Genomic DNA, 144,179 nt, shown 5'->3' with positions numbered 1-144,179 from the left:
AGAAACAACAGCGAGACTCCCTGAAACCATTGCGTGAGATTTCCTTCACTGGAAAAGGCTGAGACCTTTTTACAATACTACACTTTGGGTGAAACTAACAAAAAGGCCGTTTCTAAATATAACCAGCTTTTGTAGGCTATATTTAGTCATGTTTCTACTTCGTAAAAATATCAGAATGCATTTTGGCAGAAATTTTCACCATGATATTTTTTTTTCTTTCACTTCCCCCTTATTTAAAGCTCTGATGACACAAACATTAAGGAATATAATCAGAAAACCCAAGGAACTCTTCTTGGGTTGTGTGGTTATTCACTTAATAAAAATTTATTGAGGACAAGCCTCTGCTTCGAATCTGTTTTCTGTATAGGCTTTTGTTCTTGGAACTCTCCAGGGGCTATCCACATAGAAGGAAAAAGGTGACTGGACTCTTGCATGTATATTCATTATAAGGCAAGGCGTGTGAAACAGAACAGGTCATCCAGATACCTGTTTTGCAGGGCTCTTGTGAGTTTGGAATGCCTTCTACACGTGTAGCGTTTAATTGAGTACAGCAAGAGGTGAATGCTGGATAAGTGTTAGCTGTCTTTATTAGCAGTGTTTGCAGAGAGCACACACAGATGTATTTGTATACGTGTGTATGCTTTATGTCATAAAGGCATAAAATTGAAATAGTCTCTCTTTTTTTAAGCATCAAAGTATCCAATGGGGCTCATTACTGGACAGATTCCAAGTGAAGCGAGAATTGTCTTCATTTTTTTTCCCATTGGGATGAAATATGCACAACATAAAGTTTACCATTTTAACCATTTTTAAGTGTGCATTAAGTACATTCCCATTGTTGTATGACCATCACGACCATCCATCTCCGGAACACTTGGTTTTCCCAGCTGAAACTCGGGATCTATTAGACAATAACCTCCCACCCCATCTTCCCAGCCCCAGCCCCTGGCAACCACTATTCTGCTTGCTGTCTGTCTGAATCTCTCTCCTGTAGGTACCTCATGTAAGTGGAATCATACACTGTCCGTTTATGTCTGGCTTGTTTCACTTAGCATAATGCCTTCAAGGTTCATGTATGCTGAAGCATGTGTCAGAATTTCATTCTTTTTTAAGGCTGAATAGGCATCTTCATTTTAAAATTGAGGTATTTTAGGAAGACCATATGGTGTAGTTCACACAGGCAATTATTTCCCATCCTCTCTCCTCTCTCCAAGCCCTCACTGTGTGACTGTTCTAAGGGGATCTAAGCACCTGGGTCCCCGTGGCGTCCTTCCATAGGAATGGCTTTGCCCTTGAACTTGGGAGTCAGGTGGACAGACATACATTTGCATCTGTCTTCTGCCATTTAAGAAATTTAATGATCTCAGGCACGCAGTTAGGTCAAACCCCATGATGGGGTCCATATTCGATCACTTTTAGGGACAAAAATGACAATGGCATTATACATGCCTCAATCAAATCTTTACCTCTCTGCTCCTCAGTTAACTTACGTAAAATACAGAATTAGAAACAGTGCCTGCCTCAGAGGGCGACTGAGAGAACCAGAGGACTCGCTGCGGGTGAGGTGTGTTCTCCTAGCTGGACGCGAGCGCCAGAAGTGGGGGAGCCGCCTGGGGGCTGCCTCCTTTGGGGAGAGGCTTCCCTCCTCGCCCATCCAGGGCTCCAGGAGTTCCCTACTGACCTCTTTGCCTCCTCTCCTGCCTGTGATTGATTGTACCTCCCTCATCAACTCAAGGCCATGAGGGGGCAACGGGAATGAGGGCGATGTTTCGGACACTTCATTTTAGAGGACATAGCACTGAGAGCCGAATGAACAGTGTTTTTCTATCTTCATGGAGTTAGTGTTCTAGTCAGGAGGAAGTAAACAAGATAAGAAAAATACGCAGTATGTTAGGAAAATAAAGGGATGGAGTGGGCATCTGAATGGTCAGGTGACACTTCATGATGAGAGAGAAACGTGCCCTTGCTCTGAAGCAGGTGCGAATGTGGACCTATCTTCCAGGCTTTCTCCAAACACCTCCCTCCCTGCCTCCCTCCCCTTTCCTTCCCTCCATTCCTTCCTTCCTTCCTTCTTTCTTTGCCTTCTCCTTCCGCCCCTCCTTCCTCTCTTCCTCTCTATCTGGACCCCGGGCAGCGCTCTTGGCCCCCTGGAAACTCCTTTGCCAGGGTGGCTGCGTGCTGACTCTGCAGAGTGCCCTGACTCAGGAATTCAGTGAGAAGGCTGCCCTCACCCCAGGCCTCTTACGGGATGCTGCTGCTACTGCTGTGTTCAGCTGTCCGGCTCAGCGTCCATAATTAATGGGGATGCCTTGGGCTTTAGCATCATTCTCTCTGCATTTACCCTTTCCTAACCAGAAGACTCCAAACATCTCCTACCCGAGGACTCCCTCCCTTGCCAAGCAGTTCCTTCCAGAATCTCAGGGCATTACAGGACCCTACCAGCGGCAAAACTGTATCACCTCTTCATCTATCAGTTTCCCTGCTCCAGCCCAATCCAGGGTCATTTATGAGAAAGGTTTTCCACTTCTTCTCCCACAATTCTCCAAGGTCTAAAGACCAGTTTATGGAGAAGAGAGGTAAGATCACAAAAAATGAATCTATTCAAATAAGTATATTTCAATACTGTTTTCTACATAATGTGCACTGCTTGCTCTATTTTTTATTATGAAGCTCATACTCCAGGCAGAGAAGCGTGTCTGTGGGCCTGCGGCGTGGGCTGGGGGCAGTGTGACGATGCCCGGCTTCCTCCCCCAGGACTTGTCGGCTGTCCTTGGCTGTGGCTGAGCCTCAGTGAGCTGTGACCCTTGCGCTTGGGTTGCTGCCTCTTAGATTTGCCACGGACTCGAGCTTTCGCTCAGAAAATGCTGCCTCATCCCTAATGGCTGCTCAATCAGGAAAATATTATTTTCAGATGTTTTAAATTTGTGTAGTGGGAAACATGTGTCCTGCCATATGGAGCACAATAGGAGCTAGTTAAGGCCGAAGTGGAAACCAGGCTCGGGAGTTCTCTTTTTTTTCAGTTTTTGAAGTTGGACCCTGCAGGCTAGAATTTTCCCGCCCAGCAGTCTAAGCTGTGCTTTAAACGAGAGCACGCGTGCCTCAGAGAGCAGTGTGTGCGCAGAGAGGCGACGGCAGCCCCTCCCCTCGCTAGCAGCACGTCCAGTTAGGGGGGCTCTGGGTGCTGCCGTAGCCCCGTCTGGAGGTCACAGCAACCTCGCAAATGCTCCTGAGTCACGTGCGGCGTGATGTGGAAGGCTAAACCTACCTGTCTGTGCTCTGAGATAGCTGCACTAAAGCTGCATGTGTGAAAGTTTGAGTGGCATCATTTTAACCATTAGTTTCGAAAACAAAGCTCTTAGGGTTACAAACGTCACAGGGTTGGATTTTCACATTTAATCTGAGAAAGAAAGAAAAGGGTCCAACAGCAATATTTTTAAAAAATGGCTTTGAAACATGTAAAATAGATGACCAGTGCAAGTTCTACGCATGAAACAGGGCAATCAAAGCCGGTGCTCTGGGGCAACCCAGAGGGATGGGATGGGGAAGGAGGCAGGAGGGGGATTCAGGATGTGGGGACACATGTATACCTGTGGCTGATTCATGTCGACGTATGGCAAAAACCACCACAATATTATAATTATCCTCCAGTTAAAATTAATTAATTTTTTAAAAACAGCATTGGCTTATCGGTCACTGACTCACTCAGTGAGGGCCCTCTTTGTGTGTGGTCCAGGACTGTGCTCTGCGGAGGGAAGATGTGAATGACCAAGTCCCGCTCACAAGGAAAGCTTCCAATCCACTTTACTCTTGCCCTGGCTTTTCCTTTCAGAACCGCGTGGCCTCATTTATGGAGCTGCCCCACATAGCAGACGTTGTGTGACGAGCATCCTTAGGAGCGGAGCAGACAGGTGAGAAAACAGAGAGGCTCACCTTCCGTGCGTCCAGAGCTCTGGTTCAGGTCGCTGTGGATGCGACAAGAGCTCAGGTGAGGCTGAGCAGACGGGACACGTGGTCAGAGAAGGCTTCCCATGGGACACGGCCCTGAGAACTCTCCCTGAAGTGCGTCACTCACAGTTTGTTAAGGTCGTGATGCTTGACCCTGTCTCCATCCATGATTCCGGGTAGGCAGCTGAGCTGACCTCAGGCTTGCCTTCCCTGCCGACAGGCAGTGAGGGAGCCACGTGCCGCAAGCCCGGTCCCGGCCTTAGCCAGCAGAAGGCTCTGTCTCTAAGACCCGCCCCAACACGACACCCCACTGAATTCCCCTTTCCAATCTGAGAGGGAGGCATCTCCACCCCCAGCTCATTTGCAAAGACATCTGATGGATTTTAAATCCAAAGAATGCCTGCTCTTTCCCAGCTCAGCCCCTTTCAATCTCTTCCCCCATCCCCCAGCAGAAGTGAGCACTTAGAATCTCAGGTTGACAGACTTTCAGTGGAAAACATCCTAACAGACTAGGGGAGGGAGGCCATTCCCTCAAAGGGAGTGATGCTGTAAGGATGAGGGCAGAGCCAGATGGAGAAGAGCTCGTGAACACCACACTGAAGACTGTGAGCTCTGACAAGTCCTTGTTCATTCTTATGCACGGAGCTAACATGATGAAAACATGGCATTTTAAGAAAATAGCTCAATGAGGGGATGTATGATAGAGTGGCTTGGCTTCCCTGGTGGCTCAGATGATAAAAAAAAAAAAAATCTCTTGCAATGCAGGAGACCCAGGTTTGATCCCTGGGTCGGGAAGATCCCCTGGAAAAGGGAATGCTACTCACTCCAGTATTCTTGCCTGGAAAATTCCATGGACTGAGGAGCCTGGTGGGCTGCAGTCCATGGGGTCTTAGAGAGTTGGACACGACTGGGTTACTAACACAGCAACCGTAGGATGAGTTGGAAAAAGACTAGAGGCGGTCAGACAACATAGGGCAAGAGTGACTTGGTCAAGTTTAGTGTAATAACAGCAGTGGCCTTGGAATATGGGAAAAAGGGGTGGAGCAAAAGAAGAAGTGGCAAGACTTGGAGGGAGATGGGAGAGCGAGCGTGTGAAAGAGAAGAAACAGCCGTCAGTGGTGATGAGTTCATGAAGATAATTGATCTGACTTAGTACAGATGGATCCACACGGAGGATCCACAGAGCCGGACATGACTGAGCGACTGAACAGCGAAGTACAGATGGACGGGCTGTTATTGATTTACAGTCCGCGGGGCTGCAAAGAGTCGGACACGACTCGCTGGCTAAATACCCACTGCAACAAGTGCATACATAATTATTACTTTATGGTCTCGTGCTAAAAGTCAGGGCTGCACAAAGAGTCTGACCGTACGCTTTAAGACTGGGCATCTGTCTTTCCTAGTCTGTCTTCTCTGCACACCTTAAGGCTTCCTGGCCTTGGGCTGTGGTCCTCCCTATCCTCACACGAGCATGCCGATTCTCTACCCGTGCTTTGGTAACAGGCATTAAGGGCTTGAGCCAGAAACAGGTTTTGTTGTTGCTCAGTCGATAAGTTGTGTCTGATTCTTTGTGACTGCATGATTGAACTAAAGCACGCCAGTCTCCTCTGTCCTTCACTATCTCCTGGAGTTTGCTCCAATTCAAGTTCATTGAGCTGGTGATGCTATCTAACCATCTCATCCTCTGTTGCCCCCTTCTCCTTTTGCCCTCAGTCTTTCCCAACATCAGGGTCTTTTCCAATGGGTCGGCTCTTCATATCAGGTGACCAAGGTATTGGAGCTTCAGTATCATTCCTTCCAATGAATATTCAGGGTTGATTTCCTTTAGGATTGACTGGCTGGATCTCCTTGCCATCCAGGGGACTCTCAAGAGACTTCTCCAGAACCACAGTTCCAAAGCATCAATGCTTTGGCACTTGGCCAAAACACGTAGACAAACAATAGTAGTTACAACCTGGAAACAATTTTGAGTTTTGCATGGTCTTGATTATATTTATTTAGTAAAATACATGACTTTGTCTCAGTGTAGAGCTTGAAGGTTACATTTTTAAAATCCCAGACTCCTTTTCTTTGAAAAGTGGAATCAAATGAAAAACAATTTCAGGTTAAATTATGCTAAATGCAGTGCTCAAGTCTGAATTCACCAAAATCTTGTCTTGAATGGGCAGATTACTTTGTACAAGGGTTTGTGTCTATGGCCAGAAGGTTCTAGCGTGCAAGTCATAAGGCAGTGGGGTTTCTAATGCTTTCTTACTCTGAGATAGCACGAGAAGTTCCTGATGTTCCCTAGGCCGTGTGGAGTTTCTTGGCTGACATACTTTGGACAAGGTTCTTTGAGAGCACAGTCACAGCCCTTCCCAGGCCTCCAGCTCCAGCTTGATTTTGAGAGATAGAACTCCTTGAACCAGTCTCTGAGAACCAGGCCACTGCATAGGATGTTTTGAGGTTACACATGACATTCTGAGTGCTTAGAATCCAAGTGGAAAACTCAGATCAGTCTCAAAGAGCCAGCCATGTGATAATAGTCAACTTCTCCATGCAATTTCTTTCTGCTAGACCAACATTGAATCGGTGCTGGAAAAAAAAAAAAAAGCTTTATGTCTTTGCTGCTTTTTCAGTTTCTGTCTGGGGCACTGGTGCTGTGTTAGTCAAAGGCTCGTGGGAAACATAACGTCTGGTGCTGGTACTCAGAGCGGAAGAGCTGCAATTGATTAGAACATGGAGGCTTCCTTGTAGATGCTATAAATTGCATTATTGAGTTACTGTAAAGTTACAAAAATAAAAATACAGTAGCCCCTCTTTATCCTCAAGAAATACATCCCAAGATCCCCAGTGGATGCCTGAAACCTCGTACAGTACTCAACCCTATCTATAGATGTCATGTTTTTTCCTATTCTTACATACCTATGATAAAGTTAGATTAGGGGCACTTTCCTGGTGGCTCTGTGGTAAAGAATTCCCCTGCCAGTGCTGGAGACGTGGGTTCGGTCCTTGATCTGGGGAGATTCCACATCCCGGGGATAACTGAGCCTGCGCTCTCGAGCCTGGGAACCACAGCGGCTGAACCCCACTCGCCCTGGAGCTCATGTTCCACAACAGGGGAGCCGCTGCAGTGGGAAAGCTGGGCATGCAGCTGGAGAGCGGCCCCTGCTCACCGCAACTAGAGAAAAGCCTCAGCAGCAGTGAACACCCAGCACAGCCAAAAATCAACTAAAAAATGTTAAATTGGGGACAGTAAGGGGTTAACAATAGCTACTAGTAAAGCACAACAATTATGACACTATACTGGTGGTAACAAAAGTCATAAGGGTCCCTTGAACACAAGCATCGCAATACCATGACAGCTGAGCTGACAACCCAGATGGCCACGTCGTGACTAATGGGTGGGCAGAGAATACGCCACGGGGAGGCACTGAACAAAGGGATGATTCACCATGACTGGGCACGAGATTTCTTCACGCCTGTCTGAGCAGCATGCAATTTACACACGAAGCTAACATGAGGGTGTAAATCAACACTACTCCAATATAAAATAAAAAGTTAAAAGAAATCTGAAGGGGAAGAAAGGCTTGTTCTTTTTATTTCTGGAATTTTCCACTTAATATTTCAGACCATGGTTGACTGTGAGTAACTGAAACCTCAGAAAGCAAAGCTGCAGACAGGGTCTTCCACGGTGGTCTGGTGGTGAAGACTCTGAGCTTCCAGTGCAGGGGATGCTGGTTGGATCCCTGATTGGGAAACGAGGATCCCACATGCCGCGTGGCGCAGCCAAAAACTGGGAAAAAAAAAAAAAACCAAAAAAACTTTGGATAAGATGAAATTGCACTGCACCTAAGGGGGTTTCCTCAAACATTGAAAGGTAATGTCCATCCCGTGGAGATGGAAAATTTGAGGAGGAAGGGGAGCAAAGCAATGAATGTTTAGCTGAAATAAGAAATAGATAAAGCTCTCTGGATAAGCTGGTGCTTTTCCCCCATAGAACTCATTTGGGTTCATCTTATATTTAATGATTTTAGTGTTGCATTATAGATAAACGGCCATTTGAAAGCATTTATCAGATCGGATTTTCATTCAAGATGGCAGAGTGAAACAACTGGAACACGTGTTTTTACGGCCTTGTATTCATACAACACATTTGAAATGTCCCACCAGCTCTTTTGAAAGAGAGAAGGAAAAAGGGAAAAAGCCAAAGCAGTGTGCTCTGAGGGACAAAATTAAAGCAGAGCTCCCCTCACCTGGTCGATTATTTCAGGGCAAGCGACGAGGCGCCCCGTTAAGCACACGCATCAGAGAAAGTACTTTGTGTAAGGAAATTATACAGAAAAAGGAAGGGAATGCAGCGGCAAGTGCTGTGGGAAATGTTTCTCCGTTTTTCTAGTTATTCACTCCACTTCCTAGAAAAGAGTGGCTGCCCGCAGGTGGGTTGGTCTAGTTTAACATTTACGTCAAAGTGCACGCTTGTAGCTGCTGGTGGTAGAGCTGCCAAGAGTGTCCAGCCTTTGGGACCCCACGGCCTGCAGCCCGCCGGCTCTTCTGTCCACGGGATTCCCCAGGCAAGAACACGAGTGAGCTGCCATTTCCTCCTCCAGTACAACACTCCCGCCTGAGCTTTATTAACAAAGTCAAAATTACCGAGGAAAAGTGAAGGGCCATTAGAGCAATGTGGGCTTTCTGAAGACATGGTCTAACGCTTCTCATCACTTTTTCTGAGAGGTAAGTTAACTTGGATGGATAATGCCCACAAAGAGAACAGAAAAATCATATAGGGCCAGAGAGTCAATTCAAGCAACTCCACTTTTAATTCTTTATTTTTTTCTATTTTGGAAAGTTGACTTTGAGGTTTATATAGGAAATAAATGACATCCTCTACCCTTGACCTCAGATGGTGGAAAATCACCTCACTCCCACCTCACTGAATCCTTGCACTTATTTTCATGTTTCTTTTTAAAACAGTTTCTACAGATCAAAGGAGTCATGATTCTTGCCCACAGCCACCTCCTTGAAGATCCTTGGCCTAATAGAGAGGTGTGTATTTATTCACTCTTTGAGCACTTGGGGGTGGGAAGAGGAAATTTCCATCTGACCTTTCAGAGCATTCCTTTTCTGAGAGTGACTTTTTTAGTGTGAACTCTCTGATGTGGTTGCATTTGACTGAAGTTATTCTTATTTTTAGCCCATTTAGCAGTGAACACAAATTTAATATCAGTGCATGTCTGTGTATGTTGGGTGGTTTGACAGGTTGAGCTGTTACTGAGGTTTAATCATGGTCACCATATCAGGAACCAGATCTCAGTTCTCTGAAAGGTAAAAATGGAAATAGTACCGGACTCTTAATATCTGGCAGTAATATTTGCAAAGAGATGGTGACTTCAATCCTGATAATTGCATTACAATTACAATGATTATTATTACTAACACTACTTGTAAACCATGTGTAGGTTCAGGATTTAGGAAACTTGTGAACTTGTTGCAGTCCCAAACAATACATATAAGCTTTCTGGAAATGTCTTTATGCAACAAATACAAGTCATTTAAAACTTTATTTTAAAATATTTTACTGGCCATTGAACTCGCGGGCCGGACAATTTAAGCATCGTTCGCAGCAAAGCTTCAGAATGAGGCAGCAGAAGCGTATGATCTAGCTCCTTGCTTCTGTCGTCTGGAGATCACCATACTCCCTACCGCAGGGCAGGGTACTGAATCGCTATCCGTCTACAGCATTTTTCAGCAGTGACAGCGCTCTGCTTGACACTCGGGTCAGCTGACGTAAGAACGACACTCCTGAGTGTGAGAAAGGATGATCTCTCATCTCTGTTTCGCTCTTGTTCGTAAAATCCAGTGAACTGCCTTCGGGTTGGAAGACTGGGCTTATGGAGGAAGCAGCAGCCTGTGGAGGAACCGCTAACAACGCTGATGCAGGTTTTTGGAGGCAGATGTTCAGACAGTGCAGGGGCTGGGAAGTCAGGGTGACAGATACAGTGGGATTCATTGATTACCTTTGGAACTGGTGGAGGCTTTGTCCAGAAATGGGCAAACTCACTGTTTCTCAAGCCTTAAGGTTTTTGTATATCCTGACTTTAACCCTCACATTAACCCTATGAGAGGGATACTATTACTACCTCCACTGCCTCCCACACTCTCACCTTGGGCTTCCCAGGTGGCTCAGCGGTAAAGAATTCGCCTGTCAAGCAGGATATGCAGGAGATGTGGGTTCAATCCCTGGGTCAGGAAGATGCTCTGGAGGAGGAAATGGCAACCCACTCCAGTATTCTTACCTGGAAAAATCCCATGGACAGAGGAGCCTGGCGGGCTACAGGCCATAGGGTTGCAAAGAGTCAGGCACAGCTTAGCAACTAAGCAGGAGCATGCAAGCTGAGGCTCAGGGCGTTAATTAAAATGCCCAAGGCGGCCAGCTGGTAATTATCAGGATGCGGGAGGCCACCAGGCGGTGCCCGTCTACATCCAGTTCGGCCTATTCCCATCTACTGTTTCTTCATGGGTTTGTACAATGTGTAACGACTATTGCTGGTCATGAGACCTTGCTACACTGACTCCCATGCAGCAGCAGGTCTGGACATAAACTGGATGCAGGCAGAACTCTCTGGCCATCCTCAGAGGATCACAAGCATCTCTCACCTGGCCCATCCTGTCATTTCCCCATCTGCATATCTCGTGTCCCAAGTGCCTGGATCTTCTGTGTGACTCCAGCCTTCCTTCCCTCAGGCCGCAGTTGAGGCACTGCTTTTCATTAGGTGGTGTGATGAATCCCTCTGCCCAGCGGAGCCTCCAGGCAGCACCCTCTCACCGCGCACATCTGTTCCTGCAAATCTGCAGCAACACCGACCTCTCTGAGATCGCAAACACCGAGAGACACTTGTTTTTTCTTTTTTACTGTCAGCACACATTGATCCCATCCTCCCTTTGTGTAGGTTAACAGGGTGACGCTGTATTGCTGAGCATCCGGGGACGGTTTTGAAGGGCAGTCCTATTGACAGGCCTCCTGGCGTGCATGAAAGGTGACGACAGGTCTGAGTTTCACGGAACAGATCAAGTGTCTCTTTTACACGGCATTGTCCTTCGAGTTTCTGCTGCTCATGAAGGCAACTAACACAGGAAGCCGTGAAGACCGGTTGCCAGCGGGAAGGAGGCCCGGGCTTCTGACTCTGCTGGCCCCACGTTTCATTCACAAGGTTGGAAGCACCACTCTCTAAGTTCAAAGGGAAGCGGCTGCCAGGGAGAACTCAAACGGCAAATCTGAGGCCCCACTCAGAGCTGGCAGAAGGCAGCAGGATCGAACTTCTCTCCTGGTGCCAACTTAGGACAACCATGGCTCTTGTGTGGTTCTTAGGGACTGGCATATGAAGTTACTTCATCTGTGGTGTCAAACAGTGAGAGTAAAAATAATCACGGCAGACCCTGGTCCTGCCATTTATGAGATGCTGGCATCATTTCTGAGAAGTGTAGGAGCATATAATAGCCATTGTCCTCCTAGTAATTGCTTTGGTCCCAAGGGTCTTAACGGGGAAGGGGCTTAATGAGCTTTGGCTTCCCAGAAAATAGGAAATGGAACAAAATGTCCATTGTTCTGAATGTAACCAGAATGATCCCCAAGACAGAAGATCCTAGAGTTATATAGGAAAGGGTACTCATGACTGATAAGAGGCAGATTCTATTACTACGAGATTTATTTCAACATGGGAGTAACATCTAGCATTATCCAAGTACATAACAAACACGCAGCTTCACTCAGCATCTGTTTTTGAGCCAGCATGATTCTGGGCACATAGGATGTAGCTGTGAATGTGAAGAAATACCTGCTCTGCTAGGCGGATGGTTTAGTGGGGGCATAAGATAACACGGGCTTCCCAGGTGGCCCAGCAGTAGAGAATCTGCCAGCCAGTGCAGGATATGTGGGTTTGATCCCCGGGCAGGGAAACCCCCTGGGAAATGGCAATCCACTGCAGTATTCTTGCCTGGGAAATCACATGGACAGAGGAGCCTGGCAGGGCTATGGTCCGTGGGGTCACGGAACAGTCGAATACAACTTAGCAGCTAAACAACAACAAAGATAACACAAATAAGAAACGCATGGGCTGGCAGGTAATTTGCAAAGAGTTAAATACTGGCCTCACCAAGAGCTGGACATCCTGGAATGTGAAGTCAGGTGGGCCTAAGCAAGCATCACTACGAACAAAGCTAGTGGAGAAGATGGAATTCCAGTTGAGCTATTTCAAATCCTAAAAGATGATGCTGTGAAAGTGCTGCACTCAATACGCCAGCAAATTTGGAGAACTCAGCAGTGGCCACAGGACTGGAAAAGGTCAGTTTTCATTCCAATCCCAAACAAAGGTAATACCAAAGACTGTTCAAACTACCACACAATTGTACTCATCTCACACGCTAGTAAAGTAATGCTCAAAATTCTCAAAGCCAGGCAGGCTTCAGCGATATGTGAACCGAGAACTTCCAGATGTTCAAGCTGGTTTTAGAAAAGGCAGAGGAACCAGAGATCAAATTGCCAACATCCACTGGATCATCGAAAAAGCAAGAGAGTTCCAGAAAAACATCTATTTCTGCTTTATTGACTATGCCAAAGCCTCCGACTGTGTGGATCACAATAAACTGTGGGAAATTCTGAAAGAGATGGGAATACCAGACCACCTGACCTGCCTCTTGAGAAATTTGTATGCAGGTCAGGAAGCAACAGTTAGAACTGGACATGGAACAACAGACTGGTTCCAAATAGGAAAAGGAGTCTGTCAAGGCTGTATATTGTCACCCTGCTTATTTAACTTATATGCAGAGTACATCATGAGAAACGCTGGACTGGAGGAAGCACAAGCTGGAATCAAGATTGCCAGGAGAAATATCAATAACCTCAGATATGCAGATGACACCACCCTTCTGGCAGAAAGTGAAGAGGAACTAAAAAGCCTCTTGATGAAAGTGAAAGAGGAGACTGGAAAAGTTGGCTTAAAGCTCAACATTCAGAAAACTAAGGTCACGGCATCCAGTCCCATCACCTCATGGGAAATAGATGGGGAAACAGTGGAAACAGTGGCTGACTTTATTTTTCTGGGCTCCAAAATCACTGTGGATGGTAATTACAGTTATGAAATTAAAAGACGCTGCTCCTTGGAAGGAAAGTTATGATCAACCTAGACAGCATATTAAAAAGCAGATCCATTACTTTCCCAACAAAGGTCCATCTAGTCAAGGCTATGGTTTTTCCAGTGGTCATGTATAGATGTGAGAGTTGGACTATAAAGAAAGCTGGGTGCAGAAGAATTGATGGTTTTGAACTGTGGTGTTGGAGAAGAGTCTTGAGAGTCCCTTGGACTGCGAGGAGATCCAACCAGTCCATTCTAAAGATCAGTCCTGGGTGTTCATTAGAAGGACTGATGCTGAAGCTGAAACTCCAATACTTTGGCCACCTGATGTGAAGAGCTGTCTCATTGGAAAAGACCCTGATGCTGGGAAAGATTGATGGCAGGAGGAGAAGGGGATGACAAAAGATGAGATGGTTGGATGGCATCACCGACTCCATGGACATGGGTTTGGGTGGACTCCGGGAGTTGGTGATGGACAGGGAGGCCTAGTGTGCTGCAGTTCATGGGGTCGCAGAGTCGGACACGACTGAGCGGCTGAACTGAACTGAACTGAAATACTGGATGGAGTGAGAGAGACAGAGACTGGGGGTGTTCAGGGAAGGTGTCTTTGAGCAGGTGACCTTGAAGTCAATATCTGACACTGAGGAAGAACCAGTGAAATAAAGTGAAATAAACACAAAGTTGAGGGAAGGAACATTCCAGGTAGAGAAGAAACTTCCAGGCTCTGAGAATGAGCTTGGTATATTTCAAAAACACACAGACCTGACCTGGGTGAGCAAGGTTAAATGAGAAAGAATGGTACAACACAAGAGCATCAGGGTTTTTCCCCAGTGATGACACTTAGAGAATGTGTGAGGACGTGGAAGACTAGGGGTCCCTGCACAAACCCTAGTACTCGGAGTTTCAGAAAAATGAAGCGAGTTTGAAAGAGCAGCAAGTTTGGACAAGAGGCAGTCAGAAAACAGGCGGCAGAACCAGGAGAGTGTGTTAATAGTTTTCTAGGGAGAGCAGAGAAGCAGGGCAGGGGTTGTGTGAAAACGTGTCCAGAGGGAGTTGTTTTTTCTATTTTTTAATATGGGAGGCACAGCATCGCACTCTGGTAGAGGAAGTGAAATGAAAGGAGCCGAAGAGGAGGAAACACTGGAGGAACAGAGTCCCTGAGAAGCAAGAGGAGAGGTGGGCGCCGGAGGGCGGATGGTCCCTGGAGAGAGGAACGCTTGCTCCCTGGTGACCGGAAGGAAGCCTGGAGGACACAGCGTGGTCCTTACGGTGGTGATGTGATGAGGCAGGCCTTTGGGTTGTTGCAGCTTTCTCGAGGAAGTGCAAGGAGCCAAGGTCCCCAGCTAAAACTGGGGTGGGTATCGCGTGAAGAGAGAGAGTGTAGAACCGTCATTTCGGTGAACGGGAAAGCTCACCGACGTGGAGGGTGTCGTGGGCTTACTGGGCAAGGCTGAAGGCCACTTGGAGATTTTGTGATCGTGAATTATAGTGAGACTAATCAGAAAAGTTGTATAGAAATGAAAGTTGTAAAATAATGATGTTAATACCTTTTAATAACTCAAAATGGGACATCATTTGGGGAAAAAAAAACTGAATCACTCAGCTGTGTACTTAAAACTAACACAATATTGTAAATCAACTGCACTTCATTAAAGAATAATAGTGTGTGTATCACTCTATCATTCTCAAAGCGTTTCTCGCAGCCGCTAAGCTTGTTTGGCCAGAACATAATCCTGAGGAGCCAGAAGGTAGCAGGAACACTTCCCCTTTAAAGATGTGCAAACTGTAGCTTAAAGAGATTAATATCCAGCTTGGGCCACGCAAGCAAAGCATCTGACTCCAAAACTCGTGTTCTTCTATCTCACCAGCATCTGTGGAAGTGACTCAAAACAGGCTTAAAAACACAGAAACACAGCCGCTTTACAAGTAAAAGACCCACGACCATACCTGTTTTGAAAAGATTTTATAGATGATGCTGTAGCAGAATATGGCTGACAGAGTTGATGGCAATCACTCACGATAGAACAACTGTGCAAAGATTCTCACAGCGTGACCACAAGAAAAATACAGCTGATAAGTGTGGATGGTAAACGGCACTAACGCAGCATGGTGGTTAACGGGGTGGACTTGGGGAAAAGAATTCCCTAGATTCAAAACTTGGCTTGATGAGTTTCAGGCTTTGTCAGAGGATAAGTAATTTAACTTCCCAAAAGTCAGTTTACCCACCTGTGAAATGGTCATGACAACAGTACCCTCCCTCATTGGGCTGCAGTGAGATCAAATAAAATACTTCATGCAAAGAGTATGGTACAGTGTCTGGTATACAACTAGGGCTTGTTGAAGTTATGCTATTATTATCTGCAGTATTAAAAATAATAAAAAATGCAATATGAGGATGGGCTCAAGTGGTATCAACAGATACTAAAATGTGAAGCTCAGCAATTATTTCTCAAAAGTGGGGTGATGAAGGAATTTACACAGTACTCTATGTATGAATCTAAGACTATTTAGCAATAATTGCTACCAGAGATACTAGAAAGAAGCCTGATACAAGACAATATATTTGGCTCTTAAAACAGTTTGCTGCTGGGTTAAAAAAAAAAAACACTCAAAGCAGAAAACAGCCTTCAAGACCTTGCATGCCTGCTAAGTCGCTTTAGTAGAGTCCCACGCTTTGTGACCCTGTGGACTGTAGCCCGTCAGGCTCCTCTGTCCGTGGGGTTCTCAGGCAACAATACTGGAGTGAGTGGCCATTTCCTCCTCCAGGGGATCTTCCCGACCCAGGGATTGAACCCGCATCTCTCCTGCGTTGGCAGGCAGGTTCTTTACCACTAGCGCCATCTGGGAAGCACTCCCTAGAAGGGCCCTAGTCTGTCTAATATGTGAATATGTCGGGCTTGGCTGATGAGCCCCACACTGTCTTGTGGAGTTTCTATCACGGTCATCCCAGTTACTAAAATAAGGTCATAAGGCAGCAGTTCCAGTGTTTCTGATCCCTGCGCAGGTTGAATGCTGGTTTATCCAGACCAAGAGCTATGCAAAATTAAAGAGGAAGCCTGTGTAACTGTCAGTAGAGGGTTGACTATAAATCCTATGTTTTTATGAAACCTGATAACTTTTTGTAATTTGAGGAGTAAGTCGGTTGAGTTAAAACAGCAACGCTGGGCCACACTACCTGTAAAGCTATTTCACCTTTTCAGTCTGACTCTTGGAGTCTTTAGTACCAAGGATTTGCTGAGCTTAGATCCCTGCTGAGGAAGGCTATAGCCTAGGTCTCCTTGAGTCCTGTGTCTCCTTAAACCACCTGTGCAAAATTTTGTGATATCCTGAACTCATCCCAGGAATGTGAAGCTAGACTCTCCAGGGCTAGAGCCCAGGAATGAGCATGTTCCACTGTGATGACACACTCCAAAGGTTGAGAAATTAAAACCTCCAAGGTTTTATAAGCTACTATAGAAATGTATGTGTGTACCCTACATTCCTCCACATATGCTCATTTGGATTCAAATATTTAGGATTCTTTAATGTCTACAGATCGCATGCTCTGAGAATTTGAGAGTCAAAGTGACTGTGGATTTTTCTGCTTAGGTCAGCAAGGTATTTCAGAAGCTTATCACAAAATTCTTTATCAGATAAGAGTGTTTTCAGCAGTAAGCAACAGAAAACCCGTCTGAGTCACTTAAACAAATAGAAGGGTATTTTTCTTACAAGAGTAGGAAGTAGGTAGCCCAGGGCTGATGCAGCAATCAGTGATGTCAACAAGAAGTTAGGGCCTGTTTCTTGTTCTGTCCTGACATCCCTACCACGCGGCTTATTGCACTATGAGTACAGTATGGCTGCCTCTGCTCCAGGCCTCAGGTCCACATTCAAGGCAGGAGGAAAGAAAGAAAGAGTAGCACCAGCCATGCCTCTATCAGGGAAGAAGATCATTGCTCCCATCTCTTTAGCCAGAACCATGTCTTACGGCAATCTTTTGCTGCCAGGGAGGTTGGAAAAGTGACAATTTAGCCTTTCTTGCCTCCAGAGTGAAAAGACAAGAAGGAGGGAGGGTTAAGAATGCCAGTCAGCACTGACTGTCATACTTCGTATATCCATATGCCTAGTTCATTAACTTCCCTGACATCAGAGAAAGTGTCTTAATACACCTCTCCGAAACCTTGTTTTTTTTCATGCCATCAATTTTATTAAAAATGGCAATAGCAGCTGCAACGATCATTTATTGGCTACTTACATGTGCCAGGCATTGTGCTAGCAGGTTCTTCTGTCTCACCTCTAATCCAGTTGTTAATACAATAATCTGCCCTACAAGGTGAAAACCACTATTTCACAGATAAGTAAACAGCCTCTCTGAGACTCAGAGAAGGCAAATGGTTTGCCCAGGGATACATTCTAGGAACTGAAGGAGCTGGGGTTTAAACTTCAGTCTCTATGGCTCCAAAGCTTATGCTCTTTCCCCGGGCAGGCAGGGCCTCTATACTTGGCTCAAAATTAGTCTTTAGTGATTCACACACACACACACTTACCCACACAAAGAAATATAGATTTTTCATAATCACTACACAGTTTTTTTTACAGCAGTCTCCATCTAGTACTCACATGCTGCCCTTTACAACTCCTTGAAGTCATTCAAGGGAACAAAGTCATCCTGAGGTTGGAGACATCTCCCAAGTGCTCTGGCCACCGGTCAGGGCAGCCAGCTCTGCCTGGGATGCCTACTCCCCCTCCCCGTGGCCCCACGCACGCGTGCCCTCTGCTCCTGCGCTCTTGCCGCAGGAAGCCCCTCTTGGCTGCTTCGTCATGCCAGTCTTTCCAGGAATTCAGCAAAGTCTCTGGGAAATGCTGGGACAAGCAATTTGAAGAGGAAGCACTATGGTTGTGTTACTTTCTGGCAAAGAAATAGATTTTACACTGCCAAGGTCAAGCTGTGATTCCTGGGGCAGACTCGACCCAGTGATGGTGTTTGGTGATGATGATCAGGGTGCTCCGCAAGACCCTTCTGCAACCCTTGGGTCCCAGCCTCCAGGAGACTGGCCCAGGGAGTGGGCCCACCTTAGATAGAAGGCCCTTTCTTATGTAAGCCTGATTTACAGGAAATGTGACAAGATGCAGCAGAGAAACTGACCTCCAGACAGCTCCTTAGATTGAACTTTGGGTATAAAGAGGAATCTTTGGATTTGTGAAGCTTTCCTTCGGCTCTAGATAACTCCCAGAAACACTTCCTTACTGGGTTAATAAAGTTAAGATTCTTAGGTTTTAGAAACCAGCTTCTGATCACAGTAAAATCCTCCAAAAGACGTTTTGGGGTCCCCGTTGTGTGGTCTCTTGAACAGTCAGAGGTGGGGTTAGAGAGAGAATCCCTGAGGGATCTATTTCAGACCACGGAAGCCCAGGTACATATAATAACAACTTGTATTTGCTGGCTAGTCAGTGCTTAAAATTCTCTTGAGACTCAGAAGCAAATCAGAAAACATCTTGATTTTGACTCTTGCAGATACTTGGTTTTCCCTGTGGTGGTGCGTTCACTGCTTACTCTGAGGAGGCAGGTGACCAAAGCTGACCCAGTCTCAAAGCCTCTTCTGTCTCCCAAGGAGCTGCTGGGAGCCTCTGACTCTTGGGTTGGTGCAAGGCAGACTCTGGACCTGCTTTTTCCGTGCTGGGCACGGATGGCTTCTGCAGTCAGCCCCATATAAAGCCCCCGGGGCTGACAGCCCACATAAACACGTATCCTTCTCTTGGTCGTGGGAAACCAAGACAGTTTTTTGATTCTGCCATCTCTCCACCTCACCTTTGGCATCTTCATCCACATATGAGGATCTCAGTTTCTGCTGCCTGCAAACACTGGTGCCGTGGGGGTGTGATGAGGCACAGTCTATGTTCAATGGCCAGCCAGGAGCTCTGCTGTGACCTCGCAGCCTGAGATGACCTACGTTTTGGGTTTAAACTTGACTAGCGTCTTACATTCCTTGGTTTTTGTAATGGGGCCTGAGGCCTCTAAATTTGTAAATTTATAAAGACTACTTGTCTCCTTTTCAAAGGCTGACAATTCACATGAGCCTGTAAACATCTGAGGAGGGTCCTCTGAGCTAATCCTCCAGGCTCAAAATTCTCTAAGGCATTTCTTGCAAAGCAACAGATGCCTTGGGGTTTATCAAATTTTCCATTTTGGCTCGCTCAGAAGGAAATAACCTGAGTGTCATGGTTTCTGCCATTCTATCTTCCAGTATGCCCACGCCTTATTCCTTCCTGATCCCTTAATTCTTTGCGACTTTTTGCTCTTTTGGGAAAATAATCCTGAGGGTACAGATGAGAATCAGTTCTGCTTGTGCTAAAAATGGGCAACCCTTCCCAAGCAGACAGAAACAAGCTCAACAGTTGGAGATGTGGTACATTATTTTCTGAGTCGGTTCACATCCAGCAAGGTTCTTGGTGATTTCACCATCTCTGTCTTCTTGTCTTGGGCTATTCGGACAGCACAATGCCTTCCTGTAAATGTGGCAGGATCGGGGGACTAGTTTACCACAAACCTCCAGCAGGTGAGGTCACATGGATTGGGACCTCAACTGGATTGGAACTTTTTTTTTTTTCAACCTCTAAAGTCAACACTGGCGCTCCAGTGGCACAAACAGATGTCCCCAACTCTCTCCAGGGGCAGATCCATTTGGCGATGTCTGTTCAGTTCAAGGTAATTCCCCTCCTCTGGGAATGCCTGTCCCCTTCCCGTCTCATCCACAGGAGGGGCTTCCAGAAACAGGCCTGCTTTCTGTGACGCTGCCTTTCTGTCCTGGTGACTGGACAGGTGGACACCTGGTCTAGGCTGGATCCATCAGATTCTTCTTCTGTGGATTTAGCCGTGAGCTTCTGAGCCACTTTGTATGGTGATTAGAAATCTTTCTTCAAATCTGGCTTTCCTCCTGGGGCACCCTCTGACCCATGTTTAAAACTGTTCCCAGGGTGCCTAACGCCATGTGCCAGTCCCCCACCTCCCGACTCTGCCCTAGTTTCTTTCTCCATCTTCTCATCTAAGGTGCTAGTCTCTGCTCATTGATTGTGTCTGCATCCCTCTCTTGCACTAGAATGTAAACTCCACGAAGGCAGGACTCCACTTTGTTCCCTGAGGCATCCTGAGCACTTAGGCCAGTGCCTGGTGTATCCTATACCCAGCTGACTTGATGCATGAAAACTGGGTGGCCATATTTTGTTCTATGGTCTGGAGAAGAAGAGCCAGGAGGTGCACAGAGGAGAAAGAAGAGACCTACAAAGAGGGGAGCAAGAGCTTTCTTTCTGGGTCCCTGTTCCTCCTTGAGTCCAGCCTTCTCTTTTGCCCATGGGTTTCATGAGTCCTTGGGATAAATGGCCTCCCTTCCCTCTTAAGCTGCAGTTGGTTCCCATGACTTGTGAGAAAAGATTTTCACTAATTACGTGAGCAGACAAAACCCCAGGCTTCCTAGATCTTGCATTCTAGTGGAGGGAGACAGACAAGGAAAAGTGCGTGGAATATGTGGTGTGTCCGGAAGTGATCAGGGCCTAGGAGCATCAATTCAGGAAGGAGGGAGCCAAGATGTCTAGAAGGAAGTCATCTAAAATCCTGACTAGGGACCCCAACTTCAAATGCTCAGGGAAAGCCCACTGAAAATGTGATGTTTGGGCGGAAACCCAAAGCATGTGAGAATGCAGTCCAGGACGGAACGTGGGGAGGAGCGCTCCAGGCGGCGGGACCAGCAAGGGCAAGGATTCAGAGGCAAGTGTGAGAAAGACCGAGGGGGCAGGTGTGGCAGAGCCCAGAAAGCTGGGGAGGAGAGTAGGACAGAGGGGGCGGACGGGTGGGGATGGACGGGCCCCGTGGACGCTGTAAGGACTTTGGTCTTTAACCACAGTAAGGTAGAACGCAGCTTTGGAGCACTTCAACATTTAAAAGGAGCCCACCGGCTGTTGTGGGGCTTCCCAGGTGGTGTTAGTAGTAAAGAACCCCCCTGCCAGTGCAGGAGACCCAAGTGACCCAGGTTCAATCCCTGGCTCTGGAAGATCCCCTGGAGCAGGGAATGGCAACCCATTCCAGTATTCCTACCTGGAGAATTCCACGGACAGAGGAGCCTGGCGGCCTACGGTTCTTAGGGTCTAGAAGAGTTGGACATGGCAGAAGCGACTCAGCGTGCACCAGCTGTAGGCAATCATTGTGCGGATTGTGGAGGGCAAGAGGAAGCTGGCACCCTAGTGGGGACCTCTTGCCGTAATCCGGGGGAGGAAGGGGAAGCCGAAGGGGCGGCAGAGCAGGAGGTGGTGAGAAGTGGCCCAGTGCTGCGTCTAGAAGGCAGAGCTGCACCTCCGACAGGTGAAGGCCCCGGAATGGAAGGAGTCTCCCCTGGGCTCCGTGAGAGTGGCGAGGCTCTTGGTTCTGTGTATTCTGCCCAGTCCCCTGATTCACGCACTCCGGCCATGGCCTCTACTGGGTGAGGCTGACCAGCCCCCACTAATCCCGGGGAGGCCGCACCCCTTTCCCACCTCGAGGCTTCTCGAGGGCCGTTTGCTGAAAGGAAGGTTTTCTTGCACTTGTGGCTGTGGTGTGGGGCAAACAGACAGGAGCGGTCCATGTGGATCCGGTCCTGGGTTTGGCTGTGGCTCAGGCCTCTGTTTTCTCACTTGTGAAACAGGTTTGATTTGCCTGATGGCCGGCTATCATTTTGCAGGTCTGAGGATGCAGTGATTCTGTCATTGAAACCAGGTCAAAACCAAAGGCTTCACCTTAAGTCAAAAAATAAAGAATACACCCCTCGGGGGGTTCCTGGAGTAACGTAAGGGGCTCAGCCCTGCCTCAGGCCCACAGCAACAAGTGGTGAAAGGGATCCGGGATGTACTACCAACTGGAAAGAAAACAGGTCACAAAACTGCGTTCTTAAATTTCATTTCCATAAGAAACGAAGATGAAGTAAACACACTAGAACGTCAGCAATGATTCTCTCTAGGAGGCAAAGTTGTAGACTATTTTTCCCTGGAACTAGTCTATGTTTTCTGATTCTTTCAAGATCTTTTGATATAATTTAATACATGCATGTGTACATAAATGTATACGCTTTCAGAAGTGTGGTCTTCATACTTCCTTCCCTGTCTTGATTGGTCCCCTCCTCTCCACCTTTCCTGTCCCCGTGGTCACTGTCTTGGCACATGTCCTCACAGCCCAGAGAGCCATTTATTTCCTCAGTGAACACCAGTATTACCTCCGTGGTCACAGAGCAGTCAATCACGCATCCATTCCTTTGGGGAGAAAACAAGAGTCCAAGGCACAGCCTTGAGGCTCCCACCCACCAGGGGCGTCATCTTGAAACTCTCACCTGTGTTTGATGGGCCAGAGAAAGGGGTGGGTGAGAAAAGAAGGGTTGAGAGAAAAGAGATCAGGAGACTTATTTCCTGAAAGTGTCCTGAGGACTAGTAGGGTAATCAGGTTTGTAGGTACCCTAGGTTTGTAGGGTAATCAGTCAGCTTTGACAGCAGAATTGCTCTAGACTCTCCCCCTATATTTGAACTCAGGGCACCTTTCCACTGGGGGGACAAGTTGTCAGCGTGTGGCTCGTGTAACAGGAGTGAGTGGGGAGGCTGCGTGCATGGGACTGGACCAGTGACATGGCAGGTCTGGAGCTAAACTGTCCTCCAACTTGACTCAGAAATTGCCGTGAAGAGCACCCCACTTGGCCATTCCGCCTAGAAATCAAGGCTGTGGCTGGCAGAGGAGCCAGCCGGCTAGGAACCGGATGTGTGATGGGCCCCCGAGACAGGATGTTGACGGGTCACTTCCTGCCGAGAAAATCACCTGGTGAGGCCCAGAGCGCTGAGCTCTGGGTGACCGCGGGCTTCCCTGAAACACATGGCTTTAGAGAGGCATATATTTACATGTGCGTGTCTGTGTATACTTTTTCCTTCTTTGCTTTCACACCTCTGACTTGGATGGTGGTGTGAGGGAAGGCTCTGTGAATCAGAATGTATGAACAATACATGTGAGAGATGCCTGTTCCCGGAGAAAGAAAGGGCCCCAGAGAGGGTCGGGGCAGCTGGGGCAGACACACAGAAAGTCATGGACTTCCGCAGTCCAGGCCCGGAGGAAGTAGAAACACAGATTACAGCCACGGTGGAGCCTGGAGGCTCCTCATTCCACCCCACTCTCTCAGCAGGTGAGGAAACCAATGCCCAGAAGCATTAAAGAGGAAAAGTCTTGTTCTTTAGCAATTCAGGGACAGCAGATCAGACCCAAGGTCATTCACCTGCCTAAGTCTCCAAGTGACAGATTTCAAGGCATTAGGGGCTCAGCTGGACACGACTGAGCGACTAGCACAGCAGAGAGGTGGGAGCATTTGATTCCTGTTTTGTCATAAAAACCCGATAGTTATTGATTCCTCCAAGGCAAACTCCAATCGGGAGGACTCTCGTTACCCTTTCTGAACTGAAAAGGTGGCTGTGTGTTCAGTCACGTCTGACTCCTTGCAACCCCATGGACTATAGCCCGCCAGGTTCCTCTATGCATGGGATTTTCCAGGCAAGCATACTGGAGTAGATTGCCATTTCCTCCTCCAGGAGATCTTCCTGCACCAGGGATCAAGCCTGCGTCTCTGGCACCTCCTGCATTGACAGGTGGATCCTTTCCCACTGAGCCACCAGGAAGCTGCTGCTTTTGCTTTGTGTGGGAATGGTCGGCAGTGTTTGCCCATAGGCTATTTGTGATAAATCGCCTGTGAATTTTATCCTTAAGGCCTTGGGGATGGACTTAGAACCTTAACTTGAGTGTTTCATTTTTGGTGACTTTGCATTATTTTGGGAAACGCTGAGGGAGAGGACTGGCCTTAAGTACAAGCTCTCAAAACAGCTTGGAGGACTGGTTTTGGGGACATCCAGGCCACAGAGCTGGGACCTCACATATTCAACTGTATCTATCCTTAAAGGTTATAAAATGCACCCGAGGATTTCTTCCTGTTTTACAAGCCCACTGGGTCAATAGCTTCTGTGTTAACAGTTGAAATACATATAAATATGGAACCCATATGTGTATATGGAAATCGTCTTAATTTGGGCTAATATCAAGGAAAATCAGCCTAAATTAGGAACAGAACTAATCGAAAGGAAAAGTTGAAATAGAAAGAATTTGAAAAACCAAACCAAACCCCACTACTCTGTTCTCTGAGCTCCCTTTTTGTCTTGGTTTGGCTCATTCACACTTAGCGTATGCAGAAGTAGAAATACAGTGCTGTACATAAGAAATTTAATGTCATGTTACAAACCGATGTTATTACCTCAATAAAAAATAAAAAAACTTTGCAAGCATGGTATCTGCAAAGTGTAATAAAGCAAAGTACAACAAAACAAACAAAGAAGAATACCATATATATGTCCATACATTTTTTAAAAAGGCAGATGCCTAAATCTTGCAAGTCATATACTCAACTCCCAGTGCACCTAATATTCAGCAAGGCTTCACCATGATATTGGTATCAGCTGTTTGAAGTACAGGTGTTCTGAAATGCTGAAAACCCAGTGTTCTCAAAGAGTGATAAAATACCTCTTCACTCTTGTTAATTAAAGAAGAAACTAGCACTGCTACTGAGGGCTTTTTATCCCTATAGACAGGCCTATGAAATAGAATATCACAAACTCCAGATCCTTCTCATGGTGTTGGAGAGGGTATGCACATGACCCCCTTCATCTGAGACACCCTTGCTTCTCACATGACATAGGAAACGTATCTTTTTTTTTTTTAAGGGGAAAAACAACTTACAGATCCTCTTGGAACATAAATAATGGAAGGAATAATAAAGGAATCCACACTTTTGAGCTAACCTTGGGTCTTAGTTTTTACCTGGATGTAGAAACACATTGAAGACAGTATGCTCACATAAGGAGTCAGATTGAAAAATGGAAAATCGGGAAAGCTTCTAATGCAAAAATAATGCCTCGATTGTTGCATCAGAAAGCAGAGTCACTGGATTGCTCCCGCCCAGGACGATCCTCCCTCCTTCACTTCTGAATTCCCCTGTGACCCATGACATCCACGGACCAGGAGGAGAGCAGGCAGACCAGCGCTGCTCAGCCTCTCATCTTAGCTGAGTGTTCCTGGGAGACATCACCTCTCCAGCACTGTTTGCCTCATTGGCTTTGTCTGAGACCGGTGCGTTTTGTTTGAATATTGTTTTAAAAATAGTTGGCTCTAGAAGAGATACTGGTCTTTTTAGAAAACCGCTTCTGGCACGAACCAGATATTCTGTGACTTTAAGCTCTTCGAGAAAGCTGTGTGTATCGGAAAGCCGGCAGTAAAAGCGGTGGTTGCTAAGGGAACAATTGAATTGCTGACACAGACACGCATGGTGGGGCTGAAAACTCTTTTTTTCTTCTCCTGCCGCTCGGAAAAGAAAGCACATGAGTCAGAGGGAACGGTGGACGGTCCTCTCTGCTTGTTAAGGAAGCTAAAAGGCTAAAATCGCCCATTAGCTTAAAGGGAAGAGAGTGTAGTGGTCGTGAAGGCTGAGAAAAGCTGAGAGCGGCTGGAAAGTTGGGGATAAGTCGGTGAAGGCAGAGGCTGAAACTATGACTCAGAGCGAGCTGAAAAGAAAAAAGCCACCAACTAGTGAGACTCACGTTAGGCTGGAGCGGATGACCGCGTGCAACGGAAGGAGCTTAATCATATGCAGATAGATTTCTTTGAACACCAGCGCCTAAATACTTTGAAACGTTTGAAATGTTTTTTGATTGATTCATTCACTCCTGTAACCTTCAATTGCCATTTCTGAGAGCCTGTTGTTTGTTTAAACACCTGTTTTGAGGTATAAATTATATATCTTAGAACTCCACCATTGTAACTTTGCAGCTTAATGATTTTTTAGTAACTTTACAGAATTCTGTAGTCATGCCTCCCATCCAGTTTTAGAATATTTCTATCTTGACATAAAGTTCCCTTTTGTCTCTTCAAAGTCAATCCTACTCCCAGCACCAGGCAACTACTGATCTGTTTTATATCTCTATAGATTTGTCTTTTCTAGAAATTTTATCTAAGTGGAATTACGTGATCTGCGGTCTTTTGTGTCTGGCTTATTTCATGTGATGTTTTTGAGACTCATCCATGTTGTGCCATATATAAGCAGCTCATTCTCTTTTTAAAATACTGAACAATGTTCCACTGTATAACTGTATCACATTTTGTTTATCTGTTCATCAGTAGGTGGACATTTGTGTTGTTTCTAATTTAGGGCAATTAGGAATAAACCTACCATGATTATTCATGTACAAGTCTTTGTGTGGACATATGTTTTCATTTGTCTTGGGCACATGCCTAAGAGAAGAATTATTAGATCATATGGCAAATGTATGTTTAATCTCTTAAGAAACTGCCAAACTCCTTCCCAAGTGGCGTTATCATTTTATGCTCTGATCAGCAGTACGTCAGGCTTCCAGTTTTCTCCATATCCTCTCCATTTGGTACTGTCTTTTTGATTGCAGCCATTCTAATGGGTGTGCTACAGTATCTCATCGGGATTTTCAATTGCATTTCCCCAATGATTAATGGGCCTTCCCTGGTGACTCAGAGGTAAGGCATTTACCCTGCAACACAAGAGACCTGAGTTCAGTCCCTGGGTTGGAAAGGTCCCCTGGAGAAGGAAATGGAAACCCACTCCAGCATTCTTGCCTGGGAAATCCCATGGACAGAGGAGCTTGGCAGGCTACAGTCCATGAGATCACACAGAGTCAGATATGACTTAGCAACTAAACCGCCACCACCAATGACTAATGACCCTGAGTGTCTTTTCTTGTCCTAAATGTTTGCCCATTAGGAAAAAACATTGAAATGACAGAATTTTGAATGGAAAATATGAAAACAAAACAAAAAAAGCCCTGATGAATTAAGGCACATGCTCCACCCCAGTTTATTGGACAGTGCTTCTCACTGCAAACTACTTGCATCAGAAGCACAGAGAGTGTTTGTTAAATATGCACATGCCCCCAGCCTGCAGAATCGATCCATGGGTAGGGGTTCCAAAGCCCACATCTTTTCAATTCCCCATTCCCAACACTGGGTGATTCTTATGCACACTGGAGTTTGAGAGCCCCCACCCTGAACCCAAGGCACCTTTGCTCGCCTGGGGACCATCACGGACTGCAGGTCCAGGAGTCAGCACTGTCTGAGGTCTGCAAGGAACAAGGAGCCCTGGACGAGACCTTGGCCCCAAGCGTCACGAACTCTGCGTAAACCTGTGGGAAAGCCAACTCTCTGAACCTGAATTTCTTCTGCTGGAAATGGAAAAATTAGAATTCATTACACACAACATAATCCTTGGGTGCTATTACTAAGCAAGGAACTGCAAGGACCTGGTTCCCACCTGGTTCTGCCTTTATAAGGCAGATTGAAAGACCACAGGAATGCATGTGGGTTAAATGCATAGAGTCCAAATATGACAGCAGTCACCACCAAGTTCATGAAAACCTTAGTCGTTTTTGACAAGGATAACTCTATTTTAAAGTCAGTTCCCAAAAGAAGGCTTTAACTTAGTCATCAGGTCAACTGAAGACTCTCAGTGGTTGGCCTGCATCCTGCCTGTCAGGATGGTGAGTCTGCTGGTCTAGGATGGATGCACACGTCTTGATCAATGATACTCACCTATTAAGGCTGACTGACCAAAAGGGCTTAAATACTGCCCATGAACTCAGGGTTCACTATATCACTAGGTCATGCTCCAATGCATAAGTTTATAAACACCATTGCTTTTACCCCCAAAATAAGAACAAAAATCCAAAAGGCCATGACCAGGCTTCGGGAGGATATTTCCCTTGAGAAGGAAGGTATAAGACTGAAAGGGACAGATTCTTTGTACACTGTGAGGATGTCACAAAGCAGAAAATGTTAATAAAACCAGTTGTAAAGAGGTCAACGTGGTGGTGGGGCTGATGGTCTGGAATCTTACCAAGAAGCTGCTTTTTCTTTCCACAAAGGAAAGGCGAGAAAGGGACTCTTCCCACTTGAAGTTCAAACTAGCTTTGAATACATTAGGGAAAAATGTCCACACATACACCAAACCTCCCACTCAGACACTCTCCCACTGGCTGGTGCTTCTCTCCGAATGGTCCGTGGGAGGCACCTGGGAGTCAGTACTCACCGTGGTTTTGGGGACATTCAGAATAAGCAAGTGTGACGGCAGGATGGGTCTTTGTGGGATCCTTTCCCTCCAAACAAGACTTAGAAGCCTGGTGAAGTGGAACTGCTTTGTAAGAAACTGGAAACACAAACATTTATGGAATTACTAGGCACAAATTACCTGGCACTGCAGATTGGAACAATTAGCTAACCTTTGTGAGGAAGGAATGCTGAACGTGAAGCAACTTGAGAATGGAATAAAAATGGACCTATTACTCTTTGACTCAATTAAGGGCACGTAATATATTCAATACACATTTGCCAAACCATACATTCATCCGTGCTGTTTGAGGCTGAAGGCGGGGCTGCTTCTAAGCGAGACTCGTTCACATCAGCCCTGCCACTCACCCACCTTGGAATGGCAGCAAATAATGGCTCCTGTAAATGGATGAGAACTAGCCCAGTTACACAATATATTGAACAAAAATGATGCCAATAACACTGTTGCTTTTCATAATGGGCACAGATATTTATAGGAATTAATGATAGAGAAAGGGACCATCTGAAATAATGCCATTTAGTAATGGGACTCTTTTCCCTTCCAGACAAGTCCAAATTATGGACATACCCTTTCCTGTATTTGCACGGCAGGCTAGCCCCGCAGCAGTCCTTCAACAGGAGCCTCTTTCTGGTACTAACTTCTTCTATCACCCGATACTCTGTCTCTATCTCTGCCTCCCCCCGCCCCTTGGAGAGTCATCTTTGCTGTAACGCACATGCTTGCTTTTAATCCACAAATAAGCTTTTCTGATTCTTAGAGTACGCTAGTTGGCTGTGTCTTGGCATTTATGTTTATAAAGCTGTTTCTGTTTCAGGTTTGAATATCTTCCATGTTAGGACTCTTTTTTTTGGGGGGTAGGGGCAACTTTTAAATTTTGAAATAATTTCAAAATTTCTGAAAAGCTGTAAGAACAATACAAACAATTCCTATCTACCCTTTACCCAAATTCTCAATGATTAACATTTTCCCACATTTGCTTAATCACTTTCTCTCTGTGCAGATACATATTTATTAGGTTTTTTTTTTTTTGTCTGAACCATTTGAGCGTAAGTTGTAGCATGATGCCCCTTCCCTCCTACATCATTCCGTGTGCATCTTACTATGAAAAGTATCGCATTTGATGCTGAAAAAGGAAAAAGCAGATAAGCAAAAAGAAGGAAATTAAAATCCATCTGGATTCTTGCTACCCAGAAATAAACATTTCACCATATATTCTTCCAGTTCTTTTCCATGCATATATTCAAATTTTTTACCCAAATGTGATGTTAAATATACCACGTTAAGCCCGGCTGTCGGAGGCTACATAGCGCAGAGGGCGGGTTCTGGTTCTGGAGTCAGCCTGGGTTCAAATCCTGCGTGTACCCCTCACTTCATCTGTATTCATTTCCTGTGGCTGCCGTAACAATTTACCACAAACGGGGCGGCTTAAAACAACAGACATGTATTCTCCCATAGTTCAGGAGGCGAGAAGTCTGAAATCAAAGTGTCAGCAGGGCTGGTTGTTCCTGGAGCTCTCCGAGAGAGTCTGCCTCATGTGTCTCTCCAAGCTCCGGGCGGCTGCCAGCAGCCCTTGGCGCTCCTCGACTTGCAGACACATCGCTTCAGTCTCTGCCTCCATCCTCACGGAGACGTCTGTCTGTGTCTCTGTGGGGCTCAAATCACTCTCTCTCTTCGCAAGCTAAGGCTACCAGTCATAGATGGGCCTAGGTAGATTTTGTTTTTAGCAATTACCTCTGCACAGACCCTGTTTCTAAATAAGGTCATGTTCTTAGGTTCCAGGTGGCCATGGATTTGGTGGGGTGGTAGGGGGTTATTACTTGTCTCACTATATTAGCATTGTGCTCATGGATAAGGAATTTTACCTCTCTGAGCGTAAGTTCTTGGGGTTTTTTTAAGGACTAAGTGTGATAACACCCATAAAGCCGATACATAACATCCAGGACACAGTAACCATTCAACAAATGCTAGTTACTGATGATGACAAAAAAATATGACTATACCATAATGTGTTCAATCAATAACTTATTAGCCATTTAGATTTTTTTTCATTTTTTGTTATCACAGGTGAACTCCTAATAAACATCCCTGTGACTTTAGTTTTGAAAATGTTATACATATTCGTGATTATTTCCTTCGCATAAATGAGGCGTGGTTCCCCAAATTCTAAGGCTTTTGAAGTCCCAGTTCCATTCTTGGACTTCACGGGGTTACAATTGATTTCCATCGCCTGTTCTGGGAAATCACAGTCTGAATTCTTTGGCACAGCAGTCTGGAGAGCTGTCTCAGTTTTCCCCAAAGTACCATTCCTGGAAATAGACACTGAAGATCTGACAGTGTGTTTTCTCATGCCTGTTTTCTCACGATTCCTCTCCGGATGGGAACGCAGTGGGGCCCAGGAGGAGACGCCCCGTGGGGTTGCCGTCCCGGGGGGCCACCGGGGGGACGGGAAGGAGCAGGGCCGATCTGGAGCTCAGCCCCGGGATTCTGCAAAGCGGTTTTGAACATCAGGTAGACGGTGAACCACAACAGCCGTGACAGGAAAACAGCCCACCACAGGCAAAAGCCGAGAGCTCCCGCTGACACTTGGGTGCTCACCTCTTAATAAGAAATTGCTCAGCAGTTCAAACATCCTGGCTCAAAGCCCTCACCGCACGCTGAGGAACCAAGGGGCCGTCTTTCCGGGGCCACCCTCAGGCCCCAGGTGATCCCAGCCCCGCCGCCTGCCTCCCCCTGGGCTCAGAGGTGAGGCCAGAGGGTCAGGAAAAGGCAAAAGCCGCGTGCACGGCCCCTGCTGCAGCCAGAGTGCTGGGGATTCCGATCTGGATTACGCTCTTACGACGGCAGAAGGCAGAGGGGGCTCACGCAGATGCACCCCACAACCTGGTGAGAAGTGAGATGACGGAAGGCCGCCCTCTAAGGCCCTGGCTTCTGACCCTTTCCCCCTGGAGCGAACACACACACATTTAGTCAGCTCCTTTTGACCACAATTAGAAAATATTACCAGGGCAGGTGACCACAAATGGTGTTTAAAAACAGCTTGACGGTTTTGGGGGAGGAGCTAAGTCAGAGAAACGCTCCCCCATCACACATGCAAGCCCAGCCTCACCCTCCCGCCCCTGCGAAACTATGTTTCTTTTGATTGACATTTTTAAAAAAAAATAATGCTTGAAATCGTTCTCAAAAGTCATGAATTTGACCATGAGTGGGGTCCATCTAAAAAAAAATCTATATTTAGCTTCGCAAGGGGTTTGTGAAAACTTGTTTTTATTTTGATTGTTGTGGGTTTGCACCCCTGGAGTTTCGTTTTGACTTTTCGGGTTAAATGAGTTTCAAAATGAAACTCATCCAATTGTCACATTTTCCCCCTTGTTTTAATGTAAAAACTGGAGGCTCTCTTATCCCACAGGTTCTGACTATTGCCATTTCTCTGGAGCTCCTCTCCTCTCCCTGGAGCAAGCTGTCAACGCCAGCCCTCCGCATGTTTGAAGTTTTTTTAGAGCTGAGACTGGGGGAACGCCCTTGGCTGAGGTGTCAAAAGAGCTGAATTCATATTCTTGCTCGTGGGCGGTGAAGCAACTTGGTCAGATCTGTGCCTGGTTCCTCCTTGGAGAAATGAGAGGCAAAGATCTCCTCTCTGTTTCTTTGGGTGCTACGATAAAAAATCCAAGTTGAACCTGACTGTCAGTTAAGGAACAATATTCATGTTAAAATAAAAGTTGTTATCTAGGGAAGGATTTATCATCAAAATGTTTCCTTCTTTAAAAATATATATATATATTATATATATATAAGCATTTGGAGATTCAGAATCTGATGTTGGAAGCTGCAAAGTGAATTTCTGCTATCCCAGAAAGTTACAGCCTCAAAAAGGCTCTCTGACTGGCAAAGAGAAGAATGAATTATTAAGCCCAACTGTGAAGAGAACATCATTCTGTACTATCTCTATTATGATGATGTATTGGGGCTACGTTTTTACTGTCTGCTATACTTCATGTTGTTGCTGTAGTCGTTCTGTTGGGTCCAACTCTTTTGCGACCCCATGGACTGTAGCCCACCAGGCTCCTCTGTCCATGGGATAGCCATTTTCTTCTCCAAGGGATCTTCCTGGCCCAGGGATGGAACCCACATCTCCTGCATTGGCAGGCAGATTCTTTACCACTGAACCACCAGGGAAGCCTGTTACACTTTGTACAAAATAGCTAATAAGTTACAACTACATTCAGCTTCCATTCATGTCCTATTGCTGCTGTAACACCTTACCATAAACTGAGTGGCTTTCAACACAATACAAACTCCTTACGTTCCAGATCTGCAGTTTTCCAGAGCTAAAATCAAGGTGCTGTTACCAAGTCCAAGCTCACCCTGCTCGCCGATTCATTGATGGGTCAGTGAATCCGAGAGGTGAGGGGTGAGGCAAAGAAGAGACTTTAACTGGGGAGCCTGCTGACCAAGAAGATGGTAGGTTAGCACCTCAAAATAACCATCTTATCGGGGTCCGGATGCTGGGTTCTTTTATAGATCAGAGATGGGGGAAGGTGAGGAAGCAAAGTAAAAAGATCATTAATCTAGAAAACATCTCCTAAAATCCCAAGACTCGGGCAGGGATGTGTCAACGTCTCCCTTCCTGCTATCTACAGGTGGACAGGGTCCTGAACAAAGGCACGTCTAACAGTCAGACAGAGGGGCAGGATTCTCTGAGGCGGGCCATTCTGTGTGATTATAATAACAAAAACAACGAAAAGCAAGTCAAGGAACAGTTCCAACATGGAGTCAGAATTGGCGTCTTCTCTGCAACGGTGTCTGCAGGGCTGTGGTCTTTCTTGAGGATACAGGGGAGACTCTATTTCCTGCCTTTTCCAGCTTCTCAAGGCTGCCTGTATTCCTGGGCTTGTGGGCCTGCATCACCGTGACCTCTCATAAGAACCTCGGTGAGTCCACTGGGCCCACCCGGATAACCCAAGATGCTCTCATCCTCTCAGGATCCTTGGCTTCGTCATGTCTGAAAATCCCTTTTCCCATGTCATGTCCATAACATACTCGAGGTTCCAGGGGTTAGCATGCCGGCATTTTGGTGAGCCGTTACTTAACCTGCCACAAGATACAGAAGCGGGGACCCAGCTTCCCGGCCCACTGTTGATCCAGTACTTAGAACATGTCACATCATGGCAGATAACTGGTCACTATGTATAAAGTGAATGCAAGAAACTGTGCCTGCTTTTGGCGGCTCCACTCATCTGACACTTACTGAGCACCCACTGAGCCAGAACTACGGGGCGCAGCGCTGTCCCGGAGCCACACGCAGCTGAGGAGGAGCCTCAAAGGCGCACAAGTGAGCCCTGCGTGTCCAGAGCCCGGGGAAGCAGGGCTCCTATTTGCACCCGTGCACTTTCTTCCTGGAATTACTGGCTGCTGCTATCTTATCTAAGAATTCTTTGAACACATCCTCTTGGCAAGTGCGATTAATTACATTCAGATTTCTTTCTTTCTTTCTTTCTAATTTTACCCCCCTGGGCACTCTTCTGATGTGTTAAGGAGTTTCTACTGAGAATTATTAAAAGAATCAATGATTAAGGCTCTGCAGAACCTGCACCCCCTCCCCACAGAGCGCCCCACTCCGAGAAAGCACAGGTGGCCTCAAGAAGGTGGCAGCACAGCTCAGAGGCAGAGACGAGGTTAAGAGGATTTCCCAAGCCAGCCTGGGAACCTAAGCACTGAAGCTCATTGGTTTTATGTGTAAACGTATTTCAAATTTCAAACGGGACCAATACACGTGTATGTGTCTGGTTGCTCAGTCACAAAGTCCTGTCTGACTCCTTCTGAGCCCACCCAGGCTCCCCTGTCCCTGGGGTTTTCCGAGCAAGAATATAGGAGTGGGTTGCCATTTCCTCCTCCAGGGGATCTTGCCAGCCCAGGGACTGAACCCACGTTCTCTGCCTTGGCAGGTTGGATTCTTTACCAGTGAGCCGCCGGGGAAGACCAATATACATGTAACCTTTCAGAACACAGTCTGTTCCAAGTTATAGACTTTTGCTTCTGCACCAGTGTCCGGAACCTGAATTCCCTGAGTCAGTTCAGGGCCCCTCAGGAGAGTTACAGAACACCATGTCATTTGAGACTCTTCTACCAAGGTCTTCTGGGGTTGGGAAGGGGTTTCGGGCCTTTTGAGGAAGCACTGCCGTCTCCTCTCTACCCTAGACAGGGTTTCTTTGCATCCCCCCTGCCCCTCTTTTACATTCTCTCTCGCAGTCTGAAATGAAGATGAGCGGCCAGCCTGGAGGAGGGGACTGGCAGGATGCAGCTGCAGATGGAGAAGCCCAGAGGCTGCAGCAGCAGTGCAGGACAGAGGTGGGATGTACCAGCTGCTAGCAGAGCCCTCTTCAGAGGTCACGGCTGCCGGCTGTTTGCAAACCCACATTCTCTGCCCAGCTCTCACTGCGCAGGCCCTTGCAGAAATCCACACTCACCCGTTTGCGAAAGGCTGAGGGGTCCTCCCGGATTTGGAAGGGACGCCTCTGTTATTCAAAAGCTATGAGTTACACCGTGAACACATTTGGTTCAAGTTTCGTCTTGAAAGCTTCTCCTCTACACCGTCTCACGTCCCATTAGCTGACTGCGCTCCTGAGCATGAACGATTCTGTACGACTGCCCTTTGGGTGGTGGATGTTGGAAAAAATACAGCGTGCTAATCCCACACACCTGCTTTCAATTCTGCCCACATGCATTTGGAGTAGGAGGTCTGTTCACTCTGATTCTTTCTACACAGTTTTCAAAACCTGCATTTTTCCGTGCTAACACATCTCTGCTTGTTCGAACCTGAGTTTACACACACACACACACACACACACCCCTTGTGTTCCCACACACCTTTTTCTCTTTTTCTCAGTCAGCATGTGTGACAGAGGGTGACCACTAGATGGCAGTATATGAAACACTCCTAACTTGCTCAGGAGCAGAAAAGTTTGAGGACCACCCAGAGATAGGGTTCCTAGATTTTAATCTAATTTTTTTTTATAAAGAAGAAGAAAAGAGGAGCATTCTGTAGGCATGTCAAGTTTTTATTTTTCCAGGGAACATTATGAAGATATAAATCAACTTCCATGTCTTCCTAAGAGAAACATTTTAACCATAAACAGGAAGGGCAGAATCTCAAAATTACGGCTTATCTTCCCTCTAATAAATGTTGGTTTTTTTTTAAAAAACTTGCCACATTGTCCTTGAATGCTCATTTTCATGCAAACCAGTGGGAGAGTCATCATGATCAAGACTTTAGGAAATAAACCTAGAGGAAAACATGCCACTTCTGAGTGAAATCAAGATCTTTGCACTGTCTTATCTCCAGACGGACACGCTAGGAAGCTCGTGTACCTGCACCGGTGCTGGCTGCATCGTTATTGAGCCATCGGCCTCCTAGTCTAGACCACCTCCGTCTTTGCCTGTACCAGGCCAATCTCATCTTAGGGGTTGGTCTGTCCAGCTGAACATCAGCTAAGCCGGGCCTGTGGGTACTTCCTGCCCATCCCAGCCGGTGGGCGTCTTGGCATCTTGCTCTACCTCCAAGGAATCTGCACTAGAACATGGGGATTCATCTGTGAGTCCCCTTGTGTGACGGATGTGGAGTGAGACCCTATCCGTAGTTCAAGAACGTGACAGGCACTCACATCTCTTTATTGTTGGTTGTTTAGTCACTAAATTGTGTCCGACTCATTTGCAACTCCATGGACTGTAGCCCGGCAGGCTCCTCTGTCCATGGGATTCTCCAGGCAAAAATTACTGGAGTGGGTTGTCATTTCCTTCTCCAGGGGATCTTCCTGACCCAGGGATCAAACCCATATCTCCTGCATTGCAGGTAGATTCTTTACCTCTGAGCTACCAGGGAAACCTACTAACTACTCAGAGATGGACACAGATGTTGGGTTTTTTCAATCAGAGACCCTGACTCGAATTCCATGGCTTGGGTAAATAATTTCTCAGTCTCTTCATTGGAAGGTCGGGATCATGTTAGCATCTGCCTCTGTTAGCCATGGTCAGAGCAAAGGAGATAACCTCTAGTAAGTGTTTCTGTGAGTTCAACATGCAGTAACTAATTTTTTTGTTTTTAGATTCGTTTTGATGTGGACCACTTTGAAAGTCTTTACTGAATTTGTCACAAGGCTGCTTTTGTTTTATGTTTTGGTTTCCTGGACACCAGGCATGTGGGATCTTAGCTCCCCGAACCCCTTTCCTTGGGAGGCAAAGTCTAACAACTGGAGCACCAGGGAAGTCCCTGCATTAATTAATATTAATAGCATAATTAATTTTTGTGCGGGATGCTCCTTTCTCCAAGCAGGCAGGCTGGGTCCCCCCCCAAAGACGCCTTTCTTTGCAATGAGAATGTTAACTGTATTTTGGGAGAAATAAGCCCAGCACCTCTGAGTCTCCAATTTCTTCTTATTAATGGCACTTATTCTGTAACTAGTCATAATTGAAAGCGACCAAGATGCTGCATAGCCTGAGAACTGGCTTCGGGACATAGAGCAGGAGGCCTGGAATTTTCCTTCTAGGATGCTCGGCAACCCGGCTTACTAAGAAGCATGACAATTACTTGGCATTCAAAGGGCGGACAGCCCCGTTAAGCATCTCCCTCATTCAGTAATTCCACTTAATTCAGTAGAAGGTCCCACAGCAGCGATCTCTACGCAAATGGAGCAGCCTCTGGCGAGGCTGGAGAGCACAGAGAAAACTCCAGATGATCAGACCCACTGAGAGTGATACCACGACCCCGGAGCCGCGGAATGACTCACCCCAGCCCGGCGTAGGAAACTCCGCTTGTCCCGCCCCTGGGTCTTCCGCGGTCGGAGGCGCTGCAAGGCCGTGCTCACACTGACACCTAGTGGTCACCAAGAGCAGGACCGTCTGGGAGGGAGTCGGGACCTCACGGCCGGACAGACCGCCTGTGCCGTGAACCGCGGCCCAACGTCCTCCTTGCAGAAACTTTGTAACATGAACGTTTTATTCACAGACTCACAGCCTAATTACACAGTTCAGTTTGATTTGATTTGATCACTCCCCCAGAGCAATGAAATGCTTTGAGATTCACGCTAGGGACACAAGCCCCAGCCTAGGAGTCTAAAGGCTCTAGGAGTCACTAGCTCACTGTTCCACTTTGGGGAAATGCCTACGATCTCTCCTTTTCTCTTAGAAAAATGGAAACTAACAATAGGCAGGGTTTAGGTGACTGAGGTTTGAGTGTGACGCCGCTTTATAAACTGTGTGGTTTTCTTCCCTATTAACAGCATCTATTCCCTCTTCCCTGGAATTCCGCTTCTAGCCCTCAAAGCCCACGCTTGTTCTTCGTTCATTCAGTTGTATCTGACTCTTTGTGGCCCCATGGACTGCAGAACGCCAGACTTCCCTGTCCTTCACCATCTCCCGGAGTGAGCGCAAACTCATGTCAATTGAATCGATCATGCCATCCCACCATCTTCAAGTGTTTTGTGATCATAGGGAATACTTACAAATATATTTTGAAAATCTAAGCTTGTTTTTAAACTTCCCATAATAGCTTGTTGTCTTTAACCAGTAGTCCAGGGCAGTGAATTCTCACTCATTCCCTGGGTAGTTCCTGCCTGAAGGTTACAGGCTAGATTTCACACATGTCTCATGTTTTCTGTTTCTGCAGCCCTGGTTCCATCCCTGTTTGCTGAATGGATTTTAGTAAAGAGGTTTAGTCTGTGCAAACAGCTTTAATATGAGTAGAAGGTCATTCTCCAGCAGCGCTAAGACATGTTTCCGGGTACTGCGTTTCTCATAGTTGGGCTGAAGATCTTTACTGATAGGCAGCAGGAGGAAGGAGCAAGTGTACCATGAGCCTGTGCAGGCAAAGGGTTCTGCAGACTCGTCCCTGCTTACTTGTTAGTATTTTAGCAGATGCTCACATCACACCAGCTCTATGTAGTAGGAACTATCTACGTATGGACGTTTAACTGGATTCCCTGGCCCAAACTCCACTGGCAATAGAGAAAGTCTCTTCTTACACAATCCTCCACCTTAAAGGCAAAGATTCATTCTGCATTTAATCTCTGGGAGCTTGTGGTTTTCCATGTGTCTGGATATAAGGGTCATTACTCGATCCCATCTACTCCCCCATCTTTTTCACCAGGCTACTACCATACAAGCTAGAGGTTGCCAGCTTTAGATTTTATTTTATATAGAGCTTCTGCATTACACAGAGGATTCTTTACCAGCTGAGGCATCAGGGTAGCCTTCCCAAGTGGTGCTAGAAGTAAAGAAACTGCCTGCCAATGCAGAAGACACAGGAGATGTGGGTTTGATCCCTGGGTTGGGAAGATCCTCTGGAGAAGGAAATGGTAACCCGCTCCAGGATTCTTGCCTGGAAAATCCCATGGACAGAGGAGGCTGGCGGTCGACGGTCCATGGGCCTGCAATGAGTCGGACAGGCCTGAGCACACGCTGGTCACACATGAGGCCTGAGAACATATGAACACACACTGGTCACTCGTGGCTGGTGGCTACCGTATTTAAAGCTCAGAAGTAGAAGTTTCCATTCTCACAGGGTTTCTATCAGGCAGTGCTGATAGACAAAAGCACGGATTTTAAAAACAAAGAAGAAATTACACCCTTCACTCAAGGGCTGAATGAAACCCAGTTTTCCATACTCGAAAGCTACTAGTCCTCCTTGGAAGAAGCCAGGTCAGGCAGTGTGCGGAGCCAGGAAGGATGAGTCACAGGCGATGGGGCTCTTTCATGACTCAGGGCATGGCTCAGGCAAGCCCAGAGGCCGGACGTGTGTCAGGACCAGAGACTGCATGCGCCCCAGGAAGTAGGAGGAGCCGGGGGTGGCCTGAGGAGCTGGGTAGGAAGCAGAAGGACGATGAGGGAAGGCCGAAAAACTTGAATCAAGATCTCCAATCCGAAGAGGGTGTCCCTGCGCCAGCTTTGCTCTCTCTGTCGCCCTGGCCCTCCAGACTGAGGCGCTGCTTACTAGGATGTACACCACCATTCTGAAATTGTTAACCTTTGCCTTAGTTCATATCCTAGGAACCTAGGGAATGAACTTCAACCCGCTGAGTAAACACAGGCAAGCTCTGGGTTAAAAGTTTACTTCAGTTTTGTTTTCAGTAGCTACGGAGCTGAGCCACAGAAGGAGTGTAGGATGGGAACTCAGAAGCCCTGGGTTCATCTCCATCATTCCTTGATCCTGGAATGATCACTTAACCTCAGTAATCTCATCTGCAAAATGGGACAACAGCAAACAACCTTGTCAGGATGGTTGAGGCAATCAAATGAGGTAATCAATATTCAAGACAATTCTGTGCAAAAACAGAATTGTGCAGGTGGGGACTCATGGACCTAACATTCCAGATTCCTATGCAATATTGCTCTTTACAGCATCGGACCTTGCTTCTCTCACCAGTGCCATTCACAGCTGGGTGTTTTTTTGCTTTGGCTCCATCCCTTCATTCTTTCTGGAGTTAGTTCTCCACTGATCTCCAGTAGCATATTGGGCACCTACCGACCTGGGGAGTTCCTCTTTCAGTGTCCTATCTTTTTGCCTTTTCCTACTGATCATGGGGTTCTCAAGGCAAGAATACTGAAGTGGTCTGCCATTCCCTTCTCCAGTGGACCACATTCTGACCGTCTTGGGTGGCCCCACATGGCAGGGATTAGTTTCACTGAGTTAGACTAGGCTGTGGTCCATGTGATTAGATTGGCTAGTTTTCTGTGATTGTGGTTTCAGTCTGTCTGCCCTCTGATGCCCTCTCTCAGTGCCTACTATCTTACCTGGGTTTCTCTTACTGTGGACGTGGGGTATCTCTTCAAGGCTGCTCCAGAAAAGCGCAGCCACTGCTCCTTACCTTGGACGAGGGGTGTCTATGGTTTTCCCAGTGGTCATGTGTGGATGTGAGAGTTGGACTATAAAGAAGGCTGAGTGCCGAAGAATTGATGCTTTTGAACTGTGGTGTTGGAGAAGACTCTTAAGAGTCCCTTGGACTGCAAGGAGAGCCAACCAGTCCATCCTAAAGGAGATCAGTCCTGGGTGTTCACTGGAAGGACTGATGCTGAAGCTGAGACTCCAATACTTTGGCCACCTCATAACTCATTGGAAAAGACCCTGATGCTGGGAGGGATTGGGGGCAGGAGGAGAAGGGAACAACAGAGGATGAGATGGCTGGATGGCATCACCGACTCAATGGACATGAGTTTGAGTAAACTCCGGGAGTTGGTGATGCACAGGGAGGCCTGGCGTGCTGCGATTCATGGGGTCGCAAAGAGTCGGACACGACTGATCGACTAAACTGAACTGAACAGGTGGTGATTAGTCATTACCTTTCTTATTGTTCCCTCATTTGGCACCTCTTTCACAACGATTATGGTACTGAATTCTAGGTGGCCACATTACCTTAGTTTTACAGGATGTACGGATTTCGCTCCAAGATGTATTGTGTTTAAACAATCCATCGTTGTTTGGTCACTCAGTCGTGTCCGACTCTTTGCGGCTCCATGGACTGCAGCATGCCAGACTTCCGTGCCTTTCACCATCTCCTGGAGTTTGCTTAAACTCATGTCTATTGAGCTGATGATGCCACCCAACCATCTTGTCCTCTGTCGTCCCCTTCTCCTGTCTTCTGTGTGTTCCTGCATAAACAATCGATGGATCTAACTAATGTCCTTATTGGAAGATGGTGCAGTCACAGCTACGTGGTTTTGTGATCCAGCAAAGAAGAGTTGAGTGGTTCAATTAGCTCCTTGAGGAGATACACGGTGCTTGAGATATGCCAAATAAGCAGCAGGCGACCTCCGTGAGGAGAAGAGGAGCCGGCCGACTTCTCTCGAAGACACGGCTTCCTGCAGAGCCATATGCAGCGCGCGTTTTCCTCGTGCTCCTTCCCAACAGCAGTGCTCAGGGGGGATAAACTTTACTTAACCTAATTAATTTTAATCACAGCTTTCAAATCTCATACTGTGAAAAGAATTACAAATTGGAATACATTAATAGAAGCCATAGTTTATGCTGTAAGCTAATCATGAAATGTTCATTTACATTTTCTGCATGAGTTTGCAATTACCATTAAAATAAAATTCCGTATGTCCTTTTAAATTACCAAAATGTGAAGAGCAGATTGAGTCAGGCCCATTTTTGTGCTAAATTACGAGAAGAATGTCTAAATTTCCAAGAATTAGACAGCTTCCTCCATGTGAGTTGCAGTGAGCAATGATTTCCAGTCATCTGCTCCAAGCTATTTCCATTTTTAAATAATAATCTTTTAAACGAATTCTGGAAATGTCTCACCTGTTTCAACGAGTAGTCCTTTGAGCTTTGTACACAGGAAAAATCATATATATATATGTATGTGTGTATGCATCTGTGTGTGTGTATATTGGTGTACACACACACACACACACACACACACACATGTCTGTATACATACATTGCTGTTTAGCCACTAATTTGTGTCCGACTCTTTCGCGACCCCAGGGACTGTAGCCTCCGTCCTCCGTCCATGGAATTTTTGCAGCTGATTGCCATTACCTCCTCCCGGGGATCTTCCCAATCCAGGGATCAGACCTGCATCTCCTGCACTGCAGGCAGATGCTTTACAGCTGAGCCGACAGGAAATCCCTGTATGTATGCATACAAGTCTATATACATGTTAGGTGTATTTAGATCTATACATGGACGTTTGCTTTTAGGTTCCATGTAGACTTTTATTAAATGGATGTATGTATGCAAGTAAATGCCATCTAGTTCTTCAAAGGATGGGGCAGTTTAGAGACAACAGAGAGGATATAAGAATAATAATAGCATTAATAAGGAGAATAGAATAGAATGGCAAGCCTCGGGCAGGCTAGCATCAGGGCTTCTCTGCAGGGAGGACGGCAGTCTCTGCCTCCTTCCACTTGCTGCACCTCGCCTGGTCCCGAGGCAGGCAGCACAGGTCTCGTCCCCCTTGCCGAGGTGCGGAGATGGGGAGTGTCAGTGGGGAGCAGAGTGGTTCTTTCAGCTCCAGTCTGAGGCTCTTTTTATTGGAAGGCTCCTGGCATTTAGAAATACAATTTTTGATCCATGATAGCCCAGCCAGGAGGAACCAGTGGCTGTAGGCAGTGACCATGGGCAAACAGCATTCTGATAGCTGAATATCTGTGACTGTAAAATGTTGGATGGCGGTGAATGCTCCTCCATCACGCTGTATGAAGCTTCAGCTCGTTCATTTAGCGACCTGGCTGGACTCCTGTAGACTTTGGTTTCCTGAGAATGAAATATCTAATTATGCCCAAGAATGTTCCTAGTATATCGCTCGCTGGTTCCAGAGCAATGCGCAGAAACAACATCCCACAAAACAATGATAATAATAGTAACAGCAGCTCCCAATTCCTGACCGCACGCTCTGCTCAGACACTTTGTCAGATGGTGGTTCTTCCCATTTCGCGCTGTTTTCTTTTTTCTCAGGTACCTATTCCAGTGCTGCCAAGATTTCTGTTCAAGATGGCTTTAAGATGTCCACTAACCAGTTTGTCTACCTCTGCACCTACCAAGATCGCGAGGGCCGTGTTGGACCCCCGGCTGGCCCACATGGAGGAAGATCTCCTTTAGGACCAAGAAGCCTGGGCCCCTTTGTCCAAGAGCAGCCCAGTTCCCGATACCAGCTCTTCTTCAGATGCTGGCTTCTCTTGACTGGCTTCCTCCTGGCCTGACACTCATGGCTGACATCACTGGTTTTGGATTCAGATAATCGAAGGACCATACCCCAGGACACAGAGCCTGGGCCTCATCCATCATTAAAAGGACAGCGGACAGTGTGTGGTCCCCCACAGACTCGGGCTTTCAGATCCTGCACAGTGGGATGTGAACTGGGGCTCCCCTGGGTATCCACTGGGAGGTCGAGTGATCCCCTGAACTGCTCTGCGCTTTCCCAGCCTCATCTGTTAGCAGGGATTTACGGTCGGCTTTGCAAGGGGCTTCGGGTGAAGATGATTGCGATAGCTGCATAAAGCAAAGACAGTCACCGAGCAAACGGCCTGTGTGCTGTGTCTGAGGCTCTGCCTGGGCCCTTGCCTAAGCTCCTGCTTCCTTTTCTTGGGCCCCGAGTGTCTTACTTAGCTCCTGTTAGGAGCTCTCTGGGCCCATTTTCTGAGCAAGTGCCAGTTCCAGCCCTCCATCTCTGCCCCCTTCCTCCCAACTTCCACTTTTTGATTCTAGGTCTGTGGAGCCAGCAGCCCTTTCAGACCAGAGGGCCTGGACTCCTGCCAGATGGGCCCTGTGCCTGGCTGCAGTGAGGGACTAAGCACCGTCCTCTGGGGACCTCTGCCCTGAGCTGAGGTCAGTGGCTCCCCAGCGACCAGTCTAGCCTGGCATCAAGACTGGGCAACACGTGCATTTGACCTCGATCCTCAGAGTGTGCTCCGCAGACCCGCAGCACTGACATCTCCGGAGAACTGGTTGGAAATGCAGAATCCTGGGCCACTGAGTCAGAATCTGCATCTTGACAAGATCTCCAGGGATGCAAATGCACATCCAGGCTTGAGAAGCCCTGGGTGGGATCCCCACGTCACCTCTACAGGGGAACTTGGGTTCTTCTTTCCAGGGTCAGTCAAAATTAAAGTCAAATTTACCCATGCTGGAGTATTTTCATTCTTCTTTCCAGCTTCTCTAAAGCAAATTTTTGACTCTCCTTCCCTGACAGCCACAGATAATATAGTGTTAGTCACTCAGTCATGTCTGACTCCTTTGGGACCCATGGCTGTAGCCTGCCAGGCTCCCCGATCCATGGAATTCTCCAGGCAAGAATACTTGATTGGGTCGCCATTCCCTTCTCCAGGGAATTTTCCTAACCTAGGGATTAAACCCAGGTCACCTGCCTTGCAGGCAGATTCTTCACTGTCTGAGTCACCAGGGAAACGCCACAGACAATAGAAGATCCTGGCAACTTGCTGCAGTTACCTTGCCCTTCCCCACGCCATGAGTGGGGTCTCGATGACACTTACTCTAGGTCTTTCCTGTTATGGAGACACAATCACACATACACGCAGAGACACATGAAACATACAGAGATGCATACATCTACATCTACATGGACATACATCACGTTATCATGTACATACGTGCACACACACCAGAGGCCATGTGATTTTCCAGCCCTGGACCTGTGCTTCTGCTGTCTCTTCTGCCTCAGTTACCCTTCAGGCCCCCTTTTGATTTCATTTGAGTCATCCTTTAAGTTTCATTGAAAGTGTCAACTCAGCCAGGGCCACCATTTGACTCCTACAAGGCCCCTGCAGAAGATGACTATGTGATGCTGTTTCTACCGTTTCTGCCGTCACCACCCCTGTTTGTGGCTTGATCAGGTCCTGGAAACCCTGAACGCAGTGAGGGCAAGGGCCAAATTGTATTTATTTATTTTTGCATCTCCAGCACTCAGCACAATGTCAGGCACGTTGTGGATGCCCCCGAAATGCTACCGGATAAATGAAGTGGAAAAAAAGCTTCGCTTGTTCTGGGGGCTTGGTGCTTTCTCCTTTGAAGTTTAATCAGAATGAAATAAAATTACTGCAGACTCCAAGCGTGCGGGGAAAATTCTGTAAAACCTTGCAACCCAAGTGGAAAAAACAGATCAAAGGGAAATTAGATGACAATTTGTTCTTAAAAAAAAATTTCTGTGGCGGCGTTTTAATTAAAGAATATTCTTTCTCATTGAAATTAGGAAACTCCCAGGGAAATACTTGGGATGGTAGAAAGTCCCTTCTTGAGTTCTTCACAGCTATTACAGGACCCGCTCAGCTGCCTTGGTGAGGGAAAGCTTTGAGGGTGCAGCCCCAAGGCCCTCGGCACTTACCCAGTTCTCTGCACTTCCCACAGTTAAACTTTCGCCTCTGCTCGATTGATGGCTGAGGAGACTCTGAGTATAAATGACAAGGCCAAGGCCACACAGCTTGACCATCACGAGCAGAGTCGAGTTCTGCATCCTTCTTTCATGTCAAGCAGTTTCTTCCCCCAACCTCAGAGTGTAATCCCTTTTGACAAATATCGTACCTCAAACTCAAAGACTCTTCATAAGGTGACTGGATCAGGGTTTCCATTTGTCTTGGTGGCTCAGCGGTAAAGCATCCGCCTGCCGGTGCAGGGAACGCAGGTTCAATCCCTGGGTGGGAAGATCCCCTGGAGGAGGAAATGGCAACCTACTCCAGTATTCTTGCCTGGGAAATCACATGGACGGGGGAGCCTGGCGGGCTTGTCCATGGGGTCACAAGAGTTGGACACAGCTCGGCGACTAAGCAACACAGATCAGGCGAATGACTGAAGCTCAGTTGAGACTTGTCGGCTTTCTACTTTGCTACTTAGGAATGCTAAGAAAATCTATGATCTGAATAATGTTATAAAATACGTTTTGACATTTTTAGTTTTATTACTTTTATTTAGTTTTTGGCTTGTGGGATCATAGTTCCCCAATCAGGGACTGAACCTGAGGCATGGCGTGGAGTCCTAACCACGGGACCACCAAGGAACTCCCGATACTGACATTTTAATGACTTCTGAATAAAGCCTAGCTTTTAAAAAATTGAATCCATTTAGCTTCATGAAATGCCCACCCCATGGTCATTTTTCTCATTTCACAGCAGACCAATGAAGACCAGTAACAGTTTGGAGTCGTGTTTGGGAGACACGGACTCTGCCAAACTTTATTTGCTAGATGCACGCGTTTTCTTGAAACCCCAATGCCAAGTCAGGGTAGCGGAAAACTGAGAGAAAGGTCAGCAGCTGGCATTCCACATCCAGGTCAGTCATCTGCTCCTTGGATGAGTGTGGCAGAAGGCGCAGCGCACGCAGGACATCACTTTTCTGGAGCTAGTGTGCTGTGTCTCTGCCTCATGCTCCTGGGAATGAAGATGGAAAACTTGAAAGCCCTGAAGTGATTTTCCCTGATAGCTGTCGGTAGGATTAGATAAGCAAGAACCTACCTGTGGACTTTATCCCATGGTGTACCCTCCTCTTATATAGAAAAGAAAGATAAAGAAAAATAAAGATGATAACTTAATGCTAAGAAGTGGGGGATTATGTGCTAAGGGGAAATCTTTAAAAACAAACATAAACTCTATGTACATTATGAGAAAATTGTGGAATAAAAAGTCTAAAAATGATTGCTGTGATTGATTGAACAAGTGGAACTGCAGATAGATTTTTTTTATGTTTGCCAAGTTTTGTTATTGTACTTGTATCACTTTTAGAATTTAAAGTAGTTTTGTAATTATAAAGAAATGAGAAAAGCTGAAGAATTACGTCTTTATTGACTTAAAGGGATGTCAATGAAATGTCCTAAAAGCCAGTAGCAAAGTAATCAATGTGCTATAACAGGTTGTATTTTCCAAAGAGGGTTATATGGGCATCGCCCCTCTGAAAACCAGTCGCCCACAGCCACGGACGCAATGTCGTAAATGTGCCACATGCCTGCTCTCCGCTCTTGCAACGCTGCCCATGGAACTCAGCTGCCATGCTGTGAGGAAGCTCGAAGGCGCAGCCCATGTGGCGAGCCCACATACAGACGTTCTGGCCAACAGCCCAAGTGCGGGTCCAACATCAACTGCCAGACAGTTAAGTGAAGAAGCTTCCTTCCAGATGATTCCTGCTCCAGGCTTCGAGTCTTCCCAGACGAGGCCTCAGACACCGTGGAGATGAGTTAACTGTGCCTTCTCTGCTTAGGTAAAGTTCTGACTCATAGATTTCCTACTTCTAAGCATAGCTTTTTTTAAAAGAATTTTTTGGGGGCCATACTGCACATGGCAAGGGGGATCTCAGTTCCCCGACCAGGGATCAAATCCGCATGCACTGGACTGCCAGGGAAGTCCCATCTAAGCATAATTACACGGTTACTTTATACCAGTAAGATTTGGGGTTTGTTTCATAAGGGGTAAGTGTGTAGTATAATTCTTTTAGTAAAAGCAAGCAGTCAAGAGCAAAAACAAAATCTCTATACATTTATACATACAAAACATCCATGTATACAAAATACTCCTGTACATAAATATATATTGAACTAGAATTTTTATTGTGCTCAAATATGCATATTTGCATAAACATGCAAAAAAACCACACTCGAACAGGTACCTTTTCACGGCATTACGTGTGTTCACCTTGTTGTGTGATCATCACCACCATACATCTCTGGACCTTTTTTCTCTTCCCAAACTGAAATTTTGTACCCAGTTAACACTAACGGCTTCCTACACCTACCTCCTCTCAACTGCCCGGCTTTAATACCTTCTCTTTCCATGAGGTACTCTAGGTGCCTCAAAGAAGTGGGATTATACATTATTATGGCTGGCTTCGATCACTTAGCATAATGTCCTAATTGTGTCACAATTTCCTTCCTTCTTAAGCCTGAGTAATATTCCATTGTATGTATATACCACACTGCTTTATCCATTCATCCATCGATGGGCATTTCTGTTGCGTCCATCTTTTAGCTGCTGTAAACACTTGCTATGAACACGGGCATGCAAACATCTTTCCAGGTCTGTTTCCAACTGTTTTGGGGATATGCTCAGAGGTGGAATTTTGGATAATGTGGTAATTCTGTTTGAGGAAGTATCATACTATCATTTTCATGGTGGCTGCACCGTCAGAGTTTAAAGTTCCCAATTTCTTCACCTCTTCAGTAATACTGATTTCTTTTTTTTAAATAATAGCTATCCTTGACCTGAGTTTCCCTAATGATTATTGAAGGTGAGCATCGTTTCATTCGCTTATTGGTCATTTGTATACATTTTTTTGGAGAAATAGCTATTTAAGTCCTTGACCCAATTTTTAAATTAGCATTTTTTTGTTTGTATATATTGCCTGTATATATATGTATATGTTTATATACAAACATATAAAGAGGCTAAAGGCAGAGAAAAGCAATCGATGGCATGTTACCTCGGGTATTTGCAGCTGATAGAAGACCAGGAAAAGTGAGTCCTGTTTGCCTTTTATGTCATGTACGGAGGGTTTCACTTGTTATAGCATGTGCCACTATTTGAATTAAGGAGAAAAATGAAAGAAACTTCCAATAAAATGTCATTGTGCCTGAATGTCTCAAAATCTCTGACTTGAGGTTTTTTTCAATAGTACAGCCAAGAAAACAAATTAGTCCTGAGCTGACCCTCCAAGCTTATTTCATTGGGATGATTTTAATGAGAAGAAAACTTCCCTTCATTGTTCCAGTCGCAAATGCTTGGCCCGCCTTTTTCCTCCCCTCCCACCTCCTGCCTTCTGGAACATGCTTAGATCAGGAGAGGAGGCTGTCTCTCTTTAAAGAGACTATTTGTTTCCATGGTAACTTGCCGTCTTCATTTTCAGAGCTGTAAACTGGGAAATTCTATTAAAGGCTTATTCAGGCAGTTGCTTTTGAAATGGTGTCTGATATTAGCTGTTTGCTTCATTCACCTTTGCTGCCCAGTAATTTTTGAATTTGGTGATTCTATCAAATGGAGGAAGTAGAATGAAATAATGCAAAGCTGATTATAAGCGGTGTGACTGGCCCCGCTGTGCCCCTCGTCAGGACCTGTCATGGGCTGTCCTGTGGAGCTGCCTGGGTGTCTGGGGTCGGGGTGACCCAGGCAGACCTCTGCACTGGGGTCCGGCACATGAGAAGAGGTGCTGGAAGAGGCCCCGTGAGGTCAGCTGGAGAAATGGAAACCAGCTCTGCTACCAAAAATGACTTTGATTGTTAATTTCAAGTCTTGTATCTGAGATTCTGATATGGGCACATGGAGTTGATTATACCCCTTCCGTGAAAGCAGCTGCAGTTCAAATAGGTGCAATAAAGCAAGTAACCAAATTACCTGAGGCTGATGATTTAAGTTTTTCCAGTAGCATCTATGCTTATAAAGCTTCATCTATTGACTCTGGGAATAGAAGGTGTCTGCGTTTTGTTGACCACTGATTGATATACAGGAAATCTATATGGTTTTTAATCTCTTTAGCTACTCAAATAAATGACATTTAAAACAGTTTACAAATATAGAAAATACTTCTAAAGCTCTTTTCCTTCTCAGGAAATCCAGCTATTTTACTCCTTTTGAAAGCAATTTCATTTGATTATAGGAAAAATAACACTCTATTGGTTTTCCTTTGTTAAAAAAGTGAATTGCTGATTGAAAGTTTAGCTCCAGCTTTTGAACACATTTGTTAGATAAAATATTAATATTTAAAAATAATATTTAGATTGGGATGACGAAAACTCTTTGGAGATGGGTAATGGTGAGGTTGCATAATAATGTGAACAGACTGAATGCTACTGAACTGTACACTTAGAAATGGTTAAAAATGGTAAACTTTGTAATGTATGTTTTACCACAATGAAAATAATGTTGAAAATTTCCAATTTTCAAAATTGGAAAATTATGCAATTGGAAATATCTCTGCAATTGCTAAAGAAGTGCACATTAAGCAAAACAATCATACCTCAGGATTCTGGCTTTTTTCCCTCCAACTTACTTAAAAAAAAAATTAAAATTTGTATACATTTAAGGTATACCACTTGATGTCTTTTCCTATAGGAAAATAGGAAAAGGAAATGGGAAAATAGGAAAAGGCATCAAGTGGTATACCTTAAATGTATACAAATTTTAGTGTTTTTTTTTAAGTAAGTTGGGCAGAGGGGGAAAAGGTAGGATTCTGAGGTTTGATTGTTTTGCTTAATGTGCACTTCTTTAGCAATTGCAGAGATATTTCCAATTGCATAATTTTCCAATTTTGAAAATTGGAAATTTTCAATATTATTTTCATTGTGGTAAAACATACATTACAAAATTTACCATTTTTAACCATTTCTAAGTGTACAGTTCAGTAGCTTTCAGTCTGTTCACATTATTATGCAACCTCACCATTACCCATCTCCAAAGAGTTTTCATCATCCCGATCTCTGACAAATAGATGGAGAAACAGTGGAAACAGTGAGAGACTTTATTTTTTTGGGCTCCAAAATCACTGCAGATGGTGACTTCAGCCATGAAATAAAAAGACGTTTACTCCTTGGAAGAAAAGTTATGACCAAACTAGACAGCATATTAAAAAGCAGAGACATTACTTTGCCAACAAAGGTCCAGCTAGTCAAGGCCATGGTTTTCCCAGTGGTCATGTATGGATGTGAGAGGTGGACTATAAAGAAAGCTGAGCACCGAAGAATTGATGCTTTTAAACTGGTGTTGGAGAAGACTCTTGAGAGTTCCTTGGACTGCAAGGAGATCCAACCAGTCCATCCTAAGGAGATCAGTCCTGGGTGTTCATTGGAAGGACTGATGCTGAAGCTGAAACTCCAATACTTTGGCCACCTGATGCAAAGAGCTGATTCATTGGAAAAGACCCTGATGCTAGGAAAGATTGAAGGCGAGAGGAGGAGGGGACGACAGAGAAGGCAAGAGAAGGGGACGACAGAGGATGAGATGGTTGGATGGCATCTCCGACTCAATGGACATCAGTTTGAGTAAACTCCGGGAGTTGGTGATGGACAGGAAGGCCTGGTGTGCTGCAGTCCATGGGGTTGCAAAGAGTGGGACACGATTGAGCAATTGAACTGAACTGAACTTGATGTCTTACTGTAAGTATACTGTGATGATGATTATAATAAAGCCAACATATTCGTCACCTCACATAGTTACCATTTTTTCTTTTTTTGTGGTGAGAACTCAAGATCTGTCCTCTTAGTGAATTTCAAGTACACAATACAATATTATTTATAGCCACCATTCTATACATTCCATCTCCATATCTTACTCATCTTAACCTGAAAGCTTGTATCCTTTGACCAGTGTCTCCTGATTCCCCTCCCAGCTCACCCCAAGGCCCTGGCAACCCCCATCCTACCCTTGCTTCTATGAGTCTGACTATTTTATATTCCACATATAAGAGAGTACTTGTGGTATTTGCCTGTGTCTGGCTTATGTATGGGCTTCTCTGGTGGCTCAGATGTAAAGAATCCACCCATAATGCAGGAGACACAGGTTTGATTCCTGGGTTGGAAGGTCCCCTGGAGAAGGGAATGGCTACCCGCTCCAGTGTTCTTGCCTGGAGAATCCATGGACAGTTGCTTGGTGCAATGTCCTTTGGGTTCACCTATGTTGTTGCAAGTGGCAGAATTTCCTTTTTTACCAGGGCTGAATAATATTCCATTACCCCCCCCCCACACACACACACTTATCCATTTGTCAATAGGTGCACACTTAGCTTGCTTCTGTATTGGATACTGCGAATAATGCTGCCATGAACTTGTGAGTCTAAGTATCTTCTTGGCATTCAGGCTCCTCACTTTCTATGAAGATTTCATCTTTAGGTTCCTGAGAAAAATCCCAAATTTCACTTTATCATCTTCAGTTTTGAGGCATTTTGAATACTTTCCCTTTCTCATGAAAGATAATAAGAGTACTATGTTTGGTAGCCCTTATCTCTAGAGCTATTTTTCAATTTCTTTGTTGCCAATTCTTGCCCTGGAAGAACCTGCTGTCTCACCAGGCTCATCAAAGAACATGAACCACCCAGAGTGACAAGGGATCTCTGCAGTCAACACCTCTGTCCTGCCACAGCAGGCGTGCCTGTCCCTCCATCTCAGGCAAGTGGACATTCAGTGTCGGCCTGATCACCCCCCGTGACGAGTGGCGTCCGGCCCCCGGCTGCCCATTCCGCGTTTGCCAGTCTCACGTGCTTCACGATCAGGCAGCAGTGTGTTCTCTCTGTGCCGGGCACTGCGCTTACCAAAGGGAACGGCGTGGACGTGGCCCTGCTCTCGCTTACGTTAGAATGCTCTTCTGTCTCTGAGGCTGAAACCTGTCCCCTCAGCTTGGGCCCATTTGCTCCAGCTATGTCTGCAGAGTCACAAGGAATGTTCTGGCATCACTTACTGGGTGACTGCCACGGGCAGCCTGGTGCTAAGATCCCTGGAAGCTTTGCTTCTTTTACCCATCAAAGGAATCCTTTGAGGCAGGAACCACTTTACCACTGAAGGATCTAAGACTTAAAAGGTTAAGTATCTTGCCTAAGATCATACAGCTATTATTTGTTTCTCCATTCAGAGCCACTCATTCATATTCATTCATTCATCAAACACTGGTTAAGAATCTACTGTGCAACTGGCAATATGAAAAAAACCTGCTGGCTGGCTGTCCTTACAGAACTCAGCCCAGTGGGGGCAGAAAAACAGACAGGTCCAATGCAGCTGCTGGGCTGTGTGAGAGCTGCGTGGGCTCCCAGGGTGATGTCAGCATGCAGCAAAGCATCTCGCCTGTTCCAGGGCTCCAGATGAACACAGCTCCTATTGGTCTCTGTCACATCCTTGGCCCTTCTGATCCATCCACCGCCTGCATCCACAGTGGGCTGCTTAAATGGTGAATCGGTTTTGTCACACTCACTCATTTCTTTGTTAAGTCAACAAGTATGCTTGAGGGCCTACTTCATTAGTATTTGGGGACACAGTGTGTAGTGATGTGATCAGGACGTTTACAGAGCTTGCATGATAGGGAAGAAACAGATACAAGGAGATGCATAGGATGATTTTTAAAAAAACATGCAACTGCCATGGAAAATACTTTGATGGTTCTTCAAAAAGTTAAGCAGGTTAATTCCCAGATGAGCCAGCAATTCCAATCCTAGGCACACAGCCCTCAAAGCTGAAAATAGGCGGTCCAACACTTATACATGAAAGTCCATAGCAGCATTATCTGCAACAGTCAAGAGGCAGAAACAATTCCAGTGCCCACCAATCCACGAACAGCAGTGTTAGTCCCTCAGTCGTGTCTGACTCTTTGCGACCCCACAGACTGTAGCCCGCCGGGCTCCCTGGCCATGGGATTCTCCAGGCAAGAATACTGGAGTGGGTTGCCATTCCCTTCTCCGGGGGGTGTTCCCGACACAGGGATTGAACTTGGGTCTCCTGCATTGCAGGCAGATTCTTCACCCTCTGAGCTACAGGGAAGTCCCTAATAGATGAATGGAGAAACCAAATACAGTGTATCTATGGCATCACATTATTATACTGAGCCATGTAAAAGAATGAAGTGTTGATAGATGCTGCAACCTGGGTGAAACTCAAAAACACGCAAAGTGAGACACAAAAGGTTACGTATTGTGATTCCTTTTATATGAAACATACAGATATGTAAATCCATAGAGACAGAAAACGATCGTGGTTGCCAGGGGCTGGGCGCAGGGAAGAATAGGAAGCGACTGCCTCATGGGCGCAGGGCTCTCTTCTGGGGTGAGGGGAATGTTGGAATCAGAGATGGGGATTGTAAAGCTAAGATGGTTAATTTTCATTATGTGAATCTCACTTCAAAAAAAAAGCACAGCAAAGGAGCCTATCTTAGACTGAGATCAAGGATTTGCCAAGGAAGTCCGGGACATTCATTGCTTCTGTCCAGAGACTGTGACCTGCGGGTTGGTGGGGCAAATCATTCAGGTCATTTCCATCCTCATCTCCATCATCCTGATGTGTGGGCCCTCTATCACCATTTTCACATGATGCTTCCACATGTTAGGTCCTCACACAGGGTCCTAGGCAGGAAGGACAGAAGGAACAAAGGCTTCTTCCTTCCAAGCCTCTGTCTGGAAAAGAGAAAGCCTTTTCAGAAGCTGCTCGGCAGTCTCCCTGCCACTGGTCCTTGGTCTTATGTAGGTCACTCAGCCACTCCCAGCGGTGAGTGGAGCTTGAAATGCGAGTCTCATGTCTCCAGCTTTTCTGCAAGGAGACAGGCAAGGGAGAAGCACGGTGGAGACAGTGGTCGCCGCACATCTTTTTTACATGTATTTCTTTTTTATGTAAACCTTTTCTCCCTTTGCTTTTCCCTTAATTTGAGCAACATCCTAGAAGCCCTTTCTCTCTTCCTTCTCAGGTGTAACTTAAATTGCTTTGGCTCTTTTAGGAGAAAAAATGGTATTGACGTTCTCATAGGTCTACAGCTCACTCCTTTGAGATTGGCTAATCTTGACTCTTTTAAGGTCGGGCGTTTTGCACATGAGTGGCATCACAACTTGGGGCCCACTCATGGATGGACGAGTGGCAGCCTGAGACAATGCTAACCTACATGCCACTTCCCTTGTCTTGGAAACTGTCAAGTCCTCAGAGGCCAAGGAGAGTCAATTTCAGGCAGCTGAGTACTTTACTTAGGCCTTCTCCCTCCTCCCCCCAATCCCTGTTCTTGGACAGAAAAAAGTCCAAGGATACAATAAAAACAGAAGTATGTGACTATATGGCAGGAAGAATTTTCTTATATGCTAAGGAGGAGGAGCCTGGAATGCTAAAAAGATAAGTTCTCCCTCCTACTCTAAAATAGGGCTTCCTGGCGGCTCAGACGGTAAAGAATCCACCTGCAATGCAGGAGACCCGGGTTCGATCCCTGAGTCAGGACAATCCCCTGGAGAAGGGAATGGCAACCCACTCCAGTATTCTGACCTGGAGAATACTTGGACAGAGGATCCTGGTGGGCTACAGTCCATGGGGTAGCAAAGAGCCAGACACGACTGAGCAACTAACACAACACAGTCTAAAATGGTCCAGAAAACAGCTGAGCCAGAGGGACGTTTTAGAGTCCTCTGACCTGAGGTCCTCAGCCTTCAGGGGATGCAGAAATAGAGACCAGCGTGCACCTCGGGTAAAAACACAGGGGCCATCGGGCCTTTTCAGCCGCACGCGCTGTGTGTTAGTCGCTCCGCTGTGTCTGACTCTTTGTGATCCCATGGGCTATAGCCAGCCAGTCTCCTCTAGCCATGGAATTCTCAAGTCAGGAATACTGGAGTGGGTTGCCATTCTCTTCTCCAGGGGATCTTTCAGACCCAGGGATCAAACCCAGTCTCCTACATTGCAGGGAGTTTTTTTTTTTTAACCATCTGAGCCACCAGGGAAGCCCATCTTTCAGCCACATAATGAATCAAAGTTTACTTTGTTTGTGCCCTTTCTGAAGAAGCTATTGGATAACATACTTTAGCAAAATGAGGGCGTAAACCATAAAACAGACAGACATGAAGTCAGGAAACAGAGATCCAGCCCGGGAAAGCAGCGATGGAGGGGTCACAGGATGACAGCTGAGCAGTGGCTTGGAGAGCACCAAGCCAGTCAGGAGCTGGTGCTGAACTCAGAGGGAGAAAGTCCACGGACCTGTCCACTGTGCTTGAGAATATGGAAGATTATCAATGGCTGTGGGTGGTACACCTGTTCCAAGTATTTAAAGGGGATACATCTATAAGGCAAATGAAAAATAGTACTAGGAGAAACATGGTTTTCAGAGAAAGGCAATATAGTTATAGTCATACTTTACTTGGCTCAACAGTGAATTCTAGTTACATAGTCACAATAAAGTAATATTGGCTGATTTAAAATTGAGAGCGACTATTTTTGGAAGAAGTAGGGGAGATTGAAAGATGTGCCTGTGCTAGCTAAATCCCGGCTACCGTGAGATGAAGCCAGAATTTTGGAATGCAAATTTGATAAATCAAGAAATAGTAGTATATTACTTACAAATATGGGGCAGAGAAGGGGTGGAGAGCGGAGGTGGGGCTGCAGCTGCTCATTTTGTAGAAGATAAATTTGATGTAAAGCTATGTGGACTTTTAAGGACTACCTCGAAAAATTAACAATTCGTCTTTTAAAATGCATTTTAAAAGTCAGGCAAATGGTAGATTTACTTGCTGCGCTGTGTTCTGCTTCTTCGCTCTGAGGATTCCTGCCCTCTGACCTGTGGCCCTGACACCGCGGACGTGCTCTCCTCAATGACCCTTAATAGGTAGAAGCAGAGGTGGTGTCAGCGTTTAAAGGACTGGTTTTGCCCGCTTGTTAGGCAGAGCCAAGTTCTGAGGAATTTTAATTAAGCTCAAATTGGGAAAGAAGGGGAGGGGTTGGGAGATGAGATGAAAATCCATTCCTTGTTATAGCATCCTTATCATATGTTACTACTTACAAAGCAGTGAGCCGCCCTACTCGCTACCACGGGGGAAATTACCCTGTGTAAATATGATCCTCGGATTACAAAAGGTCCTCGAATGCTCCTAGTGATTACTGTTCAACTGCATCTTTAGGGATTAGTATTTACGCCAAGTTAATAACTGAAAGGATATTCCGTAAATGACTCATTTAGTCCTAGTGTACGTTTATGGTCTTACACAAATAATCACCACAATTTATGGTGATTAGAGTATTAAGTTCAATTTCCACTTACGTTTGGAGGCAGTTTTTTTTCCCTCAGCATCCCTCGGGTTTAATACAGCGAGACTTACAATTGGATGCACGTCGCTGTGTGGCGACTCTGCCTTGCCGTTTGGTCTGACTCTTCCCACTGTGCTGAGCTCGCAGACACATCAAGAGAGCAGAGCAGCAGTGACCTGCCCTCCGTCCAGGTTCTCCCTACAGTCCCAGAGATCCTCCACGTGGAACCCGGCTTTTCCTTCCGTTCCCAGGATGTGGTATTGCTGCTTAGTCGGTCAGTCGGTCATAGCTCAGTCGTGTCTGACTCTCTGTGACCCCATGGACTGTATCCCACCAGGCTCCTCTGTCCACGGAATTTCCCAGGCAAGAACACTGGAGTGGGTTGCCATTCCCTTCTCCAAGGGATCTTCCCGACCCAGGGATCAAACCCGCATCTCCTGCGTTGCAGGCGGGTTCTTTTCCACTGAGCCCCCAGAGAAGCCCTCCCAGCATATTTGCTGATTCCTAATCAAGGTGACACTTTTTTAAAGGACTGTGGAGAATTTATGGAAACACTGGTGCAACTATAAATGAAAGGATTTAGAATGTGTTCTGAAAGAAGGAATCCACAAACACACATTCAATTCTATTTTCCCCCTAACATTTGAGATCATTCTCTTACCAGCACCTGAGGTATATGATGTGATGGACGCTATGAATTTAGCCCTAGCAGAGAATGGGAAAGGTAATACTAGACACGGAGATGACAGGCATTTAGAATCGGACCCAGGCCATTCCCGTGTCTATTAATGAAGAAACTTGGGGCTCAGTCTCCTCTCTCCCAAGAGTCTCCCAACAGCCGGGTGGCATCTGGCCAGGACCAGAGCCAGTCTGCCTCCCAGGTCTCTGTCATCCCCTCCCACAGTCAGCTACACCCCTCCCGTTTTCAGGCGCCAAGGCAAAGCTCATTTGATGACTACAGTGCCTTTCCCTGAATCCAGGGGCAATCGGATGAATGCTGATGTAAGAGAAAGCAGAAATGCACTTATATATCGCTCCATCTATAGCTGGCATGCCTATCTTGGAATTATGAATAACACAAACTAGAGATTGTTATAGTCTTGTTATAGATTGTTATAGATTGTAACAGTCAATAGTCTGACCTTGTCCCCCGTTACTTCAGCTCTTTTCTTTTTCCTCCTTTCCTTTACACTAAAAAAAAAGAAAAAAAAAAATCACTTAAAAATAGATGGTTTGGGCCTTCCCTGGAGGTCCAGTGGTTTAGACTCTCTGCTTCCAATGCAGGGAACACCAGTTCGATCCCTGGTTGGGTAACTAAGATCCCACACGTCATGCAGTACAGCCAAAACATTAAAAACAAAAGAGCAAACAGATGGCTATTCACCAAGGAAAAGTAAAAAGCATATCCACGTGGGTTTGAAGTCAGTTTGTAGAGGGCAGTCCTATGGGATGAAATGCTATGCTTCAGAGGATAATAAAATGTCTCTTCCCTAACAGCCAGCAGAATAAGAGAATGTGGGACAAGAGTGGTTAAGGAAAGCTTTCAAGTAACAAGCAGCAGTCTGGCTATTTTTAAGTGTAGAACAAGGCCGTTTCTTCCTTAAAGAGCCGAAGCGCTGTGTGCGGCGGAGGGGGGCATGTTTGCCTGTTCGTGTTAGTGACCGCGCCGCTTGCTCTCATGTGGAACAGTTTGCTGAGATGCAGCCTGCTCACACCATGGACCAACCGTCTCCACATCTGTCCCAGGAGGGTATTTAAGGGAAAGGCAGGTTTTCTGGATCCTAAAATGAAGTTCTGGGGACAGTTACAGGAATGTTTAAACATTTCATGTAGCAAAACTGGTTCAGGTACTATTAATAGTCTGTCTAGCAAGAATGGAAAATAGATGCCGATTTCTTGTACTTCTTGATTTACAGACCTGCCCAAAGACTGAAGCACTTCCCCCTTAGCCACAGTTTTGCTTTCTGGTTACCCAAAGTCAACCACGGCCCCAAGTAATTAAATAGGAAATTTTAGAAACAATTCATTACTCCAGTAACTCTTGCCTGGAGAATCCCAGGGACGGAGGAGCCTGGTAGGCTGCAGTCCATGGGGTCGCGAAGAGTCGGACACGACTGAGCGACTTCACTTTCACTTTTCACTTTCATGCATTGGAGAAGGAAATGGCAGCCCACTCCGGTGTTCTTGCCTGGAGAATCCCAGGGACGGGGGAGCCCGGTGGGCTGCTCTCTCTGGGGTCGCACAGAGTCGGACACGACTGAAGTGACCTAGCAGCAGCAGCAGCAACAATTCATTAGTTTTAAACTTCCAGCTGTTCTGCGCACTGTGATGAAATGTTGTTTTGTCCTGCCAGGGACTTGAGCATCTGTCCTTCTGGTGTTCCCATGGTGACACTGGTCCCTTAACAGTCATCGCCTTCGCCGGACTGACAGCTGCGGTATTGGAGTGCCTGTGTTCAAGGAGCCTTTATTTTACTTAATAATAAGCCTCCAAATGCAAGAACAGTGATGCTGGCGATTTGGGTATGCCAAAGAGAAACTGTAAACTGTATCCTTCAAGTGAAAGGGTGGAAGCTCTTGACTTAGTAAGGAAAAAAATATCATATGCTGAGATGGCTAAGATCTATGGAAGAAATAAATCTTCTACCTGTGAAACCATAAAGGAGGAAAAAAATCTGAACTAGCATGGTAAAGTGCATAGTTAAGATGGAAGAGCAATAAACTTGTAAAATAAGGCATTTTGAGAGAAACCACCTTCAATGAACTTTTATTATTATTACAGTATATTGTAATAACTGTACTATTTTAGTATTACTGCCAATATTCTGTGTATAATAGACAAAGCAAACTTTGCGAAAGAGTCCAGTGCTATCTGCAGCCTCAGGCATCTACTGGGGAACTTGGAACATCCCCGGCACACGGCCTCTTGGATTTTTATATAGTCATGAAGTTAGTATTGTGTAGCTTTAACTGTGATAGCTGGCATGGCCAATAGTGGAAAATGCAGACTCATCTGAAGCCTTGGAAATGGGGAGACTATGCTGAAGGATCATTAAAGCTAAGGGATCTCTCAGGCTCATCATATTTTAAAGTATTTTTGTAGGAAACACTGAAAGTCAGAAGGGGTCTAGTGTGTGTGTGATGAAGAAATATCACCATTTTCTCTTCAACCATCAAGTTACGTCCATTTTCAGGTTTCTTTAGTCTCTAATTTGGTCAATGTATCAATCAATCAATGATTAATATAGCCATTTCTATAACTAAAGAAGAGGCAGGTATCCACAGAGAGAAAATAAGCAGTAAATGTAGTTTCATTCTGTGAACTGCTTTTAACTTCCAGAAGATAAATAGTCAGCATTTGCTCAGTAATTTCTGGTGCTTTCAAGGCAATTATCCTGCTGCCTTATGGCATCTATAAGATATTGCTGACCATTAAATTACAGGATGAAGAATGCTTTTCACTGAGTGGAAATGTAAAAGCTCCACGAAACTCAGATAACATTAACTGCTTCTCAGAAAAGTTTCACTGAGAAAACTGACACGAGGGGACTTCCCTGGTGGTCCGGTGGCCAAGACTCTACGCTCCCAACGCAGGGCGCCTGGGTTCTGTCCCTGGTGTGGGAACTAGATCCCAGAGGCCGCAGCTAAAGATCTCATGCGCTGCAACTGACATTTGGCACAGTCAAATGAATAATTAAACAAAAATAAATATAAAAAAAAAAAAACTGGCAAGAAGGGCAGCTCATGGAAACAGAAGCATGGGTTTCAGTGGGACCCCATGGCAGGGGCGTAGGATGAGGCTTGGCCATCGATGGCCGAGAGCACAGGTCCTGGTGGCAAGCAGTTTACACTCTGCCAACTCAGCAGACAGGCCCCTGACAGCACCTATATGAGATATCACACCCAGCCATTTTTAAAGAAGATTGTTCTGTTATTTAAATGTTCTTCATATTACTCTGCAGTGTAACCAACCTAATCTTTCCTTTTTTTGATCAAGAAAAAAGCAGCTACAATGTAAAAAAAAAACACAAAAAACTGAAAAGAAATTACATTTATCAACCATATTTCCTGAAAATCACCAAGGAGTGAATATTTACTAATGTTACTCACCATGACCATTCACAGTTCTAACACCTGAAGGAATACACGTACAAATCAGCTTAAAACAAACAAACGCAAGGGATTCTGTGAGTGAAGTAGTACAGTTCTATAAAAACATAAAGTGATCCTAAATGTTTCAGAAGACGGTAACATTGTACAATCGAATAGGCCATACTGGACATATCTACAACCTCTTAAAACCTACGTGTTCCCTCAAAAACTGATAAGCATCACTAAAAATGATTAAAATAAAAAATTCCTCTCAAAGGAATTAAAACAACTCAAGAGGAGGAAAAAAGCATAAAAAGAGTACATATTGAATCATTTCATGTATGTAAAATTCTAGAAAATGTTAACTATTTTATACTGCTAGAGAGGAGAACACTGAGGCTTGGAGAGAAGGGAGGGATAGATTGTAAGAGATGCGAGAAGCTTTGCAGGGGATGGAAATGTTTGGAATCTTGGTCGCTGGGATGGTTTTACAAGTGTATTTAGTTGCTAAGTCATGTTGGACTCTTTCACGACCCCAGGGACTATAGCCTGCCAGGTTCCTCTGTCCACGGGATTTCCCAGGCAAGAATATTGCAGTGGGCTGCCATTTCCTTCGCCAGGGGATCTTCTCGACCCAGGGATCGAACCTGCGTCTCCTGCATTGCAGGCGGATTCTTTACCACTGAGTCACCCGGGATAGTCCCTTATAAGTGTGCACACGTGTCAAAACTCAATAAACTGTGCGCTTTAAATGGATAGTTTATTGTATTAAAAATTACATTCCAATTATTCTTTAATAGGACCCCCTGTCCCCGTCACAACTGAAGTGACTTCGCACACACCAAAAAGGGCAAAAAACAAAACAAGAACAAACCAAAAATGAAAAAAACCTGGGTAAAGTCTCGTTTTTGAAGAACGGAGGAGTCTAAAGACCAGGTCTCCCAAGCCCATGACCTGTTTTTCCATTTTCAGCACGCTCTTCAGGTGTGGGGGTTGAGGGTGGGGCAGAAGGCTGAAGACGCCCTACCCATCAAACAGGTGAAAGAAAAAGCTGAAGCACCTCGGTACTCAGGGAGCACTCTAAACTACAGCACAGCGAAGTGGTTTAGGGCACAGACTCAGGCTTAAAGAGATACACGTGGGTCTCAACGTTGGCACTGTCGCCCTCGGTAGAGTGCTCACCGAGTCCCTGGGAATGCAAGCTCCAAGCTCCTCACTGGCCCTTCCTTTGTTTGCCATTCAATTTCCTTCACGGGGACTGGCAGTGGCCAGAGCCTCCAGGCTTGTGATTCTGCTAAAAACAGATGACGATGGAAAAGTAGACGCAGGCACCAGTCTTAACCTTCAGGCGCCGACTGTTCCATCTGTGAAATGGGACTGTCATCTGACTACCGTGGGACTGAAACGGACATGTCACCTGGCAGCAGCCACAGCAGCGTGGCTTATCACAGGTGCCCAATAAATATTTGCTGAGAAATGGTGAATAAGCAGATGTATTTACTAAAGTGAAGGCAGAGTTTGTACGTATGCACAGATGTGTCGGTTAGAAGGCTAACAGGCTGGTAAAGAAATGAAATAATGCAATTTAGATAGACTACAAGAAATCAGGTTGCTAATGAGCGTAAGTGTAGTGATGTATACTGTGTTATACCTCATGCAAATCACGGTTCATTGAAACTGTGAAGAGAATCCATTTAACCAAAAATCTGAATTTGAGGAAAGCTTCTCAAAAATCATTTAAAAATTTTACGATGGCATTAAGTATTATTAGGAGTCTGACTTTTCAGTTTTTATTCTGTTTTGTATAAGCCAAATCGGCTGCTGGAGCTGACACCTCATAGCTCTTCTGCTGATATAAATCATGCACCAGTTTTATGACCAAGTTTAGAGTAACAATCTGAATTTTATTACAAACAAAAATAAATCTAAAAAGCTTCCTTCAATTACATAGTATGCACAAGGATTTCTGCATTACATCATTTTACATAAAATGTTCAGAATGACGGAATTAGAACTTCCTACCATTTGAAGAGAAGAGCGGACCGCTGAAAACCACACACACAGAAAGAAACAAGAGTTTCACAGGGAAGGCCCGTGATCTCTGGCTACAGGCAGGAGGTGAAACCAGGAACACGAAAGAAACTTGGAGAAAAGGAAAAGACATTCAATGCTCTAAAATACTTCAGCAAAAATAGTCAAACATTTGTAAACAACTTTAAAACAGATCTCTTCAATATACTATGTGGCTATAAAGTAAATATTCTTAAATGATTTTTATTTGCCTCAAAAAGTCTATTTTAACTGCTGAGGAGCATTTCCCTGTAAGTTAGATAAAAGCTTTGTTTTCTTTCCCTGGAGGCAAAGGACTGCTTGTGACTTTTTCAGACTAGGACCTTTTGGATACTTCCATGTCTGTTAGCTATTTCCATCCCTCCAAAATACATGAGTTACAAAAAATGGTAAAACTAGAATAAATAACAAATTTGGCTTCTTGTTAACATCTCTGAAGGGTTGACGGGTAAGAACACTGATGAAAATGGCTACAGATTTAATTAACCCTGCTATCCTTTTTTCCCTTCATCAAGAATAAGGACTTAAAGGCATGAGCTTGGCAATGCAAGAACGCAGAAACGAAGTCAGGCTGAACTGTACTCAGCGTGCAGGACGACTGCAGTTCCGGAAACCCCAGGAAGAGCTGCAAACAGGCACGGGAGGGTTTAACAGCCTTTTCTGCATTTGGCACCGTGACTTAAACTGCTATTTTCTTCCATTTACCTATTTGGGATATTTTTATGAAGTGACTGCATATAACAATAATAATAATAATAAAAAACTTTCCCTTTAAGCATGTAATGTATAACAAAAACACATTAATGACCAGAAATAAAGTCTGCAATCTGCTAAATCCTAGTGGAAAAGTTCCGTCTTAGCATCCACGCTTGGCTATCTCATGCTCTGAGATGATTAGAAAAGTCTCTAAACACTGGCGAGGTCCCTTTTGGTGGCGTGACAGATGTACAAACAAGCGCGATGCTATGAAAGCGTGAAGCTTTTCCTTATTCTCCACGTCAAGCTTATTCGACTACTAACATTGAACCTAACATCACCTTTGGCTAGGTAATTAAATTATTCAGGAATGAAAATCTTCTGTTGATTTAAATGAAGTGACAGTCAATATTTGATATTTACCAGAAACTTTTAAATAGATCCTGAAGAAGCTAAAAACGACACAGTTAAGTACAAACTGTCCTTTACCTTTATTGCTTGTATACACAAGGAATACATTATAAAACTCAGTGGGAAGAGGAAAAAATAATGGAAGAAAAAGTTACCTGCTTTAGTATTTTTAAGAATAATTTTGATAACTTCTTAGATCAACTTGCTTATCTGAAACAGAGCAAAACTACAATACAATCACAATATAATTCTAATAATCACAGCAATTATGCTTTCATTTTTCTCTTCATAAAACATTAATGCTATAAAAATGAGGTTGATGACATCCCTATTTAAAAGACACATTGTACTGGTATCAAAATGTAGTTTATTTTAATACCAACTGAAAAAATAGAGCTTATATAGTCTATTATTTCAATGAAGTTTTATTATTATTTTTATTTTCAAAGTTGGTAGCAAAGTTACTGTTAACAATATAAATTTTTTCTTTATAAGTGAAATTCCTTTAAAAGTGTTGAAAGGCATTCTAGGATGGGCTTGCAAGGAAAATCAATCATTCCAACATTGATAAGTAGGATACTTGATGAATTGAGATTTATTCCTTTAACTTCTTCACTAACTTGTCCTGATTTGTCAGGTTTTTTACTCATTTGGTATCGTAAAAGTAGTTTAGGCCTGAGCCTTTGAGCTGGAGCAATTATTTCCATTTTCCATTATTTCTCTTCAGTTTTTCAAATATACAGTAAAACAATACAATAATCACTGCAGGAAGGAATGATCAGTTAAGCTGGATCATGTTCGTTTACCTTTTAATTTCATTTAAGGGATATTAATACTAGAGTCATAAAAGCTTTACAGTTTCAGCACACATACACGCAATCACAGAATTTAAAATCTTTATACCTTTTAAAAAAACGGTTCCACTTTGTTCAATGTATCATAGCCAAATTTAAGTCTAAAGAAATACACTTCTATTAAATACAGCGGCTGTCACTTACCTTAAGGTTTATGGATAAAGTTCAGTATTGATCCAAGGATGCTGGCATCAAAGCCCTCCCTCTCAACTATCCCTAAAGTTTCTGCATTTCTATAATGTACCACCAATTATTCTAGATTTATAATACCCTGTCTTTAACTTGGTATATACCATCTTTTGGATAAAAAGATTATTGGTTGTTTGAGATGAGATACAAGAACAAAATCATTCTTGAGGTTCCACCTCGAAAAAAAGACGATGTTTGCTCATAGCAGCTAGTCTGACACCCCTGTTTTCCTTAGGCCAGCCTTCACACTCGAGCATGCACATACAGCCATGGTTCACTGCATCTGTTCTCAAGCTGAGAACTGCTGCTTATTCAAGTACAGATGCCCCCATGTGATGTAAGGAGACAGTTGAATTGCATGTCCACCATGAGAAAAGGAAAATAAACGATGAAACAAATGCAGCAAATATAGGCAGCTGGCATTCAGAACACGCCAAAAAGCTAACACTCATGAATTGTCATTATAAGGGTTCTTCTTTCCTAAAAAAAAAAAAGTCTTTCTTTGCATATTTTGAACTGTGAGGTCCCAGAGAATCACGACGTGCCTTGCCGCTTCTGCTGCTGACTCCTGATGACCTCTAGTTGCTTCTTGCACTGCTGGTAGTACGTTGAAAGGCTTTTGTTTTCATCCAAAAGCTTTTTGTGTTCCTGTACCAGACGAGATGTATTCTGCTGGTCCTTTTCATCCTGGTCCAGTTCTGCAACTAGTTCCTGCCTAAAAACAAACACCACACGTTACACGGGATGGAAACACCCCTGCCTTAACAGCTGGTGATGAAAGCTCTAACTAGGCAGAACTTTGACTCTGGGTCTACCATTAGACACGCGAGGCACGCTGCTGCCGCTGCTACTGGCGCCCCAGTGCGGTGCGCCCGCCTGGAGAGTCCCGCGGATGGAGGTTAGGTACACCAGCCACACACAATTACGGGCTGGAATGGAAACTGTCATCTACTCTTCTGGCATACCCATACAAATATAACACTCCTTCTATTAAGTGTAACTGTACTTAGATAAGTAGTGAAAACAGATAAAACGGTATAATAAAGTTCCAGAAAATTTCATTTGTTATCCCTTGTATGTAGGAAGGAAGAAAAAAGGCTGGGAAGAGCTTACTCTGGTTCCACTTGAAAGTTACCCTTGGAAGTTTTAATCATTCACATTCGACTTTCACATTCCCGTTTTCATATGCAAAGTAGAAGTCATAATTCTATTCAACTACAATGCAGAGTGGTAGCTAACAGAACACTGGCGAGATAATTAAAATAGGTGTTATCCAACTTAAATCTATTTCCTACTTTGAAAATAATGAAATGAATACAAAGTACCACCCTTGCAATTATTTTTGAGAAAAACCAGTCTTTTACAGCCTGATAAACTTCTTTAAGTGCCTTTTATTTAGAGGATGTTATGTATTAGTTCCTAAAGGGGCCCTACTAGAAACAACTGAATAATTAATGAAAGGCTCTCAAACAAAAATTTACTAGTAACATTTCTTAAAGTACTTAAAACAGATTAAAACTGTCATATTTTTTATAGTGTCCCTCAATTCATCCTGTGTTTTTTCTCCAGCATAGAATTCTTCTTTCAAATGATTAAAGTATGGAAACAGTACAGCTTAAACATGTGACATAAGAAATAATTTTTTCCTTAACATAAAGTGTGACAAAATTCCATAGTTCTACAGTTCATAAAGTCTAATATTTAACCTATTTAGCTTTACCTTTAAAATGTTAAACTGAATTCATTAAAATCATTGTATTAGAAAACTGTGAAAAAAACTTTTTTTCTCCCTTCTTGAAAGTACCATCATAAATCAGTGTCAAAGGAGTAAAATTTCATGAAGGTCATGTTCAAGAAAACAGAAATATAGTTTCTTAAGAATCTTAAGTAGAGAAGAACGGAAACGGGATTGTATTTCTTTAAAAGGGGAGAAAAGAAGTCTATTTCCCAGAGCAACGTGTGAGTATAGAACTCCTCAGAGAAACACTCAGAGGTGAAATAAAGCCCTCTAATGAGTCATTCTATTCTCGGAAACATACACCTGGAGAGACTGTATCTACAAAAATGTTTCTAAGATAAAGCACAACTAAACATTAGTAAATCAAATTATTTTACCTGTGTCCAAGGAAACAATAAATCCATTTACCAATAAATCTAAATAGCTTTTAACTTTAAAATTCTGAGAACATAAAATATATGGTTAAGAGCACTTATTTATTTCCCTTATGTCTTGTTAATGTAATAAAATTCAGTCAAGAGTTCAGTTGTACATGGAAAATTAGCCAGGGGTGCTTAAAAAGCATAAACTTAGAAGATTCCTTAAAAAACTAGGAATAAAACCACCATATGACCCAGCAATCCCACTCCTAGGCATATACCCTGAGGAAACCAAAACTGAAAAAGACACATGTATCCCATTCATTGCAGCACTATTTACAGTAGCTAGAACATGGAAGCAACCTAGACGTCCACTGACAGATGACTGGATAAAGAAGTTGTGGTACATATACACAATGGAATATTACTCAGCCATAAAAAGGAACGCGTTTGAGTCAGTTCTGATGAGGTGGATGAACCTAGAACCTATCATACAGAGTGAAGTGAGTCAGAGAGAGAAAGATAAATATGGTATTCTAATGCATATATATATGGAATCTAGAAAAATGGTACTGAAGAATTTATTTACAGGGCAGCAATGGAGAAACACACACAGTGAACAGACTTATGGACATGGGGAGAAGGGAGGAGAGGGGAGATGTATGCAAAGAGTAATGTAGAAACTCACATTACTTATGTGAAATAGAGAGCCAACAGGAGTTTGCTCTATGGCTCAGGAAACTCAAACAGGGGCTCTGTGTCAATCTAGAGTGGTGGGATGGGCGGGAGATGGGAGGGAGGTTCAAAAGGGAGGGGTATAATGTATACTTCAGACTGATTCATGGTGAGGTTTGACAGAAAACAGCAAAATTTTGTAAAGTGATTATCCATCAACAAAAAAAGAAAAAACATAGAGAAAAGCTCCACATGAGAAATATACTTCATGATTAATTATACGAATGATGGTTTTCATGTCTTTAAACAACACTGCACCTTAGCACATTTTAAACTCCAAGTACTAATGATTTACATTTACTCATAAACGATAACTTACTTTCTCTGTAATAACAACGCGATTTCCGTCTGGACTTTCATGTACTCCTGTGCCATCTTACAATGCTGTTCAAACACTGCCATAGATTCTTTGGAGTTTGGGCATGGTGCTAGAGGCTGGAAATAAATCACAAATGTTCAAAACATAATTAAATCAAATCTCAGTATCTAGCTTGGCGTTAAGACAGAGACTGTAATACGACTTTTATAGCGCTAAAGCAATGATGTTTTAAAAATAAGCGTTAAATAAACCAGGCCTAGAAAACCTCAGCGTTCTTTTGTCAGTGTTAACTCAGATCTTAAATTTACACTTGCTGTTTTCAAACTTTTGAACTATGACTACAGTACTCCTGACCTCTGGTTTTACATTTCAGTTGCCAAACTTTATTATACTGAAAGATGTTTACAGCTCTCATACTCAGGCAGAGAAGGGTATTACTTATATTTCAGTCACCGTGAACATGCCAACGTATCACAAAATCTATTAAGGAGAGATGAGCTTATATGAGTTTTAAATTTTAATACACTAACAATGAAGAGCCAAGACCTATTCTTGGCAGCTGAACAAAGATATGAGTACTTTAAAGTGATTGTTGGATTAGAAACATAGGATTTGGGCAATCTCACTGACTTAATTGAGAATCAATTATTTCAATCTGATTTTTAAAAGTTTAAGGAGGCCAGCTGAAAGCATAAATAAATGCACACAATGACAAATGAGAACACCACTAGCTTTAAAGACAAGCTTCTCTAAAAGGAGAAAGGAAACTGCTGAGAAGGTGCTCCTTTACCTGTAGTTGGTGATCCAGTGTAAGGTAAGCCATTGGGATGGAATTATCTGATCCATTGGTATCTGGAATTACAGCATGGGTTTTATTTATTTTCTGTCATAAATAATTAAAAACAAAAAGCAAGAAAGCAGATGATTGTTTTTCCTAGAGAAAAAAGTTATTGCTACTGGTAATTTTTGATTTTTAAAGGTAAACAGAGGACATCCAATTACAGATAACTGGAGTACAACTATACTCTCATGCCTACAATTTAAGCTGGCTATGAACTGAACACAATATATTAAAGCATGTAAGCCCTTGCTTAATTAAAATCAAAACCAGCCATATGGGACCTTTATATTTTCAATTCAGTCTTATGGATTCTACCTAATCAAGCCTCACAGTCCTCCTCTCCTTGATCATGTTAAGCTTACTATAAGGCTGTGTCAACTCCAGCAATTATCCGTGTTCCTTCACAGGGAAAGGGAGGGGGCAAGAGGCACGTTCTTTTCCAGAGGGTCATCCTCTATCAGCAAAGATTCTACCTCCAGCCGCCCATCCCGCTCCTCGCAGGGAGTCACTGCAGAGAACGAGGGGGGTTACTGACGGGAGCGCATTACACACGTGGACAGCAGGAGGTGTGACTTACCGTCACGTCAGAGAGCGGTTACAGGGCTCACTCCAGAAACCAACCAGCCGATTGACCAAAATGTCTCAACGCACAAGTTTTGTTTGTATTTCAAAAAGAGGTAAAACTGCTAGAGAAGCATGGGACACTCTCTTCCCAATACGAACGTGTATGTACATTTCCAGGAGCAGGAAGGGTAACTGGGAGGTAATATAGACTTCCCTATTTCAGAAGCAGCAGCTTCCCCAGTACTAACAGAGAATAAATGAGTTAAGCAAGGGAGCTCTTCACACTTTTTCTGCTAAAGAGACTCTAGGAAAGAGTGGTGTAAATGAAGGCAAGGTCAGGATGACAGCAGGCACTTCCTCAAATACAATAAAAACCTAAGATAGAGGGTTCAATGACCTCCTAAGTTACTGCTGACTGGTATTCCAAATAATTCCAAAAGCTAAGTTAATTCAGAGCAGATGAGATAATGTATTTAAGGGATAATATGCAGTGCTAGCTAGTCTCTGGGGAGCATTCAACACATGGTGCTGCTGCTTCTTTTTTAATTATTGCCTTTGATACCAGGTGAAGAATTGGGAAAGAAGGGCAATTTAAGATATTCAAGTTTACATTTCAGATTTAAAAAGTCATGTTCAACTGTTGCTGTTGTTGAGTTGCTAAGTTGTGTGCTGGAGTGCAATAAAGAAGGAATAACAGAATATTGCCTTAGAGCCTTTACCCTAAAATCATATACTAAAGCAAAGGCTTTTTTTTGAAACAACTAAACAAGAAATACATTTATTTCTCTGATGAAACCTCTCCCCACCCCCTACAATAGTTTCAAATAATGCCTCCACTGAATACTGCTTTTCACAAAATTAAACTTATTAAAAGTGATTTCCTCTGAACTTACTGGAAAAATTGTCTTAAAATTTCTTCAATTTAATATTTCCACTCTTGTCACTCTTTCTTAAACCTTTGATACTTCATATATCATATTTAATCAGTCCCCTATCCCCAGTATGTATTTCAGAATTAAACATATCAATGTTTCACAGTTTTCTGGGGGTTTAAAAAAAAAAAGTCCAAGGATTGTGCTTTTTTCAAACAATTTTAAAGCCCTCTGACGGTGAGAATTAAGGTCCTTTACTACATTTCATATGTTCTCTGAAACCAAGAAGTAAGATGTCACCTTCTCACTTAAATTGAAATTTAGCTTTCAGTTTCTGGTTACAAGGCTTCCCTTGTGGCTCAGCTGGTAAAGAATCTGCCCGCAATGCGGGAGACCTAGGTTCAATCCTGGGGTTGGGAAGATCTGCTGGAGAAGGGAAAGGCTACCCACTCCAGTATTCTGGCCTAGAGAATTCCATGGACTACACAGTCCATGGGGTCCTAAAGAGTTGGACACGACTGAGCGACTTTCACTTTCTGGTTGTAAGACAGCAAGGTTATTCCATGAAAGTTTGTCTTATCATGTTTTAATTGCTGATCAAATCTAACCTCTTTTCCTAAATATCAGAACTCACAATATGCTGGTTAAAATAGGTAAAACCTCCCTTCTTGTCTCTTAAAACACAAAACTTATAACTATCTCATATTCTCTAACTATATGCTCCCTTCAACTGGAATGCTGTCCTCTTTCTGCTTTATGACTAAATAATAAATCTCATTAAAAAAAAAAAGTCACAGACTATGCCAGGTCTTATCTATAACTATTAAAACACTCAGCTTATACTGTAAATGTAGCAGTTTGTTATATGGCATGATGAGTTTACTTTTAATGTGTCCGTACCATGACTCCAATCAGAATACAAACAAATGGGGCATGATTTATGTTTCAATCTTTGCAAAGTACTAGGAACAGGACCATCTCTTGAGTGAGTGTCCCTGCCGTCCCTGTGGCACCCTCTACTGGATCCAGGTATCTCTCTTACTAGCTGCTCTTGGGCATGTCTTTCTTTACCCGCAAAGTATCACAAGCAGAAACCCATATTACAAGAGCATTATGCATTACAATTATTACTTATTTTGTTCTTTTTCTCTGAAAAACACAAAAAGCTGCTGCTCTTTTAAATTAAAAAACCCAATTAATTAGGTTGTTTTAACTTAATGTATGCACTTCTACATTTTTTTCTTGGTCAGTGGGCCTTGAAAGAAAAAGGTTTTACCTGTCTCTTCCCTACAATTTACTCTGTTAGCTTCAGTATCAATATTTTTCTTAGAAACACTGCAAAGCTGAACTTTATTATTTATAAACTTAAATCAGATTCTCAATGTCTAAAATTATATTCAAAATTATTTAAAAATGATAACCACACATTTATAGTATATTTTACAGCAGAGATGAAACTTAGTTGATATTGCAACCTGGACTCATGTATGATGTCTAGCTATTGGTATTTTGTGGTATTTTAGGTTCCAGAAAAGGAACAAAAAGAGATGGGAGTTGGAAGTAGAAGAACACATAAAATGGAATCACAGCAGTTAAACGAGAGGGATGTAGGAGAACTACCCTACATGATTTTACCCTTGTGAGCTCGCTATCTGCCCCACTTTGACTGGGATGTCTGGTTAGTCCAGGCTGAGATGAGGAGACCCAGCAAATGCTGGAATGTCAGGGCAAGTCCACCCTCACTGAAGGATGTGTGAATCAAAAAGAGCTAATACTACCTCCATGCTAACAGTCAAATCTCTCAAGGTCATTTCCCTGTCCCTTTTCTGAGGAGAAGCAGACCAAGATAAACATGTGCTGAGTACTGGTGAATGTTCTGGATGATCAGAGGCTGGGCTGTGATGGGGGTGAAATTTAGGAGTTTTTGCCACCACTAAATTTAAACTTTCTAAAACTAGGGAGTACATCCAAGGCTAAATATAGTTCTATCTTACATGACACAGAGAAAAGCCACCCAGTTAATTTTTTTAAATTACATTACGAACTTGACTATACTATGTCAAATATCTATAAATATTTATAAAAGCAGAATTTCAGTTTGTAAAGACAGAAAGCTGACTTTTTAATTTCAATTTAATTGCCATTATTAATACCATTGTTGATCTGATATAAAATCCCAAATGGTTTAGTTTTTCGAGGTCTAAGAGATCATCTTCCCTCTCTGGCACAACAACATATAAATAATTTTCATAGAAGAATATTGCTGCATATTTATCAAGGTATCCTCTTAATGATAAAGTTAATTTTATTGTGACACATAATTTCCTGGTTACCCATAATGAACCTATTTCATTACTACCTTCAGACAGGCAGATTTTAATACTTATATTCTGATTTTGATCAGTTAAGTTATTTATGTTGGAAAGTTTTAATAACTCTTACAGGTCTTTAAAAGTCTATTTAACAGACTACTTATATAACTGAAATGAGGTCTCCCTCTCAGTTAAAAATGATTAAAAAGGTCAAAGGTCAGAAAAAAAAATTTTTTTTCTTACCAAGGTACACAATATCTTGCATTTTTAAAACAAAACACTGAGATGAAGATGATTACTTTACCATCCTATTTTTAGTTATTCAAAAGATGAGAGTTTACTACTATCATTACTACCAGAAGGATAGACTGTAATAGAAAAATCATACTGAAATACCAAGAATGGAGTATCTTCCTACTTAAAAAATCCCCAAACAAACCATCTTCAAAATATAGGTTTAAAAAAAAAAAAAAAAAAAAAAAATATAGGTTTAGTATGGGGGGGTGGGGGGGAACCACATAAGGAAAAGTAGTTTCTGTCTTAGTGTTCAAAAAGATATTTTAAAATTTATTGCTAAATATTCGATTTTATTAATAGGAAAATCTAATCTACAGTATAACGCCAGTCTTTATAAACATTAGAGTAATCAATCACATGATTAAATGAATATAAAATTCAACTTTATAATGAGGAAATAAACTGGTCACCTGTGGAATCATCAGGGGTCCATGGATGACTGCGAGCTGGCTTTTCTGAGGTTGGTCCTGAGGTAGTGATCATTCTGACGCTAGGACTGGATGACCTACTGCTCACCTGCAGGAAGAAATGACAGGAGGAACAAAGTGTGATTTTGATATAAAAACAAAAATAACAAGAGAAAATTTCCATTCTAAGGCAAAGGAAAGACTTCCATTTTTATCAGAAGAGGTTCTAAAACACTTGTAAGAAATCAAATAGATCCTCTGGGAATATTATATTAATATATGTATGCTAAAATTTTATATACACGCACACATAATACCTCTTAGAAACCAATAAGCTTGCAAGAAAGTAAGGGAAACGCTCTGAGACCAGAAATAAAGTCTTAAGCTTTACTGCTTAAGCTGCTAGCCCTGGGCATTTCCACTGAAACCCAACGGCCTGGAGCTTCTGTTCTGACTGCCTGCTATACTCAGAGGAACAGGCATAAAGTTTGGGGGCTTTGTACAAAGGTAGTAGGACTGGAGAACCTCTTGCTTAAAGCTAAAACCCAAGCAGGCTTCATTCTCAGTAAACTAGAAAACAAAACAACAAAACCTACCCTACAAAAGCAGTAACAAGTAAATCTGTCTATCTTAAGTAGCAGCTCTGGGTACAGGGTAGAAAATGTATCTGCCATCAATCAATAAAAAAATTCCAAACTTGATTGAAGATGTAACGAATTCCAACCATAACAAAGCCCAAGCAGAAAAACATGAGGAGAAAACCTACATTACAGAGTTAAACACAGGCCATATTACAGTCAAATTCTAAAAAACAAAGACAAATAGAAGACAGTAAAATGTAGCCAGAGTGAAAAGATCATCCACGAAGGAATACCAGTTAGATCCTCAACAGCAACACAGAAGACAGAAGCAGAATATGTTCAAACTGCTGAAAGAAAACAACAGTCACCCCAGATTTGTTCAGTCATCAAAAATGGGAGTGAGGTCAAAATAACATTCTCAGATGAACAAAAACTGAGTTACCACCCACAGACTCTTCAAAAGAATTTATCATCATGGTGAGATATTGATACTCCTGTGATATATAATAGGGTCCAAAAACCAAACTGTGCATATCACAGTAAAACCTGATCTTCATAAAAAGCAAGTTTGGTCTAAACATATTTATGAACCCTATGCTTAAAAAGGGATTCCCAGGTGGCACAGTGGTAAGGAACCTGCCTGTCGATGCAGGAGACGTAACAGATGCAGGCTTGATCCCTGGGTCGGGAAGATCCCCTGGAGGAGGGTGTGGCAACCCACTCCAGTATTCTTGCCTGGAGAATGCCATGAACAGAGGAGCCTGGCGGGCTACAGTCCACAGGGTTGCAAAGAGTTGGACACTAAAGCGATTTACCACGCGCGCGCGCGCGCGCGCGCACACACACACACACACACGAAAGGGATTGTGCATTCTTCTCAAGCACCCATGGAACACTCTTGCAGAATGATAAAAATGCTCACCAAGTGGCAGGTAACTAGGCTGTTATAACCATCAGATGGGACACGCGAGTAGACTTGTAGCACCTAGCAATTCCTTTCCTAGTTCAAAATTACAGTTCTTTTACGAAACATACACAGTGACCAAGCCTGGATGTATTTACAGTCTCTTCAGACATGAACTCCAACTTGGGCCTGAAATGCTTTATATTACTCTTGAAGTCTGTGATTCCTCAAAAACACTAAAATCTCCTAAGGGCACTGATCACGTGTACTTTTCTACTGGTCACTCCAGGATTAAGGAGATTGCCAAATACATCATATAATGAATAAAAACAACATACGTGGCAAAGAACCATATAATAAAGACTCATTAAATAATAACACAAGCTTTTGGTATTCAGATGTAGGACTGGTGTTTAGGCTTATTTACCACTGATATATAATAAGAATGAAAATATACACCATAGAGAATGGTGATGAAATAATCAACTCTTATTTTTAGAATGCTGTTAACCTCTATAAACAAATAGATATGACATTATTCCTCAGTCCTTTAACCTTCTTTGTCTGAAGGCCAAGACTTGATCAGAGTACAGTGATATGACCACAGTTATAATTTCTATTGCAAATACAGAGCAATTTTTCTTCAGAGTGCTAGCAGAGGGTTTCAGTCAGCCTAATTTTATGTCAATATTTTAAATATAAATATTTGTGACATGTGAGAACCAGTATCAGTTGTGAGAAATTAAACAAGATAAAATACAAGATTAGGTTTACAAAGTATAAGAATAAATTCTGTACACTAAAAAAAAGGGTCACTGAATATGTGGTATTAAAACAAATAATACCACTTGAAAGTAGTATGAATCATTATACTCCTTAAACTTAAATCTTTTCCAAGAGAATTCTTTGCTACTTTATTTCTTTCATCTCATCTCATGTGCACAGTCATTTGTTCTACTTCAGATTTCCCAGGAGTTATAAAACTAAGAACGAAGGCTAACATTTTTAGGTTATCTCAAAACTGGTCTTTCTTCAAGGCTATAAGAAAAGCTATGACTTAATTTAAATCCATAAATTAACTAAATCAGTCTTTATATTTCAAGGAATGAGTATCTCAACAAACAACACAATATGCTAACGTTTGTATTAAAAAAAAAAAAAAAACTAAAGAAATATTTAAAAGCAAACCATATGTTTTGAATACCTGAAAAAATCCAAGGCATAAATCAGGACAGGTAATACTTTGATAATTTAAAAGAAGTATCAAACTGCTGGCAATTGATTATCAAGGAAGTCTTATTTTTATAGTAGTTGCTTAAAAAAAAAAAAATCACTGATGGCCATAAATGCTCTGAAACTACTAAAACTCATTTAGGTTGCTCCTTCCTTCAAGACATTTGCAATTTCCTTCAAGACATTTATAATTACTTTATTCTCAAAGAAACGGAGAAGTTCAATAAGAGATATAGAGAAACTTGACTTACCACAAGGACTGGCTATGAAAGTAGCTATGAGGGTTCAGAAACGCCACACAGCAATTTAAGGCAGCAGAAGAATACTAAGCCAAATTTAAACTGCAGGGCGAATGACCATTCAGTAGACATGAACCCAAACTGGACTCGGACCAAAACTTTATAAAAAGGAATTGGGAGTTATTTACAAACAAAAATAAAGCTTTGCTTTTTATGTCTCACCTGAAAGACTGGGAAAATATTTTCATAAGTCAAGAATCTACGGCCAGGGTTACTATTAGACCGACATCTGAAAGCTATTTAAAACCCTCAGGAATCATCTTAGTTGCTAAAATTACAGGAGCACAAAACAGAGATTAAATGTTGATTTATATGATATTTTTGTGAAGTAACATCTGAAGCGCATAAATATTCAAAAGAAATGGTATCAGTAGGTAATGTGGATTTACAAGGGTACTTACCCCATCATGATAATCACAAATTAATTAAATCTAAACATGAAAGGATGTACTAAAAATATTCTTTTTAATCCAAAATTATGGGCTCACTCTAATTCTGGCTTCACCACAGTTTATTACAAGACAAATTTTAGAATTTTATTTTTCTTATATGGTCTTTATATTCTCCAATAGGAAGGTATACTATGAATCAGGAATTATTTAGGAAATGTAATTATGTAGGCTTCTGATTTAGAGCTTGAAGAGAAAATTATTATTATAGACAAAAGAAACAGTATGAAAAATTGTATTCCTTAACAAAATAATGACAATGTATGATAATACATCTCTTGACATGTGATAGAAGGCCTTTAAAGCAGATGCTTTCTATAGTCTCTGTAGAGAAGCTTCCCTTATGATACAGAAAGAACAGAATGCCAAAGGATTTTACATCTTTTCGAGTGGTAGTTTTGCTTTATTTTTCTGTAGTAATATCGTGAGAATAAGTGGTAAGAGACCTGGGAGGCAGCAGATGGGGGCGGCATCCAAGCATGAACCAAGCATCTACTGGTGTGTCTGGTACTTTCACGGGCTACAGGAACCTGGGGGCTGGACATCATGGCCCCCACTGGGAGATAACGCTGAAGCTCAGGGAAACGAAGGACTTGCTCAAAGCCACATATCAGGTCAGTAAAGGTAGATTCTTGAGTCCACATAAAAATTAGAATGTCTGGTTCTCTAAATAATCACAATCGTATCTTTCTGCAGCTGTAATCTGTCATTGACTGCAGCACTCTCCAAGAGAAATCCTGAAAACAAATCTATAAATTTATTATCAAGGAGGATTAGCCTTGCTCAGAACTATAGTACAGTAAAGACTGTCAATAAACAGTATTTAAATAGTTAATGATGATGCAGACCAAACGAAGCCACAACACTTGAAACTGAAGGGGTCTAGGATTACTTTACCAAGCACTGCATTCAGTTTTATACGCAAGACAGAACGATAGAGTGTAGAGTTTGTGTGCTTTTGGAATCAGATCTGGATTCAAAACTTGATTATAGCAAATACTAGCCAGTGCCAAGGGAAGTAAGACTTAGGTAAGTTTCTCTAAGCCTCAGTCTACCTACCTGCAAGATGGGGAAAATAAAAAGTACCAAACTTTCAGGTTAAAATGTCAGTAACATACATTAAAGGCCTGACAGTAAAGGCACAAAATGGGCGCACAATGAATAAAAGGCAGCTGTCATTACTGAAGCTCTCCCGCTGATCTGGGCGAAGTCTGCTCTGCCCAAAGGAGCCCCTGGGAGACTGGGCTTCCCCGGCCTGCCAGTGGACCTGGCCAGCGCCTCCCACGGACGCACCTACCTCCGCTGCAGTGAGCTGGCTTCAGCATCTGCTGCGGCAAAGCAATGCGCTCTCCCCGGGGTACGGCGGGGGTGTTTCCGTAAGGTTTTAGCAAGAGCTCACGAGAGGATTTAGGCTTTCGGCGAGTGACCTGAAGCAGGCCACCAGGAAGGAGGGGTTCACCCCAGCTCGGCCACAGTCAGAAAGCAGCGCCAGTCCACGGGAGGGCAGGGCAGAGGGAGGGTAAGCTGCTCCCTGGCAGGGCAGCGGCGGGCACTCACATCCGCCGCGAGAGGGCAGCGTTTGTTTTCTGCGGGGGCGCGGCGACCTTGTTTCCCATCTGTGCTTAGACCACATTGTAAAATGGCCCTATTTTGTCTCATTTTTCATGGTCTCACAGTCATTTTGTCTCTTGGTGTTCTGAGATAGACACTGTTTATTTCCAGCTTTTAACAACACCAAGGCTTTAGTATGAGATCAGTTCCCCGACATCAGGGGTGGCTTTTTTCTCAAATGGAGGCCAGATCCATTACATATGCTTAATGAGCTTCCTAAATTAATAAAAACCTCAGTTAATTTAAAAGTGAGATGGCTGCTGTGTGGATGTTCACATGAACATGACACAAGCACTTTTAATTAAGAAGCTTGCGATGTTCACCATTCCCCCTTCTCCATAGAAATGGCAGTACAAAAATTGTCAATTTTAGTTGACAGATGAAAACTTTACGTGATTTTATTAAGGTCAATATTGAATCAAGAGTCAAAAGTAGAAACGCCTATTCGATCACTTTCCTCTATGAGATATAATACTAAACTTCATCAGGAAACTCTTCCTCTGACGACTGTATTGGCTGGGCAAATACTTTTATGTTCTTTATCACTTTCTATGGCCAAAACAAACCAAAAAAATCCCTATGCATCTGTTTAATCACTGCTTAGCCAGACTTTAAAAAGAACTATATCTTCAATTTTGAAAATCCAGATTTGTATACTTTTCCTCTCCAAATAATGTTATTTTCATGAGTAATTAGAAAGATTTAATGGTTATTTATCATAAATAACATTTTCAGGGGAAAACGTTTTCACAGTATATTAGTCATTCTCATCCCTAACTGGATATTAGGCATTTTAAGGTTGTCATATGTAAGTAATTCTGAATGAGTGGAACAATTTTAACACTGGCTAGGCAATGGTTGTACAGAACCTGTTTCACAACAAATTTTACCACTCTATCAAATTCCCCTTATTCTAAACCTTTGGAGTAGTCAGTGACAATTCATGCAAGTGTGCCTTAGTCCCAGGGTTGTACTGTCTCATGTGCATGTAAATATACATGCACATGGTAATGATCAGTCTCAGGTCACACAGAATTTGTGAGCAAATAAGTAAGGTTTGGTGCAGTGAGGTCAGCCCTGAGATACAGCGATGCCTTCATCCTAGAACACAGAGAAGGAGCACTCAGATGCTCCTGAGCTGCCTTAGAGCAAGCCTCTCATTCCTAATCAAAGGGAGAATACTTGGCTAGAGTTTTTCATAACTGGAATGTCAATGGCAATAGTAAACAGCATTAAAAAAAGCTGAGTTCATCAAACTTTTAAGAAATCAAAGCAAATACCAGATGTCAAGCTATCTATTACTAAATGCCCTGATTAATGCTTGAAGTATTTGAGGGGGAGAGAGTGGGAAATTTCATTCAAAAAGTTCTGAGACTGCACAAAAGCAGATATATTGAAAAAGATGCTATTAAATTAATAAAATTAAGATTTAGGATCACTTAATATCATAATACATATTATTTTAAATGAGTCTTATATATATATATTTTATGCATATATGTGTGTATATGTTTATATATGTGTGCATATGCATATAGGTGTGCATATGTGAATTTGAAGGTGTGTGTGGGCATTATGAGAAATATTTCCAGACATAAATGAAGATCAAAGACTGCTATTATTTAAATATCTCAAGTAGTTTTTGTTAGTTAAGTTAGTTGATGGCTAGAAAAGACTTTCAAATTTTTATTAACAACTACAAAGAATCTCTAAAATTTCAAGCATGTTACAAAAAAGAAGTAATAATAAAACATCTTTTAAGATGAAAAGTACTAACACATTTTACCAGAAATTAAATCACACTGGTTATAACATATAATCCTGTAATTTTTGTTTTGTTTTGTTTTGTTTAATTTTTATTTTTCAGTGAATCCTGTAATTTTTTATGTGGTATTTTTATCACTTTAGATGCATGCTACAGTATTAAAATTTATTTTGGCACAACTGAAAGCTAATCAACAACAAAACCGTATAAACAGTTCTCACTTCATTTTATGAATATGATATAAATTATATATGTTAAAGTATTGATGTAAATAATAAAAAAGGCAATGACTGCTACTTTTATATACTTGGTTGGTTAAAACTTTGCACCCGTTCAGTAATGGCTTAACCTGCAGCACTGTCTGGGACATCTTCAAAGAGGTAAGGCGAGTTTAGAAGAACATCCAGAAATATAAAGACGAATAAAACCCTTAACAACTGGGATAGACGGCCTGCTAGAGTTCATCCATCTGCTTAGTAAATACTGTGTTAAGGATGTTTCACAAAAATGCAAACCTAGCGGATGCGACAAATTAAAAGATTAGTTACAGTCCACAAGGTGTGTGGGTGGCTGTGACCCCAGAGAAGCGACATCTTTACTGGGGGGGATACGTAATCTCTTTCGTAAAAAGGAGGCTAAGACTAACGATACATTTTGGAGGACAATGTTAATGACAAATTGTTCCAAGTACAAAATCGAATACTTCCTTATTAAAGCACATATGAAAACCAGATAACACACACACAGACTATTGAATTAACCAGTCTCTTCTTAGATTCAAGTTAAGTTAATAATGGCATCTATATGTTTTCCCCCTTACATATTTAAGTTGATGATAATGAATTTCTCCATTATTATTTTAGGTCAACTTATAAAACTTATTTTGCAGAGGATACATACTCCAGTTAATTTTTGATCTGCGCCCATCACTAACCTTCAAAGTCAGCGAATCCGGAGAGTAAGTCTTACCTGACCAGGATCTGTCCCAGTAACAGTCAGGTCTTGGATGGATCTACGTCTTGGCTGCCCGTTGCCTTTTAAAAAAAATCAAAAAATTAAAATACTGAAATCTGTTCAGAGACAAGAAGGGTTTAACAGCTACAGTAGTAAGTTGGAATTTGTTGCTCCTTGGATCTATACAGAATGTGAGAAAAACCAGTGTTTATCGTTATAAAAAGAGAAAGAAAGATGTAAGGAAAGAGAAACAGCTATAGTATTTTAACTCAAAAGCTGCTGGCTTACAATAAAATGTGTCCTAATACAATAACCACTCCTACCACACGAGAGCTGCTGAATTCTCTTCCACCATCTTCTGTCATGTGTTTAAATAGATGAATGCCTGGGGGCTGGGGCTGATGACGGCATCTATTTCAAGGGCCTTACGTTACAGTTTCTTCAGCAAGACAGCTAGCAAGTTGCGAGCCATGACTGGCTTTAGCCAACAGCAGTACCTTGTTTGTTTCAGAGCTTAAAAGGATGCTTAGGCTTGAGTTTATTGCACTGAGTCACACTTACTTAAGCCCATTAGTCTTTGTCAGAATCTAGTAATTTATTATTTGTGAACAACAACTCTTAATTCCTAGTGGAGACGGATGACTCTCATTCTCAAATATACAGCTTGTTGAAATGGGCTAGTGTGTTAACCCTGCTTCAGGAACATCCAAGCCAAACATAACTGAATTAAAAATCAGTTTATGAAAGAACTAGACAAATCTAAGCCTTCAGCAACATGGGGGGGTGGGCGGTGAATTGAACAATAGCTTCACTCAGCACTTCTATTTGGGAATAGGGCTGTTTACACAGTTATTTCTAAGATGAGCAATCAGCTGTCTAAAAGGAAACACCAAAATACTGTGAGTAACAGCTGACACGATAGTCAAAGTTCTTTTGCCTCTGAAGACTATATTATGTAATGGCGGGCAGCGCTCAGACCACGTCTCTGATAGTCGTGGCCTCATCAGCCGACAGAATTCATTCTTAAAATTTTATATCTCCATACCTTTCATTATCTTACTTTACACCAATCAGCAATAAATCCCAGCATCTTAATCAAGGTGACCTTACTATTTTGTACATACACTAAAAGGACTTTCAAACAGAAGAATAATGTTTAAAGCAATAGTACGTGCAGTGAATATAAAAACTCAAATTTATAGCTATCCTAGAAAGTATAACTCTTTTGCATTTAAAGCTATGTTTTAGAATTCTTTGCATAATCTTAAAGTTACTTCACATTTCATTTTATTCCAAGCTCCAACTTTCAATTACAAATTGACATAACAACAAACTGCACATTCATGGAATCAGGCACACCAAGCTATTTCTCTGAAAACTTTTAATTATCCCCATTTTCCTGAGGACAAAAAGGATCCCCACTACCATGACTAATGAGCAATTTCAGGCACATTTCATTCAACACAATCATTCTAAAATTAGCTGGGATGAGACAGGCTTGTAAAAGTGTCTGGAATTCTCTTTTCAGATTAGCAACATTTGTGAATCTGGGGAGCCACCCAGCACATGTGTCTGAAAATCATTACATCACCATTGCAATAACAACAAAGACAAGTTCTAAGTGGGGGGGGGATGGGGGGGGGGATGGTGGGGAGGGGCAGGGAGGGGAGAAGGGGAGGAAAGGGGAACAAAAAGTCATAAGTAGGGGAAAGGAGAGCTGACAGTTAACAGATGCCATAAGATGAGAAATCTTTAAGCTACAGCATGAGTCAAAAGCAAGCAATACTAGGCAGTGCATTTTTATTAGCATAACCATGGCAGAAACCATCTGGCATACAGTTCAGAGGAAGCAAAAAAAGGATTGCAATCAACAAATACTTGTTGCTCCAATATTAAGTTTCAAGTCATAATTTAGAAATATGAATGTAAAAAACATCAAGCTCCTATTATCACAAATGAAAATTACTGAGTGTGTGCTCAGTAAATTTAGACTGACTCTGAATTTTTCGGTAACTAAACACTAATTTAGAAACTCATTTACTTTACATTTTTTCATGGTTCTTTAATATGTGCATACCTGTATTAAACACAGCAGTATAAAGGAAAAAAGAAGTAGAAATAAGGGAGAATATGATATCAACAGATGCCTAATGGAATTTGTAAATGATGTCTTGAGTTTTTTAATCTGTAATGAATTTTGGAACGTTCAGGACTTCTGATAGGGAACAAAGGATATTTTTAAAAATAACTTTTCTAAGAGCAACAAAAGGAATATACTATATCCCTAAGCCCACCTTCTTCCCCACCCCTAAAAGGGTGGTTGGAACAGCAGCTTATAGGGCAATTGCTTTTACAACGCTGAAACAAAATCCATCTCTCCAAAAAGCTGCTCTTTGTAAGTACAACTGATTTCCTGAGCTGGTATTTGAAAGTCGTCAGAGTCCTTGCAGAGACCACTGGCTTAGGTCCCAGAGAGTCATTCCTGTGGCTTTTCTTATCAGTTTCCTTACCTAAGCTACTTACATTTTTCTAGGTTCCAACTTTCTGAAGACACTATTCATGTAGAAATCAATACATTTTCCTGGAGACATCTCTTAATCAAAATGTTGGAAATTTTGATATCTGTTAAGCTTTGAATATTAAAAATTATGGGACACTTATCTTTTTTAGATTTTAAAAAGTGATCTTGGTAGACTACAATAAGGTGGAAAGAGACTACTGAAATATTTCCTGTAAGTTTAGATGCACTTTCCTATTTAGTCACAAATATAGAGTTTTACTGAAGGAGCAGTGTCTGCACTTGGCAGAAGCAGAGGTGGTATATCTCAGAAGAGCTCTCCTTGGGCCTCCGTGTCCCTACACAAAGGCAGGTGTTAATGACACTATCTGTGCCAGGTATGAACTTGAGTTCCAGAAAAGCTTGATTCTTTCTACCTCATGGTCTCCTCACAGCGGTGCTGCACTGTTGATCGCTTGCACTTTTCATATTCTACCTAATTACTTATCACACTTTTGGTAAATAACCAATATACAACAGAGCTCAGTGTACTTGATTGAACTTTAAAGTGAATGAATAGTCATTAAATTTTTCTCAGTTAAGAGATCTAAATGCAGCTGAAACCATTAAGGACTCCTAAAGTTTCTTTTCAGCTTCAAGAATATTACAAACAACAAATGTCAATTAAATTCAGAAACTTGGACAAAAATATTTTATGTGTATTAAGATTGATTCAACAAAACACTTGCATATTCAGCCTTCTTTAGCAAATCCTTAAGACAGTATGCAATATTTTTTGATCAAAGTGTTCTATCAGTTTAAAATGAGAGTACGACTGCTGATCTCCCCTGATGACAGACACCAGAGCCATGAACAAAATATTTTTTAACTGTTCAGTCTCTTGTTTAGTTGCTAAGTTAAGCTGGACTCTTCTGAAGCTCCATGGACTGCAGCCCGCCAGGCCCCTCTGTCCATGGATTTCCCAGGCAAGATACTGGAGTGAGTTACCACTCCCTTCTCCAGGGAACTCTTCCCAATCCAGGAATTGAATCCACGTCTCCTACTTTGGAAGGTGGGCTCCTTACCACTAAGCTATCAGGGAAGCTGACTCAGTCTCTTACTCTATGAAAATGGAAAAGGTTGCTGCTTTTGTTGTGTAACTTTTTGACATTTTACTTGCTAAACTTTGACATGTGGAATTTTAAAAGAAACGTAAAATTTAGGTATTCTTCTAACATCAGATCAAATGTTACTATCAAATGTATTACAGTTTCCCAATTCATAATCCCTATTCCATTTGAGTATTTGAGATGAAGATGGAGGGAAAATAGACCCTTGGAAGCTTGGATAATGACAAAAGCAAAATGTGGGAAAGTCAGGAAAATTCAAGTAAAAGGACCAAATAAACAAAAATCCATGTTTTTATCAAAATCTTAAAGGAAAAAACTTTAGAAAAATTTAAAACAATCCAATAATCTGCCACTCACTCTCTTTTCTTCAAATAAAAGTAACATAAAATGGATTAGAAAACTATAGATCAGATAGTTTCAATTATGGGCAAGAGATGTCTGCATTTACATTAACTTTGCTTAGGTTGCACAGTTATTTGGCAGGACATTCTCCACCAATGAAGAGTTAGCAGAATGCCATACTGTACTGGCAACTGCTCTTATTATGTGTCTTGCTTGCTAAAAAGAAGCCAGATCGATTGACAGCCACTCTGTGGGCAGGGGAAAGTAGAAAGAAGACTTAAGCATAACAAAGCTTGCCAATACCTCTTTGAGAGCCAGGCCCAAGGTGCAAGGGTACAGAACATTGTGTGGTTTGATCCACAGAAGTCCTGAGGTGTTAAAGGTCCATTTCTGCATGACCCGAGAGACTGTTAAACTGATGAATGCTGGCGTTAGCCACAGGTTGCTTGTTCTTCCTCATTTGTTGATGGCAGGATATTTAACAGTGTTGAAGAGCAAGCAAAAAACAAGATTTAAATTTGTTCACCCATGACCAGGTTGGGCATTTTAGTCATTATAAAGACTGCATTAAAAATTTTTTTTTAGAGTGACAGTGCCTATTTAAAAACTTTTAAAACTTGGTAAAATTTTTTAAAAATGCAAGAAGCAACACTTCAAAAATGACACATTTGTACACTGCTAATAAATACATGTAAAACTTACTTGACGCTTAAAGGAGCACCCCTAATAAAAAGAGGCGGTTTACTCCAAGAGGCGCATTAGACTCAGCGCACGGCGCGCTCAGTGCAGGCGCGCTCAGTACACGGCACTTGGCCAAAGGAAGGTATTGTTGAAAATACTTATCCATAACAGATGAAAAATACAGCTTATATTTTAAAAATGCTTACAATTGGGATTCAATGCTAATTAATGCCAGTTTGGATATATCAGGAAGTGTCTGATAATATAACCACAGAATTTGTAGGGAATCAACCTCAAGTAAAAAAGTTCTAAAAGGTATTAGGAAATTTAGGGAATTACATTTCATCCTTCTTTACAATTAAAACGGCCTTGTAAGATAGTTGAGATATTCCCAAAGCACAGGCTATATCTTTTATGTTTAATTTAAAAATATAATCTAAGAATAAATTAATGTTTGACTTTTATGTCCTATTATTTCAATTCCAGTGGTTGCATCCTTTATTAAAAAAATGGAAACTACTAGGTTAATGTTTGAACATCTGGGGAAAAACCCAACAAGAATATTTAATAAATGTACTACTGAGTACTGCTTCCACTTGATAAGCACTGGCACTCTGGCAATTATCAGCAGAATTAAGCTTTCCCAACCCCAGAAGGATCCAATGTCATCCAAAAGTTATCTCCTGGATGAAGAGCTCAGTTAAATTTAATATGAACCCTAAGTAGGAACAGCACAGAATTATTCTAACTTCTGTGACTCAAACAAAACAAAACAAAAAAACGGGTGCAATCTGGTGTCAGAAGATCCAGGATGGGATCCTGGCTGTGTAACTCGGGAAACCCATTCACCATCACCGAATCGTTTTCATCTGTAAAATGGCTACTAAGCTGATGTGCCTTAAGCTACCTTACAGCTCACACAGCCCTGGCCCTGCCGACACTTCAGGATGGTAATTCTCGGCTGCGGGAGGCTGCGAAGACTCCCCAGACTGTGAGCAGCAACGCGGCTTCTGCCTGCCCCGTCAGTAGCACCATTAGCTCCGACAATCAGAAGCGTTTCCAGACAGCGCCAAGCGTCCCCTGGCGGGGTGCGGCGTGGTGCACACATTCACCCTGGTTCAGAACCGGAGACCGCCTTCTCCTCTCCTTCCCCACGCATCACCACATACATCACTGGCTACTTCGCTGTGTGTGGCTGTATCTGTTCTTAATGTTTATCCATAAGACCCAGATTAAGATTAGTGTGCCATTCAGCTGAATTTTCCTGATACTCTCAAACATTTAAGATCATCACAGCTCGGCAGTATGAATGTTTAAACGTTGCTGCTTCTTCAGTTAGAGTACTATTCCCTTAAACTTGGTATCTTTCAGGGCAGAGGTAAAATGATCCTAAGTACTTTACTAATTTTGAAAGCAGTCCGTGACTCAATAAAAGTATGCAAGGAATAAATTAACTGTATTCTCTGAATGGCAACAATGAAAATGTAAAATAAACCACTTGAACAACCAGAATAACAAAGAACTACTCTAGAAATAAAATGGTTTTGGAATGGAATGGGCCCTAAGAACTGTTTAAAATATTTTATACACATCTGTAATTTACAGATTTTACATGTATCCCAGTTCTGACCCGCTGGGAGCTCAATAATGGGTCATTTCCATAACTGGCACATTTTATTAAACACTCTAAGTGAGGTCTTGAGTCAGACATGGCTGATGCCATCAACAATAAATAACAAAGACACAGTCTCTACCCTCAGGTTCCAGTTTAGTGGAGGAGCCAAGAATTACTAGGCATGGGGATTTAGAGTCATCTATGAGATAATCACCGTAAGAAATAACAGCGATCTAACCAGACGAGACATGTGGGAGTTAGGTATAAAAACATGTAATTTGCAAGAAGACCCTCCTAATAATACACAGGAGTCAGAAGTGACCATAATTATTTGGCAACATACCATGCAAAATCGCAAATCTCATTCAGTTTTGTTTCTGTTTTCTAGGTTAAGGTAAAATGTTATTCAGCTACTCTTTTCTCAACTTCCTATTTCACTTGCTACTAACAGAAAGAGGCTGGGACAGAATGCCAAGAGGGACCCCAAGTTCTAATGAAGAGAGGACAGGAGCCAAGGACAACAAGTAGTTTTAAAGGGTTGTTTTCTCTTTCTGCTGGGTGCAGGAAAGGTCTGGGTTCAGCTATTCCGCTCATTTAAAAGATGAGAGGAAGTTGGCAGAATTCTGGGCTGGCATGCCTCCTTCCATGAAAAGGCTTATTACTTTATCTTCTAGTTCTTCCTCAGTTTTGGAGATGTGAGGTTTCTGGCCAAGCTGGCTTCAGTGCAGATAAATGTGTACAGTTTTTAATCTGTCTCCCTAAGGACTGCATGCAAGGTATGTATTTTCACATTCTATCAAATTGGAGCAAGAAGCATTTTATAAGTACCAGGGATCATTATTCTGGTTTTACAGCTATTAGACCATCCCAGGTGGTCCATGATACCTGCTATGACGGTCTCAGGGACATCCAGAATGTTGCCAAATGAAGCGGTTTTACGGTGGCCCCGTTTAGGCTTGGAAAAGGCTGCAAAAATACACACATACAGTATACATGCAAACAACCACAAATAGTAACACAGAAAACGGTGAACAAAAACAGAATACGTTTCAAATAGTTATGTTAATAACACTTCATGCAGGATGGCATGCAGAACTATCAAACCCTTTGTCCATGCTTACTATCAATACAAGATGTTTCACATACTGGCTTTAATTAGCAGGAAAAAATAAAACAGGACAGAGACAAACAAGGCTGCAGGGTAACGAGAAAGTTAGATTCCCAGCACGTTCATGGGAACAGTCTACATGCAACCACTGAGGTGCAGTGAGGGTCTACGAGCAAAGGGGGAAGAAAAGAGGAATTAAAAAGAAATAAGCTGTCATGTTTGTTTTAGTTAAACACACACAGGAATATGTGTTCAATGAGGTGTTTCTTGAAGTGTGCTACAAAGTACAATTCAGTGATTATATGATAATTATTGAATCAAAGTGTGAAATGTATATGCTCTTATAATGATAAATATTTAAACATACTTCTGATAAACTGAGTATTTACTGTAGTTTCCAAAGTTTAGGGTCTATTCCTGCTAAACGGAATAGTTCTGAAAGGCTGGAAAATATGAACCTGTCAAAGTAAGACAATTCACCAACAAATGTTCAGCCCATCTGCTTTATTCATTTAGGCAGAGAAAGGTTAGGGTTATTTAAGTGTATGTGGTTACCTTTAATCTGGTGAAACATCACTTCTGTAAAGATTAATTATAAACCAGTACCTGACTAAAAAATTGACACTAGCAGATATAAAATTATTACTATTATATTACAGAACACTTCCTGTTTTAGGTAGCAATCACTATTTGGCAGCTCTGACTTGACTGACATTCCTGAAATGAAAAGGACTCCCAAAGTGTTAGGCTGCATTTCTGTGGACACTGTTCCTCAGACACGGTCCTGTGACACTCCCACTGCTCACAGAAACACTTGTGACTCAAGTGACCTCCACGCAACTTGCTTGTTTCTGAAGATTCCATCTGCGTGGCAGAGACCAGCCAATCTCTACTTTTCCCTTTTTTCTTAGCAACAGAACCTCAACTATACTCAGGGCAGCAATGTTCCCAGATGAAAGACTGCAGATCCCCTATTCCCTTGGATCCACAGGGAGCCGTCTGACCCTATTACTATGGCCAATGACATAAACGTGGGAGTTGCTAGGAGGGACTTCTGTGAGAGCCTTTTGAGAAAGTAGCCCTTGCCCTAACTCCTGCTTCCTGATGCTGGGATTGCAGATGTGATGACTGGAACTGTAACAGCCATTATGGAGCACAAGGTCACCTTCAGGAAGGAAGCCACACAATAGGGATTGTAACACAGAGAGACAGAAGAAACCCAGTCACCAAAGATCAAGGAGCCTGCCTCCAGATTTGTTTGTGTGTGAAAAAAGTTTGTGTTAAAGACACTGTTATTTTGGAAATTCTGTAAGATCTAACTGATTCTAATGCTAACTGATAAATAAGTGACCAAGATTAGCTGAAGACAAGAAGAGTTAGGAAGGTCCTCTGGACAACTTCTTTCTTAAAAGAACTTCACACAAAATGAAAATATTCTTTTTAGAAAGAAACCAAAACAATCTTAAAACAAACCAAAACATAATCCTACAAAACCTGGTTAGCTGAGTTAAAAAAAAAATGCTAATACACTAGGGAATACACTTATATATACATATGTAGTCTAAAAGACTAGAGGTAAATACACAAAAATGTTGTGTTGACTTTTTAGCGGGACAATTATGGAAGACTGAGTTTTTAAAATTTATATTTCTACATTTTCCATGATAGAAATGTATTTATAATCAGTCCCTCTCTACCCCTAGGGAAATCAGAAAGAAAACAATTTAACCCATCATTACTAAATGAACCTGGTTAGACAAGAAGGTTACAAGTCCACTAAGGTAACAAAACATGTTATTAATTTTGTGCTGACCAGTCTTTCCACAATTAATCAGTTTAAGTACTGACAAAATGGAAGAGAAATGCGAGCTTTATCCAGATCAAATTACTACAATCTTTTATTTTACAATTAAAAGAATTAATCACAAACTCAGCTACTTGTGCCCCTGAAGGGAGCAACAGCAGAGAGTAAGGCCAAATCATATTTTGACCTGGAGCACATTTTCCTGCTAAATTCAAAACAAAACATTTGCTATTACTTGAGTTCAGCACAAAACTCTAGTAGAATCATTGAGAATCCTGCCAAAACATCCTGGTTTTGGCTAAATTTCAATTTCTCATTTAGATTTTTAGCTCATATTGAGCTGAATTTTATTTGATAAAAATCTGTAATAAGAAATGAAACTTTATAATGCAAATAATTTTACAAATCATGCTTGCTTTATTCGGAATTTGAGATGCTTTCTGCTAGAAGCATAGAAGTATATTATAAATCAACTTCCTGCTTTAAAAAAATGTAGGAAACACAAGAAAAGCCCCTGACATTCCCATGACTGAAACAACTGAAACTGCCATTTTCGCTCCTCTTCAGACTCTTACTTCCTTTTTACCTGTGGTTGCAGCAATCCTGGCTTCTATTTCAGACATATCGGCACTCATCCTCTTGCCTTCAGAGGTTGGGGGCAAGCTCTCCACGCTGCTCCCACGAGAAGCTCCCAAGCTCAAACGCCCAGATTCACTCTGTTAAAAACATAGGTCAATCTGAATTACTGAAACTCTTTATATGTAAAAATCCTGGGCAGCTAGAAGAAGGGAGATACCAACTGGGATTTTCAGGGGTTCTGCTCAAAAGAAATGGAAAATTTTCAGGGAGAGGGAGCTGCAGGAGTGACGAAGAATAAGCTGCAGACACTGGCCTTTAGGAAAAGGTGATCACTAAGGCTGGGAGTTAAATGCCCCAATTATTAGTTATCCTAAATGCCTCAAGGAAGATGAATAAAGTCACTCCTTAAAATATTTCAAAACCAGGAACAGCAAAAATATAATAAATCTGGAAACATGAAATGATGGATCTAGAAGAACCCCTTTAACCAGGTAGTATAGCCAAGAAATCTCCATTTTACACTTGTAACCCTCAACTGTTCAAGTTAGGGATCATCATAAGGAAGATATGCACAAATGCCAAAGGCAGCAATCATCAGATGGGAGAACGATTAATTGTAAAGAATTTCAGGGGAATCTCATTACACATCTCTACTCTTGAGCCTATCTGTCTGCTTTAGGAACAAGATTCAGGACTTGTATAGTGAAGAAGGCAAACAATACTTGCTAGTATAATGTTTAGGACTTCATGACTACTGGTAAGGTTACCAAAAGGTTTAACTTTAAATAACAAAACAAACCTGTTGTTTTGCCTGGTTTTTCAGCAATTTTGACTCTAAGCGTTTAATTGTATCGTTTGTGGCGGGAACCTGTTCCATGTTAGTGTCGCTTTTATTACTGGTGTTTGTAGACGCGATGTCCATGAAGGAGCCTAGGAAAGCAAAAATATTTATGACAATAGGCTGTGAATAACACACACGCTTCATTCAATAAAATGCAACTTAAATTCTTTTCTAAACTAGCAAGATATGAAAAGAGATAAGACTTTTCAAGCTAATGAAGATACCCAAACAAACCCATTTTAAATGATATTTCAGGATAGCACAAAAAGGGAACCAAAGTGCCTAAAGAGTTTTCTAATAGTCAAGAAAGACGTTAAGATTCTCAGCCTGAGAGAAAGAAATGGCTATTAATCAAGATGGAAAGAGTGTGGAACGACTGAGTCTGAAGGGAGCTCAGTTAGGAAAATGGTAATTTTGAGCTCATAGCAGGTATCAATCAAGTAGTTGGATACGTGAGTGTGGAGTTAAAGTTTGGGATGGAGCAAAAATATTGGCAAATACATGGTATACATGTATACTAGATGAGATTACTAAGGAAATGAGTTTAGACAAAGAGGTCAAATGACTACGCCCTGGGCACTCTTGACGTTTATAGGTTGGGAAGATGGTGACCTTGACAAGAGCAGTTCTAGAGTAGTGGTATAATAAAAGCTTGAACAGAGTGAGCACAAGAGAATGGCAAGAGAGAAACTAGAGAAATGCAAATAAGGACTTCAACAGTCCCCGCCTTATCCACAGGGGATACATTCCAAGACCTCCAGTGGATGCCTGCAACCTCAGATGGTGCTGAACCCTCACATCCTGTGTTTTCTCTTATACACATATACCTAGGATAAACTTTAATTTATAAATTAGGCACAGTAAGAGATTAACAAAAGTAACTAAAAATAAAACGGAACAATTATAACAATATATGGTAATAAAAGTTACATGAATGTGGTCTCTCTCTCAAAATACCTTACTGTACAAATTTAATACCCTTTTCTAACTAAGCACTTATCCTGCACTGTGGCTGTTAACTTTTGCAGTTTGAAGCATGACAGCATAACAGGCACAAATTTCTTTTTCCTTCTTCATGATTTCATGGACAGAAGTTCTTAATGCAGATCTTAGCAACCTCAGCCAGCATAGGATTTTTTTTTTCTAATTAAAGTTGAGAATTTTCACCTTTTCAGTTAGAGGAAGCACGTTCCAGCTTCTCTTTGGCATATCAGAATTGCCAGCATCATTACTCGTGTGCTTTGGGGCCAGTATTAAATAAAACTAGGGTCCCATGAACACAAGCACTATGATACCTCGACAGGTGATGTGACAACCAAGAGGGCTACTAGGTGACAAATGGAGAGGATGCACTGAATAAAAGGACGACGCCTAGGACGGAGCGAGCCTTCATCGTGCTGCTCAAGACGGCTCCAATCTAAAACCCATGAATTATTTCATTCTGGAACTTCTCATTCAGTATTTCTGGACAAACTGTGGACGAGGTGAGGACTACTGTATATATACTCAGGGAATGATCCCAGTACAGAGGCTAAAACTGATGATGCAAGAGACAGGAAGAGCTGCTAGGAGAGCAGACGGGATCTGATGCACAAGGGGCAGGCGCGCCTCTGGCTGTGAGCACGGACAGTTCAGCGTGGGCACGGAAGGGGGTGCAGAGCAGACGGGCAGACACGGGCGGGTGGGCGCGTGGAGGGGGAGTCTGGCAGCTGTCTTCTGATCACAGGGCAACGGTCAAGAAGGTCAGCTGAGGGTAAGGAGTGGCAAGCAAATGTTTTTAGAGAAATCCACTCTAGAATTCAGAGCATCTCAGAAAGACTTTCAGTAAAATTGGAACCCGTTTACATATAATTTTTTTGGAGGTAGGGGAAATAGAACAGTAAAAATAAAATTTTAAGAATGCATTAAGTATATGTGCACATACACACCTATGCCTTTTAACTTTAAGCAAATGAACAGGAAGGCCAGGCGTGTTGCGGTTCCTGGGGTCGCAAAGAGTCAGACACGACTGAGAGACTGAACTGAACTGAATAATGAAATGTTCATAATACCATATATTTTGAGAAGTAAAATTTTTCTAAATTAGAGTATTACTTCTACTGTTTTTTTTTGATGACCACAGACTATGGAACTGAGGAACTCTGAACTAAAACACAGCTTCTTAAATGAATGTCTTTATGGATTCTTCTACAAAGATCAACTTGGAGGGTGCTCATGATACAGAAAATATGCTGTTTTATATATACATATTTATAATAATTTTTGATACTATTTGATCTAGCTGTATCTGTGTAAGAATTATTTTTCAAGTAAAGAATGGCATTCACAAAAATATAATATCCAGTCTTTTTAGATATAATAACTGTGTAAGAATTTCAAAACTTGGAAGTGGGTTTTCAGTTAACTCTTTAACCTGGGTACCTACATGAAGAATGATACACCTGGAAATTCAAATTGCAATCATATTAAATGAATAAATTAAAATGCAAAAAGGGACATCATTTACTGCTTCTTGATTATCGTTTCATGGGAACAGAGAAGCAAAAATCTTAGGTTATCACCGTTCCAATCTATCCACTCACCTGTGCTGGCAGCGGAGTTGCTCTGTCCTTCATCTGAATACTGACAAGGGTATTGTAACGGCTCGTCTGCTCCTGGAAAGTACTATATATAAAAAGGTAAATAACAATGTAAACTTTCTTTAGTACAAATTAAATCATGTGAAAATTAACTTAGTAAGTATGTTTGAATTACTTCCTTGCTGAGATCTGAATGCAGCAAAGATGCTGCTTTATTTTCCCTAAGGCATATGTGGAAATTTGTAGATAGAGACAACAATGTGCTAACTCTTCTGAATTTCAACTGTTATCAATGCTGTGTATCCACCTACACAGAGCCCAGATAATCTTGAAGAAAACAGTCAATATTCCTCTAGAGGGACATATGAAATACAGCAGTATCATTCCTCATAATTACATGAAACATTATTCATGTTCTCAGAGCAGTGATGCAAATCTCTAAAGTGTTGAAATGACTTAGTCTGACAACTGAGATGCTATGCCATAGAATAACGTTAGAATCAGTATTTTAAATATCAAAGATAGATTATGAAAGTCACTCTATGAATCAGAGATAAAATACTGGATACATCTGCTGGATAAAAATTAGAATTTAGGGAGAAAAAAGAGAAACGTTTTCTTCTCAAATTAGACAAAGCAACTATAAGCACAATCAAAATGTGAATAACTTATATAACCCAAAGTTTTAAGGTATCTGATTATGGAGACCAAGCTGTTTTCTTTACTTTTTAATTTTAATTTTTACTGAGTTATTTTCTCATGAATGTATCTTTAGGTCCCAGGATTCTACGCGTAGCTGTTCTCCAAATATTAAATTAGGTTATTAGAAGATGAGTTCAAGTTGCTGTACTTAACTTATTTTCAATAGAATGAACAAATTAATTATGTGTCCATTTAAGAAATCACTTAATCTATATTCAAAGAGATTGAAAGATTCTTCTACTTAGCAAATTGTTCTGAAGTTCAGGCACTTTCGCAAGTGCATAAACATTTCCAAGTCAAGGTACTACTTGATAGATTTCTTAGTGCATCAAAACCCAGAGGCCTAGAATGATTCAAATAATTCTAACAAAAGTGTTTGATTTATAGACTGGGAAATTCTAATAATCATTTAAAATAATTCTTCTAAATTCTAAAATTCTACAGATCCTAGAAAAAAGTTTAACTTTTTAACGGCAAGCGAAAAGCTGAAAATATACAATGAAAAACCAAAAGGTAAAAATCACTTAAATAAAAGTGTCTGGGAATGTAGCCTCTCTAGTATGCTACATAAATGACTGCTTGATAAGGATTTGTACTAAAGAAAGTTTATAACTCAGCAACAATTAGAGTCATAAAATACCCAAATTCTGTAAAGGCTTTAGAGATCATCTAATTCAACTTCTCTCACATTACAGATAAGGCAACAGGCCCAGTAACAGATACATCTACTGAGTTAAGGAGAAGGAAAAAAGCACGTTCAGAGACCTAGTCTAGCCATCTTTCCATTATCAAGAACTAGATTTTTTTTTCTAAAATAATGCTTTCTCCTCTTGTTATGAGAGTAATGAATACCCATTCTAAAGTGGAAAACACAAAAAAGTATAAAACAAGAAAAAATGATATCCCCTTACTTTAAAACCCCATTAAAACTCAGTGTATATAAAGGTCCCTTAACCCCAAAGCCCCTCAAAAGAAGGATTATACCCGCATCAAGTGGGTCATGATTTTCACAATCTCCTCCATTGAAGGGCGCTGAGAAGGGTCTTTAGACCAACAGCGAGTCATCAGGCTCTCAATGGGCTTAGGTAAATTTTTGATCAGTGGTGGTCGAGTACCTACAATTAAAAATTAGAGGAGGGGAGAAAAGAATGTATTTACTCAAAGAATAGTGTAGGTTTCTAACATGGTATTTATTTTCTAAACCAAGATTTTTTTAGGAGGAATAAAAGCACATTTATTTTGCCCTTTAGGTTAACATTACATTTTCATAAAGGGGAATCTACACCTTTTGAGAAGCCAAATTAAAATTTTCACACGCATTATGATTGAGAGTTAATAATATTTAATTTATTATAAACACTTTTAACAAATAGTCAACAGCTTAATGTGTGAATGGTGACTTGAGGTAATATCTGACCTGTATTTTCAGATTTATCATAAAAATTTCAAATCTGTTTGAAAAAGCATCTTCCACGTATCGAAAGCCACCAACTACAGTATTACACGCACTGGCCTCTAAACGGTCCTTTTGTGGGAGGCGGGCCTCACGGTAGCTGTGAGTCAGTCATTGCACAAGCCGAAAACTGCCAACTTCTGTGTAATTAACAAGACTAATGTCACTAGCAAGGCCCCTAACTTAAAAGAAGGGCCCGATTATAATGAAATCTTTGTAAATTTATCAGTTAATCAGTCAGTTCTTTTATTTCTTACTTCACTGACATTCAGTTTTACTGACACATGACAGAAAAAGAAAAGAAACTGTCCAGGTCAGCGCTCTAGCATCCTCCATAACAACCAGAAAGGTACTACAAGGAACCGGAAACACACGATCACGCCATCGCCTCCTTGACATGTCTATGAATAACCAAAACAGTGGGGCAGACACTTGTTCTGTCACATGTGGAACAGTGTGTCAAAAATGCCATTAATCAGAATAATTATAATCAAGAGATAGAAATTAACGACAGAGAGGGAGAGCAAAAGTTAAAAGATTCAGCAATTCCCTTTCAAGAACTTTATTTTCCCAAAGCAACTGCAAAGTAACTTGGTTAATGAAGGAGATGTGTTCTAGTATCATGAGTGGTTAGAAACGTTGTAATTAGAGGTATAAAGGGAGTAGAAGGGATGCAAGGACATTGTCTCCATAAATGAATATAACTTAAAAATATGGACATTTGGGTCAGAAACACCCCGATCTAATCTCAGCAACACCACTTACTAAACCTGTGACCCGAGGCAAATTACTTAGCTGCTCTAGGTCTCAGCTTCCTAATGTGGAAAGATGTAAAATGGGGCAATAATAGCACTCACATCATCAGGATGAATGAGAAGCTAAAAAGCAAGACTATGTGATGCACTTTGCGTTTTGCCTTTATGAATAGCTTAAGTAACAACTCGTACTTAAAATGCTTTGCTTTCTCTCCTCAGTGAGACACTGCTTCTTCAAGAAAAAAAAGCAACAGCTCCCTAATTATCTTAACCATGTGAGAAAATTTTTTTTCCCCACAGCGCCCAGTCCAACATGCCCCTGTCTGCTGGAGAGAGGCAACGGGGCAGCTGGCTCAGGCTGCCTACTGATGGCCTCTTCTGCATGGGCACAGCGAGCAGACCTTCTCAGCTTCATCCAGAGCCAGGACTGCCCCCGTTCTGCTCGACCCTGGTGTCAGGGCAGGGAGGGCTGGAGGCTGGTTACAAGACATCATACACTTTAATACTGGGGATAAATGGTCCTCTTTGGGGGAGAAACAATTTCCAAATAAGAAATATACAAAACATACTGACGAAAAACTTCACAAACCGTTATGAACAGCCCACATGATACGGAAGGCTGGGCCACCAATTTCATCAAAGGGTTTCCGACGTGTTATCACTTCCCAAAGGATAATACCCCAGCTGAAGACATCACATTTTTCACTGTAATTGCTACCTAGAAAAAAAGGTAGTAAAATTTCAAGACATTTCCCTACATGACTTACAGAAGAAACGGCTTTCATAAATTTTAAGAATAAGTATCATGTACAAAAACAAGAGACTGCCACAGGTATGGCTGAGAAGCTTTCTGAAGACCCCAAGTCTCTGCAAAAACTACACTTTAGAATGAGATAAGTATGAATAACGCACTCAGAAACGTACTCTACCATGCATAAAACAGACAACCAGCAGGAAGCTGCTGTGTACACAGGGACCCCAGCCTGGCGCTCTGCGATGACCTGGACTTGGGGTGGGGGTGGGCAGGCAGGCTCAGAAGGAAGGGGGGTACACACACACACACACACATATGTGTCTAGTTATGACTGATCTGCACGGATGTACAGCAGAGACCACCACGCTGTGAAGCAATTATCATCCAATAAAGAGGAAAAAAAAACAAACCCACTTTAGTTAGTCATTTTCTACCTTCTTGTCAAGAAATGTAGACCTTATCTTTTATTTAAACATATTTTCTCTGGGGCAGAGAATTAAAACAACTTGTACATTCCTTTCTGTAATTGCTTAATCTTAAAATTTTCTTCTCACTTTCTCTTGATGGAAAACACTATCAAAGCAGAAGAAATTTCTAATCTAGTGTGAAGATTTTTTTCCCAAAATATGTGGCGAGATAAATTATTAACTTGCAAACTTAAAAGTAAGTTGTAAGCAGGAAAACTACAAATACCAAATTTACAGTAAGCAGATTTATGCAGCAAAATGTACATAATTGTAAGTCAGCTGTCAATCAGCTGATAAACAAACAAACAAAACCCTAAAACCCATGAACAGCCCACTTTGAGAATGACCAATTATGACAACAGCAGCTATGGACGTGCTTCGCGTGTGCTCCATGCAGTAGGCACTATGAACGGGACAGAGACATCACAGTCTGACTTGAACCACAGGTGCTGACCCCTTTCAGAAATGAAGAAATCTACACAGCCTAACAGTCTGAGTCTTCTTGCTCTAAACAATTAAGAGTAACTCTTATTTCTGGGTTCTTCTGTAAAAACAAATCTTTCTGCTCTCTACACTACAGTAACAACTGTGCTATTTTAACTCAAAGAAAGTCACATTAAATAAATAATTTCAAAACAATGCCAATTATGTGTATTCTACATACAAACTTAAAACAAGTGGCATGATTTAACCTTATATAATTTAACATGTGCTTGTCCACAAACATTTTAACTGAACTTTGTGGCAAAATAGCTCCACTCAAGGCAGAGCAAATTTCTTTCTCTTGGTGGCTAAAAACAAAGAACAAAAAACTTTAAATTCATCAAAAATAAAAGTCAAAATCGGAATCCAATTATTCAATGTGTCTGAATTTCATGGGATTTCATACCTTCTAATGTATGAATCACACATCTTCAGTTCAAGTTTTCTCAATTATTTAAAAGATAACTGGTGTTTTTATACAGAAACCTCATATGCAACTTATGGATCACTCTCTTAGAGTTTGAATTAAGTTACCTGCGTTCTTTCTAAGGCATGCTCCGGAGCTCTGAATGCTGACGTTTCACCAACAGAAATCGCACTGGGTCCCTGTCCCTCCCTGCATTCTCCTACAGAGTCTGCAGTGAGCGCGGCTGGAGAAGGTCAGCTTTCATCCCAATCCCAGGAAAGGCAATGAAAGAAGAATGCTCAAACTACCGCACAACTGCACTCATCTCACATTCTAGTAAAGTAATGCTCAAAATTCTCCAAGCTAGGCTTCAGCAATACATGAACCGTGAACTTCCAGATGTTCAAGCTGGATTTAGAAAATGCAGAGAAACCAGAGATCAAATTGCCAACATCTGTTGGATCATCGAAAAAGTAAGAGAGTTCCAGAAAAACATCTACTTCTGCTTTATTGACTATGCCAAACTTTTGACTGTGTGGACCATGATAAACTCTGGAAAATTCTTAAAGAGATGGGACTAACAGACCACCTGACCTGCCTGCTGAGAAACCTGTATGCAGGTCAAGAAGCAACAGTTAGAACTGGACATGGAACAACAGACCGGTTCCAAATAGGCAAAGGAGTACGTCAAGGCTGAATACTGTCACCCTGCTTATTTAATTTATATGCAGAGAACATCATGAGAAACGCTGGGCTGGAGGAAGCACAAGCTGGAATCAAGACTGCTGGGAGAAATATCAAAAACCTCAGATATGCAGATGACACCACCTGCATGGCAGAAAGCAAAGAAGAACTAAAGAGCCTCTTGATGAAAGTGAAAGAGGAGAGTGAAATAGTTGGCTTTAAACTCAACATTTAGAAAACTAAGATCATGGCATCTGGTCCCATCACTTCATGGCAAATAGATGGGGAAATAGTGGAAACAGTGACAGACTTTATTCTTTGGGGCTCCAAAATCACTGCAGATGGTGACGGCAGCCATGAAATTAAAAGACGTTTGCTCCTTGGAAGAAAAGTTATGACCAACCTAGATAGCCTATTAAAAAGCAGAGACATGACTTTGCCAACAAAGGTCTGTCTAGTCAAAGCTATAGTTTTTCCAGTAGTCATGTATGGATGTGAGAGTTGGACTATAAAGAAAGCTGAGTGCTTAAGAATTGATGCTTTTGAACTGTAGTGTTGGAGAAGACTCTTGAGAGAGTCTTAACTCTTGAGAGAGTCCCTTGAACTACAAGGAGATCCAACCAGACCATCCTGAAGGAAACCAATCCTGAATATTCATTGGAAGGACTGATGCTGAAGCTGAAACTTCAAAACTTTGGCCACCTATTGCGAAGAATTGACTCATTTGCAAAGACCCTGATGCTGGGAAAGATTGAAGGCAGGAGGAGAAGGGGATGACAGAGGATGAGATGGTTGGATGCCATCATTGACTCAATGGACATGAGTTGAGTAAGCTCCAGGAGTTGGCAATGGACAGGGAGGCCTGGTGTGTTGCAGTCCATGGGGTCGCAAAGAGTCGGACACTACTGAGCAACTGAACTGAAGTGAACTGAACTGTGAATTTGTAAACAGTGAATCATTTCCTCCCAGAGGAAATACAGGATTGGGTTCCTGTGAGCCTCTTCAAAACATTTTTGTCAACTGATCACTAACCTTGTTTTATGTGTTTCTGTTTAAAACATCTCTTTTAATATAAATCATTGATTCATTAATTTAAACTCATGGCCAAAAGCACTGTAACTCATGCCTGAATGCAGATTAGCTAGCAGGTACATTTTCTCTGTAAGACACATCACAGCCTTCTGATACTTAGGACCACTAGCAAGCACTTCAATATTACTCGTGGAGGCTGTTTTAAACTGTGAAATCATCAGCACAAAGTACAAAAAAGGGGAAAAAATGAGGGCCCTCAATAGATCGCAGAAGTGACACAGATGAGAACTGACAGAGTGCAGAGCATCGCCCTGTTTGACCTCAGCCGGGAGCGGGTGTGCTGGGCGACTCAAAATATTTTCTTGCTCTGTGCATACCTGTGAATAACTTATGAAAAGAATTGAGTACTGATTCTAGGGTACACGCAGGCAATTTTTCAGTTGTGGAATCTGAGTATGAGGATCAACTGTACATATGCCTGAACTTCACAGACAACTGAAATCTTGCTATGAGATTCAAGATCTAAAGTTGTATTTATGCAGTACTTCCTTAGACTTTAGGAAGTATCTTGTGTAAACGCCTTGCAGAAATAAAATCATGTAAATAGGGGAAAGCCATAAACACACTGGATTTACATGGGGTAATAAGGTAGATCATGTCACATCATGCTTTTGCTATTTTACCTTCAAAAACTTCAGGTGCCATCCAAGCAGCACTCCCCTTATTGTTGGTCATGTGCGTCTGAATGTCACAGGCTGTACCAAAATCACAGATTTTTAAAACTGTCCCCCCTGCAACCAGCAGCAAGCTGTTTAAAAAACAAACAAGACAAAAAATAAACCAAAAAATGAATTAAAGGTTATAAGACCAGTATTTGATTCTATAATAAAAAAGACATTTGAGGAAATAGAAAAGGCTAATAAGCAAAATGTCACCATTCAACTTCTGTAAAATGTGAACCAGCCACCTGTAATAGCTTAATAATACAGAGGAATATCAGCAAAAGTTGACTTTAAGCCAGTTCTTAGGGTGACTGCTAGACTCAAATTTTGATGTCTCCATCTCTATCTCCATAATCTTTCCTGACTATGCTTCTCTCTGGGCCAAAATATGGGGTTTTAAAAAACATCTAGTAAGTGAACATTATGGTGTTCTGAAATGGGAGTGGATGGACAGCAATACCTTCATAAACTGTGGGCTCCTAGGCTTTATCTGCCTACCCCAGTGTTTTTTAAGGTGCAAGTAGAAACCTAGTTGTAAAATCTAAATCATAAAAATTCTAGATCACTTATCTGGGGACCTAGATTGCAAAACAACTCAGAAGATTATGACACATTAAAAAAAAATAGAAAATATCAAAGTGTATCACAACTACTAAGATTGAATATTGTTTCAGGAAAGTTCAGCTTCAGGTCTACACACGACAGACTGTGAAGTAGTTCTTGCTGTGGATCATGGTGCCAAAAGTTTCCAAACCTTCCTGGCTCTTATTAACCTTACTGTGAACAGAAATGAGTCTTTAGTTAGCCTAATGTAGCAAGGCTGCTTAGCTGTTCACTGACCCTATTTCCTTTCCTTTTTGGGTACATTTCTCAGCCTTCTGAGCAATTAGGTATGGTTATCATGACCATTCTAGCCAGTAGAATGTGATGTGATCACCTTCAAGCCTGATCCATAAAAATCTCCTACATATATACATGTATATTCCTTTTCCTTTCCCTATATGTCACTGAGTGCAGAGGATTCTGACCTAAAAGACAGACGGAGTCTGGGACATGAATCAGGAACGTTCACTTTGAACTTCAGGAGCAAAACCCACGAGCCACCGAACCCATTCAGGGCTCGGTTCTCTCTCTCTTCTGGCTCAATGACGCCCTTGACTTCTCACAAGATCACCTACGCACGTAAAGGATGTTCGCTGTAAGATGCAGCACCTCTGGGTTTCCTTCTGGATGTTTCTGCAGTTTACGCAGTGTGCCATATTGCTGGAGGACCAGAACTCTTCTCATGTGAGTTTAAGAGTCAAAGCCACATTACTGTACGATCGCTGTGAGCATTGTCAGGAGCAGTATGTGGGGATTTAAGCAGGTATAGGTTACACTATACATGATGTTGCTTTATTCCCTTACCAGGATCTTTTTCATATCATTATATACAGATATTTACATGAAGTTATAAATTCTTTGCATATAATTCTGTTCCAAAATTCTAAATGGACAGATTTAGAATATTAGATTTTTTTAGTCCATCATGACTAAAGTAAGCCAGATAAAGTACTATTCATATCTCCCTAATGCCACAAATACCTATGTGATAATTTAAGTGGCAAGAATGCTAAGTGCAAATTACCTTTATATACACTTCAATAAACAAAAAATTTTTCCTTGTTTCAACACTGCTAAGTTCTTACTACCCTTTACCCAAGAGAAGAATTCTGTAACTGACTTCTGGGTTTCATCCTGGGATATTCAAAATATCACAGCAATTTTTCTGAATCACTTTTATATCATTACTATTTCCAGTGGACACCCCTTTACTCGTAAGGTTTTGAAGGAACCAGCAAGGAGGAGACCACAGCAGGGGCACGAGCACAAGCGGAGACGGCATGAAGCAGCTGACTGTCGCCAGGAGCCTGCTCTCTGTGCCGCTCCAAACACTCCTCCCGGCTGGAGGCCCCACAGGCTTCCCAGGGACACTGAGACAGGGCACATGCGTCTGTATGCGCAGCTACATGTGAAGGCACAGCCGTTCCAAAGGGCTTCCTTTCCCCCAGTACCTTCTAAAAAATAAATTCTAATGATAAAGCCCGATTTCTATACTGGGTGCCCCATTTTCCACACTACACCATGAGTCCAACTGTAAGAATGCCTGAGAGGAAGGAATGACCTAGACCGTATCTCTTGTAAATATGTTAATGGTATTTATTAGCAAAACGAGAGTCCCTAGCTGCAGATGACTTTGGTAAGACGTATCTGGTCTGTCTAAATAGGTGGTTAAATAACCTAAAATTTATGGACTTACAGGGTGTGGTTGAAGAATGGAAGTAGGTGCTTAAGCCGTATAACTATGGAATCCAAAAGATGTTAAAAACTAAAAAACTGCCTTTTGTGAGATTACTTTGAAGTATATTGTTTAATAACTCATTGTCATTTCAAAGCCAAACAGGTTCCAGTGCAGACGGGTCCTGCATCTGATGGGCTCTGGGTCCTCCAGGAAAAGCATGCTTCACGCCTCACACTTGTATCATGACGGCGTAACACCTTCACGCCTCATCCTTGTAATCAGCCAGTTTGTTCCTGGAGAAGAGCTATGACTTTCACAAATTTGCTCTGATAATTCAACTCTGTGTTAAACTGGGGAGTGGGGAAAGGAGAACATAATCTCCCAAAACAGGGACCAAAAACCTGCCTTCTTCTTTACTACCCAAGATAGGCAGCTACAGCAGCAATCTCGGAGTCAAGTTAAAAAGAAGTGTCATGAACCTGGGACTTAAACATTATTTGACCAAGGACCCAGGGAAAGAGAAATCAGTGTAAGCCTGGAGGTGGAAATAAGTAAGGTACACCAGAGAGAACGGAGATTCCAAGAGTTGAAACCTATATAGAGTGCATCAGATTAGAAAGGAGAGTGAGAAGTTCTACCTGGAAGGGATACTTTGATGCTTTAAATCACTGTCAAGAGAATGGAATACTTGTGACTGATTTCCGAGGGGAAACCCCTTATCTGAGAACCCATGTGATGGCCAGCAGTAAAGGAGAAGGGGCACGAGGGGATTTTTTGTCACAAGTGGAGAGAAAAGAGAAAAATTAGAGAGAAATGGGGACAAAAATATGTATGTTTTCTTTAACTTGAGTACCCCGGGGGGGGGGGGGGGGGGAATCTCTGAAGTTATAGCCTTTAAAAATATTTATTTAGGGAATTTTGAAGTTCTTTCAGAGTCCCAGAATCCACAATATAAAGAAATATTTTCAGTTTCTACTCAGATGTGCCAGCAGTGCCCTTTGCCTTTCTCTGAAAATGCAAATAATAACCACCCTGTGTAGTCTGGTGGAATGTTGCCTATGTGTGGACGTTGTGCTCGTTAGGGATACAACAGGGAACGAGGCAGGCTTGTCTCTGCTCTCATGAAGCTGTTCCGGGAAACCAAAATGTACTGCGGGCACAAAACAGGAGGCACAGACTAACAGACTCTAGAAGGATGATAATCTAAGGTAGAAGTTATTAAAAATAAAGATGCCACTGAAGACAACGATCTAAAATACAAGTTTAGATGGCTAAACGATGGAGGTGTGTTAAAAATAAAGAATGTTAAAAGAATAAAAATAAACATTCTTCAGCAAGCGAAAAGGGAAGAGAAAAGAAACACTGATGTGCAATAACCAGCTTCAATTCGGGAGTGGGTGGGGAGTGCGGAGAGAGAGGCCTCATTATTTGAACTTACTTCGGGGGCTTCAGGTCCCTGTGGATCAGAGCTTTGGGCTGCATGCTGTGAAGATAGGCCACTCCTTGGGAGCACTGCAAAGACCAGCTCATCGCGTGGGCTGCGGTGTAGTAAGGCAGGGGTTCAGCGCCGTGCAGCACTGCAAAGAGAGGCACAAACTAAAAAGAACTTTATTGCATATAACAAAAGACGCAAGGCGAACACAAGCACCGCCAGAACACGAGTGGGTGCTCCTGCACACGCTCCCATCGGGCCTGCTTTTCCTTCCCTTCTAAATGAAAGGACAGAAACAGCTAACGATTTCAAATGGGTAACTACCACGTAAGTCCCTAACACTTACTAGAACGTCTGTTATACATGCATTCAAATACAGTTAATATATAGTACCACTTTTAAAATCTCAATAGACGCAGTGCACACAATAATATAAATTACAAGCAACTGAGAGCATACTGTACTTTTAGAGAGGTACAAAGAAACAGTATAGAAGAAAACAAAATAATGTGCATGAAATGTTTACAGTTATGCTTTCTATAATAGCTAAAAACTAGAAGTAATTTAAAATAAAACACAGAAGCATTAGACAGCCATTAACAAACCCATGAGCAGTAGACATAGCTAAATAAAATGCTACATGGTATAAAAATGCTGTGACAAGAGACTACATATATGGTTGGTGTTTCTTAGAGTGAAACAGCTCTGCTCTACACAGGTAACTAAATGGATTAGCTCTGTTCTGTAAAGGAAACTAAACAATACAGTTTCCTTTCATTGTTACTAAAATGTTCCATAAAGTGAACATTTTCACAAATTTACTTTTGGGGGGAAAAAAAGGCAAAATAAAGCAGAATAAGGATGTGTAGTTAAAAAGTTCTAAAATGAGGAGCCTGAAAGCTGAGACAAGGCAAAAAGAAAAGGTTGTAAGTATGAAGATACTTTAAAATCTATTTAAAAAGCAAGTAAATGCTTTTAATGTTATGAAGAATACCATCAATTTAAAAGATTACTATACTTAGACGTCTAAATTTCACATACTAATGTTGTAGCCTCTTGTCTTTAGCAGATTTTTAATCTTTGGCAGATTTCTTAACTATCTCCTTTTGGGACTCTGAGGATAAATTGTGAAGAACATTAAGTAACTTACAGTGTGTATTAAAAGCTTTTCAATTATTTTACTCTAATAGATAAAGACAGGTCTAATGACACTCACCATTATACAAGGAGCCCCCTTCAGCATATTCCATTACAAGACACACCTGAAGGAAACATATGTCAGAATAATTAACCACAGAGCTACAGCATCCTAGGGAACTTGAGAGACAACTTAGATCAAGCTTTGATTTTATAAATGCATTTAAAAACCATTCTTTTGGTCCCCAGTATTTGAATAGCACTAGAGGGAAAAAAAAAGGTATCTATGATCTAAGACCTTGTCTTCTAGGGGCCCACTGTCTAAGAGTGAAGATGTATATAAACACATAATCCCAGATGTTTGGGGATTTTTTTCCAGTGCAAATGAATAGAGGCTATCACAGGTTATTGTGAATCTCCAAAGAAGATGAGGTTACTGGGTAAGACCACCCAAGACAGCTCTTCCCTTACACTATGTTGCTAATAGATTAGAAGCACACACAGTATGATTACTACTATTTTTTTTAGAAATAATATGACAGATCAAAACAGCTTCATCAACTACACCGTGGCATGTATCTGCCATGTTTTTTTCTCCCAGAGTAAAATGAAAGAATGACAGACTTACTGGGTTCAGGCAGGCTCCATAGAGCTTTACGATGTTAGGATGGTTCACACGGGATAACTGTCGAAGCTGTAACAAAAAAAGGTTTCTTCTGAAAAGTGCTGACTTTTGAGGAGGTGATCTTACAGCATCATTCAAATCTTAAGATTGTACAAAACATTAGCTTAATCATTCAACAGTTTCCTAGGTAGCAGGCACTGTGATCATAAGCACCTGCCCACAATGGTACAGAAGCCCCATCCTGGAATCCTCAGTTTAGTCGTGGGGAGATACATACACAAATAATTAAAGCAACATGCAAAGGGCTACAACAGGAGTTATGAACAAGGCGTGACTACAAATCAGGAGCAATTAAGTCTGCCAAGAAATGTCAGGATGCCACCCCTGAGAGGGCACCGAGCTCAGTTATCCAAACCAGGGGAAGCCACATCATCACCACCTTCATCTTCAGAGCTGCGGCTGAAGGAGTGCTCTATGCGGGGCACTGGGGGCCCCTGACAGATACTGCATAACCCTCACAACTTTGCAAGGCAGGTATGATCGTTTTCATTTTAAAGATGAGGTGCCCTGAAGATAAGGCTCAGAGTAGGTTAAATGAGTTGCTAAATACCCTAGAGCTAGGAAGTAGTAGAACCAGAGTTTGAATTTTGGTCTCTCTGACTTAAAATCTGCACTCTTGCCTTCTCTTCCGTCCACCTCCTATCTCCTGAGTTAATTCCCTCTTCTGAGTTCCCATTACAACTGCCTCTGCCTGAGCAATTCCAATCTGAACCAATGCAGAAACTACTACAGCCTCCTTCTAACTGGTCTCGGTACTTCCGGTTTTATCCAATTGAATCCAATCCAATGATTCATAGTGAGATCCGTGAGCAGTTTGGCTGTACTTATTTCTCTTGCTCTATATCTCAAATTAATATTAACATATCCCCCCAAACTGCTCCCAGCTCTTTCTTCTCCTTTTCTGCTTCTTCCTCTTTCTTCTTCCTCTCCTTCTCTATTATCTATATAATACTGCTGGCTCATATGAAGCCCAAAGGTAAACCTTTTTGCCACATGCTACTAGAAAACTGTACTTTTCTATAGCCAACATTTCTAGATTTTTAGTCCTAAGAGACTTAATATCACCATTTATTAAATTTCACCTTGTTAAGATTCTGAAGTACTGAGCTTTACATAGCAGATTGTTCAAGCATTTATTCTTGCTCCCCCATCCAATACTACCAAAAGAGGAAAGGTACTGTTTTTCAAGACAAACTCAGAAAGATGAAGAAAACGTGATATGAAAAAACAGCACACATTTTTGGAAGTTGGAAACCAAATGAGTAGCAATAATTTACACTGCAGATCTAAAAGGAAATGAGAAAAAGTGAGAAGCAACCAGATTTAACTCATAAAACCTCCAAAAGTTTGGGGAGTGGTGACAGTACCAGGTATCTATTCACATAAGCTATTACTAATAAAAGGGCATAAGAGAGATCGTTTAAAATGAGGCCAAAGATTCCCTCCTTCCCTGCTTCAAACAGCTAGTGAATGCCTCTTTATTGTCCCAAAGACCAGAGGTTGATTCTTTAGAGAAGGTATAATAATATCTTCTCTAAATATATATTTAATGCAGAGATAAACACAGAGAGAGAAATATAAAAATACCTTCTTTAGAGAAGGTGTGAGTCTCTGGATTGGGGGACAGCAAACAAAACTAAGGATGAGCTCAAAGTAGTTGGCTCTGAGAAGCAGAAAACTTGATGGGAGGAGATACAAGGGATTTTTAAGAAAAATACATGGAGAACCATTCAACAGTTTAAATTACGTGTATCTATAACTTTGATGAAAAATTTTTTCTCCAAGCTATTATCATCTTTTTGACTGGATTCCTAGACTTTAGTACATATGATTTTATCTAGTTTTAGGAAACTGCCAATACAACAGTATCTGATCGATAACCTCATTTAGACCATAAACAAAAACTGTGAATAAGGCAAGATAAAGCCAGACTGCTGGACTACAGATCATTTTTTCTCATGATGACAGCAAACCATTCACCAGCACCTCTCAGTTCATTCAATTAATTACAAAAATCTCCTTTATCCTATTATAATGGATTTCTCATTTCCTCATGTTACGCATTTTAAAATATCAGGAAGCATATTTTGACATTATAATTAAATAAAATCACAGATATAAATTCAGAAAGTTTTTAAAGTAAAGACCACTTCTTTTGGCCAATGAAGTTAAAAAGTCACAAAATCACTGATTTATTCGAATACGGTAATCTAATATACAAAACAGCATAAAAGAATGAACCTGATAATACAAAAATCTCATGATTATCGAATTCTCCATCATCAAATCTGTAAGAGAAGAGCTATAAACTTTCATGCTAAATGAGACAAGCCAATTTGACATAATTTTTCCTTAAAATAATCTCATTCGAATTTCTTAAAGTGTTCAGTCAAAAATGAATGCATAAAATCTCCCTTCTTAACTTTAGATAATGGGAGAGATTACCATTTCTTTTCTATTTTAAAATTTAAATTCTATGCCTTGAAATAGATCTGAATTACAGGGAAGAGACTGTATTTTAATTCAGGGATGAATTCATTTATGCAGCTACATCTCTCTTCTAATTTTTAATCAGAACTGAGTATGAATGAAAAAATGTTTCTATGGCATTCCCTGTAGTTCAACTCAACTGCTGATGCTTAAGAACCCAGAGAAATGACAACTGAGAGACACTTTGTTTTTCACAAACATCAAATTCACAGAGTATCTCAGGTGAGAACTACACAACAGAAATGACATTTCAACTTACCTCAACGATAAAAGCTTTCCTCTCAGATTCACTTTCTATCTGTTTAATGGCAACATCTTTTGCTCTCCACTTGGCTTTGCATACTACTCCAAAAGCTCCTCTTCCAACAACCTGAGTTAAAAGCAAACAAACAAAAAATACCCCATGAGAATCAGAAACAAATAGATCCAGCCCACCATTAATGCTGAAGCAAACCTGAAAGGTCAAAGAAGCTTTTAGAAACCATCACGATCTGGATTTGCACACAGAGCCAGTATGAATTTTCGTTAAAACAAGGAGACAATAAAAGGCACTGTCTCTATCTTTGAAAGTTTATGGTCTAGACACCTCTTACTCTCAAAACCAAAAAAAAAAAAAAGACTCTTAGAGACAGAAAACAAATTAAGACAGGTAAGATGAATAAGAGGATACAGAGAAGACAGTCTGGAAAAACAAAAATTAGAAAGCAGAAACATAATCAATGTTTTAAGCTCTTATATTTATGAAATTAAAAATAACTTTTCAATAGTTCAGTGGGGTAGGCAGCAGAGGGGAAAGGATAAAAACAGATGATTAAAGCCTGGCCATTGCGAAGGACAGACACAGCGTGGCGCACTGTGCACTGGGATGTCATTCTTCAGGAAAAAGGGACCAACTGCTGATCCCTAAAACACGGATGAACCTTAAAACACCAGGCTCAGTGACAGACACGAGAGGCCACACAAGACTCCAGTTTTACGAAATGTCTGTAAAAGGCAAATCTTTAGGGATAAAAAGTAGATCAGCTGTTGTCTGGGGCTGAGAGTGGAAACTGGGAGTAACTGTAAAATGGGTAGGAGGAATCCTACCAAGGCGATGAAAGTTTGAAAACAGGTTTCTGGTGATGTTTGCACAACCTAGTAAATTGTACAAACTACTGTACACTTTAAACGGCTAAATTTTAAGATATGTAAAATATATCTCATTAAAGTTACTTTTTTAAGTTGCAAAATAAAAACTGACCACGTGTTATATTATTGTTGAAGCTGACAAGTAGCTCTCGAGTTCACTCCTCTCTCACGCTACTCTACTGATGCTTAAAATTCGTCATTATATTAAAACAACTAAAGAATAGCTTTTGATACTTGTTAGAACAAAGCCAGTCTATTTTGTCACTGAAAATGGCCTTAGTTTTGTGCCATTTGCTCCAATCTTTAAAATTCCAAAGGATCTAAGTACTTCCTTAAGCGAAAAATCTACAGTTCTTACCAATGATGCACTTTCTATGTAGTAAGCACTGAGTTGAGAAGGAAATGGCAACCCACTCCAGTATTCTTGCCTGGAGAAAACCATGGACAGAGAAGCCAGGCAGGTCATGAGGTCACAAACAGTAAGCTAAAACTGAATCGACTTCGCATGCACGCACGCAAATCTTTACCATGTATCAGAAAGGAGAAGTTACATCTTCTCTTGGAGGAAGTCTTCACTTTAGGCAAACTTACATGAGCAGGTACTCTTTCCAGAGTAAGAAAAATAGGTGCTAATAAATACCAGGATCGTTAGTTGTAAGCTGAGATGGATGGCCACTCCAGCCGTAACTCAAATTCCACTTTAAACACTACACAGAGCAGTGTGGACATTTCTCATGTTGCTTAATGTCTGCTGCTAGGTCACTTCGGTCGTGTCCGGCTCTGTGCGACCCCAGACAGCAGCCCACCAGGCTCCCCCGTCCCTGGGATTCTCCAGGCAAGAACACTGGAGTGGGCTGCCATTTCCTTCTCCAATGCATGCATGCATGCTAAGTCACTTCAGTCGTGTCCGACTCTGTGCGATCCCACAGGTGGCAGCCCACCAGGCTCCTCGGTCCACAGGATTCTGTAGGCAAGAATACTGGAGTGGGTTGCCATTTCGTTTTCCAACTAGGTTACGGTGCTTTAGTGCATTAACATATTTAATCCTCCTCCATTTTAAAGGTAAGTAAACTGAGTCACAAAGTTGCCAAGCTGCCCAAGATCACAGGGTCAGAGAAGCCAGGATTTGAAACACAGAGGATATAATAAACAATTCACTTTATATTCAGCCTCTGATGTCACTGTTGTTTAGGTCCTAAGTCGTGTCTGACCCGTCTGTGACCCTGTGGACGGGTGCCCACCAGGCTCCTCTGTTCGTGGGATTTTCCTGGCAAGCCTGGAGTGGGTTGCCATGCCCTCCTCCAGGGGATCTTCTCGACCCAGGGGTCACACCTGCGTTCCTGCTTGGCGGGTGAGTTCTTTACCACCGAGCACCTGGGAGGCCTGTATGCCATCAGCCTAAAGGCAACTGAGTTGTCTTGATTCTGGTGACTTTCCTTTTTCCATTCCTGGTCCTCAGTGCTGAGGGGCCTCCTGACGATAAGGCTCTAGCCCTCCTCTGCACCTCTCATAAGGCAAAGGAGTCAATGTCACTCATTTGAACTTTGCATCCAGTTACTTTAACATGACAGCGATTGGCTACACCTCTGGAATAATGGAAAGACCACACCTAGGATCTGAAACCAACAGACTTGAGTTTAAATGTAGATTCTGTCTGCCTGCTAGCTACCAATACTGGGCAAGTTAATGTCTTTGAGATTCTGTTTTCTCAACAGTAAAAGGGAGATGTTAACTTTTTCTTCAGCATATTATCTATATGGTTCACAAGTCAAAATCAGACATTTTCTTACATACCACAAAAGAATAATAAGTGCTTGGAGCTGGGTATGAATCAGTTTGAGGAGTTATACTCCTTATTTCTTTCAAATTAACCACAATGAACAGCACATAGGCCCTAAAATGAATTTCAACATTATGACAGTATCAGGTGAAGAAAGAAAAGATGGAGAGACCAGTCTATCTGTTAACAGTACTATGAATAATGACTGGGAAGTAATTTCATATGTTTTCCAACGATGTATTTATAAATGGCTCCCCTGGTGGCTCAGGTCCGACTCGCAAAGAGTCGGCCACGACTGAGCAACCGAACTGACACTGGTGGCTCAGACAGTACAGCATCTGCATCTACTGCAGGAGACGTGGGTTCAGTCCCTGGGTCAGGTGAACTGCTGAAGGAATGGCTTCAGAAGGGAACAGCTAGCCAGTCAAGGGTTCTTGCCTGGAGAATTCCAGGGACAGAGGAGCCTGGCAGGCAACAGTCCACAGGGTCACAAAAGAGTCAAATAGGACTTAGTGGATAGTAATTCCACTTTTCATGTATTTACAGATACACCAAAGCAACTGGCACTCAGCAGGTCTCTTGTTTCATTTCGCTATTCTGAAGAATGCCCACACAGGGATTTCAAACATTACACTCGTGTATCATGCATCTGTTGCAAACACTGTGTAAGGTGTGATGACTAACTGTGATGCACGAGTGCCACCTAGTGCTGACAGGATGGCCGACCTGAGCCCGCAACCTGAACCCATGAGGACAAAATGCGGGCAACTAAGGGCATGATACGGAGAAGGCAATGGCACCCGCTCAAGGACTCTTGCCTATGGACGGAGGAGCCTGGTGGGCTGCAGTCCATGGGGTCGCGAAGAGTCAGACAGGACCGAGCGACTTCACTTTCCCTTTTCACTTTCATGCATTGGAGAAGGAGACGGCAACCCACTCCAGTGTTCTTGCCTGGAGAATCCCAAGGATGGGGGAGCGTGGTGGGCTGCCGTCTATGGAGTTGCACAGTCAGACACGACTAAAGCGACTTAGCAGCAGCAACGACATGATAAACTTTCTCCCTCTCGTTTACAAAAGCAATTTTTTGGAAACACTCTGAAATATAAAACAGGCATTTCATGTAAGATAAGAATCCATGAACTTATTAAGAAGTCTGCATGCATCAGGGTCACGTGATATTTCACGTGTATGGTGAAACAACAGATCTAAAATGATTAAATAAAGTCCAAGATGCCTGAGGTTGTACAGGTAAGCTGAAATACATGATAGAAAAAATAACTGTTGTGAATTCAAAGGTCAGAAGCACAGAATCAGCGCTTAATGATTACATTTCTGGGTATGTAATGATTCTGATTACTAAGCTCCAGTGTGTGGAGGGGGATTTACCCGCACTTCCAAGCAATCCTCAGATGCCAGCTGAACAGCCTACCACGGAGCTCCATTCTGACACCACCCACCTGGAGAGCGCATCGGATCCCACAGGTTGAGGGCTCAGTCCTGCGAGACTGTCTGCACCCGCCCTCTCCCCCCAAAGGCTTCACGCCCTCTCTGTGCCCCCGCCCCAATCTCAGTGTGCTCAGCTGGGAGCTCTCTGAAACGCGTCCTTCCGGGCTTACGCGGAGCTTCATTAAATGGACGAGAAGGATTCAGCTGCTGGCCACTGCTGATTGATTCAGCCTCCAGCCCTTCTCCCCTCCCCAGAGGTCAGAGGGGCGGGGCTGAAAGCTCCAACCCTCTAACCACACTGTCGGTTCTCCTGGCTAGCAGCCCCGTTCTTAGGTGTGGTCCAAAACGAACTCAGGACATCTTTATCTTTCATCACTTACAAAATTCAGAGGGTCTTGGGAGCTGTGAGCCAGAAACTGCAGACAAAGACCAAATATATTTAAGAAATATTTTGGTCATCTGAATGACTAAGCACATGTGTGTTTAGTCGCTCAGTCACGTCCAACTCTTTGCCACCCCGTGGCCTGCAGCCCGCCAGGCTCCTCTGTCCATGGGGATTCTCTAGGCAGGAATACTGGAGTGGGTTCCCATGCCCTCCTCCAGGGGATCTTCCCAACCCAGGGATTGAACCCAGGGCTGCCGCAGTGCAGATGGGTTCTTTACCGTCTGAGCCACCAGGAAAGCCCAAGAATACTGCAGTGGGTAGCCTATCCCTTCTCCAGGGGAATTTCCCAACCCAGGAATCAAACCAGGGTTTCCTGCATTGCAGGTGGATTCTTTTCATATTTCTTGGAAATCACCATATCACAGAATCAAAATGTGACTTCCCATCTTTTCAAATGGCATAAATATTAGGGGTAAAAGAAAAAATATATGAAGAATTGTTCCCTGCCTTCAAGGGTTGAAAGTGAGGTAGAGAAGAAATTCAAGACAAAACAATACACACACACACACACACACACACACACACACACACACACATACACACACACCCCCGCCCCCCCCCCCAGCCGAAAAGGGCCAGTGACGAGACTCTACGTTGGCGGCTTTCAGGACAGACTTAGGGATTCGAGGGTAGAGAAGACTTATTTCCATGCCCCCTCCGCCTCAACTTCTCCCTGAGATCTCCAGGAGAAAGCAGTCTCACAGGACAGGCTCTGCCAACATGAGAAGCCGCAGATGAGTTAAGTGTGGTAAAGGGGACAGTCAGAGCGAGGCCCCACATTCTTTCAGCCTTGACAGAACGTGGCAATGATACAGAAAAACTCCTGCCAAGAGAAAAACAGGATAACTGAAGAGTCTTCTGACTGCAGGAAGGAGGCTGCTGGATGGCAGACAGCTCAAAATACAGGGAGCTAAACGCAGAGCTCAGCTGAATCTCAGAGCATCAGTGAAAGCCAAAGAGGAGCGCCCAGTGAGCAGGTGGGGAGAGACGGGTGCAGTCTCCCGCCTTCAAGGGATGAAGTGAGGCTAATGCCGAGAGAACCATGAACTGCGTTTATTCCTTAAGCCAGTATCTCTGGAATGTCTACCATATCCAGCTACCATCTGGGATACAAGAGATATAGCCGCAAACAAGACAAAGGCCTAGACCCACATGAAATGTACTTTCAACTTAAGCGGGGGGTAGGGAGAGGAAAGAAAAGACAACAGCGGACAAAAGATGGGGCTTCCGTGTGGCTCAGCGGCAAAGAACCTGCCGCCAGTGAAGGGGCCGCAGCAGACGCAGGTCTGACCCCGGGGTCCGGAAGATCCCCGAGAGGAGGCAATGGCAAGCCACTCTGGTATTCTTGCCTGCAGAATCCCAAGGACAGAGGAGCCTGGCGGGCTACAGCCTACTCTTCGGGTTGCAAAGAGTCAGACATGACTGAGCATGCAAGCATGTGAGACAAAAAGATGAATAAGATAAGTAACAGCTTATAAAAAACTGCGATGGAGAAAAAGAAAAAGTTAAATAATGGGACAAACTTATGTGGAAATTTATGGCTGGAGAGTATAAAAGGCATCTGAGGAGGTTACTAATTTCATATTTGAATGACACAAGGAACGAACCAAAGAAGAAACTACTAGTGTAAGGACCCTAAAGGGGGGGGAAAACCCTATAATCCCTATTCAACAACATGTGAATCCCATCTATAGTTTAGGCATTATCCTACATATTCCAGATACAGAAGTAAACAAGTTAAACCAAAATCCTTGTTCTAACTACTTATATTCTCTGTGTGCAGGGAGACAAAGAGGAAGCATGATGTGTGTATACACAGGTGTATGTATATATATATATAAAAGACAGAATGTTTTAAGAAAATGATAAATGCACTAAGAAGAAAAGAAACATAATTGTGTGTGTGTACACATGCATGCACTCTTCCCACTCCAGTTTTAAACTAGGCCTTAATGAGAAAGGTGACATTTTAATGATGACCTAGAGAAATACTGGGAGGGTTTGGTGTAAGCAGGACATAGTGGAAAAAGGGAAGAGTGATGCAGGATAAAGCCAGAGAGACAGACAAAGTCTGGATCCTGGAGGGTTCTTGGCTCAATGAAAAGGAGTCTGAATCTCAAACTAAATGTGATGGGAAGCAATTAGAGGAATTTAAGGAGGAATGTGATATGATTTTACATTAAAAAAAAATCATTCTGGCTCTATGTGAAGAATGAATTGTAAGGAAGTTAGCTTATATATAGAGAGAGATCAGGCAGAAGGCTGTAAAAGCAGTCCAAGCAAGAGAGAAGTGCTTTGAGAACAAGGCTGGCGGTCGAACAGAAAAATGAGCAGAACTGGGATACGTTTTAGCTTGTTTCTGTGCTCATGTGCCCAGTCACGTCCGACTCCGTGACCCCACGGACTGGAGCCCACCAGGATCCTCTGTCCAAGAGGTTTCCCAGGCAAGAACACTGGAGTGGGCTGCCATTTACTACTCCAGGGGATCTTTCCTACCCAGGGATCTAACCTGAGTCTCCTGCCACTCCTGAATTGCAGGCAGATTCTTTACCTGCTGAGTCATCAGGGAAGCCAGGGAATATGCTTTAGTTGTTCTGTAGCTCAGTCGCGTCCAACTCTTTGCAACCCCAGGGACTGCAGCACGCCAGGCTTCCCTGTCCTTCACCATCTCCCGGAACCTGTTCAAACTTATGTCCACGGAGTCGGTGATGCCATCCAACCATCTCATAAACCATATGTTTTAGAGGTAAAGTCAAAAGAGCTTGCTGATGATCTGCATGCAGGCAGGACAGGTGGACACGAAGAGACATGAGTCATTTATAACGTCTAGATTCAGAAACAGTTTAATAAAGGATAAGAAAGGATGAAGCAAGCAAATTTTCTTTCTTTTTTTTTAATAGCACAGAGTTCTGATTTACTCATGTAAAGCCTAGGATGCCTATTTAGACATCTGAGTAGAGATACCAAGAAAGAAAGTGGAAACGTGGGTCAAGAGGTCAGGCAGAGCATTAAGAACCTGGGAGAGTCATTAGCATTTAGTTAGTACTTCAAACCAACCCCCTGGATGTGGTGAGCAAAAAATAACACGTGACCACTGGGGTCCCAGAACTGAGCGTTGAAGCACGTCAACGTTTACAACACAGGGGAAGAAGAAACCAGCAAAAAGCAAGGAAATAAAAACAGCAAGAGCTTAGCCAGTGGCTCTCTAAGTGTAACCTATGGGTCAGAGGCACTTGCATCACCTGGAAATTTGTGAAAATGGAATTCTCAGGTTGCCACCCAGAATTACTGAGTCTGAGGGTCGGGTCCAGCAATCAGTGTTTTAACACACCCTTCAGGTGATTCTCATATTTGAGAATGACTGTATCAGGTTATATTAAAACCATCATTAACAGTGAGATGAGACACCTCACTGGAAACCATCACACTGACCAGAGACCCTTCTCTTACTGCTGATACGGTCTATGGAAGTTTTCCAGACCCCTGACATGATATCTTCAGCAGGAAGAAAGGAAAAGAAGAATTCTTGAGAACAGAACACTGTTGTTCTTGACACATGGTAGATCAGAAGAGCACAAATGGCAAATTGAGACACAATGGCAACTGAGGTAAATAACAAAAAAAAAACTAATATTCAAACTACAAAACAATGAAAGGAAGTCACTTTTTACTTACTACCAAATTTCTAACTCAAGTTCACAATCAAATATGCTTTTCGGATTGTACTCATATCTGAGTAAGCTTCTCTGACATATTATTATTAACAATTATTGTGAATGGACAGCTCTAACCCAAGATCAGTTTTCACGAAGAGTGTAAAAAATGGAACATGTCCAATTACAAGTATCTCCCCCAATGCACACATCCATCCAAAATGGTGAACCCAGAAATAAATATTTCAGATATTTTTCACAATACCTCATCTATAAAAATAGAAAAACAAAGGAATTCAGTGAGAACTTTGGTTTTAAAAGGGAAGTCAAATTAGAAATATTTCCTTCTGAATATATGACTGTTTTCTAAATTAAAATGTTTTCAGATTAATTCTTTTATTATATGTACTTCTCCCCCCGTGGTTTAGCCCTCATGGTTTGGGATTCACAATTTTAGTCTCATGTAGTAAAGCAGATTTAAATTTAATTTCTGAATATGAAAAAAGTACAGCAGAAAAATGAGAAACGACAGAAAAACATATTTTCATGCAGTTAATATTAAAAGGCAAAAACACCAAAATCAAAATTTGGTGTATGTGTTCAAAGAAAGCAACTCCTTTAAAAACTAATTTCTTTAAGATGTACAAACACTCCATTCCCTTGTCGAGTCAGGTTTTTAAAAGAAAAAAACCATCTAAACGAAAACTAAATGGAAAAGGGTGTGCACCCTTGAACTCTTAATTTACTATGAAATAATCCTTAATTGTGTCCATTCCCGTTATTTCCAGCCCAGTGGGCTGTGGCTGACAGCTTGCTTTAGCCCTGACCTGTGGTCTGTGTGAATGGACCCTGGCCATGCTGCCGTCGCTCTGGCTAGAAATCTGGGACATGGCAGAACAAGCACAGATCTGAACAGTTATTAGTTAGAACTTGGAGCCTCTGACTATTTCAGAACTCCAGTATCTATGAATTAACTGTGGCAGAGTAGAATTGCCACCCGCTGACAAGACAGACTTTATAACACCAAAGTAAAGCTTTGATTATTCAGACTTTTTAAAATCAGCCATAAGACATCCATCTGACCCTTTAAACAGGCCTTTCTTTCAAATAATATGTTCATGTCATCTTTTAAGTTACACAGGCACACAATAAACATTATCACCGTGGCTACCTCTTCGCTGTGATAACAATTACAGGTTTCTCCTGAAACCAACAATCAAGTTTCACATGGAAGTGCGTATTAATAATTCTGAATATTCTTAATATTAATAACAAATCTATACACAATTTATTCAGGCCACTATAAGTTAGGTTTTCTCTATTATCAGTTGCCCACACATTTAACATAAAAAAAATCAAAAAATGTACAATACTGTCAAAGCTCTTTCTGTATTTCAATTTAAAACAGAACCTCTGCATGTCTCTAAGAACATATAAATCCTGCAATTATTATATGTGCATTGCACATATGCTATTCTTGATGTCAACGCTGTGGATCTCCCCTTTAAAAAGCGGCCATGCCAAACAGGGTCTTTTTAGCATTTTAGTAAAGGCCCACTAATGCATGGCTTGTATTGTTATAGCACCTGACCCTCTGCAGAATCTTTTACCCCTGGTTAAACCAAACTACTTGCTACGTATAATTAATTGCAGTGAAATCAACATTTGCATAGAGAATCAGATTTTATTTTTAGTGTAAATGCTGCGTTAGCCAAATCACTAATTTATCTTAACCTCTGGTTTAATCACATAAAAGGACCAGCTCACATAAAGAGAACCAGATGGACACTAGAATTCTCATGATTATGCTACAGTAACTTCATTTACTCATTCAGCAACTACTTACAGAAAACCTTTAGATGCTAGCCAATGGAGTTAAAAGTGTGAATAAGGTTAAACTGTGCTGAGGGATACCTACTTTCAGTGACAGCTAAGTGCCATGAAGGATATTAGAACTGACAAAGATCTAGGTTGCTCAGGGAAAGCTTTTTCAAGGAAGTAACATTGAGAAGGAAATGGCAACCCACTCCAGTATTCTTGCCTGGAGAATCCCATGGACAGAGGAGCCTGGCAGGCTACAGTCCCTGGGGTCACAGAGTCGGACACGACTCAGCGACTATAACACCACCACCACTTGAATGGGACTTGAATGGTGAGAACAGGTCAATGAAATTCTAGGGAAAAGAGCATTTGAGGCATAGGAGCAACTACAAAGAATTCATTTTAGTATCTTTCCCAATCTATGATGCTTACTTTATTAAAAACCTAGTTGCAAAATCTTTCCTGCTAAATGGAGCCTTCTGTGATAAACTCTACTTTCCAATTATGGCTTAAGCGTGCAATTTACATTCCATTCATAGTTTTAATTTGTGGTTCTGAAAATCTAGTCTCAGGATAAGTCAAAGTTTTTAAGGAGAGAACCCTAGAATCCTTCACTCATCTTTTATAATCTTAGCACAGAAAAGAATGTTCATTAAGGGCTCCAGACCAGCTATTATAAATGAAATCGGTATTTTGTTTCCCATTCTTACGATAAGGTTTGGCTACAAACCTTAACTTCAGAAAGAAGGGAAGGAACCTTATAAATCCAAGAGGAAAGAGCAAATGACTCAGGAGTGAGAAATCTCAAACTCAACTCCCTGCTCTACCATGAACTTAGATATGAGGCTTCTGGCAAATCAAACTCTATGACTAGTTGTCAATATCTGTAAAACGGGAGTATCATTTGCCCTGTTTAATCAGGATTAGTCAGTCACAAACTACATTTCATCATGATCACTGTCCTTAAAACTGACTGTGGAAACAGAGCATAAATGCCAGAAAAAGTGTGAAACAGTGTGATTTCATGTTAGAATGGGAAGAAACCTTAAGTTATCTTGTTCAATCTCTCTTTTTACGTGAGAAATCAAGCTCAGAAAAATGAGGTGATTTGCTCAAAGTTACTGAAATACATGATGGCAGAATCAGTGTGGCATCTACATTTTCTAAATACCCAGCCCAGTACACTTTTATTTTAACCACACCACACTGCCTCTATCACTTCTTGCAACCTAGTCCCCAGTGTACAGATACATAACTCACAATTCATTCTAACAGTCAGATCCAGAATGATAAAAGCTAAAATGACTTAAAAAATTAAAAAAATACCTACATAGGTTTCGAATGCTGAGACCTGACATAATTTGATACCAAAACTGAATTTGGAAAGTTTCACACTGATTATTACTGAGTCATGGTATAAGAAATGTAAGGATTAAAATCAGCCGATGCCTTAAAAATATACATCTGTCAAATGAGTGCATATTTGGCCTATGGTCAGAGGATTTTTCCTTATACACAGTTTCTAACTGAAACAATATAATGCTGATTCAATTACACTGCTATTTGAGAAACAATATGATTTTCTTCATTAGTAGGCAATATACTGGTACCATATATAATAATGAAAGCAATGTAATATACTTTTTGTTTTGAGTCATCTTTCTCTGTTTCTCTTATTCATGATTTTAAGCTGAGAGCAGAATCTAAGTTGAGAAATAATGAGCGCCCATGGTGCTGCCTAGATTATATAGTAACACTGCTTTAATGTGAACATAAAGAATATGATGAAAATTATGTAATGGTTTTAACATTAGAAAGATCTAAGTTCAAATCTTTAACATGAAAATAAACTGACTAATAAAAACTGAAAAGAACAAAATTAAAAGACTGCCTAACTTAAGAAAACTTCATCTAGGAACAAAAATATACTCCTCAGCAATGTCCTAAATCTACTAAAGAATAGTTGAAACATCATCTAAACTAAAGGAAAGGTCTTTGGAAACAGAACCCAAATAGGAGGTTAAATAGCTTTGGGGAAAGAGTAGTAAAAGGATAAATGACACCTTACGAATAACCAAGAATGTAAAATGCTTCAGAAAGCAGTGTGGGAAAACTAAGGTTGTAAAAATCAGATGATGTAAGTCTCTGAAAACATTTGGTAGACCACGAAGTACAAGTTATTATTATATAACAATTTGTAGTCTACAAGCACAGCAATTCGCCACAGAGTAGACGTAAATGCTTATTTAAAAACTACAATTCTTTTATACTGACTCACTGAATTTTTATTCTTAAAAAAGAAAGAATGTTAGCCATGAAAGCGAGATCAACTATCCAATTCTGAAAAAAGAATTTATCATAGTCTCAGTAGAAAAAAACACACACAGACACACACAAAACCTCCCCCTCTTCCAAAATACGGGTCCTTCTTTTAGCCATATGACCTTAAAGCAGGTCACAGTTCCTCTCCAGAACTCAGTTCCTAGTAATGTGTGTCAGGCACTGTGTTGGGTATTTTGCACGTACTGCCTAATAAAGTCTCATACAAATAAAATGAGGTCGAAATTATAATCATTTTACAGTTAAGGAAACTAAAGCTCAAAAAGGTTGGTCAGGAAACTTGCTCCAGATCACACAGCTAACAAATGGCGCAGCTGATACACTGAACCTTCATCTAACTCCTAAGGTTTTGCTCTTTCCACTTACATTATCTTGTAAAATGAGGCTGTTTTCAGCCATCTTTAAGATTATTTTAAGCAAGTAAAAATAATCCATTATTCCAAAACATGCATAGAAAAAAAAAAAAAAAACGTTCGTTGAAGGATAATTATCTCACTACTTTTAGCTTACCACTGTCTAAAAGTAATTAAAAATTTTTAAAGTAGAGATAATTCTTTGAGATCTGTAATACAGAACATGCAGGATTCTCGTGGGTGTATGTAATGCAGGGTGCTTAGTAAATTTCTTAAATGATAAACAAATGGTAAATAATAAATACCATTTACAACCAAAGTTTTAACACTTTCTAAAGTGTCTTTAAAATATATATAGCTTTAAGTTTTCTAATTTTTATGGTCTATACAACCAACCTCTGTGCATTGAAAAGAAGCAATGTGCTAAAGGCACATTACCTTGCTCCAAAATAATTTAAATATTGCAGAATAAAGGATGTATTCAGGTTTAATAACAGCGACTTCTGGTCTGACCTCACATTCTAGTTGTCACTGAAATCACTCGTTATTTCTTCAGAATATGCTACCTGAAACATTTTTTCATCCTAAACCTGTCTACATTACTAGTGGTGAAATTAACCTAAATCAGTCTAATTGAAGACTATTAAATAACATTTAACATGACTACTGCTCTATGGAACTGGCGAAACAGAGCTATTCGGTACTTGAGGAAAAACTATTAGACTTCTGGATGTATTAATTTACGAAGCATCCACTGAGCACCCACTGCGTGCCAGATGCTGAGCCAGAAGTCGAACATAAAACAATCCTTGACCCTTAAGAACACCATGTTTTGGAGAACTAAAACTCCAAAACGGCCATGGTCTTTGATCAATTTTACTACTTACAGATTCTAGAACTGGTGGACCAGACGATCGCACCAGTTTATCCTTTTCCGTTTGAGATGACCCAAACTCCAAGCACGAGAGTATTAAATTCAAACTCAAGGGTGCTAAAGTGAGAAAAGAGAGCTACCCCGGAGCAGCTGGACGCGGAGAGCCCCTTTACGCCCGGCCTCGGTGGGGTGTGGGGACTCCAGGGTGGGTCCCAAGAAATAGAGGGACCAGGGAGGCGCCTTTAGAGTCAGGACCAGGCAGAGACCGGGACAGGCCAGGGCCCGAGCCTCCGTGCCGGGCCTCGCTCACCTCTTCCACCTCGATCTCCTTGTAGTCTATCTCTTCAAAGTTGAGGACTTGGGAGGGGGCTTCGATCATCTCACCGGCGGAAGACGAGGAGGAGGAAGAAGCGGCGGACGCTGTAGACATGATCCCTCGCGGAGCCCGGGGGGCCCGGGAAGGCTGCCGCCCGGACAGTCCGGGGGAGACCCGCGCCCACCCGCCTCCGGACCGACCTTCAACCTGGAGCCACGGCGATCCGTGGCGGGGACAGGGACAGCGGCCACAGCCGAGTCCCGGCTCCGGCTCCGCTGCGTTTTCCGCCGCCCGGCCCCGCCCACCAAACTTCCGGTTCCGGCCAGAGATCGGAAACAAGAGGAGGGCCTTGAGATCACGGGAGGGGAGGGGAGAATTCGGTGAGAGAAAGGAGGACAGGTCGGGGGTGGAGTGGGGGAGGGGTGGAGTGGGGGAGGGTGAGAGGCTTGTTTGGACCTGTGGGACAAATTTCGCGAGACCTTTATTAAAGGGCTTCGGCGAAGTGATAATACCGCGAGAACTGACGTGTGACGTAATTAAAACGCGCGAACGGAAGTGGCGCAGAGCGCGGTGGAATCTCTGTACGGTTGGTCCTCTAGGAACCAGCGGGAAAGATAAAAGCTACAGTTTCAACCTTCTTGGTGAAGTATGTTTTGACCCCGCTCCCTTTTCTCTCAGAGACCTGCAAATGGACGGGGTAGTATTGGATTGAGTTTTTGTGAGGAAGCTTACTATTCAGCTTCACTCCGAAGCTAAACTGCACTATTTCCTAAAAAGCCTAAGAAAATGTGTTTTGGTGTTTGGAAGGAAGCGATTGTACTGTTACTTTGAACCAGTCCCTGATGCTGTCAGAGATTCTAAAGAAAATAATACACAGCGAGCCAGCGTATGTAGCCTGAATAATACTATATAGGCTCACGAACAGAAGTTAATTTTAGGTAAGGTAGATATTTATAATTTGGCATAATTTGTCGTTCATTTGAATTTATAGGATGTATTAATGGTACATGTCGGAGTGCAGTGCTTTGTGCTGGATACTTTGCTTTTATGTATCCCATATTTTATCATTAACAGTAGCCTTGCAAATTAAGTATTTTTGTTGCCATTTTCAGGACAGGAGTAAACAGGCTCGGGAGTAAATCAATTATGATTCTCACAAGCACCTAGCTCAGTATATTTCCAAGGTGAAAAGTATTTCCTGTGTTGTACTATCAACACAATTTTTAATTTTAAACTATCTCTTAAACATCAGTCAGTTTGATCTAAAGCCTAATTGGGAAAATTGGAGTTAGAGATGAAGGTTTAAGAATGAAACGTTGTGAAGGTCAAGTTCTGTCTCAGTAGGAGACCAAAAAGGGAACAGTCAGAAAGGAGAAAGTGAGGGGAATGGTGATGGGAATATCAGTGGAGGAGAGTTTTTCAAATAAGAAATAGCTAACCAAATAAATGCTGTACAGAATTAATTTTAACCCATTGGGATTGCGAATAGGTCATTGAATTTGGCAATTAAGAAGTTATGAACTCCTGGAAGACAGTGTGACTCTTTTTTATTTGTAGTTTTAATAACAATGATAATTTGGTGAATGGGTAAGAGAATGGAAGAAAGAATAATTTCTTTCACAGAGCAATCTCTGGGTGATCTTACCCAGGGTATTGACCACTTTTATGATGGTGACTCACAATCTCTCCCAGTTTTCAAGTTTTTCCTGAATTCTGGACCTATTGGACATCTCTATTTAGACATAATTTAGCACATGAACTTTAAGATTCCAAAAACAAATTCAGAAGTTATCACCCACTACGTATATATTCTTTGTGTGCATTTTCTGTCTCCATGAAGGATCTCATTATCTACTCAGTTGTCCAAGTGAGAAATCAGAGCTTTATTTCTATGTGTATTACAATAAAATGATGCTTAATTAGTGCACTAATAACCAGATAGAATGGAGAAGGAAATGGCAACCCACTCCAGTATTCTTGCCTGGGAAATGCCATGGGCAGAGAAGTCTGGAAGGCTACAACCCATGGGATTTCCCAGGCAAGAGTACTGGAGTGGGTTGCCATTTCCTTCTCCAGTTGGACACGACTGAGCAACGGAACAAAAAACAACCACCAAATGAAAGTAAACTAATGGGATAACCATTTTTACCTGTCATTTCTTTACTCAAATTCCCAAACTAGGATGGTCACCTTTTAACCTTGTCCTTTGACTCACAGGTCATATTTACTTTTTCTTTAACACCTTGACCTTAAAACAGTGTATGCTACCAAGTGGGAATTCAAGAGATAACTCTTACGTTTTGGCTGAATGAATAGTTTTGCCAGTCCTAACTTTCGTGGAATGCATGATCTGTTTTCTGTACCTCAGTTTAGAACTAGAATACTGCAGACAAGGGATTAGTCACCATAGTCATGATGGTGTTCTGCTTGTTTCCCCCCCACCCCCCCAAAATTTTGTTATAAAAAATATCGAAATACAGAAAAGTTGAAAGAATTTTACAGTAAACAACCAGATACTTACTGGTAGGATGCTATCATTAACATTTTGCTATACTTGTTTTATCATACATCTGTCTATGCATCCTCTCATGTGTACATCTTTCTTATTTTTTTGGATGCCTTTCAAAGTGAATCTCCCACATGATCTTGAACATCTACCTTAATACTTCTGCTTCTATATTTTATGCACTGATTTGGACTTCTGATGTTGATAGTAATCTAAAATCAATCCTTTTCCTATTTGCTTGCAGTTTTTCTTTTTTTTTTTAAGTCCCAGCTCTCAGCAGTGCTTATTACTCTGGATCTTATCATCCTCAATGTCCAGTGTACCTCTCCCGTTCTGTGATTTGATTTTATGAGTTGATACATTCCCATTTTTTATTTAAGTTGATTCCAGTTGTATTTTTGTTATTTGCAATCAAAGAATCATAAATAATATAGTTTGAATCTAGAGAATTGAGGGAGTGGAATTTGTCTCAGTTCACCTGAATTTTGACTTTGTATTACTTTTAACTTCTTTAACTTTTATGAGTTAAGGATGGAAGCTTAGAGCTCACAATTTCATGTGAACTTCAGTCACTAGTCTATAGTGTCTCCACAAATTTCCAGGGATCCAGATAATCACGATGGTGTAATCACTCATCTAGAGCCAGACATCCAGGAATGTGAAGTCAAGAGGGGGTTAAGAATCATCACTATAAGCAAAGCTGGTGGAGGTGATGGAATTCCAGTTGAGCTCTTTCAAATCCTAAAAGATGATGCTATGAAAGTGCTGCACTCAACATGCCAGCAAATTTGGAAAACTCAGCAGTGGCCACAGGACTGGAAAAGGTCAGTTTTCATTCCAATTCCTAAGAAAGGCAATGCTAAAAAATGCTCAAACTACCACACAATTGCACGCTAGTAAAGTAATGCTCAAAATTCTCCAAGCCAGGCTTCAACAATACATGAACTGTGAACTTCCAGATGTTCAATCTGGTTTTAGAAAAGAGAGGAACCAGAGATCAAATTGCCAACATCTGCTGGATCATTGAAAAAGCAAGAGAGTTCAAGAAAAACATCTATTTCTGCTTTATTGACTATGTCAAAGCCTTTGACTGTGTGGATCACAATAAACTGGAAAATTCTTCAAGAGATGAGAATACTAGACCACCTGACTTGCCTCTTGAGAAACCTGTATGCAGGTCAGGAAGCAACAGTTAGAACTGGACATGGAACAACAGACTGGTTCCAGATAGGAAAAGGAGTACATCAAGGCTGTATATTGTCACCCTGCTTATTTAACTTATATGCAGAGTACATCATGAGAAATGCTGGGCTGGATGAGGCACAAGCTGGAATCAAGATTGCCAGGAGAAATATCAGTAACCTCAGATATGCAGATGACACCACCCTTATGGCAGAAGGTGAAGACGAACTAAAGAGCCTTTTGATGAAAGTGAAAGAAGGGAGTGAAAAAGTTGACTTAAAAGTCAACATTCAGAAAACTAAGATCATGGCATCCAGTCCCATCACTTCATGGCAAATAGATGGGGAAACAGTGGCAGACTTTATTTTTTTGGGCTCCAAAATCACTGCAGATGGTGATTGCAGCCATGAAATTAAAAGATGCTTACCAAAAAAAAAAAAAAAAAGACGCTTACTCCTTGGGAGAAAAGTTATGACCAACCTAGACAGCATATTATAAAGCAGAGATATTACTTTGCCAGCAAAGGTCTGTCTAGTCAAGGCTGTGGTTTTTCCAGTAGTCATATATGGATGTGAGAGTTGGACTATAAAGAAAGCTGAGCATCAAAGAATTGATGCTTTTGAACTGTGGTGTTGGAGAAGACTCTTGAGAGTCCCTTGGACTGCAAGGAGATCCAGCCAGTCCATCCTAAAGGAGATCAGTCCTGAGTGTTCATTGGAAGGACTGATGCTGAAGCTGAAACTCCAATACTTTGGCCACCTGATGTGAAGAGCTGACTCATTGGAAAAGACCCTGATGGTGGGAAAGATGGAAGGCGAGAGGAGAAGGGGACGACAGAGGATGAGATGGTTGGATCGCATCACCATCTCAATGGACATGAGTTTAAGTAAACTCCGGGAGTTGGTGATGGACCGGGAGACCTGGCGTGCTCAGTCCATGGGGTGGTGAAGAGTTGGACACGACTGAGCGACTGAACTGAGCTGAATATCACGCAGTTGAACTGGACTTGAAGCCCCTCCCAGGGTGAGCACTCTACCTTCCATCCTCACTGTCAGTATGTAACAGAACAAGCTCTGTAGTTTGCCTGTTAGTGTGACTGTTATGAGTGACAGAAAACTCAGGACAACATTGCTTAAACAATAAAGGGGATTTATCAGTTTAGTTACGTTGAAAGCTATAGTGAAAGCTATAGTTGAAAGACTTATAGTGTCATTTGATCCATAAAGTTAATGGTTACATCAATAATTGAGTTTCCATTGTTGTCATCTACTTTTTGTGATATTTGCCATTATTCTAGAGCAGAGTTCTCAATCTTTTTTTTCCATTATTAATCCCTTAAGGAACCTTTTAAAACTTTTAATAGCCTCCAAAGTTTTTACTACTACATAGATACTGTATAATCTGTTTATGTACTGTATGCATATTTTTGCTTTATATGTAAAGAGTAAATTTTTTTTCCTCTCCAATTTCACCCACTGGGAGATAATATCACCTCCATTAAGAATGCATGCTCTAGCAGTTTGATTTTTCACGTGACATATCGCATTGTCTAGTGCAATGACAGCATCTCTTTTGATAGCTGCTTCCGAAGAACAGTAAACTTTAAACTTTGGCAACTATACCCTTGACTGAAGAGTGGAGATGGGGTTTAAAGTTATGAATGTCTTTATCTTAGATCTAGGACTCACCTAGTTGTGAGCTTTGAGAAGGAGGAGCTGCTAACCAGAAGAAAGATCTAGAGACTTTTAAGAGAGCAAAACAAGGAATGGTTGCTGGGAATGCAGCCAACAAACGTTCATTATTTATATGTCTATTCAGGTTGTGCTCTATACTTAGAAAGTGTGTCTTTACTGTGTCCCAGAACCAAAGTAGCCCACCAATCAAATATTCTTTATAGAAAGTTCAGAAGTAGTATTCCACTGTATTCAAAACTGCAGTTTTGAATTGCAGTTTTCTCCCAGAAGAGAACCAATCCCTTAGCAATTCTGTGAAAGTGCTGAAGAGTGGCTCCCCAGATTCATGCATGTCTTTGATATTTGGGTTTCCTTATTTCATGTACTCCCCACGTCTTCATTCTAGGTCTTTCACAGTCCATGGGCTTCTGGGAGGGTTTGTGTTCCAAGTGTCCACAGCGTGGCTGGTCAGAGTGGGCCTGCACAAGTGGAGTAAAGGTGCAGCTCCAAGACGTTCTCTGACATCATACAAAGCTAGCGTTTCTGTTTGCAGCTGATGTTCTTTTTATTCCCCATCAATTGTGTTAGTGGCGAGGCAACTGCTTTGATGGTGCCCCTGTGTCCTGCAGATAAAATTTCCATCATTGTTTTTGAAATTCTTGATATGAAACAATGTAGCTGGTTTCAAAATCCATTCATGTTATCCCAAGGAGTTTGAACACTATATTTGCCATTTAAATAAGAGGAAGAATTGTTTAGAGAGCTTTAAATTACTGTTTCAGCTGTTGTAGATTTTTAAATGTTTGAAAATATTTAAACAGTTTCATTTTCACGTATGAATATATGTTCTCTTTGATAATGACTATCAAGAATTTGAAAAGTTCATTTTTAAAATGTCTTGATTAGGATTGTTAGTAGGTATTTCAAGTACAATATAAAATCTTATATTGAAAAGTTACATTTATGAAGGAAAGCTTATAAAAATTCCTTTTAAAATTTTGAAAAAACGTGTTTGATGTTTACAAGGATTCTTTTGATGTTGTAATGCTTTATTTTTTAAAATAACCCAATGAAAGAAAAGCAGGGTTTTTTTTTAAAAATTAAGCCCAAATAGATTCTTTACAGTCTTTTCCAGTTTATCCCAGAATATCTTACAATATTATCATCTTTAACCTGTACCATGACATGAAAATTTTGAGATGCTAGGAGGGTGTTGCAATAGTAATAGAAGTGTTAGTGATTTGAACAATATAGATCGTGGCCACAGGGGTTGAGAGATACTGAGGAAACAGAATTGGGGGGATGTTGGGGAAGGAGACAAAGGAAAGGGCAAAAGGTTTAAAGGATGATTCCCAGATTTCTCACTTGTGCAGCTCAGTTGGGAAGGGTGCTATTTTCAGAAGTAGGGAAGACTGGAACAAGATTGGGGGAGAGGAGAATAAAGAGCAGTTCAAGACCCTGAGCTTGAGATGTCTGAGAGAGTTCCAAGTGTAATTATCAAGTAGGCAACTAATCTTGGGGAAAAAGGCAGTGCTGGAGAAACAGATACTGGCCTATTGATGATAATTTCAGTCATGGAAATGAACAAGATTACCTAGGGAAGATATATAAAATGAGAAAGAAGAGGAATTAAAACAGAACCTTATGGGACAAAATCTTTAAGGTAGGGGTAGAGGCAGAGGAACTGCCAGAGAAATTTGTGGAAAACTAAAAACTATGATGTTGTGGAAATCTATATAAAAGGATATTTCAGTGTTGAATACTTTTCAAGAAGCTAAACATGGGAAAAACTAGGAGTGTCCGTTGGATTTGGGTCTTGCCTCCTGAAGGTTAGCCAAGGCAAATCTCTGTGTAGGGAGGGTGTGGGAATGGGCTCCAATGGGTAGGTGGATTGTCCACATGTGGGTGGTGTAAGGTTCCTTGCAGTGTAAAATTAGGTCTAGCATAGGAGGAGTGGGGATAGGTCAGGAGCTCATAGCACTTGCATTCTGGTGCAAGATGGAATTTGTTCGCTTTACCAGTTATTTTGAGTTAGAAGTTATAAATATTTTGACATATGTATATGAGCCTGTTTGTCTTCTTGCTCTGGGCCCTACAAATGTTAGGAGAAGGCCTGCTTTTATATGAGTTAGATTTCTTTTCTCATGTACTAGTGGTCTACACTTTGTTTTTGTTGTTCAGTTGCTAGGTCGTGTCTGACTCTCTGTAACCCCATGGACTACAGCATACCAGGCTTCCCTGTACTTCATCGTCTCCTGGAGTTTGCTCAAACTCATCTTCATTGAGTTAGTGATGCCGCCCAACCGTCTCATCCTCTGTCGTCTCTTTCTGCCATCAATCTTTCCCAACATCAGGGTCTTTTCCATGGAGTTGGCTCTTTGTGTAAGACGGCCAGGGTATTGGAACTTCAGCTTCAGCATCAGTCCTTCCAGTGAATATTCAGCTAAATCCCCCAGAATTCTGACGGCATCCTTCAGTTTCTTTTTGTGTTTTATGGGACATTGTTTGAAGTATCATTTCTTAATATCCTTCTGTTCAACTTCACTGTTCAGAGTCTTCTCCAACACCACAGTTCAAAAGCATCAATTCTTCAATGCTCAGCCTTCTTTATGATCCAACTCTCACATCCAGCTACTGGAAAAACCATAGCTTTGACTGTAGGGACCTTTGTAGGCAAAGTGACATCTCTGCTTTTTAATATGCTGTCTAGGTTTGTCATAATTTTCCTTCCAAGGGGAAAGCATCTTTTAATTTCGTGGATGCAGGTCTCCAGGTATGTAGATTTGCAGTTTCCAGCTCCGATTTGCAGTTTCTCTAATTTCCCACTGATGTCTCTATCTTATCATTTAGATCTTGGCTCAGTTACCTCCACTTCAGCTTCCTACCACTTCACTTTTTATCCATTACTCAGTTTGATTTCTCTCCCTTTACCTATTTGACATTATCTTATTTGCTTTTATTGCCTTGTTTATTTTCTGTCCTCCCACTCTCTCCCGATCCCATAGGATGTCAGCTCCACTGGGACAGGGATTGATCCTAAGCATTGTGTTCACCACTGTTGTCTCAGGTTTAGACTGCACCTGAAATGTAGACACTTAATAATCTTCTCAACTTAAATGAGTATCCACATTTCTAAGTAAGCCTGTTTATTTCAGGTATAAGGAGTAGATTAACCAAATATTTCCTGTAATACCACTGAGGGAAGATTTAATAGATAGTAAATTGGCATACAAGTAGCATACCTAATTGTTTGTCACAGAGATTCCTTAAGTTTTTGAGAATTCTGAAAGTGCTTTGTTCTGTCGGTCAATTTATACCTCTCTTCAGTGTTAAAATGACTAATGTTTAGGTAATTCACCTTGTGTATTTTGCAAGGGTAAACTTTAGTTCTTCTTCCCCAGTACTCACTACCATTTAATCCATTTGAATTGTTTGTTTATTGAAATTTAGTAATAAGGTGTTATTGTGGCACTGATGATTGCTTTCAGACGTAACTTGTATTTTAGCTAAAACACATGCAAAATCAGACAGGATACACATTTTTATTTTCTGAATGTCTGAGGCAAGCTTAAACATTCTGTTGTACCTCAGCATCAGTTTTTAAAAGCAGAAATTTAATCAGATAACAACATACTTCAGAAATAAAAATGATCTTCATAGAAATAGTGCTTTTCACTACAAAAGGGCGTTTATTAAATGTTTTCTGTCACAGACCAATATGTCAGATCAGTGTTCCTAGATGGCCTTTTTCAGAAGAAATTCCAGAAACAATTTGGCTTCATTTACGGGAATGAATAAGGGTGTTTCATTTCACACAGCCTCAGGGAATCACAAATTAAAACTTTCTACTAAAATGGATGCCATCTACTATTCATTATTTCAGCAAACAAACCACTCTTCTCTGCTGAAGTTGCAATCAGGGTAAGGGATAGGTAGTACTTGAAACCTGCTCGGCTGAGAGGTCCTACTTTGCATTCCTATCTTTAAGCTGCCCCTTTGACATTTTCCTCTGCGTTCCCCAGCACCCCACAGAGCTCTTCTCTGGGGCTCAAAGCTCCATTAAGTAAATGGAGGCTCCGTGTTTGGAAGCCATCTCTGGGAATTCAGTGTTCTGACGGGGAAGTTGATACTATCAAGATTAAGGTATTAATGAAAAGTTCTGTTAAATTTCTGTTGGGATGCTAATTAATCTTCTAAAAATTGTTAATCAGTTATGTAACACACTTAAACTTTAACATATGGTACGGGAAAAGTAACAGGGTCTTTCAGCTATGCCCAGAGGCATTCAGAAAGTTAAGGGAAATAGTGTAGACAGAACATCCACCCTAAATATGATTGTGATAAATCAAATAGTCTGATATTCAATATTTACTTGTTCTGTCACATTTGATAGGTTTGGGAAATCAGTATTTAGTGCTCGGGTATTTGAAGAAATTTTAGAAGTATTAGAAGACATTCAAGAAGTGGAATTTTAACAACTATTCCTTAATGGAATCTCTACCTGAAGTACAGGAATTTTTGCATGGATTATTAAACCCATGTTAGAAGTGTTAGCTTGAATTGTTAAATAAAGAAGTAATCTGGTAAGCCTTTAATATTTGAAGCTTGACTAGCCATGCTGTAGTCCCAGCAATATTAAAATGCTTTGTCTCTGTTAATAGGGATGTGGACCATATCGATGTTACATATGAAAGTGTCATTCCATCTCTAAATCTTACTGTGTCCCACGTGGTGTGTGAGAGTATATAGCACAGTGCCTAGAAACTGTGTGGTGACCCAGGTGTTAACGTGAGTGAAACGCTGTATGAGGGCAAAGACACATGGCATGAGGTGTCCATGAAACTCAGCCGCAGCCTGCAGAGTAGTCAGTGCGTTTTACTTCTGGAGATCCTGATCCAGCAGGTCTCAGCTGTGACTGAGGCAGCCTGAGTTTCTATTTCACAGCCCAGTTGTGGAGTCGAGAACCATTAAGGTCACATACAGGCAGCAGCATATATTTTAAGAAATAAATTTAATAATTCATTTTTGAGGAACTGAACATTATTGATAGCATTTTAATCTTGGGCCCATTTTCCTGTTGTTTTAAAAAATAAAGTTGATGTTAGTGATTCTGTTCTTGTTTTGTAATACATTTCTTTTAACTAAAGTTCAAGACTTTCCAGTAGGGTGCTTGGAACAGCAAGGCACCTTGGTGAGAAGAGATCTTGATCTTGGGTGTAATCTCTGGTTTTGTAAATTCAGTAACTCAGTTTTAGTGGTTCACTTTAGGAACAATTAGGTTTTTGATTCCTCCTTTCCAAAACCACTAGTGGCATGTGAACTAAAAAGCCAATAGTGTATACTAGTCCTTTTGAGGATAGGGCTGGAGAAAGGGAGTAGAGTGAAGCAGGGACAATTATAATACAGTAGATTAACAAGAGGAGGCTTGAGGGGTGGTGTATTTAAAGAGATTGCTACAGTTGTAATGAACTTACTAGTGCCTTATTTTATCAACCAGAGCACTGCTTGAAAAGACAACAACTAGCTTGTAACCCTAAGAAAACATCTTTTTTAATGGATTCTAGAGGTTGACTTCTCTGGTGGCTCAGACGATAAAGCATCTGCCTGCAATGCTGGAGACAGGGGTTCCATCCCTGGGTCGGGAAGATTCCCTGGAGAAGGGAATGGTAACCCACTCCAGTATTCTTGCCTGGAAAATCCCATGGGCAGACGAACCTAGTAGGCTACAGTCCATGGGATTGCAAAGAGTCGGACACAACTGAGTGACTTCACTTCAGAGGTTCCTTGTAAAGTCACGAAAGCCTCTTTGCCTGAAAGTGTGGAGTTAGATTACTAGTTCTAGGCTTCTGTTGAGCTATCAGATGGTTAAATTACTTTGGAGTATTTTGGGTTTCCTTAAGACAGATGATTAATTATAATCTTATTTGTTTGGAGAATATGGACCTTCCCTGAAAAATAATATGGGGCCTTTGCTGCTCATTTATTTGATAGATAATTATACCTTAGGATTACATCCCTGTGATTTTCCTAATAGTATTCTCTTTTCTTATCTGATCATTTGCTAGTCAGTTAAGGCCGGCTTAAACCTGGGCTTCCCTGGTGGCTCAGAATCTGCCGGCAGTGTAGGAGATGTGGGTTCGATCCCTGGGTCGAGAGGATCCCCTGGAGGAGGGCATGGCAACCCACTCCCGTATTCTTGCCTGGAGCATCCCATGGACAGAAGAGCTTGGTGGGCTACAGTCTACAGGGCTGCAAAGAGTTAGACACAGCTGAAGTGACTTAGCACGTATGCACATGCTTAAACTTGGGGCTGGTGTGGTGAGATTCTGTGGTTTCAGGGAGAGGAAATTGAAGTTGAAATTTAAGCAGAGTGAAATATTTTAAAGAATGAAAGGTCACTTAGTCCTTAGGAATGAATCTTCAAGGATGTTTAGGAATGTGGTCAGTTTATAGTAAATGTATCACATGTATTATTGTTATACTATATGCCTTTAGATAGAAATTGATAATTTTGGGGAGGATGAAAAATAGCAAATATTGTCATTCAGTTTATGTTAAGGTTTTAAATCTCTAAATTTTCTGTAAGTTTTCTAGTAATTACTTACAGATTCCTTGATAAATGGCAATTACTTAAGTATGTCATTATCCTAATCCAAACTGGATGCAACTCACTGCCTGAAGGGGAATTTTATTCTGAGATCAAATTAAGCAATTCTTGATCAATCTAAATGAGAGCAAGTTTTACACCTCCTCATGTATGCAGACAATTCAAGAGTTTGTTAATCAATATAAGCCATCTTCATTAGAAGAAAAACAATAGCATATTTGAATTGACATATGGTGGGTATTAAACTAACAAAAGTGGAGCCATCTTTGGTTTCCGTTTCATGTAATATTGCTTATCTTAACTTTCCTGCTCAGAATTGATTTCTACCTTTTTCTAAGGGACTCATTATTAACTTTAATAAATCTCAGATTGATCCCCTTTGGGAAACAAAGAATACATTATTTTCTGTGTCTCTAGCTTAATTTATTAAAAAAAGGTATAATCAGAATTGATAATTCACCTCTGATTGAAGCGTATTGAACTGGCATACATACAAATGATTTCTGAAAGCAACAAATTTTAGCTGTAGAACTAAGATGTAAAATCTGGATTAAAAAAATTCGCCTTTAAAAGTCATTAGAGCTTGAGAATGTAAGCTCAGGATTTATAAGGTTTAGGATATATAGAGAACAAGAAGTTAAATGACTTTATTTCTTTCAAGATGCTTTTTGACTTTAGATTTTTGATAGTATAATCATGTTCATATAGGGGAAATGGTTAGGGTTTAATCTGTTGTTTTTATTTTTGATACTTTATGACTAAAACAGAGTATGTGACTTGTATAGAATAAAAAATTCTACATGAAAGCTGTCCCCTCTTAGCTAGGTTGTCAAAAGTGGAATTTAGAAAATAAATACTCAAAGCTCAGTGTGGGTGAGCCACTATGACTATGGAATTCTGGTATATCTGTTTCTAAATAGTTCTGTCCTAAATCATTGATTCACTCCCTCATCAACAACAGTGGTTTATTGAACACAGATAGTGGTAGCCACTGTACCCTAGTGCCTTTAAAGGCTGTTTAACCTAATACTAAGAAATTACAATTATATTTCACTTTCATATCCTCTCTTTATTCTAGGACCTCTTCCCATTTATATACTTACTGCCCTTACTTGCCTGGTGTAGCAGACTCTATGAGTGCTCCACCCATATCCCCTCAGATTCTGTTACTCTCCCATGCGTGCCAGCCTGACTTCCAGGGGCCAGCAGCTCCATCTTTGTTGGACTAGCCTTGGGTTGCCACAACCCCCTTTGTGCACAAGCTTGGGTAGGCTGAACGTGAGTAAGAGCTCATGTCCCTCGCGTGATGGCCCTTAACCCAGTGGAGCTGTGATGTAGAGGTGTAAATTCCCAGGCTCTCCACCCCTTTGCTGGAATAATTCTAAAGCTTCCCTGTGATGTCCACTGGGTTAGTTGGCTTAATCACACACCCTCTGTAGGCTGCCTTTCCTTTTCTGTGTCATTTTCGTATTTCCTTGTCAGAGTCACTGTTCTAAAAAGCTATGTGCGTTCAGTTTTTGTCTCAGGATTTGCTTCTGGGGGAAGCCAAGCTAAGAACTTGTTCTGCAACCAATCCAGGTAGAATCTGGGTTGTGGCACTGCAAGTCTACAAGACACAAATAATGGATAGAATTTTTGTATCTTTTTCCGACCTGAAACTTACACACCCCAACATATGACTGGTAGAGTCTTTCTGGGTTTATTTGGTTATAGATTCACATTCACATAATGCTGTATTAGATTAACTGGTTTCATTTTGAGGTCACAAAATGGCCCACCAGACTGCTCACTGCTGACGGAAATGACCAGATAGCGTGATTATGTGTGTCCTTCTTCAGCTGAGCACAGTTTGTTGAGCATCCACTATGTTCCAGATGAAGGTGAAAGTGAAAGTTACTCAATGTGTCTGACTCTTTGCAGGCCCATGGATTATACAGTCCATGGAATTCTCCAGGCCAGAATACTGGAGTGAGTAGCCTTTCCCTTCTCCAAGGGATCTTCCCAACCCAGGGATTGAACCCAGGTCCCCCGCATTGTAGGTGCATTCTTTACCAGCTGAGCCACAAGGGAAGCCCATTTAAAGATACAGCAGTGAATAAGTTGAATGATTACTTCGTCTTACCTCTCTGTCCTCACAAAAGCTTAAAGTGAAGCTTATGTTGTTTTTCCAGGTATATTTATATGCTGTTATTGCAAACGTGTGTGGTTCTTGCACATTTTGATAGTCTTTAACAGAAGATGGTTGGTTTTGCTCAGTGTGTTTAATTTTTCTCCTAGTGCTTACACTGCAAGGCTCAGAGTTGTAATACGTTTCCTCTGTAGTACGTTTCTGTGTCGATCACAACTTACTGATTCTGCATCTCGTCCATCTCCTTATTCTTTCCTTTTCCCTTTTCAGTTTCTCATTCCCTTTCAAGAACTCTCAGGAGTGACTTTTCATTATTGTAGAATTTTGTTTGTTTTAAGGAATATATTATTTCATTAATCTCATTGAGGTTTTCATTTTTCAGTATTCTTGTATTTGGTTTAGCCTTTTTTTTTTTTTTCCCCCTGCACTACATGGCTTATTGGATCTCAGTTCCTGGACCAGGGATTGAACCTAGGCCATGGCAGTGAAAGTCCAGAATCCCAACCACTTGACCACCCGGGAACTCCAAGTTCAGCCACGTTTTGTACTTAAGATTTTTGAAGTTGTTGATTAAGTATAAAAATGCTCAAAATTAAAAAAAAAAGCTCAAAATTGTATACATTTTTGATTAAGTAAATAAGTGGTCCAAAATACAAGTAATACTATAATGAATAGTGTATTATCAGTTTGAAATAATTGTCACATTTAACTTTCCACATTGTGGCAGTTTTCAGCTTAACTTAAAAATAAATCAAGTTAAATCCTTGTCTGACGTGCATAAAATTCTTGTAAATGGTTATTGCCTTCCTGTCACATGTCTGGGTAAACATATATAAATTAAAAGCTCTGTTTGGTTTTTTTTTTATGTGCATGCATTGATTGGATTGTTCATCTGAAATTTACACTCAGCCAAAACTTGAGAAAACATTACAGAAAGTTTATGTGTAGAGTGTGTTATTTGAAGGTTTGTAATATAATCTGTGCATTCCTTAAAAAAAAAAAGCAATTTCTAGCCATTCTCTGCCTTTAATTTTCTTTGTACATAGAAATAATTATTGACACTCTTTAGTTGTCTTTTATTTGTCCCCTAAACAGTCACTTCCCTAAACTTCTAGCATTAGCATCTTTCTTTTTCTTTGGAGAATGACCACTTTCTGTACTTGGGTTTAAGGTGAGGTTGATTGCTCATGCCCCCTTCCAGTGGTAAGAACACCGTCTTGGTATGGCCCTGAAGAGTTGTATATCCCTGTAGCCATGGTGATTGGTTCAAGAAAGGGTGTGTAAACCAAGTCAGACCAATAAGAGCCAATAGACTTTGGCTAAAACCACGGGAAAGAGGCATTCTCTTTCCGCTTGTTTTGCTAGACTTTTAGTCAGTATACCTGAAGCTCCAAGTAGGTATCTTTGTGGGACAAGTTTGTTTGAGAACCAAGCCTGTGAACAGAAATTGGAGCGTGGGTGGAAAGAGACTCCTGAGAACAGCGCCGGAGCACTTGGGTTCAGCGGTACCTGGGGGTCTCCCCTGCACCGTTGCTTATGTGAACCATTATGTTCCAACTGTTCCACCACCGCTTTCCTGCCACTCCTTCACAGTTTGCTTTCCCCCGCCTCACTTTCCACGGTAAGTTTCCTAATATTTGCTATATGGACCATATGAAACCATTCTTCTCCCTCCCTCAACAAGTCTTTTGTGATCAAAACACCAAATAAACAGACTTCTATTTTAAAAACATTTTGGCTCTTGGAGTCTGTGCTAGAGAGTTAAGTTTTTCTTTGATGTGAAGCAGTAAAGAGTGGCTATGATATTGAAATGATAGTTGCTTAAAGAGAGCAGAGCCATTGAAACAAAATCTACAGTCATAAGGAAGGCCTGTTGTTCTTGGAGACACCCTGTTGATTCAACACATGTTTCCCAAGTTCCTGCTATTTTAGGCATGGAATAGCGCAGTGAGCAACACAGATAAAAATCCCTGACCTCTTGGAGCTGACACTCTTGTATGATCCCAGAAGATTGGTCCTCAGAACTGGAGCGATTTCTGGAGTAGGTGGCACTCAGGAAGACTTCCTGGCTTGAACCCAGGGTGTCCCATTGTACTTCAGTAAAATCTAAAGCCTTGGCACCTTTATCGGGACTGCTTGGATCTGGTCCATGCTCACTTGTCTGAAACCTTATCCAGGAGCTTGCCCCTTCCTCATGCTGCTCTAGTTTGCACGGGCCTTCTTCCCTTCCGTCTAAGGTCGCTCTGTCTCACAGCCTTTTACATCTTCTCCTTTCTACCATGACTGTCTGCTTTCTGGTATTTCATGTGGTCACAATGTAAATGACATTTCCTCAGAGTTTTCTCCCGCTTGGTCTAAAGTAGGTCTCCTGAATAATCCACCAGAGAGCCCTACTTTGCGTGGTATGTGTAGTAACTCTAAAGGATATGTGTATAGGCATTTGATTTTTAGCCTTTATTTAGTTTTGTCCCACCGATGTAAGCTTTGTGAGGTCAGAGGCTGTATTTGTTTTGTTCACCGCCAAATTACTCAGTGCCTGGCATATTGCCGAGCACATTGTAGGGACGTAAATGAATCTGTTGCATAACTGGCCTGACCGAGGTTCTTGAGATGCAGCTTCTACCGTCTCACCCCTTCTCTGAGCCTCATGCCTTCCCAGCGAAGGGCCTTTGTAGCCCTTTCCTTTAGCTGGCTATTCTCGGGGTCACTGGTGCAGCAGTCATCATCTATTTATGTGATAGGCTGGGCCTCAGGAGCCAAACTGGGAGAGTGATCCCAGAAAGCTGATGAGATAACAGAGACCAAAACAGCAACCCCGCCCTTATTACTAGAGCTTCCCAGAGTTGAAATCGAAAGGGGTAGGGTAATCCCAGAAGCCCACGGGTCGTCACGGGGGCACTGAATCGTAAGCCTGGCTAGGCAGGAGAGGCTCGGGCAGCAACATGGAAGCCAGTGTTGAGGCTGGGCATACGGGCAAGCGTGTCAGCTTCTAAGCTCGTTGTTTGGAGTACGATGTATGTAGGTTTGGGCTGGGGAGTGCTATATAATGGGCAGCTGTATCCGTTTTCATACTGACTGCCTAATGCATAGAATTTCTGGATCACCAGCAAAAGATTGGAGAATCAATATAACCTGAGGTGCTGGGGGAGGGGGTGCTTGGGGAGTCAGAGGCAGGGAAAAGATGAGCTGACAGACTGATCTTGCCTGTTCCTATCCCACTCAGGTTCTTTGTTGGTTTTTAAATGCAGTATAGATAGATAGTATCTTACTCTACTCTGGCCCCTTTTAGACTTTAAGCCTTCTTGGATGCAAGGAAGTAACTTTTCCATCCAACATTTTATTATGAAAAGTTTCAAACATACAGCAAACTTGAAATAATTTTATTGTGAATACCTGTAATTTACCACCTAGGTTTTATCAACATTTTACTTTTATTGTTTTATCACATCTCTGTCCATGCATTTAGTACTTTATCTACCCATTTGCATATCTTAATTTTTGATATATTCATTGATGAAAGTAAATTGCAGACTTTGGTACGTTTTCTTGTAAATACTTCAGCATTCATATCATTAATGAGCTCAGTATTTTTTACATTTCTTTCTCTTGAGGTGAATGTTACATGTGATAAATGCATATGTCTTTAGTGTACATTTGTTGAGTTTTGATAAATGAACACATCTATATAATCTAAACCCTATCAGGATATGAACCATTACCGCATCCCAGTAAGTCCCATCATGCCCTTTCCCAGTTGATTTCTGCCCAACCCATAGAGGCCAGGGCTGTTCTGTTTTGTTTTTTAAAATAATAGCTTCAAAATGTTGATTCGTACCAGTTAATATCATTAATGAGCCCTCAAATAATCTTTCTTCAGTTGTTTCCTGTTCTCATGATTCAAATAGAAAAGAACTCTGCTTCCAAAATTTGAAATCAACCAAAATGAGGGAAAAAGTAAAGAGAACTCGACACAGCGTTAGCTTTGTAATGATTTTCTCCACTTAGGCCTTAGTGTTATATGTGATTTAACTCATCCTTCCTCGAGGTGAGGAGATGCAGAATGAAAATAGGGTCAAAAAAAAAAAAAAGAAAAAAATATGAATAAAAATAGGGTCAAAGGCCACACTTGCAGAAACAATGCGGTATTTCTCTGCTTATCACCTCCTCTCCATTCTCCCCAGTCAGTTCTGAGGTCATTCTGGCCTCTTAAATTCTTACCAGGGCTTTCAAGCAGTCCCCACATGTGTCACACAAGTTTCCTAACATGACCCAAATCATCCCTTTTTCTGTTGACACTAACTTACCACATTTACTTGGGTCAAACTGATACTCCTAAAGTCTGTGCTAACCTAAAGGTGGATTATTTTCCAGAAGCATTCTTGGTCTCTTTCAGAAAGATAACCTTGATGGCCAAATCTCATTTGTCCTCTAGATATACTCACACATGTCTGAATTTCCTGTGGATTCACGGGCTCAGCTTCATCTCGGTAGCTGTTGCTATTATCACAAATGACATCCTTCAAAAACTAAACCATAGCTAAGGGCCATACCTCTTTTCTAGCCTTTACTCCTCCAGTACAATGGGAAACACTTTATTGTTTATGTTGGCGTTTAGCTTTCACACATTCCTTTTCACGAAGTGCAGACTTTCATACCTTAAACAGTGACACACCCAGATCCACCTTCTGTGAACTGAATTTGAACTCTTCTAAGCCACCTTATCTGCAGTGGTTTTGAAATGGTATGGGGTTGGCACTGACTGTCAGCCAAAAATTTAATTTCACCTATTTTCTTGACCTTATCCAAGCAGCAGTATTTATTTAATATTTGAGTATTCTATTTTATTCTTATTTGGAAAATGAATTCACAATAGCAAAATGAAAGAGCTGATAAGAAACAAAGGCCTATGTATCTTAATAATAAATTTGGGATAAAGATTAAAATTATTAAATGAGTTGAAAGCAGTGATTTGTCAATATCAGAGGCTCATTAGACTTCAGTTGCTTGTCTGTAGGTTGAGGTGTCTTTTCATAAAGAACATATTGGGATGCTTAGAAATACACCATCAAAGATTGGGTCAAAAAAGGTAAGTGTAATACAGATTTTATAACATTTTTGTAGCTCTTTAAGAAGAAAATTCGAATGTTAAAGTAGTTTACTATAATGTAATATACCTGCTACTATTTATCACAATTTATAAATGATAAACATACTATGCGATTATTTATCCAATGGGGATTTATCCCAGTACACTGTCATCTCTCTGAGTTTTTCTTCTTTTCACCATACCTCCAGAAGAACCTAGTAAAATGACTAACACTTAGATAGGTTCAGTAATTGTATTGAATGAATTAGTGAATTTGTGTGAATATGCCTTTAGAAAGCTACTCTGGTGCTGGATCGAAGGATATGCGCATTTTAAATATTGATAGATACAACCAAATTGCTCTCCAAAAAGCATAAATTCCATTCTTCAGGAATTGGGAAAATCTAAAAGGGATATAGATTTTTTTTCTTGTGAATTAATAGGTTTTAAAAAAAGCCCCATTTTATTGTGTTTAAAATGTTGGGGTAAAGAATTACGTTGTGTTGAGAAATTATGTTTTAAAATTTTGAAATTGTGGCTTCTTCCAGGTTGGTAGTGTTGTTACTCTGGGGTCTAGATGTTGGCCAGGTGGAGAGTAGGAAATGCATTTTAGATAGGAGGAAGAGCAAGTGCAAATATACAATGTAAGAACAAAATCCAAATATTCGACAACAGAGATGAGATGACTTTTATACATTCATTCTTTGAACAGTGAATGAGGGTGGTTCTGTGGCTGCTGACACAGATAGATCATTGAGGGACAAAATGCAGGTGACATGATCTTGTGTTCTTGAAACCCTCAGTTGGGTGTGTGTTCGCCCACTCATGCTTGTACCTGTGCCCGCAGGGAAAAACTGGATGTGTGTGCAAACCAAAATGATAGCTGTGTTACTCCTGGGAAGTGAGTGGTGTAGGATTGAGTGATAGAGATTTTTAATTTAATATATTTCAGTTTTAATTTTTTTTTAAACAGACAATTCTGTATTTTGTATGTATTTTGTAATGAACTATTTTTCTAAAGGAAGAAAATATGGTATGTGTAATCACAGTGGGCTGCTCTTAAGGTGCATTTTTTAACATGTGCAAGAAGCATCAGAACATTTCTCACAGCAATTCTTTACTAGACTTAGACAAAATAGACTAGATTAGTGGTTTTCTAACATTTCTAGAGATGTGGAGCCTGTTGTTTAACCTCAGTCCTAGGCAGAATTCCTGAATGTGAAAGCGATGAAAACAGTCAGCTGGTAGAAGC

At 41.8% G+C, this 144,179-nt stretch overlaps 1 protein-coding gene across 3 annotated transcripts; it reads right to left on the bottom strand.

Moving 5' to 3' along the window:
* Nucleotides 1–62,353: 62,353 nt before the first annotated feature.
* Nucleotides 62,354–124,105, bottom strand: MAP3K7 (mitogen-activated protein kinase kinase kinase 7). Of its 3 annotated transcripts, XM_065911333.1 has the most exons (17): nt 123,740–124,105; nt 109,849–109,959; nt 107,043–107,108; nt 106,494–106,539; nt 105,284–105,422; nt 101,526–101,650; nt 97,606–97,734; nt 95,793–95,923; nt 94,110–94,191; nt 91,486–91,616; nt 90,694–90,823; nt 88,081–88,161; nt 80,946–81,010; nt 73,138–73,243; nt 68,632–68,693; nt 67,842–67,957; nt 62,354–65,405 (listed from the first exon to the last, which is right to left on the bottom strand). In XM_065911333.1, the coding sequence occupies exons 1-17, from the start codon at nt 123,857–123,859 to the stop codon at nt 65,225–65,227; spliced, it is 1,821 nt and encodes a 606-aa protein (XP_065767405.1). In that variant the 5' UTR covers nt 123,860–124,105; the 3' UTR covers nt 62,354–65,224. The 3 variants fall into 3 exon arrangements, with proteins under 3 accessions (XP_065767405.1, XP_065767406.1, XP_065767407.1); XM_065911334.1 differs by lacking the exon at nt 88,081–88,161 and having other exon boundaries at nt 123,740–124,097; XM_065911335.1 differs by lacking the exon at nt 123,740–124,105 and having other exon boundaries at nt 105,284–105,441; nt 109,849–109,918.
* Between the last annotated feature and the right edge of the window lie 20,074 nt (nt 124,106–144,179).

The sequence above is a fragment of the Muntiacus reevesi genome, chromosome 19 (assembly GCF_963930625.1).
Source record: "Muntiacus reevesi chromosome 19, mMunRee1.1, whole genome shotgun sequence".
Lineage (NCBI taxonomy): Eukaryota > Metazoa > Chordata > Mammalia > Artiodactyla > Cervidae > Muntiacus > Muntiacus reevesi.
Note: the sequence above shows the minus strand (reverse complement) of the source record. Positions and strands in the feature narration are given on the sequence as shown.

Bases quoted from the DNA above. Each gene is read 5' to 3' on its own strand.
- MAP3K7 (XM_065911333.1), bottom strand. From the start codon at position 123,859: ATGTCTACAGCGTCCGCCGCTTCTTCCTCCTCCTCGTCTTCCGCCGGT. The intron at 106,540-107,042 runs GTAAGTCTGTCA...TGTTTCCTTCAG, and splicing joins ATGGAGCCTGCCTGAACCCA to GTGTGTCTTGTAATGGAATA. The intron at 81,011-88,080 runs GTATCATGGACC...TTTTTTTAAAAG, and splicing joins CCCTGAGACCGTCATAGCAG to GCAACGGGCAGCCAAGACGT.